The sequence below is a fragment of the Balearica regulorum genome, chromosome 2 (assembly GCF_011004875.1).
Source record: "Balearica regulorum gibbericeps isolate bBalReg1 chromosome 2, bBalReg1.pri, whole genome shotgun sequence".
NCBI classification, from domain to species: Eukaryota; Metazoa; Chordata; class Aves; order Gruiformes; family Gruidae; genus Balearica; species Balearica regulorum.
The window spans coordinates 7,594,469-7,738,647 of record NC_046185.1 but is presented as its reverse complement, the minus strand read 5'-3'; the positions used below and the strand labels follow the sequence as shown (position 1 = coordinate 7,738,647).

General features: G+C 38.1%; 1 protein-coding gene across 6 annotated transcripts; it reads left to right on the top strand.

The window, feature by feature from the left end:
* The first annotated feature begins 39,717 nt into the window (after nt 1-39,717).
* Nucleotides 39,718-135,739, top strand: KHDRBS3 (KH RNA binding domain containing, signal transduction associated 3). Of its 6 annotated transcripts, none has more exons than XR_012833683.1 (12): nt 39,718-40,245; nt 67,345-67,463; nt 77,743-77,859; nt 85,358-85,504; nt 91,702-91,841; nt 101,322-101,429; nt 102,800-102,992; nt 114,257-114,339; nt 128,230-128,288; nt 131,442-131,591; nt 132,955-133,011; nt 135,000-135,739. XR_012833683.1 is itself a non-coding variant. In XM_075743266.1 (10 exons), the coding sequence occupies exons 1-10, from the start codon at nt 40,158-40,160 to the stop codon at nt 131,531-131,533; spliced, it is 1,146 nt and encodes a 381-aa protein (XP_075599381.1). In that variant the 5' UTR covers nt 39,718-40,157; the 3' UTR covers nt 131,534-132,049. The 6 variants fall into 6 exon arrangements, 3 of the variants coding, with proteins under 3 accessions (XP_075599381.1, XP_075599380.1, XP_075599382.1); XR_012833685.1 differs by having other exon boundaries at nt 39,728-40,245; nt 101,319-101,429; XR_012833684.1 differs by lacking the exon at nt 101,322-101,429.
* Nucleotides 135,740-144,179: the final 8,440 nt, after the last annotated feature.

The window sequence follows — 144,179 nt, the reverse complement described above, 5'->3', positions numbered from 1 at the left end:
ATTGAAAAGGACATGAATATTTCCTCACAAAGACACTCATTCCCCTAAGTGTACTTTTTGCTTCCTAAGGTAGATCCAATAAGTGACTCCTATGCCTGGAAGCTATTACACGACATTTAGAGGTCTGAGTCCCCCTAGGCAGAATCCAGAACGCTTTGCTGAGTGTCTGGACTCTGGGTATGTGACACAGATAATAACATACCACAAAATGAGATTCGGGACAGCTACCATGCTGAGCAGAAAGCTGGCAAGAGTATTTAATGCTCAGAGTGCAGCCACCTAGGTGTTGTCAATAAAAGAACATTGTTGGGATAACTCTGGACACAGCTTTAAAACAGATTAAAAACACCTCTGCTCTGGCTCCTAACAAAATCTAGTTTCTTTTTTGGGGAATACTGAGAATCCAAAGATAATCCAAATATAAGAGCAGACAAGTTTAAGAAAGGGCTGTCAAGCTACATCCACTGACTCTCCCAGAGTACACCAGCAATTGGCACAGACACACTCCAAACAACTCGCCAAATTCAAGCTTTGCCGTACCCAAGAATATGTGTGTGTTTACAGAGAGTGTTAGTACTGATCTCAAGTCTCTGCTCCTTCCTCTGTTCTCTGATAGAAGGTAGAAAGGTCATCAGATAAGAAATAATCAAAAAGGGGGCTCCGGGATTTGCTGCTCAAATGTGACACACCACCTGGCACAGGGGCACACAGTTCCTTTGGTCGCTATTCCCACAGGTTTAGCTTCTCCTTTCTATTGTGTTGGAAACACACGTGTTCAAGGGAAGGCTCTGAATCTAAGCAGAGGGAGACACGTCTTTAATGGCAGGCCACGTAGGTGCTCATCCCTCAATCTCCGCACATTCCCCCAGAAAGTTCTTTTATTTGTAATTCTTCTGTATATCAAAGATTCTGCATATAATTATGTTTATAATAATTCCTCCTTGGAAAGTACCAGCAGGGTTGTTTAAGATGAAAAACCTTTTAGAAACACATTAGTACTCATTGTGCTATTGTGAATTATCGTTTACAAACTGTACAAATAACAGCCTTAGTAGCTTTTCCTAACTTTATGTTTGTGTTCCCACTAATTGGTATCTCTCTTGGGATTCTTCACCACCAGATGGGTGACCATATGGATAGGGACACTTGTTTATAAACCCTGTTATTTATGCCCATACAAGGCTACCTAGGGAAAATAAACTTCCCCTAGATTTTATTAGGGAGACAGACATTAAAATATTGTCATTCCAGAATGGTAGGAATTACATTTTTCTTGTACCTTTTCAACAGAAACTAGAGAAAAGCTTAAGTTTTGGCTGTGGTTTTTTTGTTTGTTTTTTTTTTTTTTTTTTTAATAACTTCTTAAAGAAAGTGAGGACTTAAATCAGTAGTAAGGTAAAAAGCTATTAACTGTGCAACTGCATCACTTTTTCTTCTCCAAAGAAAGAGCACACAATGGTGAAAAGGAAAAAAAAATGTGTCTGGCAACAAGATTGACTTTGATAAAGAATAGTGGATTTTACTATTGTAGAGTGCACCAGAAATATCAGCAGGAAAACCATCAAATAAAACCTGCATTTTAAGTCTCACCAAGAAGGACAAGGAGTCCGAATTTTTATCTATTGTATTAGTAAATGTTCAGAAAAAGTTTAGTAGCTCTAAGTCAACAGTTATCTGCATTCACACCAGTGTATTTGAGATCAGACCCTGGCCTGAAAACTGTAGTAAAACTAATAATATTAGAATAACACTTTAGGCTAATGATAATTTACATTATTTAATTTGCCATTTACCTAAAACCATTTAATCCACCAGAAAAATTAATTTACTGTTAAAAGATCTTTTGTATCCCATTTACTTCAATGGACATTGGATAAACCTTTGTGAGTTCACAGCAATTTTCAAAAAGAAAAGAAGATAAATAGTAGCTAGTTTTAATATTGGTCAACTGAGACAGTACAAGTAAGGAATACTGTGAAACAATCTATACCAAATCATTTTTATATACTTCCTGTAAGTCAGCAAAAGAGGTTTTTTCTAACAAAGCTCATAATTGTATTACTAGCACATACAACAAATGCCACTGCACAGGGCCTTGCATTGAAAAAAGTCCAGAATATTTTGCATGCTGTGTGTGACATCAATTCAGTACTGGTACACCAGATGAGTAAAACCTGCAAAACCATCAGCCCCTGCAACAACACATCTATTCATATTTTTGGGTAAGCGTTAAACATAGTCTTATGTCATTGTCAGACTGAAGGACTGAAACATGGCCAAGCAGCAGAAGCAATGAAAGACAGAGTTCTCTCCATCTGTTCCTAGCAGGGCTGTTATGTTCATCCCTACGCATCACTGTTCAGCCTCCGAGGCCTCATCCAGTTTCTCCTAGCCCCTGGTCTTCCAGGCTGGGAACCTTACTGGGCCCTGTTGGGGGGCTGTTCACTTTCCCAGTTCATAGATGAACGGAAGAACAAGAGGGCATCTGGGTCTCACCAGGACATGAAGTCAAACGTGAGCAGGGCCTGAAAGTGAACACAGGAGCTGGGAAACACAACCCAGATTGTTGGGGTTTTTTTGGCTTGTTTGGGGTTTTGGTTTTTGTTTTCAGATATACTTCAAGAAACTGCTTGATTTGTGTTTAGCCTCTATAGCCACTTAAAAGATAGGTTATAACAAAGCATAGCTTACATTTTCAAACTGTTGGTTTCAGCAACACAGCACTGCAGGGGGTTTTCACAAAGCAGCTCACCTTCAAAGCCCAGTGTGCAGGAATGCCTTATTTCCCTTTTGAAGCCCTGTAAGGGAAATAACAAGACAGCGTGAAACAGAGGAAATATTCCTCTGCGCTGCGATTCTCCACTTAATTTGACTGGAATTCTGCCTTACTTCGATATGAATCTAGTTAACTCAGCTGTGAGGTTAAATTTAGGTAGAAGGTTTGCATTGGCACTTCTGCTCCTTCCCTATAATCCCCCAGTAATACACACAGCAAACTACATCCCTTGTAGTGATAAAACATCAAACCCTGGTACTGACTAACTCAAGCTGGAATGCAACTTTTTCCTTTAAAGGTAGAACATATTTCTCACAAAAACTGGTGTATTGTCCAGCTTCTGCACAGAATAGTAAAAGCACAGGAAATAAAAAAAGACAACTTCTTTGTCATGAATTGACAAGCACGTTATTTAGGCTATTTAGGCCATCCAGGCCATCCAGAGGGACCTGCCATCCAGAGGGACCTTGACAGGCTGGAGAGGTGGGCCTGTGTGAATCACATAAAGTTCAGCAAGGCCAAGTGTCAGGTCCTGCACACAGGTTGGCGCAATCCCAAGCATGACTACAGGCTGGGCACAGAATGGATTGAGAGCAGCCCTGAGGAGAAGGACTTGGGGGTGTTGATTGATGAGAAGCTCAACATGAGCCGGCAATTCATGCTTACAGCCCAGAAAGCCAACCGTGTCCTGGGCTGCATCAAAAGAGGTGTGACCAGCAGGTCGAGGGAGGTGATCCTGCCCCTCTACTCCACTCTCCTGAGACCCCACCTGGAGTACTGCGTCCAGCTCTGGGGGTCCCAGTACAGGAGAGACATGGAGCTGTTGGAGCGAGTCCAGAGGAGGCCATGAAGACAGTCAGAGGGCTGGAGCACCTCTCCTATGAGGACAGGCTGAGAGAGTTGGGGTTGTTCAGCCTGGAGAAGAGAAGGCTCCGGGGAGATCTAATTGTGGCCTTCCAGTATCTGAAGGGGCCTACAGGAAAGATGGTGAGGGACTGTTTATCAGGGAGTGTAGTGACAGGACAAGGGGTAATGGGTTTAAGCTGAAGGAGGGTCGATTTAGATTAGATGTTAGAAAGAAATTCTTGACTGTTAGAGTGGTGAGGCACTGGAACAGGTTGCCCAAAGAGGTTGTGGATGCCCCATCCCTGGAAGTGTTCAAGACCAGGTTGGATGAGGCTTTGGGCAACGTGGTCTAGTGGAGGGTGTCCCTGCCCGCAGCAGGGGGGTTGGAACTAGATGATCTTTGAGGTCCCTTCCAAGCCAAACCATTCTATAATTCTGCAATTATGCCTCCAGAAGTAAGCTGTCATCCTGTCATCTAAAAGAACTGCAAAGACCAACAAGTAGGGTGGACATCTGACCACTAGAAACAAGGCTGAGATGACCGCACTCACTTTTGTCCACAGTTTGCAGGATAAAAGGTCCCATAACCCGTCAGGCTTTTGAATTCAGAAATATGACCACATCTGTGGTCCTATTTACTGAATATGCTTGAGCATTAAAGTACCAATGAATCAAGATGGCCTCCAGCCATCACATCACCCACAAGTCATTATACGTTCACAAGCAACAGGTCCAGTGGGGCGCCTTTCCTTGTTGGCCTCTTCACCAGCTGTGTCAGGAAGTTATCTTCCAGGAACCTCCTAGACTGTTTCCTCTCTGCTGTATTGTATTTGCAGCAGACATCTGGTAAGTTCAAGTCCCCCACAAGAACAAGGGCTAGTGATCACGAGACTTCTCCCAGCTGCTTATAGAACACTTTGTCTGCCTCTTCATCCTGGTTGACTGTTCTGTGATGGACTCCCACCCTGTTATCTGCCCTATTGGCCTTTCCCCTGATTCTTACACATAAACACATAGGGTGACAACCCTATTGTCACCATCATTAAGCTCTAACCAATCAAAAAATTCCCTAACATACAGGGCCACCCCACTGCCTTTTTTTTTATCTATGGAAGCAGTTTTGATGCAGGGCATAGGCCAATGTAACCTCAGCAACACCTCCAAGTTAGATGAACCAGTGTCATCCTTGTTGTTCGGTTCCCCTTGCAGACCTCATACCCGTTATGCAAGGGCACCTGGGAAGGAGGGGGAGTCACAGGGCAGACGTGTCTGCTGCACCAGGCAGGAACTTTTTGCCATTGCCCCCTGTCCCTTAAGTCACCGTGTTCAAGCAGGCAGTGAGACGATGGGGAATCCTCCATATCACATGTCCTGCCTGCCTGCTGGGCCTGTCCCAGGGAAGGTAGCGTGCGGTTCCAGTAGTCTATCTCTCTCTCGCTCTCCCTGATACTCCTCAACCTGCTCACCTCCTCCCAGAGCTCTGTCACTGAGCAGAGGAGTTCCTCCACCTGGTTGCACCTCCCACAGGTGTGCTCACTGCTGCTGTCCTGTACTGGTGTAAGAGCAGGGCACAGCCTGCAGCCTGACACCTGGGTGGCAGCGTGTCCCCACCGCAGCTCTGTCAGTTGGGGTGGGTGCAGAGCTTACAGAGGCCATGGCCTTCTGCCGGGTGGATACCATTGCTCCCTGGTCGAGCTGGCAGAGCTTCAGTGCCCTTCCTGCGCACCCTTCCTGCATGAACTGCCACGCAAACTGCTGTGCCATACCCTTTCTGCTGCTTCATGCCCTGTTTTCCCACCCTGGTTGCTGGCAATCCCTAAAAGCTTTTTTTTTGTATGTGGGGAGGGGAGGCTTGGCCATTATTGCTCCTGGCCCTCTCAGGTTTTGTCAGCTGCTGTCATGTGAGCTGTGGGCTCCTGGTGGCTCCCTTGGCTCCCCCTGAGGATCCCCTGGTTTGGGAAACCCCCCTGTGCACTGAGCTAGAGCACTCCGCTACGGATCATGGGCACCGTCACTTGGTGACGTCAGGGGAGACAGTCTGCACTGTTCCTACCTCAGGCAAAGGCAAACCCATCTGTGGGATTTCTTTTGCTCAAGGGCCTGGGTGCACCTGGTGGGTAATTCAGGAGGATGGGGCAGTCCGATGTGTACCTCAGGGGGTTTTGACTTTGGGTGAGAATAGTCAATGACTTGAATTGTATGATATTGATTGTTATCATAATATTGCATGTCATCACTACTATGATTGCTATATGCCATAAAAAAGGTATTATAGTAAGAAACACCCAGATTAATGAAGAATGAACTTTGATGAAACCAAGCAAGGTGCAGAGATGATGAAACCAGAACTGGCTTCATCAACGAGTGTTCAGCAACTTCTTCGAGATTGATATCTTCAACTAACAGACTGTGAGCATGGACTGCAACAGATACATCAGCTATGAGCTCTGGATGCATCATGTAACGATCCAACATCACACATCTCTCCTGCCCTGAGAGACTGTTACGACAGATGGAGCCCAAGAGCCATGAACTAAAGTAACTCAGTGGACATTTTTGAGGAGTGGCCCATAGACTGAGGGAATGATATCTGCATGTACATATCAAAAGACAGGAAAAGTGATGGTGATTAATTGGAATGTATTGGGAAGCATAGGACTTAGGCATGATGTAGATGGTACGGAATAAGGGATGGATACTGTCCCAGTTTCAGCTGGGATAGAGTTAATTTTTCTTTCTAGTAGCCAGTATAGTGCTGTGTTTTGGATTTAGGATGAGAATAATGTTGATAACACACTGATATTTTTAGTTGTTGCTGGGTAGATGTTGTGTTTACACTAAGTCAAAGACATTTCAGCTTCCCACACCCTGCCAGGTGCACAAGGAGCTGGGAGAGCACAGCCAGGACAGCTTACCCAGGCTGGCCCAAGGGATATTCCCTGCCAGGGAACGTCATGCTCCGGGTATAACTGGGGAGCTAGCTGGGAGGTGGGATTGCTGCTCAGAAACAGACTGGGCATCAGGTTGGGTTTTTTCTGTATGTGGTGAGCAATTGCATTTGTGCATCACTTTTTTTTCTATATATAATATAGAAATAATAATATATTACATACTATATGATTTAATATATACACACATATTATATAATTATATTTTGTATTATTATTTTTTCCCTTTGTTATACTATTAAACTATCTTTATGTCAACCATGAGGTTTTTTTTTTTCCATTCTCCTCCCCATTCTGCTGGAGGGGTGAGTGAGCAGCTGCATGATAGTTAGCTGCCAGCTGGGGTTAAACCACGACAGGGGGGAAAAAAGAGAGAAGGGGGAGGAAAACTGTACCTCTGGCTGAGTATAACCTTTTTCATGAAACCTCATCCTCAGAGTGCACATTCTTAACTTCCTTTCTCTGCCTAAATCTTCCTGTACACAAGATAGAAAGACGACAGATCTGGATGCAACCCTAGGCATCAGGGAACTCCACTTGTAGGTACTTAAGTCTTATATTTAATTAATTTCAGCAAGAGTCAGTAAGCTACTGTTCAAAAATTCTCAAGGCCCAGTAACCACAGGTCAAACCACAGTCCACAGATCCGAGCTCTGTTGCACTTTTCTAATGACCTTCTGGCTGAGTTAAATTTTCTTCTTCTTCATTGCTCAAAGACGGTGAGTCATACGGAGAAAGTGACACATCTTGGCATGTGCAAAACATTTCAGGAATCCCCCAAGAAATGGATATTTTGTTGTGTAAGTGAAAGCTATTTGTACCACCATTTTAAAAATAGGCCCTTGTGTAAATCTGCAATAAACAAATTGGTGTCTGACCTCATGAAAACAGATATTACAATGGATAATATCCCTGCCCATGGCAGGGGGGTTGGAACTAGATGATGTTTAAGGTCCCTTCCAACCCAAACCATTCTATGATTCTATAATTTAACATCTTAGTAACTCAGTTATTTACCATTTTTATTCTTGTTATTAATAATGTTTGCACCATTATTAATCCAGGATCTTATTTATTTTTGTGTCATTAAGATTAAGTCAGATTGGAATTCCATTTTTTTAAATATATATTAAATAGTAGCTGTGGCTTTCATGAAGACAATTCCTAATGGACAAGGCATAAGAGGTGAGTGTCTGCCCTCACAAGTACACCAACTAATGGAGAAGGTTGGAGAGCTGAATGAGATAAAGAAGCAGTAAGTAAAAGTGGAAGAGGGGATTTTGAAAACAACATATTATTTCAGCATTAGTCATCAATATGCATAATTTAGAGTTAATCAATAGTGGTAATTACAACTCCATACTGACCTAACCATTATCAGTTGGCAATATTATATGAATATTCATGTTATTGGAATGGATTACCATTATTATTCACAGCTATATTAATTTTTATAGTGACATAATTGTCAAAATCCTTTTCACTCATGTGTGGCATATTAAAATTTTAGTTTTGGTAGAAAGAGATCTGCTCCATCCATCTTAGCACAGTTCAGCTGCTGCTGAATTTTCTGATTACTTAACCCTGAAGAAATATTCCTGCTAAACTGACATTTTCTCTCCTCTAGTCACAATCTACATTTCAGAATAGCAGGACAAGCACTGGGAGGTGTCAAGCAGTTATAATTTGACTTCAGTGAAAGTTACAGATGCTTGATACTTTTCAGGTCATGAACCAACATCTGCTTCTCTAGCTACTGAAACACTGATGCTGTCCACTGTAATTTGAGTTCACTTTCAAATCATGGATTTGATTGTCAATTGCTGGAGTTAATGGCAGTCTTGCCATTCATCCCACGTGGGCAAGACAGAGCTACATGCAAAGAATAATAGAGATTTATTTCTCATGATTGCATTGAGTATTCTGTGAGGGAACTAAGTAATAGTAGAGCTGTATTTATAGAACAGATTTTATACCCAAGTCATAAAAGTACTTTCCAAATCACATAGGTCTACACTTCATGTCCAACTCTCCCAGTGATTCAGATAAATTCCTGTGGTAAGATTTGGTTAGCCGTTGCTCCAAGTTCAAGATTCCAGCAATCAACAAAGAATTTGTTTATCAACAAAACAGAAGACTACACTTCTGGAAACAATTATTTAATTTATTTATCCAGTAAAACTAGCCATAAAAATATCAAATTTGCTTTTTTTTATTTTATACTTAAGTGATCGAATTTCAGTAAGTATTGGCATACTAATAAGATGAAAATCTGAAAAGAGATAAATACATAAAGATATTATTCCAACGTTCACATATGGCCATGCATTTCTGCACCTAGATATTAGTTGGTGTTTTGGAGACGGTTGCGTGCATTTCAAACATGCACCTCTCAGATCTATAGTATTTATGATAAGTATTTTCTAGGCAGAAATGCAGAGTTGTACTGATGTTTCAGCAAGGGTGAGACCTGCCGCACAGATGTTGTCCAGCTGATCTATGTTTGCACAACTCTGAAATTTCCCAAATGGGCTGACCATCCAAGGAGTGGAGGCTGTGCATCCTCCTGTGTCTCAAGGGACACTGAACACATTGCAGTTGCATAGAATTGCGCAAAATCTTCTATCTCCATTCAAACTATTTTCAGGCAAAAAAAAGATGTGACTGAGAAAATGTCTCAATGGGGCTTTGAGCAACCTGGTCTAGGGGAAGGTGTTGTCCCCGTCCCCCCCCATGGGTTTGGAACTAGATGATCTTTAAGGTCCCTTCCAACCCAACCTCTTCTAAAAAAATAAAGTTCTAAACAAAAAACCCCCACTGGGCTCTGCAAGTTGAGATGCGAAGCAGAAGAAGCAAGGTAAATGACAAGTCTTGCAAGATGTTGCAAATGAGAAGTAATGCCATTACAAGTGTAGTGTTAAAGAAATCTCACCAGTGGGATGACAATGACAGTGCACCACTGTCAAGATCTCCACAAGTTCACAGCTCTCTATTTATTGTATTTTTTGAAGGATTTTGGTCTTGAGAGATCTTCATCACTTATAAATGAACTCGTCATTAGTAGTCTTTTATGTATCTCCAGAGAGCTATCACAGCTCTCATTAACCACTATATCTAAACAGCTGAAATCTCCCGTTCCAACAGCATGTATTTTCAAGTCTGAATCTTTACCCGTTACCATGTCCTGACTTACAGAAGCAGAAAAAAGCCTGAATAAATTAGGGTAAACCACAAATCTTTCAGCAGTGCCTCAGTTAGTTTAGGATGTATACAAGATACATTTAACTTAATAGTTCAGTCTCAAAGATTTCTTCAAGAAAATGAGAAGAAAGTAAAGGACTGTCACAAAATATTTCTTCTGAACCGAGACAACTGGTTTTTTTTTCCCCACCAACCGTTGGTGATCTAATTTATATCATTCATTTGCTAGCTATGTGATAATTTAAGTCAGAAAAGAAACTTGTAATAAGAAGTTTTTTTATACAAAATCAGTTTGGACAATTACTGAATCCTATCAAGAAAAGCAGCTGTGTTGCTTGGTCTTTTCTGCCACAGCTTTCCAGGGGGAAAAAAAAAAATATCTGGAAATGAGTTGTCACCTAATTCACACCTTTACCTTGCCCTTTGTATAGTTTTTTGTTTAAGACTGAGTAAAAACACTGTATGTACTTAATTAATGAAATAATTTTCCTTCTCTCAGTCTTAATACTATCCTTCATTTTAGCTAGAAATGTAAAGCATATCCATACTGAATTAGATAAAAACCTCCGTCTTGCCGAGTCCTGTCTGCGACAGAGTCCAGTAGCTGCTGTTTATAGAAAGGTATAAAATCAGACTAAGAATCCAATGGTATTTTTCCCCATCCACCCTACCAGCTTCCAGCAAAAATATAATGGGTTGCTTTGTACTCATCTTTTCACCCAATTTCTTCCCTTCCTGCTAACTTGAAGGATTTTATTAAGCACTATAACTACACAATCACTGTCCTCTTTTATGGGCACAGACAACATTTCCCCCCACCCCCCTCTTTTATTACATTTATAGCCTTTGCCTGCCAAGATACTTTTATGGCGGTGGGAATGATTGCCTCACTCTTGATAAAGTCTGGAGTATCCCTTGGTGCTCCATATAACTTGTCACAATATTCTTAACAACAGCTCGTCGCATATTCCTGAGCGACTGACGCTTGCTACCAACTCCCCTGATGTGCTTTCTGACACTGTTAAAAAAATATTCTTCTTTACAGCATCTCCCACACAGTGCTGTGCACCCGTTCTTTCCAACTTCTGCTCTTGGTTCCTTCGCTTGTCTTAACTCCTGGGCTTTTGCCTTTGGAGACAATGAAAATTTACACATTTGCTTTGCACAGTAACTACACAAACAATTTGAAGTAAAAAATTTCCTTTGCTGCATCAGATTTCTGTTGAGTACTGTGCTCTTGCAAGGCGTATATCCCCAACACTTGTTTTTTTAATGTTACTGGAAACCAGTTTACCTCAAAGTATCTTGTGGAGGGCAGCTTGTGTCGTTACAAACTCTTGGCTTTCCACTCAGCTCAGCCTTGCTGCCCGGTGCATCTGCATTTCTAGCTCACAGATTACGTACATACTTTCTGCACTGAAATGTATGACCTAAAGGGAATAAAAGACCAAGCAATAGTATAGATTTGGTTCTTCTTCAGAGATCTAAATGGGAAAGAATTATTGAAGGTACCGTTAGAGCCCCTTGCTGAATCATCAAACTATTTTGTAGTGGTAATTGAGACAGCATATAAATACTGCATAGATATCTCTTCAGGCCCTCTTCATACAGCAGTTATATTCCATTAAAGTGCTTTTCTTGTACAGGTTAATCTCACAGAATAAAAGTGGAAAATACAGCAACAAAACAAGATGATATTTTCACTACTCAATAAACCTCTCTTCTCTTGTCTGTAAATAAATGATTCCCAGGGGCATCCCCTTCAGGGCTTCTGAAAACTCAAAAGGGCAAGGAAAGGAATTAAAAAATATCACAGCTTGCTCTGACACATTCATAGTATTTATTAAAAACAAACAAACAAAACAGCACGTCAAAGGCTGCCCTCCTTTATACTGCACAGAGCCTCACTGATTTACACGGTATGCAAGTTAAATCAGATTCGGACCCAGTCTGGCTGTAGGAATACACGCCTCGTACTCCCATTGATTGAGATAAATTTGAAAACAACCTTCCAGCCAATATGAAGCAGAAATCTGGGGTTTTTAAATAAGAATGGCAAATCAGGCTTGATGATCAAGACAAATCCAAAGTGTGAAAGTAGGAGTAGAACAAGCTGCAATGTCATCTCTTGTAATTTCTTGTACATCCCTTGCTTTCTTTTTTTCTTGTCCTGTGATTTTTTTTAGTACCAGAACTATATCTACAGCAACTGATATATTTTGGATACTATGGTAGTGTAACTACCAGGGACAAAAATAATACATTCTCATTGCAGCTGCACACATAGAAAAGTATTTCAACACTCAGTGTTGGATTGATTTCACATTATAGGTTAAAAAAATATAAATGTCTCTCCTAAGGGAAGGGAAGTCCTGCAGTACAATGGCTAGATTCTAGATTCTTAGATGAATTCCATTTATTTATAAAGTATCTAATTACATCCTATCTGCCATTCTGGTTTGACACCTTTGTCCTTCTCTTCCTGTCCCAAACAGTTGTAGAATGGTATTGCATATTTTGCCAGACAATTTCTTGCCCAAGCAGTAGTCACATTCTCTTCATGGCCCTTGTATTTCCTCTCAAAAAGGGTGTTTAAAGGAATTCATAAAATGCTTCGGGATCTTTGGGGGATGAAAGCCACAATATAAATCTCAGTTATTACAATTAAAAGAGCACTGAGTGAATTTTCTAGAGGCAACTCCGAAATATGGTTTGGGTCTTTATTGATAAATCATAGAAACTTGCATTACTGGTCTGCTTTACTGTATATGAAACAAGTGTTGGATGACACCCTGTATTTCACCAGCTACTTTCCTGCAATTTCTCAAAGAAAATAACACAATACATGGCCCACCTGCTGTGAGAACATCTGAAATACCACAGACAGTAAAAAACATTTGAGTAAAGTTCTTCTAGAGAGTCTTTTGTTGATATGCTCTATAGCCCTTACTCAGTTTTCAGACAGTATGTCTAGTTTTCCATGGAAAAGTACTATGCTTATATCACTGTTCATTTTTTTATATACATGAGAATTTGATGAGAGTTTTTTTTTTTTAAATGCTCTTTTCCCTTTTGTTTTAGGCTTCTGGGTTTGTTTTTTTTTAGTAGCGTTGGGGTTTTGGTTTTTTGTTTTTTTTTTTTTTTTTTAAATTTTCATTTAGGTCTGCACAAAGGATCAATCAGCCCATTATGACCTCATTGCTAGCAAGTACAAATTTAGAGTCCTAACAAAGGACTAATCTTGTATCCTTCACTTATGTAAGTAAATTGTCAGATGTTAGTGGAACTAATTATGAGAGCATTGCTTTCTGCTTTCATCAGGACTTCAAGGCTTGATTGAAGCATGGTCAATATACACCACTGTCTTTCAATAAGATCTTTATTCCAGCTGTTGATTTTAAAAGTAGTGTCCTCTTCGAAGAGTGTGAAAGAACTTTATAAGGATTAATTCCTGCAGTGACCTGAAAGGGGGCTACAGCCATCCCACAGGCAGGTGAACTGAGTCACAGCAAGGTTAGGTGGTTCATCTGGCACATCATCATCAGAGACCAAGCCACATTTTCCGTAATCCACACAATCCTCGTCATTAAATTCCACTTGATTCCCTACAAGCACTCTGTGCCTTCGATACATACTCCATTCCTCTAGACCCACAAAGCAGCCACTAATTGTACTCTACGTACACAGTGGAATGGGACCTTAAGGGATAGGTTTTTAGTAACTCTGATGACACCTTTCTAGTTAGTGTGGTGTAGCAGTATCCTATTTAAGATTGCTTTGTTTAATTATTTAAGAGCCATTATGGTAACTGGATATACTCTAACTGTAATTTATTAACTCATACACTTGAATTATCCAAGTGTCTACATCCACTTCACAGAATTACAGAGGAACAAGAATAAGGTAATCGTATCAAAACACTACAGAATATTCCCTCTGCTGAGAAGTACAGAAGCTCTGTTATCTCGCATAGCACAGGGTTCATAAGCTTTTTCAAACTATGCACTAACACCATAAGAATCATTTTATACCAGCAGCAGTTGTTCATATAGACAGTGTTAAGAAAATGTGTGCATTGTATATATATTATGTATAAGTAAATATTTACACATATATATGCATGCATAGATATGTCTTCAACGTAGTACTACAATTTGCTTCCCTTTTTTGTGTAAAAAATGATACATCCATCTGTTCATCCCCCTCTCTCTGCTCCTCTGAATATGCTGCTTTATACTCTGATCCTTGTCTCTTTTTCTACTCTTGCGCTTTCTCGTCTAGTCATCTTGCCTAACCTAGGCTGCCATGTTAAATGGTTCCTTCCTCACTGGAAATACTGCCCATTCCCCTAAATCCCTCTTCGCCATCATCCTCTGCATACACTGCCTGTTTGCCTCTTGCTTGCCTGCATGGGACATCTTTTTTCCTCTGGAGAATGACAGCTCTGGGAGCAGGACCTTGAGAGTAGCTCTTCCTTGCTCCAACGTGGTGTCTGTTCTTGCCATCAGCAGCTAGATTCTCCTCTTGCCATTCAGGCGCTTTTACACATCTCAGAGCTGTCATTTGCAAAAAGAATAGAGACACACGGAGCAGCAGATGAAGAAAAAAACCTAGACTAAATCATGTGAGCAACCAGCTCCCTGAAAGCCATAGCAAGCACTCACAGACCATCTCAGTGTCATAAATTAATTTGGAACTGCTTAGAAAGGAAAACTTTTAGCACTCAAGATTCTTACTTATAGCAGTGTCTTCAAGAGAATATTGCTTTAGTTATAGCATGTATCTTTCTTAACCCAAGATGCTTACCAGAATTCTGCCGTGCTCCAGACAATATGTCATAAACATCACGAACGTGCACAGCCATTATAAGTCCTGGATTCTGAGCTGCAGCATCCCTGCTGTTCAAATATACTGGCACAGAACAGAAAACTGATAACAGCAATTCTACAAAGCTTTTGAGTCAGGAGGAGATGAGGACTGCAACCAAATAGTGCCTTGGAGGCTCAGATGTTCCAAAGCAAAAAGGGGGAAAATTCATAATTTACCTGGACTGACCACTTTTGCAAAAAAATAAAAAATAAAAAAAAAAATTAATTTGCTCTAAACTAAGAACTTGCCAAAAATGAAAAGTTAAGCAGGCATGCCTGAGAAAGATTATTAGAAGATGCAGAAAGCTTTCCTGCACAAACAGAATTGTGTAATCACTAATGCACAACATCCCTCTTACACTTGACCTTTATGTGCTACCAAAGTACAGTGTCAAGATTGTCCTTCCAGCACATGTCTGTAACGGAAAGCTTTTAATATCCTCCTTCCGTCTCCCTCAAAGCCAAGTTATCAGGAACATAGAAAGATTTAACCACTTATTAAACAGCACTATCTTGTCAAGCAATATGTTCTTTTCTGCAGGGCACTAGTGAATTGAATGTGGAAGAGAGACAAAGTGTCTAACAAAGAAAAAGTTGCTGCATGACAAGTATGGCTTCTCCTCTGCCAAGGAATTCGATGAGCACTCCTTGTGCAATACAAAACAAAGCAATCCTATGACAGCAAATAAAGAAACCACACAGATAAAGACGTAGAAAGACTGGTGGACATTAATTTTGTAGCTTTGTTTTGTAAATGCTGCTTCAATAATAACAAGAAATCTTGGGGCTTAATTGCTTTGATTACCTGGCTCATGGTGAACCTGTCTTTCCCTTCCTCTTATTCTGCAAAGTGGAGTTGGAGAACCCAGCTCTGGCGGTCATGTTTTACACCACCACTGCACAAACATGGCACACAGCAAGCCGAGCACAGAAAGCAGCTGAGAATCAGGCCTTGTGGCAGGCAATCGTACACTTAAAAACATGGAAAAAATATAATTATGTAACTATGGGAATTTAACACTGCGGGAAAGCTCTCATTGAGGATTGCTCCAGTGAAAGAAAATGCAACAAATAGTTCTCCCGTGGCAATATTAACACATCTTTATTGCTCAGTATGGATGCATGCATACATACTGACATAGAGAGGTCAGAATGAGCCTGTATCCAGCTTTACTATCACCCGGCTTCAGCATATCGACACCTGCACCGTCCGTGGGCATGAAACAGTGCAAGCAGTTCAGGACTCCGACATTTTTCATCTTCCACTGAAATTGCTGCTGATACAGATTCACACTAGCTCACATTTGTTTCCTGTCTTTAATGCTATGATGTCGAAATCTGTAATTACCAGTTGATGTATAGTCATGAGCCATATACACAAAAGTCACCAGCACTTCTGGGCTCTTCAGTTTCTGAAATCCAACATGAGACATGCCAACCAACCCACAACATCTCTACTTGCTTCTGCAAATCTCTGCTAATTGGAGGACACAAAGGTTTGGTCATATTCCTTTTTTTTTTTTTTTTTTCCTTTTGGACAGAATTCAACCCAGAAAAAGAAGATGCAGCCAAGAATGTATGGATGCATGGCAGCCTCGAGTTTTAGGCTTCCGTGCTTAAAATAGTTACCTAAAATCAGTAACTATTTTTAAAAATGTAGTCTGTAACTTTTACAGGGCCTGGAGCTGCTCTCATATGGTCAGATGAGATTCTAAGCACAGTGAGAGTGCTAAGGTGAGAAAGAAAAGAAACCCCACAAAGCAACCCCCCAAACTACGCCCCCAAATTGAAATACATTGTGATTTCAACAGAAAACTAAAGTACTAATACAAAAATTCAAAATTAACTATACAGCCATAATATTAAATTCACACAGTTAATTTAGCTTTCTTGTTTATTTCACCTTTAAAAAAGGGAAATTGTTTTACATTCAGTAAAACACATATTTAATTAGGGTTTGTAATTCACATGTAATTGAATAAAATACATGGAAAAGGGCATATCCATCTCAACTCATTTGATACCGTTGTTTGAATTAATACAGCATACCTCCATAAACAGCCGCTATAGCCTGACAAAATGAGTGTGCATTGTTTTTAAATGAAACATTAAACCCAAGGACACTGGAAAATTGTTGCATATTCAATCATTTAAGTTCCCTTCCACCTGCCTCCCGCATTTAGTATGAAGGGAAATGGCTGGCAGAGACTTCTGTGCCACCCTTTGTAAAGCGTTACGGTTCTCCTGCAATGTGTGCCAGGTAAAGCTGACAGCCTCTGCGACAAGCTTCTGGAAATGATCTGAAATACCGGGGTTGGTTTGAAACTCCAGGATCTTACTCCCTGGGAGTTAAAAAGAAAGAAGTTCCCCTACACACTAATCGTGTTCTCTGCATATTCGCAGCTACAAGTCCCATCTCATTATATACACATATATATGTCACATATGTCTATAATTTGATCACATTCTAAGATTTTTCAGCTACACGGTACATGAAGTGTTAAAAAAAGCAGCCGGCTATGAATGTGACAGTGGGAGGTGCTGGAGTGAGCACCCAAAACTTTAGAAGGGCTGAGCCTTCTTTTGACACTGACTTTCAGCTTTTGAAATGCCACCCACCTCTCTGAGGTCTGAGTGATTCTGTAGTCTTTGTGCAGACAGGTCAAGTAGACCCGGGTGTTCTCGGGAAGCCATAAGCAACACACAAAAAAAGCTAATGGATATAATTAAGTTGAAAGATACAGGCTCATTAAATCATTTCTGCAAAATGATGAGAAGTCGGTAGCAATCAGATTGCTCAGTATGCTGCAAAAGAAATTGCTCTGGACCCAAATTTGACTTAAGGAATATAATGCTTTGTGTATCTTCCTAAATAATCTTGCCAAGCCAGAGTAAAAAGAAAACAGCATGTTGGGGTTTTCAGTCTGAGCTGCAATTACTGCAACTGTAGTAGAATAATCACATGAAAACGTCAGAAAAAACATCCTGCGAATGCACATACGGATGTAGTAATGCCTTATAGTATACAAAAAAGGAGCGTACCTACTTGTGTGCATTTAGCATTCACAATGCAAAAGAAACGACACGATTTATTTCGGCCAAAAAACCGCCCCCCAGCTTTAAACTGTAAAGGCTTTCACGAAGGAACGGCAGAGGAAGCCACCGGGAGGCAGTGTTGGCACTCAGCAGGTTCCCCACCAAAGTCCTTCCAGGGCCACAGGCCCTGGGCCGTACCGCCGGGAACCGCAGCGAAACAGCCTCGAAGGCAGGTCAGCTTCGAAGGAAGAACATCAAAGCACAGAAACTATAGCACGTATAGTTCTTTAAAGGATGCATTTATACTTACCTTGAACGGCATTGAAAGTGCTTGCAATAAAAGTGGTGTGTGAGTTTTGCGAGTTACCCAAGACTAAAGTGGTTTGGGAATTTTTTTTTTTTTTTTTTTGGTATAGCATCATCTATCTTTATCCTGAACAACTGTGGTATAATAAAAAAAAACGGGCTATAACGAACATACGAAAATTTTATGTGCTTACAAAAGTTTCTTTGTATGTTAGAAATTAAGGAATATCTACAGAATGAATCATTATATTTCAAAACTGCAAATTGCTATGTAAAAGAAGAAACTGAAAGTGGTGATGGAATGACTCTCAGTCGACAAAACCCCTTAAATTTGTGTTTTATTAATTTTCAACTGTATCGACCCCCCTTGATTATAATTTACAAGGAGAAACAAAGCTATGTGCGGCACAGATGAAAATCAGAAACCACAGAAGCCTGAGACATCCTGTTCTTATACTGTCTATCACCAGAAGAAAAGTCCACAAAATCCAATTATATTTTTTCTTCCAGATTCACCTATGTAAAATCTGGACGTTTTTTTCCCCATGTAATTAACAATTCTTTTGCAACTTGAAGAATATTGTAGGTCTTTTTCACCACTGCATTCGTGATTCTGAAGGAACTTCATAAAAAAAAAATTACTCTCACTTAGAATTACAGTCAGAAAAGGCTTTACTTAATATTCTTGTCTTATGCATTTATTATGTTATTAAAAGCTGCCATAAACTTGGAAAAATACAGCATTATTTAGGATTTTTATTATTTCATAATGAAAATAACATATGAAAACTGCTATATCAAATAATGTTTTATGATCTCCCAACGGTCCATACATACAAGAGTTTAATTCCTAAAGCTGATCATGTATAACAATTTTCTTTTCTGCTGCTACCCACAATATTTCATATGCAGGATATTTGCCCTTTTTCACCTGAAGATGGAAAGACACACACCTCTACTTATTGATAAATGCGCTATCGTCTCCCTTGACTGCCCAAGAACAATTAACCGAGAAAGATTTGCCGATAGCATGAAGTACAGAAACACCTATAAAGAACCAAAGTGAACAGTTTTAAAGGACACTGTACTTTGAATTATTTAGTTTACTACACAGAACACATTGGGAGAAACGCAATACATGTCTCAATTGAAACTCCTCTTCAGTGAAGAGGTTTTAATGTTAAAGTGAGTCTAGTAGGTTATCCCTGGGAATATCAGATGTTGCCTGGCGTATCTGTCTGCGCCAAGAGCATGTGCTAAGGCAGGTGGGAACATCTGGCTCTAATTTTACTTCCACTCAAAGCTAGCAAAACGCAAATCAGCTCCAGGTTTGATAGCGGTGTCTCTGCGAGAGTGTGTCACCCAAGATGATGGATACAAGCAGAAACCTGAGCTGATGACATTAAATAGTTCTGCTTTTGCACCTGGCTTGCACCCTGCCGTGGTGCCACGTAGGCAGAGTTAGCCCAGGTCAGTACGTGGTCATGAGGATACGCCAGGGTGTCAGGGAAAGAGACTTTGCTGCATGGGGTGCTAGCTGAAATCTAACCCGCTGCTCTGTCATAGCTTGTCTTCGGACAATTTTCTGTGCTTTGGATCTGCATCTAGAAAAGATTAACTCTCTAATTATCACAGCATTGTAGAGATAAATCAATTTATAACTGTCATGCACTTTGATACTGTTGTAATGAGGCTCATATAAAATACTTCAGAGAAGTCCTTAGAGCTATCTTGTATGGAAGTGTAGCAAAGCTGGACAGGCAGCGCCTACATGCCTCAGGTATGAGACACCCAGCAGCTTCAGCAAGAGGAAAAAAATCTGTTCATATGATGTATTCATTTATTTATTATTGCTGGACAAAGCGGGGGGGGGGGGGGGACCCCAAGATGGGAAAAAAATATGCAAAGTTCTACCAATATTCTGGCTGTTTGCTTCTACCTTTATTAAAAACAACTTGTGACATTATAAAGTCAACTTAACTGTGGGATTCAGACCCAGTCGTGATTCACACAGGCAGTGGTTACAAAACAGCTCTGCCCTCACACTGCTTATCGTCTAGAAGATAAGAAGTGCTGAGAGCCCCAAAGAGTCCACTCATGAACTTGTGATGACACGGGTGTGTGTTTTCATTCCTTTATTAATAAGAGTTAACAGTATTACAGAGAAAGTTCATTGTTAGAAGTTGCCATTTCCAGCCTTGATGTCAGAAGTAACCTGCAGGTAGGACAGTTGCACTGACATTATCAACCAACTCAGTTGTTCACTTAGCTTCAGACTTCTGGGGTTATGGGCAACCAGAACAGGTTTCTTGAACCAGCTGCACCCAGTAGCTCATCAGAGAGCACACACCAGATGTATTTCCAATGTCGTTCCTACAAATTACGCCATCCAGGGGAGACAGTTGCAGAGAAATCCGTAATTTGACCAAATGAAACTCACCTAGTTTTATTATTAGGAACATGAATTTGTACAGGACTGAGTATTCTTGGCTTTATTTTTTTCCCTAAAGAACAATATCGTTTCTACAACTTGGTGGGAGTGGAAACCTATAAACAACTGATGATTGGTTGCAAATTACAATCCTCTTGCAGCTATGCAGCGTAATAATCATAATTAATAACTTAGTAATACTCTGTATAATGTCATGACCTGGTATGGTAGAAGGTTTTTCATCTATAATTAATTATACTCCTCATTTTGAATAGATTTTTTTTAGAAATAGGAATGACAGTATTTGTCCTGATCTATTTAACTGCTGACATTAGTCTGATTTAATTCACAGTGAAATTTTGTTTCTGATTTGCACCAATGAAAACAGATGCATAATTCCTGAAAATTACCTTAAAACTAACTAAACCTTTGCTTGCTTTTACCAGGGTACAGAAATAGAATTTTTTCCATATAAAAATGAGAAAATATGCACTTACTTACCTTTACTGTCTGGAAGTTGCTGTCCATTTCTTCCATTTCGATAATGCGGTAGCTGCAGAGCTAAAAGACAGGCTCAGAGGACATTTGTTTTAAAATTTACTCTTTGGAGAGTTATTGCATTTATATGCTTTTTATGGAAAAGGGCAAAACAATAATGATGGTGAAAACTAGAATGCGTAAGTAGACCATGTACCTAGTTATGTACTATAAATCATGCAGATGAATATTTTTAACTGGGGAAAGGCAACACAGGAAGAATGAAGAAATGTAGCTGCTTCTAAACCCTAATGTGATGATATTCTGTTGTTCTAGAGACACTAGAAATGCACATATACACAGAGGCTGACAGAGCTTTGCTTACTTCTCAAAGGGAATTGATAAATGGGGGAAGGCATCCCAAGGGGTTCCCTTAGTTTAACAAAAATGAAAGTACTTTTCAGTACTCAGTTGCTTTTTCCTCACGTCTTCTCTCAAATAAAATGAATTATGCACACAGATTGTTTATTGTCAGTTTGCACGCTGTGGAATTTCTGTTGTAATCACCAGGGCTCTGAGGACTTCTCTGTAAATGCTTTTCCTGTTTATTTTTGTGTTTTTATCAATACAAATGCTTACCTCAACCTCAACACTTTATCCCCCCGCCCAAAAACAAAAATAAAAGAGGAAACATTATTAATTTGGAGATACTGAGATATGTTGGAAGTTGCTGTCTCTCCGTGTCTTTCTATCTGCAGAGCAAATGGAATAGGAAAGTTTACATTCCTGCAGGATCGATTGTGAGACTTTTTTGCATTCCTTACACACTTAGAGAACAGATTTTCTAAGTGTTTAAGTTAATTTTGTAACTAAATTAGCTGTAGGATTTAGGAATAGTCATGCACAATTAAAAAGAAAAGTGCATATAAAACCCAACCTGATGATATTTTTATGGTAACTCCTTTCTGTACACAAATACGGCAAATTTTTTTTCAAGCAGATGCCATTCTGCCTTCTTCCCCTGATAGCCCAAAGCACAGGTTCTGTCAGGATCCAGAAAATACATAGAGCCGTGCCTAACATCAAGACACCTCGTCTGGAAGATGTCTTCTGAGAACGGTGGGGACACATACTCTAAAGGACAAATGTTGCCAAAATGCACTTACAGCTTCTTTCTTTATAAAAACCCATCTGCAGCAGTATCTATCATTATAATAGCTCTGTAGTTGCAATATTTACCCAGAAACTGTTGAGAACTAATTTGTATGCTTTGGGAAGATTCTCCCCTCTCAGAAAGCTGCTCTAGACAGTTAGCAGTTCACTCTTTCACATCCTTTCTCCTCTTGCCATATGAATCTTTCCTCCTTTTCAACACAGGGGAACACTTTGAATGTACCTACAGGCTACTAGTATGTTTTGCATTCAGCAGTCAATGGATTTAAAAAAGAAATAATCTTGAGGGCAAGTCAAGACTCCAGGACTCCACACTCTTAAGTGAAGGCATTACGCACTAGTGTAAAAGCATTTCTGATGAAGCGTTAAAACCAGCAGGTTATTTTGTACAAGGAGGGCATCACAATGTTTTTAACATGAGATTTTTTTTCCATTCTTTCAGATTAGGCATCTTTCCTCACGAACCGGTTTTGACTCTGGACTCTGAGGAGGCTGTGTAGCATCTCCCTTGCAGAACTGACTGTGGTGCCTAAATTGCAGTGAGGATACAAAAATTGGACTTCTCTTGTGCTCAGAATTTTCCACTGGTACCTACTGAGGTACTAGCAGTGCCCTAGTGAATCTGAGGGTCTTTGGATTGTCTCCCCAAGGGAACTAGTTCTCCCTAGAACTAGTTTTCCCTTTTCTCTGCAGAGAAAGCATATGGTAGGCTTTGGCTTCCATTTCTTGAGACCAGCCATCTAAAAAATAACCATTGCAAAAAATCTCTGCAGTTCTTTATCCATTTGCTTTTAGTGGTGGTGTGAGACAATTTTACTCTTAAGTTGCTAGTACTGAAGGAGTCCTACTTCACTGAAGTACTGCCATCAAAAACAGCTCGGCAGAGAAGCTATTCTTGGAGGATATCTTTGCTCACTGAAGCAGATTATAGTACTTCACAGACTTGGAGAATCTTGTAAAAGTAAGAAGATGCAGAAGGCTCATTTTGGCTAAGGTTTCTGTGGCTCCCTGTCCCCATTATAAATGTGCTCATTAGAGGCCATTGTAAGAGGTCTGCATCTATGTTTGAAGTTAAACACCTGCACATCCTTTGGCACAATGTTATATTGGTAGTTGTTGTCATCTGCTCTCATGCTAACTTGTTTTCTATATTTTAAAGAGGTTACCAAAGCACCGTAGTGTTATTAAATATTATCAGGACATGAAAAGCTTGGTCAAGAACTTCAATTCCTACAGAAAAAAAAACAACCTACCAAACCTCAGTAAATTAGTAAAGCCACAGAGGAGAAAGCATTTACAGTCTTTAAATATTTTTTATAATCACTAGTCTTACAGAGCAGACTTGGTCTGTGAAAACAAATCAGCTAATGATAGATTTCATTGGGGTTAGCATCAAAGAAACAGAATGTTGCTACTGGATACACCTCAGTCATTTACACAAGAATAAGCACTGTTTATTAACAATTAAGTCAATATATTTGTTTTCTTAACTGGGATGAGAAATCCCAATCATTCCAACTATTTTTGTCTGTCCAAGAAGTGACTTTCCATAGGCTAGGTTATGAAAAATAAATTCTCCAAGAATGGGAAGGGCTCAACTCAGTTGCCTAAGAGTAAGCATCTAGTGCTGCTTGAGATTCCCTAAGGTGTCATTTATACAGGGAGAGACGGTACAGCACAAGATCTATAGGTGTTTCACGTCCATCTGCAACAGTAGCTGCAGGTCAGGTGTGCTACTCTAGGCTTGTCATGTCACATTAGACAACACGTGTTTGGTACCTGCCTCCCACCATGTGAACACTGGATCACCTTTATGCTGAAGGAGAGCATGGTCCTTGATGCGCACTCTCTGCTGAATCCCAGTTGGTGGCCTTACTGTCCGTCATTACTGGTGGGCAGTAATTAAAACAGAGAAACCAGAACTACAGCCATGGTCGTCAGCAATTCTAACTCACCTCCTATTCTCTCTCCTTCACCTCTAAAAGTTGTGTTAAGATCTCATTAAGAGTTAATTGTTTTTCATATACAAAATCTAAGCTCTACATTTTTGTTGTTTAGGCACAGTTCATGCAAAATTGAGTTTAGAAATCAGCTTTTTGGTTTAAATATCCATCGGCAGCTTCAGAATGACAGCAAAAGGAATTCACTGAGGATTTCTAAAAGATGGCGTGCAGTTCTGGCGACCCTCTTTCAAAAATGTGAGAGATTGTTGTTTCACAAACTAAATAGCAAGTCTTGTTTTCCAAGAAATTCTTTGTCATTCAGATTCAAAGGGCTAAAAATGTTCTCCAGTGGTACAGCAACACCCACCTGCAGGATCACTACGACATCAGCACTGCAGGAAACTCTGACTTCTGCAGCGTATTAAAACTATTGATTACATCACACAGATAGCAGAGGGATATAAGGAAAAGCGGTATCACCCCTTTGTCTGAATATTGAAATAATGTAATAAACCTCAGGATTTCAACTGCTACTAAAAACCCACCCTATCGTAACAGTTTTCAACAGATGATTTATTGCCTGTTGCTCACAGACCCTATTATGAAGCAAATAATGAAACCCAACCCAAACTGTCCTACATTATGCTCATAAAAAGCATCCAACTACTGAAAAATCAGTTATTTTTCAATAGCTCTCAAGACCCATCTAACAGGAAACTTTCCTCTTGAACCTTTGTCAGGGACAGGATATTAAGACCCAGTTGAATCAGCCAATACAACTGGTACTGTAGAGTTCCTCTCAACTCCGGTTTGAGGGTATTTGTAAAGAAAGACAAAAGATTAATTTTTTGTAGGAACCTTATCTTGTCTCACCTTACTTTACTGTTGCATCTGTACACTGTTGTACATTGTAACTAATTTCCTTATAACAAATTTTGAAGGGGGAACAAAATTTGCTAAGAATATCCTCAGCACAAGAAGTGTTAAATGACATGTAGCACAGGAAACATCTAGGGCTATACTGACAGCTTAAAATTTTGGGGCCTTAAAATAATCTTAAAAACCACAAAGGCTTTTTAATATGAGATAGTATGATTTTTCACATTTTTAATGCACGTCAACTTTTATTTGTTTCAAAATTTCTAACATTAAAGCCACCTTTTTTGGTGGGTTGGTTCTAAGGCTCTGGAGGATCAGAAATGGATTCAGAATTCCAGGGCTGCTTCTTTCTCAATTTGGATAAAGAAACATGCTACAAATACCACTAACTGTGTGTGAGGCTTTAGGGTTTTGTGGCTTTTAAGAGTGGAGGTTGATGGCTTTTTTAAAATCAGGTTAGAAATTACTCCAGTAAAGACGCCTGCTGTATCAGCAGATCTGGATGAAAGTAATCAGTATAAAATGATGGATGGGATTCTTTTCCTTAATAAAAAACCCCAAAACAAAAAAACAAAACAAAACAAAAAACCCTGAAAGAAAACAGAAGTTGAGAGCTCAGTGTAAGTAAGAAAAAGCTAGCAGCAATAAAGATTATATCAACACTAAATTAGCTTATAACTTATAACTCAGTCTTCACCGGCAAGTGATCAAGCCACACCACCCAAGCCTCAGAAGGCAAAGGCAGGGACTGGGAGAATAAAGAGGCACCCACTGTAGGAGAGGATCAGGTACGAGAGCATCTAAGGAACCTGAAGGTGCACACGTCCATGGGACCTGATGAGATGCATCCACGGGTCCTGAGGGAACTGGCAGATGGAGCTGCTAAGCCACTCTCCATCATATTTGAGAAGTCCTGGCAGTCCGGTGAAGTTCCCACTGACTGGAAAAGGGGAAACAGAACCCCTGTTTTTATGAAGGGAAAAGAGGAAGACCCGGGGAACTATAGACCGGTCAGTCTCACCTCTGTGCTTGGCAAGATCATGGAGCAGATCCTCCTGAAAACTCTGCTCAGGCACATGGAGAATAAGGAGGTGATTGGTGACAGCCAACATGGCTTCATAAAGGGAAAACCATGCCTGACAAATTTGGTGGCAGTCTACAACGGGGTTATAACATTGGTGGACAAGGGAAGAGCAACAGATGTCATCTACCTGGACCTGTGCAAAGCATTTGACACTGTCCCTCACAACATCTTTGTCTCTAAATTGGAGAGACATGGATTCGATGGATGGACCACTCGGTGGATAAGGAATTGGCTGAACAGTCGCGCTCAAAGAGTTGTGGTCAGTAGTTCAATGTTCAAGTGGAGAACAGTGATGAGTGGCGTTCCTCAGGGGTTGGTACTGGGACCGGCACTGTTCAACATCTTGTTTGGTGACATGGACAGCAGGATCTAGTGCACCCTCAGCAAGTTTGCCGACGACACCAAGCTGTGTGGTGTGGTTGACACACTGGAGGGAAGGGATGCCATCCAGAGGGACCTTGACAGTCTTGAGAGGTGGGTTCCTGCAAACCACATGAAGTTCAACAAGGCCAAGTGCAAGGTCCTGCACGTGGGTCAGCGCAATCCCAAGAACAACTGCAGGCTGGGCAGAGAATGGATTGAGAGCAGCCCTGAGGAGAAGGACTTGGGGGTATTGATTGATGAGAAGCTCAACATGAGCCAGCAGTGTGCGCTTGCAGCCCAGAAAGCCAACCGTGTCCTGGGCTGCATCAAAAGAGGCATGACCAGCAGGTCAAGGGAAGTGATCCTGCCCCTCTACTCCACTCTTGTGACACCCCACCTGGAGTACTGCGTCCAGCTCTGGGGGCCCCAGTACAGGAGAGACATGGAGCTGTTGGAGCGAGTCCAGAGGAGGCCACGAAGCTGATCAGAGGGCTGGAGCACCTCTCCTATGAAGACAGGCTGAGAGAGTTAAAACATTAGTCCTCTCAATCTCAGGATAGTCATAGCAACGAAGTGCTCTAAGTCCAGATCTTTTAAGACCCTTGGTATGGATGAACCATCCTGTAAAATTATGGCCACAAATAGTCAACAAACTTTGATTTCATTCTTTAAGAAGAAAACAACTTGCTTGTTTCTCAAATTACAGCTTTTCTCATCTGCTATCAAATTCCTTTACGTTCTTGTAAGTTTACAATAGAATTAGACAAGTAAACCTCTTTTGACTTCATTTTTTATTAAATTAAGATCTTTTGTCTTACCACTACTGTAGTAATAATACTCTCCACATCTATTTTTTGAGTCCTTTCCGTTTAGAGGAATTTTGAGATTGAGTATTGTTTTCTGAACTTCACTTATCCCATATTGCAGTTCACAGCAATCTAAGTAAAATGATTTAAGTGTTAACATTTTAATTATGAAAATTTTATTCTGAATTTATTCTTCAAAAGCCCGTAACTTTTATGTTAACCTTTCACAAGTGCCTTCCTCTGGCCTTTACATTTAGTGAGACACAGAAGACCATTGGTCTGCAGCAATTTTATCGCAGTAGGTTTTCTAAAAAAAATAGACTAACCATTAACCTTTTCAGCTAAAAAGGGGTTTATTGGGAGACAGTATTGCTAGTATTATTTTCATAAGTGTTGAAGACTGAAACATGTTCGAAGAGCAGTGTGGAAAAGATGTCAACTCTTTCATGTGCAATTTAGTCATTCCACATGTAAAGAGATAAGGTGGTGTCAATTCAGAATCTTCTGTGAGACCTGAATTAACTTGGAAAATAATTCATACCATAAAAAATAGGATACTGGGGGGTAAAGGTAGGTTTTTATCATATATTTAATATAAGAAAGGGTAACTAGGCACTTCTATGGAGACTTAGATTCTAAAAGCATAAAATAATTATTCACATCCTCTAAAGTGAGTGAATATTAACAATCAACAGGCAGGATGCGTAAGAAGAACCTGCATAACCTGAACAAGTGGGATAAACATTATATATATATAGTCTTACAGCTTTAGGGCAAAAGCTCAAGTCTTACAGTGAGCTCTGTGCTGGTGCACTTCCATCCCATAACGCTTTACATCAAAGGAGATGTCTGCAGGTATAAGAAAAGGCCATTATCGAGGGCATTGTATCCAATTTTCTGGCAAGGCAGTTCAGCAGATATTAGTGTCCCCTGGACTCCTTCCTTGGGCAAACTGTTGGATTAGGTGACCTTGTGGGGTCTGTTCCACTCGGTTTTTCTTCGGTTCTGTATCATGCAGCTCGCTGTAGGACCGTGTTGTCAAGAAAAAAAATTCATGCTGGTTTTTTTCCCCTGCATGTAGAGGACAACAGCATCTGCCAAAGCAATCTTTTATAAAGCTACAGTTGACCACTGGCCCATTGCGTTAAGGAAATTTGAATATTCGTATTTTCTTCCATATGAAAAAACAGCAAGACTTTAACACTGCTGTAGCTAAACACCATAAATCTTGAAATGAAAGCATATGTTTCTTTCACACATTCCCACTTTTATGCTTTAATTTGTCCCAGCCTACCTGAAGTGTTTTTACTGAAATTAGATCTGTTACTAGTATAAAATTATAGCTGTTCTATTTATGTGATATAAAAAAAAATGAAATAGAAATGTATCTGAGTATACTCAGGATTAGATATTTTTAGGATTGCTTCCTAATCTTGCTGTGGAAATCTAATGCAATATAGAACATAAGAGATCACATTATTATCCTTATAGCTATAACATAGGCCATCATGAAAAAAAGCATACAATAATGAATATTAAAAATCTAATTATTTGTGTCATTTGGAACATTGTATTTGTTTTATAATACAACCAAGAGTACGGCACATTTGTGTAACACATTCTGTTTATTGAAAAACAAATACAAAATGAGATAATTTTAACTGCATATTGTATCATGTGAACAAAAGATCTGTGGCAAAACACCAGAAAAAATCACAGTAATGAATGAAAAAATCAGTAGCTGAGAAACTTACAGCTAGGGACCCATTTGTTCTTTAGGATTGTTATGCAAATTTTTGGGACTTGCTGCAGCAGCAAAGTTGAGATTTAGGATGAATGCATCAATCACTAACTACTAATGCTATAAAGATATCCTTAGCTTCTCAAGGTAATTTAAAAGACTTATTCATATCCTACTTTTCAAGCATTGCACTTTTACTTGAACTGTATAACAGGTACACTCTTCAAAAGTCAATAAAACTTAACAGTTTCCTTAAGAAAACATAAATGGTTTCCTTGGGAAGTATTAGGTTCTAATTCTCCACTAATTTAAAAAACAAAATAAAAAAAAAATCTATCTAGAGGCCTGTGAATAAGAACCAGAATTGATGTATTAGCCCACTGATGTATTATTTTTAAGGAAATGTGTGCTTGGACACATTTTAAGCCTTACTAAGCATTTCTTACCCAAGTTTACATTCATGGCTGTTCACTGCCAAAATAAGACACTGCATGAATAAAATTCAAACTATTGATTTTTAGTAACTTGTTTTTGACAAAAATATATTTCTCAATTTACATCACAGAACTGCATTAAGTCAATATCCCAAATTATTAAGGAAAATTATTGGGTGAGGGAGGGAAACTACATTTAATTAAATTCTTTTAGCAGCGTCCTGGTTTCGGCATGGATAGAGTTAATTTTCTTTCTGACAGCTGGTGTAGCGCTGTGTTTTGGATTTAGGATGAGAACGATGTTGATAACACACTGATGTTTTTAGTTGTTGCCAAGCAGTCAAGGACTTTTCAGCTTCTCATACTGCCCTGCCAATGAGAAGGCGGGGGGTGCCCAAGGAGTTGGGAGGGGACACAGCCAGGACAGCTGACCCCAACTGACCAAAGGGATATTCCATACCATACGTCATGTCCCGTTTGTAGCTGGGGGGACCTGTCGTGGCAGCTGGGGGTCTTGCGCAGCATCGACTTCGGTGTGATGGCGTTTGTCTTCCCCAGTAACCGTTACACATGATGGAGCCCTGCTTTCCTGGAGATGGCTGAGCACCTGCCTGCCCATGGGAAGTGGGGAATGAATTCCTTGTCTTCTTTGGCTTGCACATGTGGGCTGGGAGGCTGGGCAGCTGGGGGTCTTGTGTAGCATTGACTTCAGGTGATAAGAAATTGTGCTGTTCATGACTTGTTTTGTATATTATTATTATTATTTTCCTTTTTTGTGTTTGTCCTATTAAACTGTTTTTATCTCAACCCACAAGTCTTCTCACTTTCACTCTTCCGATTCTCTCCTCTGTCCCACCAGAGAGGGAGTGAGCGAGTGGCTACGAGGTGCTTAGTTGCCAGCCAGGGCTAAACTATGACAAGCATGAACACAAAAACATATTTTTGCCTTAGTATCTCACTTTATAGACTGATCTATAATGAAATAGTCCTGCTTCTTACTTTCCCTTATTTTGCTAAAACTTAATATGTGGATGGAAGTGTTGTGATATTTGTGAACATATGGTCAGGACTATTGTTTCCCAATTGAGTTCTAAATTAAAAATCTGAAATCAGGTCATTCTCACTCACTGAATTCTCAGGCACACTTTGTAGAAACAGGTTCCTTTTTTTTTTTTTTTCCCCTTTTTTTTTTCCTTTTTTTTTTCCTTTTTTTTCCTTTTTTTTTTCCTTTTTTTTTTTTTTTCTAGTGACTTCTCTTTCCTCACAGCCACATTCCCTTTTACATTCTCCAAAGCAACAGCTCTCCCAGCTCTTCTGATATTGCTCTATTCTATGTGGTCTGTCTTGTTTCCACAACACATTTAGGACTCACAAATCAGGGACAACCACTAGAATTGATTTTTAAGCCAATCTCCTAATATACAACTGCCAGATTGTATTCTCAGAGCGCTTTCCCTTGGGATTTATTAGTGCTCAGATATTTTTTAAATGTAACTAAATTTGATACTTTTGTAGATTTTTTCTTGTTTCATCATAAAAATTCCAATACACTCTTTGCAATTATAACTTGTCCTTCTGGATTTTTTTTTTAACACAACAGGTAAAACTGATTTTTACCTCTTAAGGAGAAATTTTGAAATTGCCTAAGCTCTTTCAACACTCCTAAAACTGCATGCAGTAAAGGAGGCTGTAAGACAGCTAACAAGATACCACCTCAGAACTGTAAAACTAACATGAGGGGCTGTGACAACTGTTGTAATAACACTCTTTCTCCTTATCTCCATGTAATGCTACCTGATGCTGTGACCACTCGGCATTTAAACAATGCATGATACAAATATTGATTTCCTCCTACAGTGAGACAACTAATAGGAGGATGAATCAACAATTTTAATTGATACTTCCATCCAGACATCTTTATCTCAAAAAGAGAAATAAATATATGGCTATATATTTCACATAATTATTATAAAATCTACAATTATTACAAAAAGCTCAAGATTACTATTCTAACCCAGTATCAGATTGCAGAGCAGGCACTTCAAATTTCATGTCATGTCTGATATAAAAGAAAACCTAAAAATGATTTCAGACTGTTACCGAGATGGAAATTACCTAGTCTATTTACTGTCTAAAGCAAGAAATGCCAAACTTAAAGATATAATACTTTGTTTGCTTATTGCAAAAATTTAGAGAAAGTTAAGTAAGAAAACATTTTATTTCAAAATATAAGACCAAAACACAATGATCAGGCATTCCATTGAAACTGCATTTAAACTTATCATGTGACGGATTTAAAGAGTGATTTTCTTGTGAGACAAAATTCATAAATATAGTATCTGACACAACTCTACCTTGCCACCATAGGTACCCTCTTCTTCTGTTACTAATAATTATCAATATATACACAGCTGAAATCTTTTTCAGAACAATGGTTTTGCATATATTGGGTACCTGCTTTGTGATATTACAAAATTAAGCAATGAGATACATATGTAACACTCACATCAACATTTTAATGCGGATCTGGTATTGATAGGTGGCTTGAAAGCATTGGGCCTTAGAAAACAGAACTAGTTTGTGTTAAAAGTGCAAATGACAGTATTTGGAGCTAGGCATAAAAACACGCTAGCCTTTTCAGCAATTCCTAGTGAACTGAGGAAATCTCTGATGGCAACTGTTTGATGATTCCGTTTCTGTCCCTTATGTCTCTGCATCACAAAAGATACTAAGAACATAGGATACTGAGAATATTTTGCACTGCTTGATCCTTCCGTTGTAGGACATATGCCTGGCAGAGTGGGAGCACTTATAAAATCAATGTTTCACATACTGATTTGCCTGTATACTTTGAGCAGGAGCTGAGTCTTGCTGTCTTTCACAGCGAGTTCCGCTTCTTTCATCTGTTTCCTGTAGAAGGTGCAGAAGGAGCATGCTCCCATTCCTAAACAGAAGATGAACGGGTTACAGTGCTTTATGCTTTTTTTTCCCCAACAGTTCCTTTGGGGCTCTCCTACAGCTGCTGCTTTGCTTCGTAATCTCACTTCAGATATGCAGACTCTTGAAGGTCACTTAAAAGTGTTATTATTTTTGTGTGCTTTGGTATCATCACAGCCTGCAAAGTTTTTATGAAGTGTGTTCTGGCTCATTCTCGTAGAAGTAGCTGTTGCAAGTGAAGACCTGGACTAACACCCCCCATCTTCTAGCATTTTAAACAAGATTTTTTTTCCCAAAAGAAAAATGGACATTTTTCTGTTGTCCCTCCTCCTTCTTAACAGAAGCTTAAGAAATGCTTTTTATAAGACTGTTTCATGATTACCATGTCTGAGTTAACTCTGTTTAAAAGCAAATGCAATAAACTACCATCACCAAATGGCCTCTATTATATAATAACTTTAGTTTACCCTAGCTCTCTGAGGATCTGAGCAGTTTGAACAATGATATTTTCTGATATATTATCAGAAGAAGAGAAACTATCTGCAGTTTTCATGCAGAATAATGAAAGAAATGGGCCATGAGTAGATCAGAAGTATTGCAGAAAATAGTGGTATATAGAAGATATTAACGTAGCAGATTTCTTTCAGGGTTGGAGTAGGTAATATTCTTCATGCTGAATAGCCACTCGTTCCACCAGGTAACAAGGAAAAAGGCAGGGGTATTTTCAAAGCTCAGGTGTCCAGTAAACTCATACAAGCAGATAAGAAAATACCAATTATCATTCCGAATTGAGTTCTGTTTCTTTTTAAAGAAAACATCACCATAGAAAGATAAATGTTGTGAGACACATCAAGGTCTTAATAAGACAACTGGTAAGTTATGGCTGATGAGGCCTTGGTAGTTAGAAAAGACACTCTGTGAAAGACAGGCTTTTAATGGGATTGAATATAAGAGAAAAAAAAATAGTAACAAACAATTTCACACTGGAAATAGCTTTCCTAAGAACAAAAGAGAACATTCATTAGCACACAACACAATGTGCTAAAAGAGGTGTGACCAGGAAGAAGACAGGTATAACAAAGATAAGGGTGTACTGGATTTGGCATCACCAAATTATTATTATTTGGCAATAAAAGAGGTATGTGGGAGGACCAGATGTATCAATGTTTGTAATACATGTTGATTGTCCAGCACCAGAGAAGAAAGTCACAAAGTGCACAAAGCAAACCACTTTTATAAGCATACTACACAGGAAAATAGGAAAGTAACAAGCATACAATTTTGCAAAAGCCTCTAGCAGAGGAATTTAGAAATACTACAACATTCCCTCATAGCTACAGTACAGGATCAAGGAAAGAATAATAAAGATATATGACACGAGAAAAAGAATATACAAAAAAAGTCTTTTCACCATGATAATATTAATATCTTTTGCATCTTTAGAACTATATGAAGTGAGTATTAGCAAGTGTATAAAGGAAAAGGTCAAAATCTAAATTTTTAATAAATACATGTGCAAAGCCAATACTGGGACAGAGAGTTGTAAAATCTTTGCACCTTATTTAAAACAGAGTTAGAAAATACTCTTTTAATCTTACAAAATACTTCAGAGCAGAGAAAATAAAGTTCATCATGATGCCTACAGGCACATTGTATGATCCAGGTGTATGTGCATGCAGTTCCAGGACTATGTGCACTGTAGCAACTCCCATTAGCAATAATCATAGAATGGTTTGGGTTGGAAGGGACCTCAAAGATCATCTAGTTCCAACCCCCCCTGCCATGGGCAGGGACACCCTCCACTAGACCAGGTTGCCCAAAGGCCCATCCAACCTGGCCTTGAACACTTCCAGGAATGGGGCATCCACAACTTCTCTGGGAAATTTGTTCCAGTGCCTCACCACCCTGATAGAGAATAATTTCTTTCTAATATCTAATCTAAATCTACCCTCCTTCAGTTTAAGGCCATTACCCCTCATCCTATCACTCCATGTCCGTGTAAACAGTCCCTCTCCAGCTTTCCTGTAGGCCCCTTCAGGTACTGGAAGGCTGCTATAAGGTCTCCCCGGAGCCTTCTCTTCTCCAGGCTGAACAACCCCAACCTTCTCAGCCTGTCTTCATAGGAGAGGTGCTCCTGTAATGCCTAAAGGAAAGAAAAAAGCCCCTTGGATCATGGCATACATGAATATAATGAAAAAGGTGGTGAAGTCGCTGCAATGTAGTGCCTTGATTACTGCACTAGAAACTGGAGAGAGTGTTCTGATATAGTGCATTATCTTTTAAGACCCAAAAAGTACAATAAGGTGGAATGCTAAAATTTACCTGCTATAAATTATGTAATTTTTTGCTTTCCATGTCTCATACATTCTACATACTATGCGTTCTACCTGGATACTCTATTGGTTCAGTCCGAGTGTAGCAACCTACTTTTCAGCTCCCTGGAAGACAGCAGTTCAAGGAAATGCTTTTTATCATGACTGTTGCACATGAGATTTTTAAGGAAGATGTGGTGATATACCAGAAGAACTGTTCGGAATCAGCCATTATTGATGGTGACGACACTGATGTCACAGGCAAAAGGTACAAGGAGATGCAATCTAAAATTCAATTACACTTGATGAAAAACTGGTGTTTATCATTTTGGTTATGTCTAGGAATAGAGATGTATCTAACTCCCCAGAGTTAGTGCTTAAAGCAAGTAAAAATATTTTCTTCATACAAGAGCTGAAGAACATAATGAAGATGATGACTAAGACTGGCAGAAATCTAGAGCAATTGGGGAGGGAAGGATGAAAATGGTGCTGGAATCACAGTCTCAACGATTTCACAGATGATGTTTTCCATAACAGGAAAGACTTAGTCATTTACTTGTTCTACTGTAGTATCTTAGCTCATTCAAGGAAACATGTAGGCCAATTCATAACAAGGAGAAGTAAGAGTAGCCCTTCGTTAATGTAAAATTATGGTTATCAGAATAGCAGTTACTTGTGGATACATTTTTTTTCATCACACATATGGGTACACAGGAACAGTAGAAACTAAACATAATTAGTTACGATTCAACAAAAAATCTTGATAAACTTTTGGCTATTTCAGTGCTACTCTACAACACTATATATAAAATACAAAATACAAATTCCTCGTAGAAAAGATGCACCAGATCCTTCATCATCTTCATGGCCCTTTGTTGACCTCTATCCAGTATGTCCATGTCTGTCTTCTACTGGGGAGCCCAGAACTGGATACAGTTCTCTGGGTGTGGCATCACCAGTAGGAAGCAGAGGAAAGGATCACCTCCCTCAACCTGTGAGCAACACTCCTCCTAATGCAGCCCAGGATACCAGTAGCCCTCTTTGCAGCAAGGGCACATTGCTGGCTCATGTTCTCCTTGGTGTCCATCAAGACCACCATCGAATCTTTTTCTCCCAAGCTGCTTTTCAGCTGGGTGGCCCCCAGCATGTACTGCTGCCTGGGGTTACTCTTAACCAGGTGTAGGACTTTCCACTTCCCCTTATTTAACTTCATGAGGTTCCTGTCAGACCATTTCTGATATTTAATACCATAGAACAAGGTATAAAACAAATGGAAGACTTGGATGAACAGGTGCATGTTGGCAGGAAAAAAAAAAAAATAGTATTGTATTGAGAAAAAAAAAAAGGCTTTTGGGCATGTAAGTTCTTTGCTACCATATTTGTAGTCACTATATCAAAACAATATAACAAATCTTCTAAAAGACACAACCTTAACACAGCTGGTAATCAAATAAGTTTCATTATGGACAAAAAGTAGCCTAATATTTGAAGTATGGGGCAAAAGGTATAAAAGAGAAAGCCATGAATTTTTAGAAGCAAGCATATGGAGCTTTTGAAAATGGTTCATGATGGATGTTTTGACATGCCAGTATACTCTTGTCTATTTTTTCATACTTTAACTCACATGCAAGTATAAAAAAAAAAAAAAAATGGCCACAGGAATATTGGAAAAAGGAGTGCAATGGCAATTTTCATGTGCCTAATACAAATTGGCAAGTGATATATTGGAATACTAAGGAAGCCAGCACCTACTTAGCAACATGCTAATCAGAACGGTGGTGAGTCACATCAAGGACATATTCACTAGATGTGGTATTTGTGACAAACTATTTCCCGAAATAGACCCTGCTTCTATAGGTCTTCAGCTGTGTGCATTTTAATGAGCTGAAGTCTCAAATAAATAATGATTCCATAACAGTCTGTTGTGGTCTGAGCTTTGAATCAGGAACACAGAGGTAAATTAGAGGTGAGAAACACATTAGAGCCATGTAAAGTCCTGTACCGTGGTCAGTGGCAGCTTCATATGATCACTGATTAAATGGAATAACACTAGTCATACAAAATAAAAATATGAGTGAACAGTAATTTAGGCAAAATTACAAATATTTAGGTGTACTTACAACATTAGGACCCAAGACTTAAATGGTGAAAATACCGCTTGTTATGCTGACCCAGCAAATAAGGAAAATGTAACTGCAGTAAGTTCTACAGAACCTACATAGGAGAGAGAAGATGTACCTCAGTTACAGCCTCTTCACACGCAGCCCTCAGATGTCCCGTTGGCTGCATCAAAAGGTACAACAAGTAAGAAAGTGAATCTCACCCCTAAGAGTGAAGGTACTAACACATCCTAATGCTTCTATTACATATGAATATTAATTTTGGCATCTACACTTTTTGATCATAAATTGGCAGGCACACTGTCTGGCCAGACAACTGGTGCTTTAAGGCAAGTAATAGACATTATTCTGACACTGGTTCTTGATTGATGTACACCTACCAAACTAACTTCCTGAGACTAATAAATGCGTATAGACAGCAGAGTGCATGTGTAACAAAAGTTTAGTTTACTGGTAGAGAGTAGGGATAAACCCATTTAAATGGTGAATTTTAGAAGTTTGGACTCATGACTTTTAACCATTTGTGAATACTAAAGCTAATACTTACTGGGCAGTTTCTTGATTAAGCTGCTTTTCAAGCTTTGTGCAGATTTCAGTAGCAAGAAAGGAATCAATCCTTAAGAAGTTGGTGTTTCCTGCCTTTCCTGGAGAGTAAGAACTATGCTAAGCAGACTTTTCCCAGCTAACCACATCCTGGGCAGCTTTCTATGGCCTGAGGCTGATAATTTCCCACCCTTTCTGTCCTCCTCTTGTTTTATTACATCCTAGTGAATTTCATTGGAGAAAACAATATACTGCACTTGTTATGTGCAGGTTTGAGTTTGAACAATAGGGTAAAATGTGGCAATTTTATAATTCCTATATTATTACATGCTTGGTGAGAAACAAGTCTTCAGACATATAGAAAGTCTTTCTCTATTGTAAACCAGAGGGAATTGGTATAATTTGGAAAGAAATACTGTGGTTTCTTGAAACACCAAATGTTTATTTAATCAGTTACCAGGGAGAATATGACTCTTTCCAAAAGAGGTACATTGCGTTTTATACCATTTGTAATAAAATAGCTACCTTTCTGTCTGACGTCCTGTATACTGTAGAAGGACATTAAATACATTTTTAGCTTTACTGGCAAAGATGGGGATTATTTTGCTCCAGGTCATTCAATAAAGATTACACTCCTACATTTTGTTCTGTGTCAAAGTTGTATGTGTTTGCCTGTTTCACAACAGATGGCTACATCTCAATAGTTTTATATAGATGTATATGGAAGGTTGAAATAAAACGTTCATTGTAATCCCACTCCTTTCAGTTGCTATTATATGTTTTAGTTGTATCCATCAAGCTTGATGTCATGCAGGAGAACTTTTAAATTATACTTTGCAAATTTGTTTCTGTTAGCCCTGGGTCAAGATTTATTTGGCGCAGTTGTAGAGAGAATGTAAATCAAGTGTATTTCATATTCTAACATATCAGCCATTGTTTTATGATATATTCCAGTCTGTAAAATACAAGAAGAAATACATGGTCCTTCTGTTTTAAGGGTGAAAGAGTACATGTAATTCTGAGAAGGGAGCCTTAACCTCTTCTTCCAAGCTGTGAGTAATTTCTCATGCTAATTTTTTTTTCCCAAAGCTTTTTTCTACCTGTCTTGCAAGCATATGACTCAGATACATTGCAAAACTTTTTTTTTTGCATGAAATACAAAAGTAAATATGTAATTATTCAATTCACAGAGGTAAGAATATTTTCAGTGGTCTTTTAACTGTAGCTTATCAATTAAAGTTTCTTACCAGCTTTTCCAGTACATGCTAGTTGGTTTAACACCAACAGAGAGAGGAAAGAATTACTTTAGCATTATGATTTTGGCTTCAGTGACTTAGTAATTTTCCTCTGTTTTGCCCTTGCGCTCTGTTACAGAGGAGAATATTTGGTCTCGCTTCCTTTGGGCTTTTGTCACGAAAGATTCATTGATGAAACACCTAAGGTCTAATAAGGAAGCTATGTAAAGCCTCAAAGCTAAAGATCAAAGTGAATAATGATCTAATACACCAAGTGTATCCGCTGAAAAAAATAGAAAAAGGCGGCTCTTAAATTTTACTTCTCTTTCTTGTAAAATAAGCTGCTACTGAATCACAAGCCCACTTACAGTCGCCCATCAGTGTAATTCAGTGGAAATGAGATTTTCTGGCTAGTATTTACAAAGAGCTTTGCATTACGCATAAATACAAAATGCTGGATAAATAGAGTACTGCTGTTTGGGGGAGAAAAAAAAAAAGTTAAAATCGCGTTCTTACTCCTCCTTTAAAAAAAAATCTTGCCTTTCTTCGCTCCCCCTCCCCTTGAGATTTGAAAGGGAAGGTCAGGACTCTGCCCTGGCTCCCCCAAGCCCCTCTCACACACCCTGCTGCCTCAGGGGGCAGATCCCGAGGAGGGGAGCGCGGCCGGGAGGAGCTGGGACACCCCGGGGGGCTGCCTTCTCCCCTCGCCTCGCTACAGCTCTCCCGTCCAGGCCGAGTGCCCGCAGATCCGCCGGCGCCGATGGGGCGCTCGTATGTCGAGGTGTCCGCGAGTTCCCGGAGGGGAACAGCGTCAGGTCTCCCCTCAGGAGAGGGTCCGCTGTGGGTTTTAATGGCAGACCCTGCTCCTCGACTCCTCGCAGCACCCCGGCCCGCCCCGGCGCCCGGCCCGATCCCGTGAGGAGCCGCTATGGGAACGCTACCTCAGCGCCGCAACCGCCCGGCGCGAGCACCACCCCCCGCATCGGTGGCGGGCCGAGGGAGGGCCAGAGCCGCCACCAATCCGAAGCTACGGCCCATTCCTGACTGACAAGCCTCACCACCCAATAGAACTCGTCACTTGAGTAGGCGGGGCGACAGAGGAGGTGGCTCCCGTATCACCGCCCATTGGGAGGAGTCAGGGGGCGGGGCAGCGGCCCGAGGCGGGGCTCGGTGGGCAAGGGGCGAGGCTTCTCTGCAGCTAGGGGCGTGGCCTCGGCGGGGGTATTTAAACCTGGCGCGGAGGGACTCGCCTGTTCAGTCGGCGCAGGGCCGCTGGAGGCACTGGCCGGTAGGTCGGTGGTCAGCGCCATCCGCCTCACGGTCTCCCTTTTCTTCTACGCGCGTGTGTGCGGCGGGCCGGGGGGCCCCGTCCCGCCTGGGTCTGCGGTTCCCGGGGCCCGTCTCCTCCTTCCCTCTCCCCAGCCCCGTGCGCCTCCGCAGAGGGATTTCTCCGCGTCCCTCGCCCGCTGCGGGGGGGGCGTCCCACCGGCCCGCGCCCCTTCCCTCCCCGCTCCCGGCCGGGGGTTTGCGGCGCTTCCCTCTGGATGCGTCCCCGCAGCCCCGGGCGGGAGGCGGCCAGAGGGAAGCGCTGCCTCCGAGGATTTACCGCCGTCTGGGACTCGGACCCGCGCCGCCGTCGCCCCTTTCCCCGTGGGGCCACCCGGCGCCCCGGCTCCGCCGCCGCTCCAGGCCGCCGCCATGGATGAGAAGTACCTGCCCGAGCTGATGGCGGAGAAGGACTCGCTGGACCCGTCCTTCACCCACGCCCTACGGTTGGTCAACCAAGGTGAGGGCCGGCGAGGGCGGAGCGGGGCAGCTTCGTCCCGCCGAGGGGACGAGCGGCGGCGTCTGCCGGAGTTAGTGTCGGCCGCCGAGGATGCTCAGTGAGGGGTTTACTCTTCGTTTAGCACCGCTTGGTGGGGGTTTATTTCGTGTTCAGGCTGCTGGTGTTTACCGGCTCCTGCCACCTTCCCCTTGTTTGGCTGCGGGGAGGAGCCGGGGGGGGTCTGCCCAGCCCCGGCGGCCGCTGCCCGGGCAGTGCTCTGCCTGCTGCCCGCGGCGGGCGGGGAGGCTGCAGGGGCTGCTGCTCTAGCAGGCAGGGCATCTCCCCCAGGCGATAGCGAACACTGGGCTGGTTTCGAAAAATTCTTCTCTTTCATAAGTGTTTTTTTTACAGTTGCGAAGGCTTGATCGCTCTCTGTTTGAATTCTGTATTATTCTGAGTTGAATTGTGTAGAACAGCTTGGGTTTTCTGTGCTCTGCTTGGGCTTCAAGTCGGTTAAAGCTCCAGAAGATTTTTCCTGTTTTACCCTGCTAACGTGTTTCTGAACAACAAATAGCTATTTGTGAGCTTTTTTTTTAAAAAAAGGAGCCTACGACTAGGTACTGTCCTAGTAACTTTTGTCTCTGTAACTAAAATGCTAAGGAACCAACAATATATTGTAATGAATCTTTTAGAAACCCAAAAGCACATTTTCTTTTGGAATTATATAAGTCCATACAATAAGTGATCCCTACCCCTTCTGCATCTGACATGTCAGATAAGCTTTAAAGTGCTAGCTCTTTGTTTCTATTATACTATACTGACTGGAAAAAGAATTCTTTGTTTAGTGTGATTTAATGTAAATTTGGAAATATTCTGTAATTGGCTGGTGATTTTCAGGTACAGCTCTGGAGAGATGAACACTTGATATAGTGCTTGGGATGGTCAAGTGAAATAAGTTATGAACTAATTTTCTAATAGAACTTAATGACAGCCAAAATGATTTTGGCTTCGGTTGAAGTGATTACAAAGCTCTGCTAGTGTACTTCCTAGAACAGGAACAGGTCTGAATCAATGTGGCTTCTTTTAATGCATTGTTGTAGTTTTTAATGTGTAATGGACTGCAAATGCCCATTTCTAAATCAGAAGGAGAATCAACTATTGGCTGAAATATCCTGGAGTTAGTAGCAGCTGTGACAGTTTGAGCTGTGGAATGCATATACCATGTGATTTGTTAGCTGCATGTCTTTAGGTGATTGGTATTTTGCATATTTTTCCTAACTTTGTAAAAGTACCACTGTTGATAGTGGGAGAAAGAGAATTATGTTAATACATTTGTATTGTTTGCTGTAAAAAAGTTAAAATTTAGCCTGATGGCTGAGCATCTAATGCTGCAAATTAGTGAAGTTCCTCTCCAGCTAGTGAAAAAAATCTTTTTTGTATATGTAAATTATTTAGGCACTTATGTGACTTACTGTTTTACAAATAGCGTTTATGGAAGTAGTGTGACTGTTACCAAAACTGACTTTTTTGGCACTACAATAGTTTTTTGAGGTTCTCATTGAAAAGAGAAATTAGAGGACAAACTTCTGCCTGCTTTAATCATGTAATACTTGGTATCTGCATGCGTACTTTCAGCTCCAGAAATAAATGATATTGTCAGTGGAAAAAAACCAAATGTAGATGGATGTGGATCCAATGTCTTCATTCTAATACGTCTCTAGATTTTTAGTTTACTTTGAAAGTGAAGTCTTGCATTAAAACTGAAGTGTTTCATGTTAGACATGGGTAAGAAAAAAAAGATTAAGGAGTGTGACTATTGACTGGTTAACTGTTGTTTAAAATTAAAATTGTGTAATATCCATGTTAAATAGATATTTAGGCAGTTGTAGAGTCACCAGAGAAACCAAAGGTGAAGTGACTGTATAATACAAGTGGGAAATAGAAGAGGAGATGTTGTATGAACCCATCCTGTCAGACACTTTATCACTGACTTTTTTCTCAATTGTAACAATTCTGTGCAGTTAAATGAAGGCAAATATTAGTAGAAATGTATATGTAATAGTTCTGGCTTGTACTTAGTATGTCAGGTCTACTGAGTTCTTTCTATGATAGTTCAGTGAGCAGGCAAATGACATGACTTGTCTAATTTTTTAAACTGAGTTGGTTTAGCTTTTTGATTTAGAATGAAACATGTTTTGCAGTTTGGCTTCTTCCAGGTATGTGTGAGAATGCCTTAAGCAAAGGTTTTAAGTGCTTAAAATAACCATCTTAATCATGTAATAGCATTTTGATGTCTTAATAGTATTACATTTAATATCTGTATTTACTTAAACTGAAATGCTGTAGATCAGCTAACTTCAGGAACTCAAGATTGATTTGTAAGGATTGTATGATTGAATTAATAAATCCTTCAAAGATGCTGAAGGAATTGAAGTGTGTATACTGCATAGACAAAAGAGCCAAATTGCTAATAAATTTCTAACTATGTTGAAAATTGGTTTCTAGGGAAAAGTCCTGTTTCTAGACTTCCAAAATCTGTTAATTATAGTTATCTCAAATGGAAGTGGACACATTTGCATATTATGCTTATAATTGCAAATTATATTTTGGGTACATACAAATTACATAATTTTAAATGATACAGGAAGAAAGTGGAGCTTGACATCCTTTTAGAGTTTCAGAGTAGCCTTTCAGTTGAAAGAACAGTGTGGAAATAACTAGGATGCTGCAAGAATACTAAGAATACTTTCCTAGGCAGTGTTATTAATCTGTATTTCAGAATTAGGAGATGCCAGCATCTCTTCTTGGCCCAACACCACCTTGTTTCAAGCATTTTGAAAGCATTAAAAGCAAAGGTCAGTATCCTTCATCGTTCCTGCATAGTACATAGAAGTGCTGATTTTTCTTGTTAAACTCTGCTGAGGTATTTGACTTGTCTCTTTGGGACACAATTATAAGACCTATTGCTTAAATTTTGCTTTAAACAGTCATTGAAACATTCAGCTGCTGCTTAAATTTTAGAACAGTAAGAATCTTTTGCAGGAGGCTAGACTATTCTTTTGCTCTAATTAGATTTATTTCTATACCTAAACATTAAGCCTTCCGAAAAAGGGGATATTTTTACCTGTAAAGCATTAAATGTTATAGATTGGAAGGAAACTTATTTTGCATGTGTAGTAAGGTGACCATGCTAATAGGATTAATTTGAAGCTGGTACCAGACAATGGGAACCAGAACATTATGTCTAATTATTACCTTGTAATAAGTTCTGTAATTGAACATTGGAAAAGATGAGCTTCTGTGATGAAGCAAGAGCTTAGTAAATGTGTGTTTGTATTTTTCCTATTTACAACTCAGGTGCTCATCTTTATGTAAAATGTGAAAAATATTTTTGTATGTGGAAGTGATGCTTGTTCTGAAATCAGGTTAGTTCATTGTGCTTATTGTAAGGTACTGAGTAGCTTTAGTTTTAAACCTGTTTGAGACCTTTATTTTTACTTGGAGTTGTATGTAAATGTGGAAGTGTAATGTTGATTGTCATAGTTTAGTTCATGAGTGATGCTTTAAAAATATTGAAAGAGCTCTAAGAGAAGAGTTACTTTATCTTTTACATCTATGCAGAGTATTGATTCCTGACAAGTATTTTGTGAATGTTGGGTAAAGTATGTGAAATTGCAGATGGAAGAAGCTAACTGTAAATAAAACATGTTGATACCAGACATGTTTTGTAACAGGGTAGGCATTAAAATGGATGCCTGGCACTTGTTTGGTTTGTATAATGTTAAATATGTTGGTGGTGAAGACCCTGTGATCAAAGCTAGAGCAGCTGAAATCCTTACGTCGGAAGGCAATGAGTCTGTGTGCTGTTGCAGAAAGACAGCTTTTACTTCTCTGTAGACTGCACTTGTGGTATTCTACCTTACAAGCTCATTTTGGCTACTTTGAGATTTGAGGTAATATTGCAAATTGGTGAGGCTTCCTTTAAATTGTCAACACGATGATGTACAGGAATATCAAGCCTTCCTATCAGTAGATGGCTGTATATGCTAGCTGTCTGTTGAATGATTTTACTGAGCCATGTGACTAGTAGTAATCAGTAGAGGTTTGCTGGTTCTTGTGTCAAATTTTGAGTAGGAGTTCAATAATCAGTCCTGTACCTCCTTAAATATCAGGGAGAATAGAGTGTGAGGAAAAGTGTACTGACTTGCTGCATTGTGGAGAATGTTAACTGATTTTTTTAGCAGGTCAGGGATAGCTTTGTAAAAATGTTTGAAGTAAACTTATAAATTAAGGTTCCACGGATGTTACTGAGAGTTAATAAACCTGTCTTGATATGCAAGGTCTTCTGGGCACTTAGCAAGGATTTTCTTTAATTTTTCACAAACAATTTTTTTCACAATTCTAAAAAAATGTACTTGATTGTGTAGTGAAATGACATATGTATGTTGTGATATAAATAATCAGTTTGCTACTGAGTCATCCACTTTCCTGGGGACCAGCATTTCATGGCATGGAACAGACAGGCATGGTGCTGCTTGTTTCCAGTCTCTAATGGTATTGCATGTACTCTGTTGCTGTGTAACCTCAAACTCTCCTTTATTTCTCATTGTCATCTCAATCATATGAGCAACACTTCAAGTGTCCTGCTCTGAGAGGCTGGCAAAACACTTCATGAAGGTCATAGGTGTTTTGTAAAGCAAATATAACTGAAGAAAGCTGATGGAGTTTTAAGGTTACTTGGAGCATCCTATTAATTTGAATAAAAGAGTAAATTTTGTAATATGCCCTTCAGACAAAGATTTTTCATATAGCAGGTCACTTTAAGTTGTTTTTCTTAGAGGTTAACTAGAAAGAAGAAACTCTTCTGTTGTATTCTAGTGATCAGACTTCAAAACAATCTATGAAAATGTGCAGGTGGAATTGGTTATTTGGCAGGCTTGGTGCGATGAGACACTTAAGTGACAGTAGTAGGAATGGATATGGCGTGATGGTAGCACCGTAAAAGCAGGGAAGGCTGATTTTGGTTCTGTTTCCTTAAAGCAGTGTGTAAAGTAAAAATTTGGAGTGAAGAAGGGATATTTCAGACACTGTCCCTCATGTATCAGCCTGCCTTGTTGGGTGACACCTCAGAACGTCCCATTTTTGTAATGATTGACTCTTTACTTTTACTGCAGTGAAACTGTTTTGGGAAAGTCATAGAACTTATTAACAATTAGATTCCAGTCTTGGTCTCTTAAAAGGCTGGGGAAGTGATTTATCAGGTATTCCGGTCATGTTAACAGGGCTGCTGTGAAATGCGGCTGAAGATAATCATACATACTTCACCCTAGGCTCAGCTGCTCTGAAGCATGACTCTAGCCTGCAGCTGCTCACCCATGATCACATTTAGTCTAAAGCTGACTTCTAATTCACTTGCACACTTACTTTGGCAGTCAATGAGAGAGATCGAATTTAAAGGTTTCAAATTTAAACTGACATGGTTTGTCACTTTCAATCCTTTTCGACACCAGCCATGCAAATTAAAACTGTAACCTTCTGAGTACTTATTTACTAGAGAAATCAGGAAGAAGGTCACAGCATTGGATGGCTGCTCTTCTGGCCCATGGCTTGTTTGACTTACACAGATTTTAAGTAAATGCAAGTTATGTGACCTTTTTGCCCTCTGAGGTTTTCCCTCTTGGACTTCACATATAGTTAGGAAACAAAAGAATTTAGGATGTGCTTTGATTTGAAAGAATTTTGGGTATCAAAGTTCAGAGTTGAGTAGCATCTATAAAGTATTCAGTGTGGTACTGCATGACTCTTTAATTAGTATTTAGCAGTTTCAGTAAAAAGCATGTTTAAATGGATTAACTGGTAACTGACACACCTAATATTTTATGGTGAATTAACTGACTGCTCTTAGCTGAGCTCTGCAGGAATCTTGCAAGCTTCATGTTTACATTATTAATACACTTTTTCAAATAGGAAATGATAAAGGACAGGATGTTTATACTGGACAAGTGGAGCATCTTGATAAAGTGGGATTATCTACCCCTGAGACCTGGGAAGGCAAGTCTCACCTGCATAATGGAAGCTGCATGGTAGGGGAGATAGCTAGCAATATATGGCTTTCAAGTCATTCCCAGAACTATTAAGTGTGAGATCCAAGTGCATCACTAGCTAGAAAATTAATCTTTATGGCCTTAAGCTAATGGATTAGGGCATATGGATTAGGGAATTTTATTTTCTTGTGACATTCTAGGTAGTCTGTCTTAATCTTCAAGATGATCATGGAAAAACCACAATGCTTTGCAGGCTTGAGAAGGTGTGTAGACCTCTTGCTAGTCTGGTTTGTGAAAGTGATCATTAACCTGTGTTTGAGTGCCTTACTGCTTTCTCTGAGGTAAATAAAGGTGCTAAGAGGCCCTTTAAACTGGTGATGAAATGTCTGGCCAAAAGTGCAGATGAAAAAAAATAAAGCGTAGTGCTCCAGCAGTGGATGGTTAACTCTTAAATACAAGAACTGGTACATTTTGGATCTCTTGACATCTTTGATTCAAAATGGGATGGGTTACTGGACATTTGATCTCAAATCAATCGTTAGGCTTTTTACTGAACTGTCAATGACTTACAATATGCAGTAGATATAGGCTGGCTATTTATGACAAGGAGCAAATTAAAGAGTACTGACTAGAGAGGTGAAATGAAGAAACATTTTTGTTAAGCTGAGCTGTATTTTTGAGTGATTCAGCAGCTAAGCTGTGCATGTGTTATTTTTTGTGTGTTCTGTCTTAAGATATTCCTTTTCTTGAACTCAACTTTGTCATATTTATCACTTACTGTTCTTTTTGTGTTGTCATTTTTCATCCTTTTACCTTATTGTCAAGGTAAAATTAATAAGAAACTAGAAAGTTAAATGGCTTTCCTTCCTTCCTATTCTCTACTTCCAGTTGCTGTATTGCTGGCTGCCTTCCATTTCTTATTTTGATGTGTTTATCAGGCTTTTGGCTTCAGCTAGCAGCTCAACAGGAACAAAGTTGCAAGGCAGCAAACAAATGTCAGTTTAATTCTTGTAGTTGGTAAATGTTTTGCTTTTTTTGGCCTATATAGGTGTTCTTTTATAGGTCTTTATTTTCTAGGAAGAATTTCTTGACAAAATAATTGGAAACCTGAAAGATTAGAAATCATTTCAGTAAACCTATTGTTCTTGCACTTAATCCAAAATAAAATTTGTTGCAACAACTGCTGCTGTGCTGATCTTGGTATAATTTAGCGACAGTGGAAATCTGAAGTTGCAAATCCTTTGAGGATTTACTGGTTTTCTTCAACTTTAATCCATTTGGGTTGTAAAAAGAACTAGTCAGTAGGGGAAGATGCCTTTTCGTTGACAAGACAAAGAATCTGGGAAGATGTCAAAATAGCTGCTGTTGCTGTGACACTGATACTACTGCATTTACTGAATGCTTGGAGAGTAAATACATCTGTAGTCTCGTATTGCCTCTGATTATCCAGTAACAGAACTCTGGAAAGCAGATGTGTTTCAAAGCAAAAAGTTCTAGGTATTTTCAGCCAGGTTTTCCTGCTGCTTTGGGATAATGTTTTTAAGGATGAAGAAATGGAAGGACTACTTTTAATGCAATTGTTCTCCCTTTCATGTGTCTCCTTTTCTGTTAACTGATAATGAACAAAAGTTTTTGTTACTGGTTCCTTTTGATCTGTGTCCTAATTAACTAGAGGTGGTCAACTAGAGATGGTGATGAAGCTCCAATCCTGATGCATCTATGGTCAGCAGCCCAGTTTCTGCTCCCTGAGGTCCTTAACCCTCAGATACTGAGGATCTGATTTTTTCATGTTGTCTTTCTCCAGCTATGAAGCAGAAATCAGCTCTCTTGTATGCAGATTTGAGTAATACGGCTCTATGGGGTAAACCAGTGAAGTAAAAAATCATCCTTTTCTGCCCACCTCCAAAGGAATATTAAATCATATATTTCACTTTTGCAAAAGTAAAAAGCACTAGGGTCCATCATAGCTGTTTGGTTCTTTCATGGCTTTTTGTTATGCTAAACTATACCATATACCCCTCCCCAAGTTTGAAGGGAAACAGATTTTTCTATTTCTAGGCTTGCCTTCACACAGATTGAGTACAAAGTTCTTGGTCCATTTGTATGGTCATGGAAGTTCAGAAACCTAGAGTCATTTGTCACTTCACAAATTATCTGTTTCATGACCACTTCCAGCCTGCTTTTTAGGATCAAGAAGTCCTAATTTCAAGGAAGAAGGTAGTGTCACAGCTCAGTGTTCTGCCTTCCTTACAGGGGTTCCCCAAAGTTTTTGTGGTAGGCGGAGGTGTTTCTCAAAGGGAAACAGTTTCAAACTAATGCTTTGACTCAGTTTCTCCATTTAAATCCTGATGTGTGTGGAAGAGCTCATCTGCTTCACTTTCTGCTTTACAGCAGATAAGTTGTAGTGATATCTTTAGTACTAGTTATCCCTTGCTACTTTTCTAGAGAGATCCTAATGATATCCTACGCTGACCAGTCTGCAAGGTGAAATGTGGCACCTTAGTACTAGATCTTAAGACTGGAAAGGACTACTGTGGTCCAATTTGTCTTGTGTAACACAAATGGGATTCTTTTCACTTACCATATACCCTTGACCTTTTTATTACACCATGCATCCACGCTCTGGAAAAAATGATTAGGTTTTTATTGGCCTACTGTATAAAAGCATACAACAGAAGATTTATCATGTTTTTAAAGCTTACAGTATCTGTTCCTCAGACATTTTTCCTGCAGATGTGAAGTCTTCACAGAAGCTTGTTAATACCATGTGAAACAAATGTTGAGAATGATGTAAGTGTAATCATATAAAATGCTTGTGAGGGAATTAAAGACCTTTTAAGATTTCTTCCAGCTTTATTTTTTTCTATGAATTTGGGGCTCTTGGGCAATTATGAAGTATTAATATGAGCTTATTTTGGAAAGAGCAGAAGTGTTCCACAGTGGCTTTTCCTATAGCATACCTATAGAGCATCTTAAACATAGCGATGCTGAAATTTTGAAGATGTAACTTACCCAGGATGGTTTTTTGGATGCTGTCTCTGTGTCAGAAAACTCTGTTGTATAGTGTGGGTCGCTAAGTAGTAGAGGAATCATCATGCAGTTTTTAATTTTGCGTCGAGCTTTTTTTTTCTGAAGGGCTTCGTTAGCCCATTTTTGGAATTCCTTAGGGTACGATGCAGCCTGGCTGTGCAGCGTGCCGGCACCGTGCCGGCAGGGCAGCGCTGCCGCTGTGTCAGCAGGGGGAGCCGGCGCGCAGCCCATCCGGCCCTGCCGGGGCTCCCCGGGGAAAGGGGGGGGTCAGCCCCCCCGGAGGGAGACCTGGAGCTGCACAGGAGGGCTGGCTGCCATCGGTGTTTGTTTGTCGCAGTAAGTCTTGCAGCCAGATGCGTTCTGCCCGCTTCTTAAAACGCAGGTCCCTCCTGAAAGCCGATATTCGGTTAACTGAGACGTCAGTGCTCGGGGAATCATTTTGTCAATAGGGCTCTTCACGTAGCTTCACTGTGTGACTATAAAAAGTTGATGCTCAGGCTATAAAGGGTTTAATTGGTAACTGGCCTGTTTGAAATTAGCATAGGTTGCATCTTTCTGCTCAGCCATCTCATAGCTATTTGCTTTTACTGCTCATACCTGGATCACAAACTTCAGCTCAACGATGGACTCAGTGCTGCGGCTGTGGTAGAACTACCTTATCTTCGGACACAGGGTTTCCAAACACAACTGAAATACGGATGGGAGCTGAAATAGCTTTGGTCTGTGCTGTTCTTTTGATGTATACTTGAACTAGTAAGACTGCTGTCAGTCCAGTTTGATGTGTTAAATGAGGCTTCAAAAAATACTTTGCCAGACTTTAATCTCTTAGAATATCATGTTATTATCAGCTGATTAAATGGAGAGTGCAGGGAAACTACCATAATGTTGTTTATAAATCATTTGTTCATAGATGCACTTACAGAATTTGCAAATCCCCTGAAATAATAGGTCTTGTTTAGAACACTAAGTGATAGTTCACATAGTTCAATATAAGGTTAATTAAAAATGCTGATGTTTCATTATCAAATAAGTAGCAAGTAGCTGGCTGTGAGATCAGCTCTAGACAAATTATCCTTTTAAAGGAATGTCCTGATAGAGGAAAATACGTATGATTTGCTTTCTTAACCAGTAGATCATAGTTTCTTTAGACTTCAGTGGTATGCTGAGCACTATGCTAACATAATGTATTTTCTGCCTCTGGGTAGCTTCTAGGTCCCCAAGGCACTGATCCCTTTTGTCAGTGGGCCCACAGCAATGACCAAAGCTTTCAATGACTGGTTGTCTGGGCTAGAAGCATACCTGTTATGATGGCTTCTGTGAAGATGATGCTGAGATGTTATTTACTCTAGGCACTAACTGAAGTACTCTGCTGGATAGCTGCCTCCTTGGTCTTTTTGCTGGGGAAAACAGTGAAATAAAAAAATGGAATCAGAAGTACTTCCCCCCCACTTGGATGAAGTAGGGTATAAAACCATAGGTTTCATTTTGTACAGTCATTTCAGAATACTTTGCTTAATACTGTGTTGGAGTAATAGCTGGCTGGAGCTCAAACTTGTAGCTTGTAGTATGTAAATTTTTTAGGAGTAACTACTCATTATTTGTAAGTCTGTGCAAATGATGCTAATCATGTAGGCATGTCTTGTCAGCATTTGTATGAGGTGGTTTTGGGCACCTCATTTGGAAGGTTTTGGTGCTGTTATCAAAGCTGAGATTTGAAGCTTTTCTGCAGAGTCATCTGAAAAGAGTGGAGTGCAGAGAATACAGAAAGTAAACATAGACCCTTTATTCAGATTCAGCACCTTAAAACATGGCTGTGCATACTTGTCATAATGGATGTCAAGCTGTGTTGTAATAAAACAAATGTTAGTGGTGTTTTCCCTTCATTTTTTCTTAATTGTGTTGATGACTGATTAGCTATTTGAGCTACCATTTGTAGTCAATCAGCTTTTGGTGATAAACCTTTTTCCCACTTCATCTTACAGTATTTCATCCTCTAGGCAACTATCCTGACATGGGAGAGATTTTTACATGTAACTAATTGAAATACTAGCAGAATAGTGAATGCAATTTCAAGCTAGGCCATGAAATGAAGAAATAAGAGCAGATGGCCCCTTCAGAAAAATAGATTAAAGAGAATAGATGCTCCTGGCCGGCTACATAGTTAATCCCTTGCTTGTTGAGGTACTGCCAATAGAAGGTTGTTATGCAAGGGTAAAATAAAAGCTGTATGAATTTAGTGGACAAAAATCTTTTCCTCATTCCCAACACTTTCTGTTTTAGTGTTATGTTCATATTTTTAAGATATAGCTATAGTATATTGGAATAGTAGACTCTTAAGTTGGTTGTGTGTTGCTTCACAAAGGGATACTACAAAAAAGAGCAATCTTGGGAATTTAGTTCCATTTATATTCAATGAGGATTCATTCTACCATTTCTGGTATTTTCTTGCTCTGAAACACTGATTGAGTCTTTAAACTTTCATGTCAAATGTGGTAGAGGTGTTTGTGCTTATATTTATTGTGATGGCTTGAGGAAGAGTTTAACTTCTCCCTTGTTAAATATTCTTTCCTGATTTATGTGAAGTAGCACATTCCAGCATTTAGGTGGTTATTCTGTCTGTAACTAGGCAAGTCATTCATGCCCTTGCTCTAAAATAAATGAATCAAAAAGGGGAAGTGGGATTTGAAATTTAAGATAAACATGGTCCCATGAATAAGTTTTCCTAAAGAATGGTTCATAAGTACCCATTGTGACCATTTTTTATTTTGTCCTTCCCAAATACACTTTTATGCTTTGCTTCTCTCTGGTAGCAAGGAGTGATAGAACAATCTACCATATTAAGTGTTATTGTATTGACTGTCCTTCTTCCTTTGGGCACCCAGACCCTGGATTTCTTAGGCAACTGCATTTTTTAAATGCATCCTTTTTGTCCTCTGCCGTGTCTAGAAGGTAGCTTTGTTCTTTACTTTTGGAGAGTGGAGCACCAAAATTTCCTTTCCTATATAGAAACAATTCAAACATCACTGAACCAACAAGTAATGACACCTCAGGTTCTTGGTGTTAGCACTTCTCTTACTGTTTCTTGGCAGACAGAAGTGATGAAAGAGCGGAAACTTGACTATATGTGATTATGAAGGCAAGTAGGGGACAGGTAGGGTGGGAGTCTGTGGTTAGTAGCAGCTTCTGCATTTTCCCAGCACTACTCATATCAATGAGATGAATTCAGATTTGGTGTCTCAGCTTAAATGTAGGTATACTTCCCTGACTGTGAATTCTTCCACTGTGCTTAAAGATGTTGGCTGCCTTGTGCATGTGATGCTTTCTAATAGTTGATTATTCTGTGTAAAATCTGTGGAAATGTACTGAAATCCGTTATTTAAACTTTTATATATAGGAATTACTGCCGTAAGAAAATTCATAACACATACAGTCATCACTGGGAAAAAAGTTGCAGTGTTCAGTGAAAGCTGGGATTTTGAAATTAGTGGGATTAACTAAAACAGTAACACTTCTAAAATCAATTCATCTCGTAACTACATGAGAATGACTTCTGAAACTGCAGTAAAACGAAGGCATCACATTTTCCACTTCCATATAACCACTTGATTTTAAACTGTTGTCAAAATATCTATGACAAATGAATTTGCAATATCTTGACTTCTGAGTAGTTGCACAGAACATCATGCAGGCATTCTGCTTACAGCTGTGACAACCATGCCTGTTGGAAAGGAACTTGACCTTGGGCTTTTAAAAATACTTTTTACTCAAGAAAGATGCTTTTCTAAAACAAATTTACTAACCTGAAATATATGACTTAAAAGGAACTGTTCAGTTTTACTTAAGCTAAACATGAAGATACTTTCTTTAGAAAAAAAATTATAATTCAGAGCTGTTTCATATGGCAAGTAAAACCATACCATAAATGCTACTAAAATTGTGGTATAATTTTAGCTTTATTTACAAGGTATGTTTCAGCAAAAGCTTATTGGTGCAAGTTGGTTGTTCAGATATTTATGCAGGTATAAATAATGAAGGTATGTTTCCTTTTGTGAATTTGGAAAATTGAGTAATGTTCTATAAGGTGAAGGCTAGAAATACTAGTTTAAGAAGAACTTTCTCTGACAGATGCCATAAGTTGGAAGATTGCTTTCCTTGAGCAAGGTGCTACATGGGTAAGCACATGGTCCTACAGAGAACAGGCTTATTGCAGACTTAGATCTTCTTTCCTGGAGAAACTGGTCTTACCAGATGTTAGTTCCTTCCCTTATGAGTTGCAGCTGGAATGAATCCCTAAGCTGGACTTTCAAGGTTTATCATGCTTCTAGGGAAGTGTGATCTTGGTCTAAAATTCCATGAAGGGATTCAACTGATTTTGAGAATAAGTTTAATGGAATAATATTTGGAAACAATTGAATGTGGTAGTGATCTAAACTGTGTAATGTGTATCTTCATACACAGAAAAGATACTTGAATTCACTTGCTATTGAGCATGTGGAAGGGATAGTAATTAATGTTATTGCTCTGCTATTTAGTTTTTAACTTGGATGCTAAGAGTTTTTAACATTCAATTCATGTTGAAGTTCACACATAAAATTTTCACATGCTTCTTTAAAGGCTGCCTTTATATTTTTTCTGCCAAGTTATGTTACTGCAGCCAAGGACTGTAATAGGTGACTAAAAAATGTACTGCCTACAATAATTGTATCAAAAGTAGTGTTTTGCCTCTTTTCTGCTGGCAGTGGCAGTAAAGGCCTTCTGAAGCATTAGAGGTGTTAAATTAATCCAGAGTGGTGTGCTGGAATTAGTCACCTTCCACATGCACCAACTAACTGCTGACCTCCATAGGTTTCTTGTACATTTGTGGACCAGAATACACAAATGCTTTAGGATCTCTGGGTTATTACCATTTTTGTAAGTATTCTGAAAGCATTTTTCAAAATTCTTGAGCTCTATTTTATATATTAAAATACAACCCATCCACAATGTTATGTCCCTTCATTCACCTGTGGTTTCATGTTCTTTCAGTACAAGTTTACCTTTTCACACATGGCACTTACACATCAATAGCTTGTGCTTTAGAAAACAAACTTGCAGACAGATTCCTGGAGCTTTATCAGAGCAATTTACATCAAAGACCAGGAAAGTTGTGTTAGAATAAACAAGCTGAGAAACTTATGAATGGCAGGTTGAGTCAACAGGTATGCATGAAGGTTACTCCAGTAGATGCAGTTTTCATAGCTAATCTTTTACAGGCACCGAAGTATGGTAGCATTCATTTTGCTAGTTCACTTGACCAGTGCAGTGTCACAGAACTTAGATTTTTTTCCAATTTCTGTAGTAAGAGTAAGGTTATGCTTGTTGGTAATGGTTATGTGGGATCCAGGGGGTATGAGTTTTCTAAGTTATAAGAGTGTCTGGTGCAACTCTGAGTTTCACAGAATTTGGTCTAAGAATTTAGATGCATTACAGGTACTTACGATAGCCTCATCTCTGGTCCTTTCCCTAGCACTGAAATATGAACAAATTTTTATTGGACAGGAATGTAGACATTTTAGACAGCATGGTGTTCTGGGAAGCAGTGGGAAGAGATGTGTAACTTTGGAAGTAAGTGTGCACTTCTAGCCATGCAAAGCAGGGTAATGGTGGGGCTATGAAGGGAAATAATGGGCTGCTGTACACAGGATCTGTCCAGATCTGTTTCTCTGCACTGAATACATGTAATCTGTGATGCAACATGAATTTCTAGCATGCTTTCAGGTAACAAATCATGGCTTTCTGCACTCAAGTATTTAATGAGAAATCACATTGAGATGGGGACAGAATTCACTAGAACTAGTATTCTTTAAAAAATACCAAAGATGGAACAAATCTTTCCTTTAAAAAATCCTTTTAAAACTCTTCTGCAAAACAGTAGAAATCAAGTCGCTTGCTAAAACTTGCACCAGTGCTGAGAGGAAGGATCACCACCTTCAGGGTGCTGGCAATGCTGTTCTAGTGTGGCCCAGGATGACGGTCTTCGAGCATGCGTTCCTGTCTAGTGTTCAGCTTGTTAGGACTTCCAGGTCCTCTTCTGCAAAGCTGTTTTTTAGCTGTTTGGTTGCTAGTCTGTTCTGGTGCATGGGGTTATTCTTCCATGGGTGCAGGACTTTGCACTTCCCTTTGAACTAAATGAGGTTGCTGTCTGCCTGTTTGTCCAGCTTGTCAATGTACTTGTAAGCATCATTGCAAGCCTCTGGTGTTTGAATCACTTCTCCAGTTTTCTATTAGTTGTAAACTTGCTGAAGCTGCACTCTGTCCCATCATCTGGGTCATTGATGTTAAACAGTATTGACCCTCAGAGCACACCACTAGTGTCTGGCCACCAGCTGGACTTGTGATGCCACTAACTAAACTGTTTGAGCCAGGCAGGTCAGTTTTGAGTCCATCTTGCTGTTTGTTTCTCTAGCCTGTACCTCCTCAGTTGACATGAGGATGATATGGGAGACAGTCAAAAGCCCTACTACACGGACAACATCAGCTGCTTTTGTCTCACTGTGGAGGTACTCATATTGATGAAGGTTCTGAGTTTGGTGTGGATAAATCCATGAAGGCTACTCACAGTTACCTTGTCCTTTATATGTTTGGAAATGGTTTCCCAGGGCTGTTCACTACATCACCTTCCAAGGGATCATGGTGAGTCTTACCATCCTGTTAATCACCAGATCCTCCTACTTCCTCTTGAAGACAGGACTGATACTTGGTTTGCTTCAGCCATCAAGAATGTTCCCTGATGACCATGACCTTTAAAAGGGCTGTCTTAAGCATAGTGATCATGAAATGGTAGGTTTTTATTCTTGGATAGGTAAGGAGGTGGATCAGCAGAACTCCTACCTTGGACTTCCAGAGGGCAGACTTTGGCCTGTTAGGGGCCTGCTTGACAGAGTTCCTTGGGAGGCAGTCCTGAAGGGCAGAGGAGTCCAGGAAAGCTGGACATCCTTCAAGAAGGATATCTTAAAGGTGCAAGAGCAAGGCATGTGGTGAAAGATGAGCTGTCAGGGAAGATGACTGGCCTGGCAGAACAGAGAGCTTTGGGTGGAACTCAAGGAAAAAAAGGAGAGTTTATGGCCTCTGGAAGAACGGGCAGGCAGCTCAGGGGGGGCTACAAGGATGTTGTGAGGCTATGCAGGGAGAAAATTAGAAGGGCCAAAGCCCAGCTAGAACTTAATCTGGCTACTGCTGTAAAAGACAATAAAAAATGTTTCTATAAATACATTAACAACAAAAGGAGGGCTAAGGAGACTCTCTCCACTTTATTGGAAGTGAGGAGAAAAATAGTGACAAAGGATGAGGAAAAGGCAAAGGGGCCAGAAGGAGGATCTGGGAAACTACAGGCCTGTCAGTCTGACCTCAGTGCTGGGGAAAGGTTATGGAGCAGATCATCTTGAGTGCCATCCCATGGCATGTACAGGACCACCAGGTGATCAGGCCCAGCCATCATGGGTTCATGAAAGGCAGGTCCTGCTTGCCTAACCTGATCTATGACAAGGTCACTCGCTTAGTGGATGAGGGAGAGGCTGTGGATGTTGTCTGCCTGGATTTTAGTAAAGCCTTTGACACTGTTTCCCACAGCATTCTCCTGGAGAAACTGGCTGCTTATGGCTTGGACAGGTGTATGCTTTGCTGGGTAAAAAAACTGGCTGGATGGCTGGGCATAAAGAGTTGTGGTGAATGGAGTTAAATCCACTTGATGGCCAGTCACAAGTGGTTTTCCCCAGGGCTCAGTACTGGGGCCAGTTATCTTTATCTTTATCAATGATCTGGACAAGGGATCAAGTGCACCTTCATAAAGTTTGCAGATGACACCAAGTTGTGCAGGAGTGTTGATCTGCTCGAGGGTAGGAAGGCTCTGCAGAGGGATCTCCACAGGCTGGATCAGTGGGCCAAGCCAACTGTGTGAGATTCAACAGGGCTCAGTGCTGGGTCCTGCACTTGGGTCACAACAACCCCAGGCAATGCTACAGGCTTGGGGAGGGTGGCTGGAAAGCTGCCTGGAAGAAAAGGACCTGGGAGTATTGGTCAACAGCCAGCTGAATCTGAGCCAGCAGTGTGCCCAGGTGGCCAAGAAGGCCAACAGCATCCTGGCTTGTATCAGGAACAGTGTGGCCAGCAGGACTAGGGAAGTGATTGTGCCCCTGTACTTGGTACTGGTGAGGCTGCACCTCGAGTGCTGTGTTCAGTTTTGGGCCCCTCACTACAAGAAGGACATGGAGGTGCTGGAGTGTGTCCAGAGAAGGGCAACAAAGCTGGTGAAGGGTCTAGAGCACAAGTCTGATGAGGAGCAGCTGAGGGAACTGGGGTTGTTTAGCCTGGAGAAAAGGAGGCTGAGGGGAGATGTTATCCCTCTCTACAGCTACCTGAAAGGAGGTTGTAGCCAGGTGGTTGTCAGTCTCTTCTCTGAATTAACAAGCCCTTGGATGAGAGGAAATGGCCTCAAGTTTTGCGGGGGATGTTGGCTATTAGGAGAAGCTTCTTTACCAAAAGTGTTATTGGTCAGTGGAACAGGCTTCCCAGGGAAGTGGTTGAGTGACCATCCTTGGAGGTACTAAAGATATGTATATGTGGTTTAGTGGTTGGATGTGGCAGTGCTAGGTTAGTGGTTGAACTTGATGATCTTAAAGGTACTTTCCAACCTAAATGACTCTCTGATAAACAGTGGCCTGATGTCAGCAGCTCCCTCAGTGCTTGTGGATGTTTCCTGAAATTTCTGGTTCAGTGATGACTTAAAGTAAATTGTCACTTATAGGTATGAATTGTTTTAGAAATGTGTCACATCCTATTGATAAATTCTAATAAATTAAGAATTGCCAGAGTGTGAGGCTGTACCCTGGGCTTCTGTTAGTTGGGATGAAGAGTACTGGCCAAACTCTAGAGTTGCTAAAAGAATTTTGAGAAGTAGGGGAAGATTACACTGCTTTGTCTTGCTGATGGCTACATAAATCTTGCATAATGCTAAGTAAACAGTTGTATGCTTATTTGTGTAACTATCAGTTATGCAAAATAGGGGATGGAAGATACCCCACTAAGATGTGTTTTGGTAGTATAGATATCTTCCAGTATTAAATGTCATTTTATTGAATGTCAGCAGCTTCTTAGACTCTTTGTCTTTGCCAGTGCCCTAAAAAGCTTTAAGTGTGGTCTTTAATAGTGCTCAAGTGTCTGCTTTATGGTTCAATAACTAGATGTGTTATGGCTAGTGTTTCAACTTGGCAATAGTTTAAAATGATACATGCATATTAAGAGCTGCAGGTGTTACCCATTTTTCAAATGAGATCTGAAATGCTGCACTTGTGGAAGCTGTCAAAAGAATCACAGAAAGTTTGTGCTATGTAATAAGAAAGAAAGGATCTAGACCTTTCTTGATGACTCACCAAGATGACAAGTTAAATCTTGTTTAAGGGCTACCTGATCATGTTCATACATATAAATGAAAAAGATGGAACAGCTTTTTGTAAGGGCTCTTGATACAAAACATTAACTTCATTTTGTCTAAACCCTATGCCCCAAGTAGTTTAAGATGATCTGTATGTTGGATCCCCTTATGAAATAACAAGTCATGGCTTTACATTTGAAACCAGCATCCAAAGTAGCTCACATCTATAGTGCCAACTGTCATGTTTGCACATGCTGCTTGAGGGAACTACTTTAGGCTGATGTTTAAAACTCCATAAGAAATGTCTTCTAAACAAAGATCACTCAATACTAACTCCTCCACTTTGTTCCTACCATACTGTCTAAATAGTATAGAGGGCTTCCAGAGCTTTGCCTTTGAGGCTTGTGGGCTGCTTGTGCTGTCATATGGAATAACAAAAAATTACTTGCAGAAAGGGAATGTGATAAGTGGTGCAGAGTCTAGTTGCAGTCCTGTATCTAGTGGTGTGCCTTAAGGGTCGGTACTGGGTCCAGTCTTGTTCAACATATTCATCAATGACCTGGACGTGGGGACAGAGTGTACCCTCAGCAAATTTGCTGAGGATACTAAGCTGGGAGGAGTGGCTGACACAGCAGAAGGCTGTGCTGCTATTCTGAGACCTGGACAGACTAGAGAGCTGGGCACAGAGGAACCTAATGAAATTCAATAAGGGCAAGTGTAGGGTCCTGCACCTAGGGAAGAACAACCCTAAGCACCCAGTACAGGTTAGGGGTTGACCTGCTGGGAAGCAGCACTGTGGAGAAGGACCTGGGAGTCCTGTTGGACAACAAGCTCTCCATGAGCCAGCAATGTGCCCTTGTGGCCAAGAAGGCCAATGGTATCCTGGGGTGCATTAAGAAGAGCGTGGACAGCAGGTCAAGGGAGATTATCCTCCTCCTCTACTCTGGTGAGACCACATCTGGAATAGTGTCCAGTTCAAGAAAGACAGGGAACTACTGGAGAGAGTCCAGTAGAAGGCTACAAAGATGATTCAGGTAATTGAGCATCTGAGCAAAGGCTGAGGGAGCTGGGTCTGTTTAGCCTGGAGGAGAGAAGACTGAGAGGGATCTTATCAATCCTTACAAATATCTAAAGGGTGGATGTCAAGAGGAAGGGGCCACATTCTTCTCAGTGGTGCCCAGTGACAGGACAAAGGGCAATGGGCACAAACTGGAACACAGGAAGTTCCATCTGAACATGAGGAAAAACTTCTTTACTTTGAGGGTGACGGAGCACTGGAACAGGCTGCCCAGAGAGGTTGTAGAGTCTTCTGTGGAAATACTCAAAACCTGCCTGGATGCCATCCTGTGCATCATGCTCTAGGTGATCCTACTCTAACAGGGGCTTTGGATTAGATGATCTCTAGAGGTGCATTCCAACCCCTACCAAGCTGTGAATCTGAACTGTATTACTGCAGGCTATTGTGCAGTAGATATGGTAGATTAAAAACAAGAGAGTAGGAGTGCCTCTTCAGATGCTTTATTATAGGAAGGATTGTAAAGTGCCTGAGGCTTTAAGAAACCTCTGAAGGTCTAGTCTTCTGCTCTAAGCAGGAGAAAAGCCAATGCTCTTGCCAATATTTAGGCAGCCCGATTAGGTGTTCCTGAAGCAGGGAGGAGTATGGCAGTCAAGTATTTTTGTCTTGATAGGATGTAGCATCCAAGTTTGAAGTACTTGAGTGTAGGACACTGGGCACTGTTTTTCCATGTATATATATTTAAGTTGCCTTTGGAATTTTTTTGGTTTGAAGTTATCCAACAAATGTGCTGAAATTCTTGTAGTTAGTGGATTCCTGACCTTGGTAATGTAGAAATCTTCATGTTTGAAGAAAGCTGTCAACAGTAGGTAAATCATAGGAAATCGTAGCACTTTGTTATAAGTTCAGAAACTCTCTTAACAGTGAAATAAATAGTAATTTTCAGTGGAGTAGGGTGGGTATAGAAGAGCGAAGCCTGTGTTTACATCTTGTTTTTTCTTGAGCAAGACTGACTGAACATCTGTTAATATCTTAGTGTTACTTTTGACAGTTTCTACTGTGGTACTTTCTACTTTATTGCTAATATTAATCAGTCTGAACAGATTTTAGTGGAGTCATTTTTGAAGTGAAGGTAATAGGTGTTCAATTAGCTTTGAATTGCTTAAATAAAAAGGCCTATTCAAAATATTTGTCATATTGGTGACTGAAATGTATTTTCAGATCAGTGCAGACAGTAGTACTTAAACTGTAAAATAGAACTTACAATGCCTGTGAATGCAATTTAAATAAAGATTGGTTTAAGTCCTTCAACAGGGATATTATTATTAATTTGAGTATGCTGAATGTTGTAGACATCAGTCTAGCATGAACCACTCATTTTATTGTAAATTCAAATTAGATTCATTGTCAGTTGCTGCTACAAAATTAAGGTGGCATATAAAAGACAGTTATTCTGAATTCAACTATTGTAGTAATTGCATTTGTTGAAACAAATTCTTATGTTTCTTATGCACAGTTTATGTTCCTACTCTTAATGTGTTACTGCTTATGCCAGTTCAGAACTAGAACCTACTGTGGAGGCTAAATTTGTGATTTTAAAAAGGCTTTTTAATGTATCAAAATAATGGCTGAGGAGGATAAGTGGAGTTTTCTGAAGTTCATAGAAGAATGGGGATGGATGCAGTAACAGAGCAGCTGCATTAAAAATTGAAAATGTTATTGCTTTTTTGATTTGAGTCTTAGACTCATTCTAGAAGGATCTAGATATAACCATTCCACTATATTTACCCCCCTTATTTTCAAATTTTTGAGGCTATTTTTGTTTTGCTTGATTACTTTAGTTCTCCAGTTTGACTTTTTCTGAAGATACACTAAGCAGTATTTGCTTTGGAAAAATCTTGTGGGTGGAAAATACTTACATCAGACGATGTTCAGTTGCTGCTCTTAATTGTTCTGGGATATTGAGGTGCTACATACAACTCAAACTGAGGAATTCTGCATCCTTTGTGAATATATATACACAGAGAAACTGCTTTGAGGCTGAACTTACTTCTTTTGCTTAGTGCAAAAGTTGAGTCATCCAACTTCATACTGATCAAGAGGACAGAGACAGTGAGTAGTAGGTCTTCTAGAGTCTGCCTTCAGGAAATGTGGACTTTATTTCAGAAAGCCTTTGGAAATGTATTAGAGCTGTAGTGTGGTGATTTTAGTTTAAGTTCATTTTGTGCAGTACTATTTTTTGTCTGAAAAAACAAGAAATACTTGTTGGAGAGGTACTGTTTCAGATAATTTAATCACTCCATTAATGGTGGTTAATGATAAAGGAGTCCAGTGTGAGAGATGTATAATCTGAAGCACACTTGAGACCATTTTGCTATGATAATGAGATTAAGCTCTTGTCAATGTCATCAAAATTAGAACTATTGTTGGTCTCATCCTAGATTACTGCACTTTGGATTTACCAGACCAAGTCATGGAAGGACTGTGAGCATTAAAACAACATCCAGCATAGCAGATTTTCTGTGACTTAGCTTCAGTGCAAAAGTTCTAATTGCCAGTGTTTTCAGAAAAGTGTCCTTAAAATGTACCTTCTGAGATACAAGTATGGATTTGCCACAATAAAAAGTTTCAAATAAACAGTATACTATGTGTAAAAAAAAAAAAATTCTCCAGCATTCTGTAAAGTAATGTTTTAATCCAAAAGACTGCTTCGGAAGTACTACTGATGCTCTGAGCTGGAAGGATTGTAGAAAGTTTCAGGAAACTGAACCAATATTGTCCATGTTTTTTCTTCATTCAGAAAAAACTATTTTTGCTGTGAAAGTTTGCTACAACTGCCTTGGAGTCCCCCTCTTCCTGTGGAAGCAAACTAATAAGTCTGTTTTTTGTGGTACCATCACTTGGATTTTTTTAATGTGAAACCATAACTAATCATACTGTCAGACCAGGGACCCATCTACCTCAGTGTTGTATCTCCAGCAACGGTCAATAGTAGAAAGCCTTTTCAAGAAGTTAAGACAGGGAAAGTATAATACTTCCACAGCCTTCAATTGGACTTAGAGCTTTATCAGCTGAAGATAATGTGTTGGTGTCTTTTTTCTAAGACAATTCTGAAGTCTTGAGAATGAACTGAGAAGTGCTATTGTTGGGCATCCTTCAGTAGTTGTGTAACAAATTTGTGTGGTTTACTTGGTCTAAATTTTGATGTTTGTTTCTTAGCTACAAGTTAATAAAATTGGAATTGTCCAAATAAAGCAAAATATATTGCTGTTGTATAGTGTTAGTAATTTCCAAAATCACTCCAGTGTGTTTCAGTCAGGCATTGTTTAGGAGGATTTATAAAGGGTAATGTTATTTCAATATTTTCATTTTGAAAATGAATGTGGAAACTATTTCTAGTGGAATTGCAACACCTTATGTTTTCTAAAGCCATGATCATTTGGATGTCCTAAATCCAAAGAATTCTTGGGTTCTTCACTTGTTCTTCCATTTGAAGTGGAAAAAATGAGTATGAAATTATTTGGATTTTGCAGGGTGTCTAAGACTCTGAATCAAAAGAAAAATAGTAGAATGTTTCTTAAGGATTTGCAGACAAATCTACCTGGTTCCTGTTGCTCCTGATCTTGTGTTTTGGAAACATTGCATTTGTCCTTAATACAATAAACTTTGAGTTTGACTTTTGATCTTACATTGATTATATTGATTTACTGCAGACAAATACAGAGCATCACTTTGTTCTACATCAAACACAAGTATTTTTATTGGCTTAGCAGAGGGAGCTGGAATCCTGGCTTGTAGTTATGCCACAGGAAGATTAATTCTACCTAAAGATTAATGTGAAACAATTCTACTTTGTCATTATCTGATGTATCTAGCAATGTTATTTGAATTAACTGAGGAGTAATCATTGCTTAAATCTCTCTGCTATGATTAAATGTAAAGAAAAAAAAATCCATGCAGTTATTACTTCATCCAGTTAAAATCCTGGACTGTTGCATTAGCTTCATCCTTAGTTTGAGAACATGAGATTTTAATCTCTAGCATTATGAGAAGCTTTAATCACATGTTTATTTACTATTTGTGATCTAGGAGATGTCATTGCTTCATATAGCGAAGGAGTACAGAATGTAATCTAAGGATTAGGAAAAGGCAAATCTTACTATCCATTTGACCTTGAAAATCTGATTGGATTTCCTGTGTGATCTGGCATGATTTTTCCCTAATTACCTAAAACTTGATGTATGTGATAGATATTGAATGAGCTGTGGAAATATGGATGCTTAAGTTCTAATGCTTAACTTTATTTCATATTCATCTTGGATTAAAATGCAAAGAAGTGACAAGAAAAAACAGAAAAATGAGAAAATGTGGCTTCAATGTAAGATAAATTTTCAGTAATTCAGTGGCTTTTTTCATTCAAAACAAAAGCCTTACGATAGCAGTGAATATGCATAAAGCCTTAAGTCAGTTTGATTAACTTTGGACCATATTAGGAAAAATTCTTGTATTTCATAGTGCTATGGCAATGGGCTATGGCTGTTTATTAGAAGAAAACCAAGCCATTTGACTTTAAAACAAATGGTAGAAATTGTGATCCATTTTGCAGCTTGATTGGCAGTCCCCTAGAGGTTTCAGTAGCTTCTTGAAGCAAATGGAAAGTTGAATAGACAGTGAAAGTTAAAGAATAAAGAAATGATTGTTCTTAAAATGGACAATAAAAAGTATGTAGTTATGTGGAGTAGGAAAACTGATGTTTGGAGTAATGAACAGATTTGTTTTAATATTTACTTTGGCCACTTTAAATTGAGCAATTATTAGAACAAGAAGGAAATACTCTTTTTATGACTCTCTAATTTTTTTGTATTAAGTAAATCAAAATACTATAGAATGAGTATATCTAGCATTAATCAAGTTGCAGTTAAATTTGTCAAATACTGAATTGAAGTAACTTATGTAAGCTAAAATATTTAGGAAATACAAATAAGTGTATTGATCTTTTAAGATATTTATGCAGCTAGCTCATCTGAGGAATGTTACTGCAATGTTGTTAGGACTCTGCTCTTAACTCTTCAAATACACTTTAACCTTGACAAGTCCTTTTGAGACATCTGAATGTTCCTGAAGCAAAACTCACTCTCAGGTTTATTTCTTGGTAGTTTCTAAGAAGGTCTTTAAACTACTGTTTATTCATAAAATTGTGATTCTAATTTAGAATTCCTTATTACTTACAGAAATGGAATTTTTATGAAATGAAATTTTCAAGTAGGCAAGGGGATTGCAGTGTATGACATACTATGCAGATATGTACAATAGTGTGTGACTCAACAGGAGAAATCAAATTTTTAGCTTTACCAGTTCGTAAAAACATAGTGGGCTTTGTTAAAGGTACTTTTATTTTGTAGTTTAGATTATTTCAGAACAAAGTCCTTTACTTGTATCAATCTAATTATCAGGAGTCTTCACTGATCTAGTCTCAAATACTACAGTACAGTGCATTAATTTAATTTTTAATCTTGAATAGAGTTGAACTGTGCACTTCTGATACTCTGAACAAATTCTAGTCCTAACATTTAAAGTCAATAGTAACTGAAGTCATTAAATTTTGTTGTAACTGCATTTGCTTCAGTAATAACGAAGTGGATATCTTTTAATAAACTAATATTTGGTATTTCTTGGTATAAAATGTTGCTGAACAGCATACTTCTGATCACAGCTTTGTGTGTTTATACTGGTAATAATGTATACCAACAGCAGCCTTAATCAGTGTCATGTTTCTGGTTTTACTCATAAAATGTACAAACCTAAGTATTTAGTTTTTCAAGAGAGATCAGAGCTGTATCATAACTGCCTTTGTTGTATCAGGAATCAGGGGTGTTAAAAGTAGTTTATTTGGGGTGGCTGTGATAGTACTACACTTCTGTGTCTGAATGTGATATTCAAAACTTTGACTGCTGAAAAATACCAGTCACCTGCTTTGAGTGGGAACATCGTGACCTATAAAATTTCAGTCTTAATTTCATCTGGAAATGAATTTCAATGGCACTTTGGATCACTTAATTACCCATACTTCTCTAGTCCTTGAAGTGGTGTCTAAAAACATCTGAATTTCACTTTTACTTGGATTCAGCTGTTAAAATATGTTTCTCAGTAGTTATCAGCCTGTGGGCTGAGGGATTTGAAGTTTTTTCTGAGCATGCTGCAACTTAAGATACTTTAGAGGAAGATTGCTTTACAGACTAGGACTCAAGATTGTTTACCTTACTAGAATCCCTATGAATCAAACTTCCTAGGGACTTGCCAAGAAGATTTGGAAGGATGTTGTTTCAGAAGCCTTTAGGTAGTCTGAGGCTAGTGTGGCTTGCTTAGTTCTTCAGTCACTGAACACTAGCTTGAATAAATGCAATTGCATTTCCTGTTCTGTGCTACTAAGGCAAAAACTTGCATAGCATTGGAGTTTCAGTTATTGGGAAAGATGTTAGCATCATCATTTTTGTGCTAAATGGGAATGGACTGGTATTAAACAAAGCTGCTAATGATGCATGGGTTTTTCAGTAATAAGAAATGTGTTATGTTACTACTCCTTCTGACTAAATTGTCTTTTAAAGTGCACTTCAGGGATACTTTCTTCTATATTTTTGAGTCTCTTTGCACTCAAATTTTTTGTTACTGTCTTCTGTTGACATAACATCACATTCCCACTAAAGACACTTCAAGGTGTTGATAAATTTCACTAATTTCTGCAGGTTAAGTAGAGTGGAAGAGTGTTTTGTGAAAAGTTAACAAGATATTTAAAGATTTGGGCGGACAAATGCTAGATCTCTGTAGGAGAACTACTCTTGTGCTTCTGAAATGGATTGGATTTTGCAATGTCCTGTGCTAACATGTTTAACACAGCAACTCACGACATGCTGGACTCCAATCCAGCAAAGGGTTCAAGCAGTGCTTCATTTTTAGTCTCCTTTTATGTTCAAGTTTCCCCACCAATGAAGCTAAATCTGCTATTTTTCATTAGCATGCTGGAGGGTCAATATTTGGAGAGAATTACATACAGAACTGATTCTTGATTATAATTCTCTAGACTGAGTAGTTGTGCAGCCTGAGTTTTTCTGTTGTCATTGATACAACACTAATCTCAGATTTTTAGGTGATCTGTGTGCCTCAATTACATTCCTAAAATTTTGAAAGATTGATATGACACTTGCTCATAAGTGTGCTGTAGACAACCACCATTAAAACTCCATACTTTGTTTATAGTATAGAGGAATAAAGTATTGAATTATGCTCTAAGTTTTCAAATTTAAAAGTGAATAAAGTTATCTAAGAAGAGTTTTTACTGCTTGAGTTGTAAAATGTATCTTAAGCATTAAGTTAAAAGTTAGCATTTAAAATGCTTGCAATGCTAATTCATGGTGCTGATATGAACGTAAATATTAAAATAGACTGAACAAGTAAAACGTGGTTATGCTATTGGCTTATGTAACTGTATTAATTACACAATATGCTGTATGTATTATGCAATATAGTATTAGTTTTAAAGGTTATAATTTATGCTGACTTTGAAGATTCTCAGCTTTTAGATTATGTTAAACTGAGAAAATAACTAACTTTTTTTCCTTTAACAGAAATTGAAAAGTTCCAAAAAGGGGAAGGAAAGGAAGAAGAAAAGTATATTGATGTAGTCATCAATAAAAATATGAAGCTGGGACAAAAAGTTTTGATTCCAGTAAAACAATTTCCTAAGGTAAGCCCAACTTTCATACTTGATAAATCTAAGTGCTTATAAAAGATATTCCACTAATACCTTAACTAGTTTAACTGTTACACTTAAAACTATTAATCATCTCTGTTCTGCAGCCTGTTCTGTGGAAGTCCTAAGGTTGGTTCCTAAGTCCTAAGAATGGTTCTTGTTGGAATAAATGTGCAGGAAAGTAGTGCTTGTCACAAACAATAGTATGTGGAGAACAAATGATAAATCAATTGTATTTTCAGGATATCAGGATCCTCCTCTTCAGAACAGCAAGAGGAATGGAATATATTTAAATTGACTTTGTTGCCAGGCTTTGAAACTGTCTCATTGTAGATAGAGAAGTGCAGCTTAAAATGTTCCATTAAAGGAAACTTGCTGTGTAAATTCTTCCTTCTCATCCTCTTAAGTTTCAGCCATTGTTAGTTCAACCATTGTTAGTCTTGAATTAGTTATAGCTATACTCCTAAATTATGTAGTGTATTCTGGAGGGGTAGGGACTGTTTTGTTAATATCCTTGACCACCATTAATTCTTAACACTTCTTTACTGCCAAGTATTATCCTGCACTAAATTATTGCTACCTGGAAGCATTTACTCAACATTGAATAGGCTGTGTAACTTTGTTCCTTTGGTTCTCTTTAAATTTTAAATATGAGAACCAAATTAGCATTTTTTTCACTTGAAATGGCTTTTTCTTCCTACTAGAAATTTCAAGACTTGTTTCTGTTTCTACTCATGGAAGAAAAAGATTTCCTTTATTCCTTCCTCTATTTCTTCACGAAGACTTCTTTAGATATTTTTCCACACTGTCAGTGTTTTCCTCAGACTATGCTGGATAACTTGCAGGGATTGCTTTACTGCTGTTCAAAGTTTCATGAAGTACTGCTTTGGTGAATTCAAGATTGCATACCACTTATATGTGGGCACCTCTTTGGAACCCTGACTTAAGTCATCTTTATCACTGGCAAGAGCAGTGTACAAACATAGAGAAACATAAAGATGGAAAGGTAAAATATAGAGGAAGTTTACATGGTCTGTGTTTGTAATCAGGATGTTTTTCTTATAGATGTTGATACTTGAACTCAAGGGAAAAACAGGCAAAATGGATATTAAGAGGGAAAACAGGGCCTTTAGAAAGATGCTTCTGCTTCTTTACATAGTGTCAACTTTCATTAAAGGACTAAACACTGAAATTCTTATTTAGAACAGCTAGTAGGAAAGCCCTTGCTATCTGTTGAATGGGCAGGTATGTAATCCTGTATGTCTGTTTAGACCACTAGGTTTCAGGGAGCACAGAGTACAACTGTTGTGTAAAATAAATATGCCATGTGAGTTCCTGTGTCTCCACTAAGACTTTCTCCACAGAAAAGAATATCTCTACTTGCACAAACTTCCCTTCTGCCAGAGTGAATAAAATCCTAGGTATTTTCTATTTAAGAATATTTTTACCCCAATATAGGGGGTTCAATTTTCAGAAAATTCCATTTTATTACATAGAAGGATATTTATGTTAAAGCGTACTCATTAAAAATTCTGGATAGTCAAAAGGCATTAAACTTCTCACTGTATAAATATAGTCTGGGAGTATAAAGTCAGACTTACGACAGGTACTCTAGATCTTCTTTGAAAAAACCCACCCTAAACCACAAGCAGTCACTGCAGTTTAATATCACTTTTTATTAAAACCAGTCTTGCAGTTTTATTTCTGAGAACTAATAAATTTAAATACACTGTATGAAGTGACATAGCTTCAACATGGCAAACTGAGAGCCTTATCCTGGAATACTGTAGTTTGCAGTGAGTGATGTGAGTTTTGAATGCCTGTACACAGGGGAACAAAGTCAGTTTGGATCCTAATGTTTGCTCTGAAGGCTAATCTTCCTGTTAGGTGTGTTCAGAGGAGGGCTCAGAAATTAGGGATGCTTTTCCAAGTCTTTTGGGGTAGATAAGGAATTCTGCCAGTCATCTTGGTATCACTGAGCTGTATTCAGATTCTATAGAACTTAAGCAAAAAGTATTATGTGATGCTTATAAAGCATGAAGTGATGCTTCATGCAAATGCTTTATGCCTCTATGCTCTTCTGCGCATGTATGTAGTTTCCTAGACCATTTTGCCTACAAGAGGTGTTAGTATTAGTGTAAATGTGTCATTTGTAGAAGATTACCAAGTGATAGTTTCTCAAAAATGGTTAAAAGATTTGGTTCTGACTTAAGAGCAATTTTCTCCTTCCTACTGATGAGGACTGACAAATGCTTGAGAAGAATGAAACTTAAGTCTTAATACAGATGAAATCTGTGCAAGAAGCTCTCCATCTAAATATGGAATTTAGAGCAGTTCTAGCAAGCAGGCATCTGTTTCTGTGTGTCTGCAGTCCACACCAATGTGGTTATATTGCTAATCTTCAACAAAAAAAGATAACTTCCAGTCTTTCAGGAGCTAGAGTCTTTTTGGTGTTAGTGAATTGAGAATCTGCTGTTTGAAGCTGACCAAATCACTACAATAATTGATAAATCTGTGAAATTAGCATTGGGTACCAGTTAGGGTTGAATCTGACAAACTTGGGTATCCAGAAAGTGGTCAGGAAAACCAAAGTTTGTTTCAACTTTATGAATAGAATAGTGCTTCCCCAGATGAATGATCCTGTTTAAAAACAGGATCGAATAAACAAGTTACTAAAGTTAAGTCCTTAAAAGGGTTTAATATCTCAAAATGAAACTAACTGCAACTGTAAGTGATTTTTCTAGCAGAAAGTATTCTGTTTATATATGCCAGTGACTCTGGCAAGCAATGATGTCTCTGCTCTTTAGGTATATAGATAGGATTAATGAAATATCAATCATAATTTTTTGATAAATGTGGTCTCTGGACCAACCAGTGCACTGCCCCATTCAAACAGCTTACTGGACCTGACACAGGGTTAACTAAGTTTCCTTTAAGTATTTCATTGTCCTTTCCTTCTTTAAAACTTCTCTCTGACTCTGACTCATTGAATAAATCATAATAGCCTCAACACAGGTCAGGAAGTCCTAGCTCTGATCTGATCAGCCTGGTGTTGTAATGCCTGCTCACATTACCTGTCTTGTCAGATATATTCTCATGGGCTCATAGCTGGGTCCTGTGCAAATTCAGCCTTGTTACCTCTGACAGCCCTGGAAGGTGACAGGTTAACTGCAGTAGAAAGCTATTCAGCTGAAGTTCAGAGCAGCTGGGTTTCTGTTAGAAAAGAATCTGATAGACTGCAGATTGAAAATAGGTATTTTACTTTTTTGGGCATCTTTGCTCTCCATGAAAAAGCCTTAAGAGTTTCTGGTCTTCTGTTTAGTGCACAAACAGTTGGTGTCTGTGGTGTTGTGCTTAACTTGCCTCCTGCCTAACTGCTCTTGGTTGCTTCTGTGGTGCTATACATTATATCCTTTAGCTGGGACCTCTTGTCTTGCTTAAACCTTGTCAGTGTTAACAGGCCTAATAGCTCATGCTAGAGCTAGTTGGCATAAGTGTTTTTCTGTCTGGGCCTTGATAAGTGATGGAATAATCAAGACAGCCTGAACTTTGTCTGCTTTCTGAAATAATTTAAGATAGTACCAGGAGTTATGTTCAGTTTCTACTTGAGGCTGGTTGTACATTTGAATTCACTTCATTTGTGTTCTTTAGACTCCTGTACGCATTTAAAAAAAGTCTGGATGTGATGACAGTCTTGGTAAGACAAAACCTTGTGGAAACTCCACTACAGATTGCAGGTCCAGTCAAGTCTTTTCAAAATACAATTGCGTACAATCTTGTTAATGAATTTTTCAGGTTGGTCCAGCTCTACAGATCCCTCTGAGAAGTCTGAATTGCTGTGATAAGGAAATTTGAGGTATTTAGGTGAGGCTTGAATATGCATTGGCAATGCTGTCTGCAATCCTGTTGTAACTCGGACACATGCTAAAAGCAAGAATTAGAGAGGCTAGGGCTTTTATGCAACCTTGTAGGAAAAGGCTCAACTTTTTGAGGTAGCATTCAGTTCTAAATCAAGTTACCTATAGGTAGGAGTCTATGTGGATGCTGGATGTCTATACTGCAGTTAATGGAATGAGATCTTGTCAGCTTAGGCAATGGAGTTCAAGGTGATTTAATACACCTTGCTATTTGATCAGCTGAATACCTCAACTGACTCTAGGTCAAGTGTGAATGTGACCCTTAAACCTGTACTTGTGTTGCATTTCATGCTTGAAAATAATCTTCAAACTTGCACAGACTTAAAGATAAAAGCAGAAAAAGTGAGCTGGCCATGGAAGGTCATGATGTGGTTGTCTCGGTGAAGGGATTCTCTGGATCTATCCTAAAGCTGCTATGAAATGCCAGCATGTGTGGAAGGTATTTTGTAGCTTAAATATGTATATATGAGGCAGGAGGGTGTTATCCCCTCCCATGCATTTAATGAATATGCATTGTGAAGTAGTTTAGTCTCAGGTATCTGATTTTGCTTTGACAGTTTAGTGAGCTTGTGTTCTGAATTCAGAGAACAAATAGCTCCCATGGATCATAAATGGAATGATGATGGCTTTCCATGAGATAGATCAAAACTATGGGAACAATTATTTCCATTTTGACAGGCCACTGTTTTAAAAATTGCTCAGAACTGTACTTAAATACTGGGTGAATCTCAGAAGTAGGTAAGAAATGGTTTGTTGTTCCCTGAAGTGATACTTTAAATATTTAATTCTTAAAAGTTACTGACTTAAACTGGTATCTTTTTAAGCCTTTTAGATATTTTTACTTGTTGAGCTATTTTAAAATGTAATTGTCATATACAATATATCTGCAGTTATGTAAAGTCATAGAAGGATTAATATTTTAATCACATGATTAATTAGAAAACAATTTTTTATAATAGCTCTAAGGATTTCTTAGCGTAGAAATGAGAATGTGGCTGTATAATAAGTGACATGGAAGAACAAGCATCAAATACCAGGGATAACTTTTGAGTAACTTTATAGTAATTGACCAATTTTTTTTTGTTGTGAATAAGTGTTTAAAGGTGTACTACTGTTGGGTGAAGGAGGGAGTAATTTGTGGTACAATGTAGATACTCAAAATACGTAGCTTTCTATAGAAAGCTAAATTTTCTTGAAATGAGTAAGAAATCTTGAAGTTTTCCTGGTGTTTCTGGTCATTGTAGGGAAAAGTGCTCTAAATCTTAATTTATTTTTATTTTTTCTAGTGACCCTATCACAGAGGAACCATTGCAGAAAATGAATATGCCAAGAAAGTTTTCTATTGCTTTAAATGACAATGGCTTGCTTAGAGCTTTACAGGAAAGCATTTGGTCAAGTGTTTATACTTTCACTAATATTTTAAGCTGGATGAACTGTTCTCAGCAGACTTGTCTTGATGGGGATAAACAAGGATTACTTTTTCTATTATATCCTCCTTCATGTAATATATACATTTAAAAATGCTGTAACATTGGCATTAATTCCTTTTGCTGCAATTCATATAGTAGATCAAATGCTTATGAACAGAATGTCTCACTTGTATACTCTTTAGCTGTGTTTTCTCCAGAACTGTTTTCAAGGGATTGTTTCAAGCAGTGATCTGATAAGGAAATAAATATCTAGATAACTGTTAAATTCATTTTGATTTGGGGATTCCAAAGAAATGGGTGTTAAGCAGTGATGTCCATAATCTCCCTTGTACTATATCTGCAGAAATGCATCTTAAAATGAAGATTTATGAATATCTAGAGAGGAAACAATTTTCAAGCAAAAACCTGATTAATTTTTTCTGTTTCTATTGGGATTGATTTTTTCTGTTAAAATATATTTTAAATTGGAGGGTTTGTTGTACAGCACTTCAAGGTAATCTGGAGAAGGGAAACAAATGCATGCTTTCAGTATAGTTAACCAATATTTGTGGGCTAGTAGACGCCATGGCCAAGGTATAGAATCCTACATCTGATAAATTTGGGAAGCTATTGCACTTCATGGTGTATCTTTACCCACGAAGTAAACCAGAGGTATAGATATAGGAAGATGTGTTTTCAATTATCAGGGGTTTTTGGAAATAACACCTCTTAAATCTTGCATCCTTTTGCTCAAACGAATGTATATCTGGTGCTACTTTGTAATGATATAAGACTACAGAATGTCTCATTTATCACAACTGGAGTGTTATTTGACTTGAACTGTAGTTGGCATAACAATTTTTCCCATCTTCAATTGTTTCCTTTCAGGTCTGTTAATCTGAATTTTGATACTGTTTTTACAAAGGTGCCTTAAATGCTTTGCTGTAACTTTGAGGTACCAGATTTGGCCTGTCCTTCAGAGCTGGTCTAGAAGCAACTTTGAGTTGGGGACTTCGTCTTCTGTTTTATATACCCTCATCCATAAGATCCTGATTCTTACCTAAGACATCAGAAGTTGTCTTAATGTATAGACAATCCTTGATTTAACATAGATGATTCATGCAGTTTAGAATAACATTCATGGCTGGCTCTTCAGAGTTCAGCTGTCATGTGGAACTGAATACAGCAATAGCTTGCAGACCAGCTTGTGCTGGAAAGCAGTGTGACTGCTTTAATAAAATGTGAAGCTGAAGCTGCTGAATTTGAGGATGATTTGGGGTATTTATGGCAGTTTGGATATGATTGTGCTGTACTAGGGAGAAGGGTGAGTGAAGAGGGGGGTTTGGCATGTCTGATTCTGAGCCAGAACTAGTGAATGACTGATTTGACTTGTACTGAGCTGCTTAATGTCTTTTTGTTACTACCAGTGCCTCTAATTAGGATACTTTATGTTCAGTACCAGACCTGAACTTGGTTTTTGGTTTTGCGCTCTTGGGCAAATGAACTCTAGGAATGAGGTGTGTGTAAGAGCTATCTTGGATCTGCCAGGCTTATTTGGTTTTGGTTTGCCAGCAGATAGGCTGTATTTAAGTTTGTAATGAAAACTTGTGTCTTACTGTGGCAGTTTTGTACCTTTAGGTTTGAGTCCTGCTACTCCTTGATTACTGGGGATAAAGTGTATAATTAATGATAGTAGCTTCATGGTTGATATCTTTTTGAGATTTCAGAGATAAATGCTCAAAGTAAACTTGCTGATCAGGTGTTTCCAATTTGATGCAAAAGGGAAATAAACCAATAGTTCAAACAAGATCAATACCTTTGAAAGTAAATAATATTTTTACTACTGAAAGGATTCATTTGATATCATAAGTTTTATTCATGGAATAATCAACAGAAATGTTCCAAAGGTTTTTAGCTTTGTTACAGTGGAGCAAAAAGGGTTTGGGACTGCATTGTAAGGCATTGTAACCTTCACTGTTTGTCTTCAAGATAGATCTAGAAGTATGGGCTTTCAAATTAGCAGGATTTCAGACTTGTAACACAGGTTTCTCATGCTTCAGACTTGCCAAATCTAATATTTGGAGCCTCAGTGCACAGGAAAGAATAGTTCAGTGGATCTCAGGATACCGCTAATACATTTTCATGTCATTAAATGTGTTGTCTAGAACATGTCATATGTCCAGCTACTTGTGTAGCTACCATGATTTCTGGCTTCAATGCTAGAGATCTTTTGGTGGTATTAAAGTTTTGTAGGTCAAGTTTTAGATATACAGAACATATTATACTATTTGGCTTGAAAATAAACAATACAGCTGGAATAAACAGTTGTGCTTTGGAACAGCCAAGTCCTCTCTGAGCTCTGAAGCCTAGTTACTTTGACTAATGCAAAGTGGATTTCACTTTTGTTGCAGGTATGCACTTCAGTTTGTTATGATTTGTAGTTTGCATTTTAATTCAGGTAGCTGTTTGTTCCAGTTAGGAAATGATACTCAGAACTATGCATTGTGTAGTTAAATGCTTTCATACTCCTAAACTGCAGTCAAAAATTTCATCTGAATGTTTTAACTAAGATTACTGCTAGAAATTTAGACTATATCAGACTGCGAGTATTCAACATTCTGAAATTTCAGCATACTTCACTGTAAATGAAAAATCTCTATTTTAAATGTATGCAGTGTTTATTTTTGTTCCTAATAACTTACAAGGCTATTTTAAAGTAAACATAAGTAGTGTTAAATAATGCTTGAAAAATTGATGTAGTATTCCACTACATGAAAGCTTTCATTTGAGCTTAACTCTGAACTCCCTGTTCATAAGTAATGATCCTTTATTTCAGTATACTGACAAGGGATTATTGACTTCTGGATGTTGAGACTTGTTATGAATTGTTTGAGATTGCTTTCCTTGCAGTTGTACATTCAGTAATAATAAAATCAGAAGTCTGAGTTAGAAGAGACCTCTAGAGACCATCTCTTTCAACCTCCTGTTGAAATCATGGCTGTAAATTAGATTACACAGGGCCCCATCAGTGGCCCAAATTGCTGAATATTCTCAGCAAAGGAGACTTCTACTGTTTTCCTGGGCAACCTATTTCTGATGAATGTTTTCTTTGACTGTCTTAGGACCTAAAAGAGGAAAAATGGAATATATCTAATAAAAACCTTAAATTGCCTGAGGATTTCTGGACATTTGGCCTGATAATTTCAGAGAAGACTAGTTCATATAGGGCCTTAAAATTAATAGCTTCTGTAGACTGTAGTTATCCGTAAGCAATTGTATCTTGGTTCTAACTCAGGTTTTCATTGGGAATTCAGCTTGCAAGGACTAAGGAGAATAAAATTATATTTTTGTATTTAGGCTTGTAATGTTTGCATTTATTTTTGTCTAAAGCTGAAGTAGATGCACTGGAACTGTAGGTTTCCTGCATTGCAGGGTGACTGTAGCTGGGCCTTGTTTCCGTCAGCACTTCCTGCATAGCAATGAAGGGTTTTGTTTGAGCTGCTACTACCCTGTTTTCAAATTCCTCCAGGGAGATCAAAGCAGCCCACCTTGGCCCCTTAATGACAGTAAAAGGAACAGTCGAAGGACTTACAAACTGTTTCATAAACTTCATAAAGCCTCCTTCACTGACCTTAGTGTCTGCAGGGCTGTTTCTCTCAATTTTTTCACTCCTCCCTCACAGCATTATCACAGAAATTTTTACCCTTAAGTATTTGATCAGAGGTGCTACCAGTGTTGCTGATGGCCTCAGCTTTGGCCAACAGTGGGCCTCTTGGAGCTGGCTCTGTCTGACATGGGGGCAACTCCACCCCAGTGTCCCCCTGCTACCAAAACCTTGCCATGTAAATCCAATACAGGAATAAATTGTTACTTCCTGAAAGTATTTGCAACATTCCATACAAACTTTGAAGTGTAGCTTATATTTATCAGCTCTTTTTGTGAATTTTGTTCTCAGCTTAAATACCTGTCTGCATTCTTTAAGTGAATCCTCATGTCTTTTCTGTAGGTGTCCTTCAAATCTCATATGCCTTCCAAACACAATGTGGTGATATGAGTGGGCTGCTGAATGTACACTGCTTTTCTCCCAGTATGTGTGGCTGGAAGTATGTGTCCAACAAAGCAGTGCTCATGAGAACTTCCATGCATCCTGGCTCCAAGTAAATTTTGTGTCCTTGAAATAACAGGCAGATTCTCCTTTTTGTTTTCCTTTTATGACTGTTCTTATACATGTTTTCTTTAGCCTACTTTCCCTCTGAAGCACTAGCTGTATGTTTTGGTGTTGTCTACAAATGGAAATGGTTAGGTTTTCCTTGTCTTCCTTTTTTTTGTGGCTCACCACTTCTTCATCATCTCAATGGTGTAATGCTATGGTTATGAATCCCAACTGGCTTTGAACTTCAGTGATAATGGGGATTGAGTGGCAGTTGAGAAGATCTTGAGTGATTCTGGTTTGGGATGGGATTTATATGCTTAAGATCTCTGGATTTAATTCCCTGTTTGTTTCTGTGCTTTAGTGTAGGATATATTATATGGGTGGTTGTGTTACTTGATAAATCTTCAAGGGAGGATAAGACTAAGATATTTTTAAGAGCTTTGGTTGGTGTTGTATCTGTGAGATTGCTGCCAGCTTTGTTTTTATGGTTATGTAGCTGGTAACAATTGTTGACAAATGGAATTGCAGTTTGAGCACATCTGTTCTCAGAGTTGAATGGGATAAATGTAAAGTTCTTTATACTACTACAGTTCAATACTTCTGTTTCTGTTGGCACCTGGTGGAGACACTGACATGCCGTTAACTGTCCTACAGTTGTGCTTAATGACTGTGTAATTTCTGATCTAATACTTGTTTTCTGATCAACTTTTTGTTTAGGTGCAAAATACTCCATTTTGCTTGTTCATTTATGCTTAGAAGTTCAATGAGCTTAATGGTTTTCTGTTTTCTTACAGTTCAACTTTGTGGGAAAACTTTTGGGTCCACGTGGCAATTCTCTAAAGCGCTTACAGGAAGAAACACTGACAAAAATGTCTATTTTGGGAAAAGGTTCTATGAGGGACAAGACAAAGGTAAGACCCGAGTATGTTAGTGGAGTGTTTGATACCTGAATTTTGTAACTTTCCTAAAGTTTTTGGGGAGGTGAACAAACCTCATGGCAAATTGGAGCAAATAAAAAGCTTAAGTTATCCTTGTATTGGTTAGATGCAGATGGAGCCTATTTTGTCTAAGGAGTCTGTTCTCACTGTTTTCAGGCTAACAGGAGTTGTACTTAAGCCCCCACCAAACTATGGTCCTTGGGGGTGTAAGTGGAGCATTACCAGTGATGTATTCTAGATTGATCTTGTGTGGCTTGTAATGAGTAATATCCAAGTGACCATGACAGCATTCTCACTTTTGAAGGAACCTGACTTCTAGATAGATCAAAACAAACATTTTCACATAAAATAACACTTAAATTAAACATTTCTAGACAAAGGAAAAAACAGCTGTTGAAGTAAAATACAACCAGAAAAAATTCCATAGCTCTGAGGATGTCTTATACAGCTTAAGCAGTTGAGAAACTGCAATTGTTTCTATGGGAACTATTTGGTTATAGTGGATTTATCCATTACAAGAGCCACAGTAGACAGCAGAAGAAACCTTTAGCTTGATAAGTGTTTGCGCTAATCAGTTTCACTCTTTACTAAATGAAATCTCTGCCTAAATTTGTAGTGGACAAGTGTATGTCAGTGAGGAGATGTCACCTGTCTGGTAAGCTGCATTTTTTAATTGGAGAATTCCTAATGATACTGTTGTGGCTTACCCTAGCTGGCAGCTAAGCACCACACAGCCCCCCTATTTCCCCCCCAGCAGGACAAGGAGAGAATCAGAAGAGTGAAAGTGATAACTTGTGGGTTAAGGTAAAGCCAAAGCTGTGCATATAAGCAAAGCAAGACAAGGAATTTGTTCACTGCTTCCCATGGGCAGGCAGGTGTTCAGCCATCTCCAGGAAAGCAGGGCTCCATCATGCCTAATGGTGACTTGGGAAGACAAATGCCATCACTCAAACACTGCTGCTCTGCCCTTCCCCACTCTTCCCCAAACCCCTTGTGCTGAGCATGATGTCGTATGGTATGGAATATCCCTTTGGTCAGTTGGGGTCAGCTGTCCTGGCTGTGTCCGCTCCCAACTCCTTGTGTACCCCCAGCCTACTCACTGGTGGGGTGAGGAGCAGAAAAGGCCTTGGCTCTGTGTAAGCACTGCTCAGTAATAACAAAAACATCTCTATGTAATGAAAACATCCCTGGATTACCAACACTGTTTCCAGCATAGATCCAAAACACAGCCCCATACTAGCTACTATGAAGAAAATTAACACTCAGCTGAAACCAGGGCAGGTACAAATTAAAACACTGACTGTATTTCTTGCCTGTCGCATACCATGCTTTATAGGCCTCCAGTGAAATCTTTCTGTGATTATGTAATCTGAAACTTTAAAAAAATAGTGTGTGCTGTAAAGACTGATAATGACATGCATATGGAAGAGTGGCTTACAGGGCTGGCTACTGAATTTCCTAAACTATATATTTTTCAGCACGCTTCTCTATCAGCAAAATGTAAATGTCATGTGATTTATAGAGTATTTATCAAGAACTTGATTAGAGCCCATAAATTTGTTCTCTGCAACTTGAGATAACACTTCCTTTTAATTCTTTCTTGAAAATATTTTTTATGTAAATATAACTTACACTTATACAAGTACATTGTCCTATAATAAAGGCTTGAAGATGAGAGGGACTTTTGAATGGGAGCTGTTAATGTAATACATAATAAAGATAATGCACCTTAAGATTTAAGTGTTAAACAATTAGTCATGAAAAACTACATTGCTAATAACTTTAAGAAGAAATATGACAGTTCCATCAGGAAAAAACCAAGGACATAAACTCAACTTGCTCTAAGCCAGTATGACAGTCTCTGAATTGTTCTAAATAACACTCTGAACTTTATCAGTTATTGTGGAATGTGTCAAACTGACATTCTTCTGTTACTGTATTACATGTTTCTATATCAAATTATGATGTGTCATGGAGTAGGAAGGCTCCTGAGTTTTTCTAATAGCTCTGCAGTATAAAAAAGTATGTTTTATTAAAACCAGAAGCTCAAGGTAAAAACTTCAGATCCTAACCTGAGTCTCAGAATCCTGGGAAAGAGTCTTAAAGGTTTCTATTTCAATCTTTTTAACTTCTCTTGTTTCCTTTAATCAAGCAGTTATTCAAATTTTTATTTGGCTTTTTCTTGATTGAGATGCTAGCCAAAACTACTTAACTTTTTAAAATTGACGAAGTTGTTTGAGCTATTGTTTGCAGAAAATTTCAACACAGTCTTTGAGTTCAGAAACAGTAAGATTCCTGTCATTGTGGGTCTGGTTGTGTTTTTAAGTGACAACAGAGAGGACCTGGTTTGATATGTTAGAATAATATGTCTGATAAATACCTATAAAATAGGTATTATAATAATACCTATTTGAAATGGTCCTTCAGAAAGCATCATTCAGACCTAAAGCAGACCATTAATAATGCTGATTCCCGTACTCAATTGAACCTACAGAATAAGTGCAAGAAAGTACTGGTGCTACAAGGGGGTTCTATCAGCTAATAACCTAAACCAGGTTGCACTCATCCCGAGTTCTTTGGGGACACTGCTCAGCATGCCAGAGACTCTGTATGTGGAGAACTTAATCAAACAAGAGAACTTAAGAAATTTTTTCCAGTTTCATGTATATTATCCATGTACTAATTTTCAGCCATATCTCACTAACAATTTACTTTTTGCCTCAATCTGTGTACATTCTTGACTAGTGTTTTGAAACTACTGTATTAAACTGTCCAGAGAACTAGCAAATAAGAGAACCTTAATTATGCAGTTCTTGCTGTATGAAAAAGTGGTCTGTGCTGAAGAGAAGCCCAGGATTGAATTACTTGGTGTCAAGTTGCTTGGCAGGCTGGCAAATTTTCAGTTCTGACCATTTTTGCATTACTTGGAAAATCTAGTTGAGACGTTAGTGTGGTATTGACAAATAAAGTACATCACTCTTGCCCTGTTTGATAGAATATTTCAAATGTGGACAGAAGCCTGAGTTCCTCCTGTAGGAGAATAATAGATAAATAGAGTACATTACTTTTTCTATTTGCCAGTAATCCAGGTGCCAAACCAGGCAATTTCATTGCTGCCTTGTAGAGAAGATAGATGGTAAACCAAGGTGATGTGCCAGCCTAGAAAGACAGATGGGAGATAAACTGCCTTTCTACTGCCTCTGACTCCAAGCATTACTTGTCTTAGTTGTTCAAGCATGGTTGCTTCTTCCTATTTTCCAATGGGCTATCTGACCAAACCACAAGTTTCTAGCCTAATATTTTGTCTTGTAGGATGGAAGGAATTGACTAAAAAGTATAGTTGCAATTATGTGGGATTTTCTTGCAATTCTCATTGACTTTTAGTTTAAGGGTCAGGTGAAAGTGGAAAGTCTTGAACAATACTGTATTCTGGTGATCAGCAAGTTAGAGCAAACCTTGTTTTCAGAAGTGCATATTTGATATAAGATGCTGATGTTCAAAGGCATAAACTGTAATTAAAAAACTTCTGGAAAATTTCAGTTTTGGAGCACTTCAGTTAGAACTTTTGTTACAGGTAGAAAGATCTTTAGAATTACATTGCCACAGATGAAATAATTTTCAACTGATGTAAATTTGGCTTCAGTGTAAGAGTACTCCTCTGCACTGCAAAACAGCTAAGGATCTCATCTATTGTCTCTAAAAGTTAATTGCAGCATCTTTTACTGCTGTCACTAGAAGTGAGATAGCATGTATTGCATATTGGTGATCACAGATTCTGGGATGAACTAGTTGTTGGAGGCTCTGGATCAGATCATCAGATGTTTCTAAACAGTTACATGTTGGTACACATGTTACCTCACCAGTTGTAAATGTATGATTATTACCTCTTCCTGAAGAAAAGCGACAGTAAGCTCTATAGACTTCTCTGGCTAAGCCAAATTTCTAGATACTTAATTTAGCTTTAAGAGAACTTCAAAGACTTGTGGAAGAAAGCTAACTGATATGAAAGGTTGACAAAATATAGCAACACAATTACCTTCTGCAAGTTTTCTAGGGAAAGATAAAACATGAAACACAGGGTTCTGTCTCACTTTAAATTCACTTTAATAATAAAAGACTTGAGTTTAAAAAGCACATTCAGGAAAGTATTTTCACAGTATCTTCCTTACTCATTGAAAACTTGAGTTCTAGAATCAATCTGTGGTTTCCATTTCAATTTCTCTTGTTGCCATCTGGAGAAAAAAATCATCTACTTCTGATATGCAATACCTAAATTCAGTAATTCTTTTGTTTGCATGTTTTTCCAAGCTGTGCTGTCACTTCAGCCTTGGCTTTTCATGAGTCATTGCTTGGTGTGGAGATAGCTTCTGCTAGACTATTCAGGCTTTAATGTGTCTATGAAAGAATGAAGAAGTAAAAAGGTCCATTTCAGGATTTCTTTACTGCATGGCAAGATTGCTTTTATTCCAAATCTGAAGAAATAATTGTTCAATAAAGCCTTCTGCCCCAGTTGATTATTCCTGTGTTATCAATAGTGTGACACTGGTACAGGCCTTTCAACTTGAGTATTCTGAACAGTATTTAGAATATGATGGAAGCCAAATTTCATTAAGATAACATTAAGATAAAAAGAGATTGGGTAGTACCTAAAGAAACTTACAACCTAAATCAAAGATGGTGTATAAGGATGAAAATGGACAGTACTATGAGCATATATTTTGATAAATACTGCATACAACTACTGATTTAAAGCAGTAGAGTTCTAGGGCTGGTATCTTGTTCTTGATAGTTTGACAAATAGGATGAAAAGTAACAGGGTCTATAGGTACAACAGAATAAAGGGCAAAGTATATTAACTGCCTTTAGTAGGTGTATTGCCAGATGCCTTGTGCTGCTATGCATCATAGGCTGTGCTAGTACTGTTCTGCACCATGAAGGGATGAAAAAGCTTTCCAGTACCTGAAGAAATCCAGAAAGAAGCTGGATTTAGATTAGATGTTAGGAAGAAATTCTTGACTGTGAGGGTGGTGAGGCACTGGAACAGATTTCCCAGAGCAGTTGTGGATTCCTCCTCCCTGGAAGTGTTCAAGGCCAGGCTGGGTGGGGGTTTGGGCAACCTGGTCTAGTAGAGGGTGTCCCTGCCCATGGCAAGGGGGTTGGAACTAGATGGTCTCTAAGGTCCCTTCCAACCCAAACCATTCTATGAAATACAACAGCACAAGGTACAAGGAAGATAGCTTTCTCATAAGGCTCCCTGACTGCTGTACTGCTGGGATGCGTACTAAAACATATGTTAGATCAGCTTGTCCAAGTCATGAACCATTTGCTATGATAGACTTTGAGAAGATGGAGATTTAAAGGACAGATTTTAAAAAAAAAAACAACTAAAAGAAGTGGCCATCTTACTGCCTCTTAGTTCTTGTTCAATATCTGCTTTACTTTCCTCCTTTCAGCAGCTCTCAAATCTCCATTGCAGTCAAGGAGAAAATAAGTTCTATGTTTTGGCCAGCCACACAGCATCCACATGGACCAGGCAAGCCTAGCCAATGTGTGTACTGTCAAGTAATGCAAGGCATTCACATGGACCAGGTTTTGTGGGAGCTAAAAACACTGTCAGTGAAGGATTCTGGAATGGAAGCAAGCTGTGGCTTTTGTGTTGGTCATCATGGGGAATAAAGCCTGAGGTGCTTAATGTGTGCCCCACGGCTGGGAGATGTAGGCCGCAGAGGGTGAGCTCTTTCTCACTTGTACGCTGTTAAAAGCTGTGCAGAATAGTATGTTGCCATGTCATGTTACAGAATTGAAAAAAAAATTTTAAAGTGAACTTTGCAAGTGAAGCAAGAAGAAATGATAAAGTAAAATCTTGCCTATGGGAATGATTTAGAACAACTTGCACTGAGTAGCTTGTATGTTTTGTTAAAATTGCTGATTGGAATCCTTTTTTACCAGGCATGGCACATGAAATTGTGATGTTTCTCTTGCTTGCTGCTATTACTAGGCAAGCTGGTAACCACAGAAATAAGTTTTCTTAATTCTCAATTCTCTGCACATCTAACTGCATAGTGTTTAACTTTTTAAAGGAATGGGGATGCTTGATAGCATGTATATACTAAAAAACAAAGTGGGGAACTCCCTGATGAAGACATCTAGCTTCCAGTGCTAGATGATGGTTGATGTGTCTTGAATAACTGTGCTTAAGTGAGAAACAGTTCCTATTAAAACTAAATGTTTGAGCTTCAATGTTTATATTAATTTATTTCCTATTTCTGAGATCTGTTACTGTATTGACAAGATAATGGTTTTGCTGACAAAGTCTAATCCTGCTGACTCTGGCCTCAATATCCTTACTGTGGATGCTCTAACAGTTAACTAGATTCTGTTGATTTTTTTTAAAACATCCTGGTAGTCAAACACAGTCTGACAATGTTATTTGTGAGAAGCAGAAATGGATTGTCATTTATAAACCTCAACCCATAATTAAGGGGGGTGTGTGGGGGAAGATTTCAACTATCATTGAAACTATAATTTTAGTAATCTGAAGGATAAAGTACTTACCTGGTTCTTGCTAAATACAATAAGCAGCAGGGGAGAACTTAGGGCTGTGTTTTTTAGAGAGCAAATCTGCTAAAAATTTGATGGAATGTTATCCAGTAATACAATGAAATTATTTTTAATGGTGACTTAATCTCTTGGAATGCACCAAACACACATGGGGGGTGAGGTGGGGAGCCTATCTGAGACTAACAAATGTTCTCTAGGTCTGTGAACATTTTGCATTTGATAGTAAGTATTTGATCTGTTCTACTACATTGAAATAGTTTTTCAGTCATGTTGAAGTAGGTTGGGTGAAGCAGAATAAAAGAAATAAACTGTTCTGAAATAGATAGTTTTTTCTCTAATGTCCTCCTCCCTTGTCTCCTATGCAGAACTTAGTTTCGTGTCCAAGTAGCACAGTTCTATGAAGGATGTACTCATGGGGTAGAAATCTCTGAGAACAGAAAATAAGAAGTATCTGAGCTGTGCCATAATACTAAGAAGAGTTTGAAATAATATTGGTAAAAGAATCTTGCTCTTGTGGAATATTAGATCAAACCTGTTTCTGAAGACTTTACTTTGGAGAAGAGAGGCTTCAAGTTCACTTACATTTCTCAGTGTCTTCTGTGTGAAACTGGTGCACTTGAACTCCTGTGAACATTCTCCTTTGTGCTACAATTTCTGTGCGTAAGCAGAAGCTGCTAGGTCCTATTTTGTGTTACCAGTCCCTTAGTGTTGATAAACTGAATCTATTCTGATATTTTAGCAATGTGATTGGCTTGAAGTGTTTCAGAAAAGTATGTAATTTTATCCTTCTTTAGTTGACATCTGAACATGAGTAAACAGAATTTGCAAATGCCTCTGAAGGAACTTTAACACTTGCATTATAATATTTAAAAATCAGGTGGAAAAAACCAACTTCTTTCTTTTCTCCTAGGAGGAAGAGTTGAGAAAAAGTGGAGAGGCAAAGTACTTCCACCTGAATGATGACCTGCATGTTTTAATTGAAGTATTTGCTCCACCGGCAGAAGCATATGCCAGAATGGGACATGCATTGGAAGAAATCAAGAAGTTCCTCATCCCTGTTAGTATTTTAATCTTTTTGTAAGAATTCTGGCAGTCTTGAGTGAGAAATTTTCACTAAAACTAAATGTATGATATTGATCAGGTGATGTTGCTTAATTTCCTTCAACTGTGAGAGAAGTGATGTTTACAAATTTTCATTCTGATACATTTCATTCTAACACTTAATGGGTGAATGTGTAACTGCCCACATACTCTTAGCTCATGATATGACCTTTAGTAAAAAGGTTGCTCTTGCTTAACTGGTCATGTGCAAAGTATTCAAGTTTACAAGTAACTGTAAAAAGCTGTAAGACATGGAAGAATAACTTTGCTTAAGTTAGGGCTTTTCTGTGTTCTTGGTACACCTGAAGCATCAGCATAGGGTTCTTTCACTAAAAATAAATTTGAAGTTGTAGTATTGCTCCCACCCATAATCCTGGTTTAATGTTCAGTGCTACTGTACGCGTCTTTAGCAATTTTTAGTTTGTACTAAAGGTAGTCCAGATCCATGAAACCAAGTCCCCAAGTGATTGGAGTTCATTGAGTGCTCCTTGAGTGTTTCTTCTGGCTTGTTTTTGAGTGAAAGTTAAGGCATGCCCCAACACTACAACATGATATGAACCAAAGCATGCTAAGTAATGATCATCAGGAGGTTCATCTAGTAATACATCCTGATGTGTGTAACACTAGTGTAGATGCACCTCAAGACAGTTAACCCCCCCAAAATGTCATGAGCACTATTATATTCTATAATAAAGAAGCAAGCAGCACATCATAACTGTCTGCGGGTTCCAAATGGCTTTTGTCTTAACTGATTAGGTAGGGGATACTCAGCAGAATACTTGTAGGAATGCTGAGCTGTCATAATGTTGAAGGTTACTGTATTTACATGATTCATGATTTGATTGTGTGAAGAGATAAGGGAGAACTAAGTTCTTGGCTATTCAAGTGAGCAAACAGCTGTTTTCTTTTTATGAAAATATGAAAATTGAAAATATGCTTCATTTGATAAGTGCTTTTTGTGTGCACCAGAAGTAAGGTTATATCAAATTTCTGTCTCCATCAGATCTTATTTTTTCTTCATTGAGTTTGATTCACCTAATGTCATATTAAATGAAGTAAGCTTATCAAAACCTTGTCATTACTCTATGGCTGTTAAGCCAGTAGAATTAGACTGATAATGAGCAATTCCACTTTTCCTTCTCAATTTTTGATCATTGCATCTTTATTGTACTGAGCTGAACTGATGCTACATAATCTCTTCTGAATTATGGGATCAAGCCAACACTGTCTTAATTTCCCTATGGCTTTTCAAATGTAATCTTATCAGAATGGTTCTAAATGCCTTAATCGCTTTTGCCCCCTGCCCCCCTTGCAGCAGCCACTCCAGGAAGCAATAAGGAGCAGCTTTGTCCTCTCCAAAACTACTGTTTGGCTAACTGCTGCCAAATGAAACGTGATTTTATTTTCTCAATTGTGGCTTTCTTAGCAAATTATCAGTTTTATTTCAAGCAAGAAGTCCTGCTATCAGTATGATGATTATAACCTTAATTTGTGTTCTTAAAGTGTAAGATAACTATACATTCCAACAACTTTAGATACTGATTCTAATTTATGGGTATGGTCATTGTTCAGTTTTCAGATCAGCCTGAATATATGACCACAGTTGGTGCTAGAATGTAGGCTACAAAAGATCCTTGTAGCTGAGTATAGCAAAAATACCTTGGCCTCTTCTCACATCTTCAGATCCATGAACAAGCACCTTTGCATTGAAGTTCAGCCTCAAGCAGCTGCAGTGGTGTACCTTCCTTTAAACTGTTGGTGTAACTCAAACATAAAAGCTTATGACTTAAGGGGTTTTTTGACTGTGCTTATGTTGCCTTGACTCTCACCTGTCTTCTGCAATTAGAGTTGTGGCTTCTGACTTAAGTATATTAATTTGTCCTCCTTTAATTTAGCCTGTCTCTTTGTTCTGGCTGGACCCTCTGGTCAGCAGTCTGTTCTTCTGTCAGGACAAAAAGCCAGGTACTTCCACCCTCACCTCCGGGTCATGTATTACACCATGAGTACTGCAGTTTTGGCCAAAAGGAATTTTTTAGTCTATTTTGCTTAATTTTTTAGTAGTGGCAGTCATTCTTTTGACAGCTACAGTATTATGCTTTGCTGTTGGTTACCTGAATTGTTTTCCTTGTCTTTAAAGCAAAACATAGAAATATCTTGAGAGAACAATCTGTAGCAGTCAATTTACAAATGTGAACAGAATTTACAAGTTTTTCCTGTGGTCTGTATTGCCTCTTGCATGTTCAGTTTGTAAGGTGTGGTGATGAAATACCATTTAATGGCATTTGGAGGAGCTGGTGGGTTTTAGAAACTCACCCACTTTTCTTCAAGCAAGCTGCCAAATAACTGTAAGGTGTGTGTGTGTGTGTATAAAGGTGGCTGGAAACCTGATAACTATCCTCACTGCCAGGATAAAGATGTGCTTGGGTGTTTTGCAGAACTGCTTAGCGTTTTGCAGGGATCCGTCCTAACATTAAATAACTTTTTACTTAGTTTGATAAATTGGATTAAGGCCTTAATTTACAGATGATCCCAAGGAGAGCTGCAGCTGGTGTGTTGATCAGGGCTGGGTGAAAATTGTAGATAACTAAGCAACATTCTTTTAAATGTTGGGTCATGTAAGTAATTCCATGTAGGGAGAAAATCTCTTGTATGTATCTTGATACAGTCATTTGTATAGAAGAAAACATTCTCCATGTTGAGAGAAGACTGTAGTCAAAGTCAGGATGGGCAATATTCATACATAGAATGGTTTGGGTTGGAAAGGACCTCAAAGATCATCTAGTTCCACCCCCCCTGCTGCGGGCAGGGGCACCCTCCACTAGACTACATTGCCCAAAGCCTCATCCAACTTGGCCTTGAACACTTCCAGGGATGGGGCAGCCACAACCTCTCTGGGCAACCTGTTCCAGTGTTTCACCACCCTCACAGTGAAGAATTTCTTTCTAATATCTAACCGAAATCTGCCCCCCTTTAGCTTAAACTCACTACCCCTTGTCCTATCACTACATTCCCTGATAAACAGTCCCTCACCAGCTTTCCTGTAGGCCCCCTTCAGAAACTGGTAAGCTGCTATAAGGTCTCCCCAGAGCCTTCTCTTCTCCAGGCTGAACAACCCCAACTCTCTCAGCCTGTCCTCATAGGAGAGGTGCTCCAGCCCGCTGATCAGCTTCGTGGCCTCCTCTGGACTCACTCCAACAGCTCCATGTCTCTCCTGTACTGGGGCCCCCAGAGCTGGACACAGTACTCTAGGTGAGGTCTCAGGAGAGTGGAGTAGAGGGGCAGGATCACCTCCCTTGACCTGCTGGTTATGCTGCTTTTGATGCAGCCCAGGACATGGTTGGCTTTCTGGGCTGCAAGCGCACACTGCCGGCTCATGTTGAGCTTCTCATCAATCAATACCCCCAAGTCCTTCTCCTCAGGGCTGCTCTCAATCCATTCTCTGCTCAGCCTGTAGTTGTGCTTGGGATTGCCCTGACCCATGTGCAGGACCTTGCACTTGGCCTTGTTAAACTTCATGTGGTTTGCACAGACCCACCTCTCTAGCCTGTCAAGGTCCCTCTGGATGGCATCCCTTCCCTCCAGTGTGTTGGCCGCACCACACAGCTTGGTGTCGTTGGCAAACTTGCTGAGGGTGCACTTGATCCTGCTGTCCATGTCACCAACAAAGATGTTAAACAGTGCTGGTCCCAGTACCAACCCCTGAGGAATGACACTTGTCACTGTTCTCCACTTGGACATTGAGCTGTTGACCACAACTCTGAGTGTGACCATCCAGGCAATTCCTTATCCACTGAGTGGTTCGTCCATCGAATCCATGTCTCTCCAATTTAGAGACAAGGATGTTGTGTGGGACGGTGTCAAATGCTTTGCACAAGTCCAGGTAGATGATGTCTATTGCTCTTCCCTGTCCACCAATGCTGTAAGTCCATCATAGAAGGCCAAGTGGAGAGATGTAATCATCAGCATGTGACTGAAATTAATGTTGCCTCTGCCCAAACTGTACAGCAGAGTGCAGTCTGAAGAGATTCCATGCCCATCTTCTGTCCTAGGTGAGGATGAGATTGTCTCCTCAATTCGACTTGAAGTGTGCTGTTTTGTGGCAGTAGGTATTCCTAAATTGACCATCTGTCACTTTTAATTGAAGAATCCACTTCAGAGTCTAATAGATTAACACTGCTGCTTATCGTGGCTTCTTTGTACTGCCACTTCACTCTGTATCCTCCTGCTGCCTCTGGCACATGTGATAAGGACCATATTTGCTGTTCTGTCCCTTTGTGTGATAGAGTCCTTGTCTATGACTAAGGCTGCTGGTATATCTGGTAGTATGCTGCAGGAAAACAAGAAATCATTGGGAAGAAAAAGGACAAAACATGCACAGTGACAACATAAGCATGTGTCTAAAATTAAATGATGATGATCAAAGGTATATTTCCAGGAGCCCAATTCTGAGGATGTCTTGTGGAGAAGTTATAAATGGGCATGTCTAATACATGCTATGTCAGAACTTGGGACCTGACTATTGTGTATGTGTTTTAACAATTCATTAGCATTTTTTCAAGACTAAAGTTTTGTTCCATACATACCTTACATAAAATTTCGCATTTGAAGCCAGTTCTGGTCCAGCAACAAAGCACAAATATAAAGTGGGTTTCTGTACAGTTGTTGGCCAGAAGAGTATTCAGCTGTTTCTGTTCTGCTCCCTATGATGGTTTGGTTGTACATTGGGTCTGAGCTACTTCATAGTGAAATCTGTTTCTCAAAAGCTTAAATTATACAGTTTAAAAGAGTTGATTTGATCTTCCAGACTTTTTTCTTCATCTTGTTTGGTTGATTGCTGCTGCTTAGTAGAGGATGATCTCAGATGGGCAGTTGTGAGTTAAATTTCAGAGCCTATTCAAGACAGTTTGGACAAAATACCTTTATGGTGACACTCGTTTAAACACACTATCTTCAGAAATGGCATGTAAAGGAAAACTTTCTCATTTGTTTGTGAAAGCTTAGGGGAAGTAGGATGTTTCAAGGATAATTGAGATCTTTGAATTCATTTTAACCTCTTTTCAATGCAGAGTTATGTTTCAGAGTTGTCTGTAAGGCTACCTGGCAGTTTTTTGGCACCTGCCTTGTGCGTAAATGTAATAAACTCCAGGTTTCCAATAAGATTCAGATCCTTTGGCTTGTAATTGAATTGTAAAGTGGGCGGTATTTGAACAAACCATTTCCTTTGAAATGGGAGGATTTGCAGAAGATAAGAGCTGTTATCAAAAGTATCACTTCATTCTTATTAGGATCTATTATTATTTTGATACTTTGTATGTATACATTTTGAGTAAATATTTTTCTGATTCACCTTTACAGGTATATTCTCTGGCTCACTTTAAGTGGAGTGAAAACGTGTATAGCTCAAGAGTTCATTGCTGTGTCTATTTTTTGTGTTTGTGCTAGTTCTGGAAGTTGGCCCAAGGTGCCTGGAAAGACTCTCGTGTATTTTAGAAGTACATATTCCATGTAAATACTTCAGCTTTCTTTATGATAGAACTCGAGAGAAGATTTGTGCACAATAAGAAACAACCATGTGTTTTCAGCATGTTTACCATTATGTATTTTAGAATTGAAATTGTTGGAGCTCTTTTTATTAGCTAATAGCGCATGTGTGTATGAAATGAATTTACTTATTTAGTCTTTAACTCCTGATTTTAAAAGTGTAGATGTCTAATCTATTCCTTCATGAGGGGCTGTTCTCAACAGTGTGTTCTTTACTGCTTTGCAACACCAGGCAATGGGACTTCTGCTTTTAACATGCTATCATTCTACAGCTGGAACTACAAACCAGATCTCAGCTCAGAATATGGGACCTTCAATCTTTTTTTTTTCCCCTCTATCTACAGCATTTTAACACTGGCATTTTAAGTCGTAGTGCTACATGGAGGTAATATGCAATGGGAAAGGAAAAACCATTCCTGAGCAAAAATTGTAACCAATATATAGAACTCTTCTAGGAATTTTCAATTGAATAATATGCCTATAGTATTCTGCATATTAAACTTTTTCAGTAGGAAGGTCAATTTAAGAGGAAACTTGCAGGATCAGTGTTTGCTGATACTAACTTGGTGGTTGAACAGTTTGTTTTTTTCTCCCTCTTCCCCCCTGTTTTAGGACTACAATGATGAAATCAGACAGGCACAGCTTCAAGAATTAACATATTTAAATGGAGGTTCAGAAAATGCAGAAGTTCCAGTGGTTCGTGGAAAAGCATCTATTCGAGCGAGAGGAGTGCCAGTTCCTGCTTTGTCCAGGTAAGTATCTCAGCTGCAGGGGAATTTCACTCAAATGTACATATTTTAAGCTTCTCCCTTCAAACACCACCCTCCCAAGTGCAACAGTAAAGTACTTGAAGGACTCTCAAAATATGAGCAAAAGATAAGGGAAATAGTCTTGATTTGTTGAAGATAGTCTAATTAGTTTAGACTGAATTAACAATGGTGCTGAATTTTGTCTTAGGAAAAATTGAATGATACCTGTGTTAACAATCTACATCATATGAGATATTCAATTTTGCTGTGAGCATCTGCTTGGCTTCTAACTTTCAGTTGCTCCTTAGGTGTGTGTGGGGTCTGTGTATGGGCCCTCTGGAGCTCATGCCTTTGAAAGAGATAAACCTGTCTTGCCTTGGTTGACATGAATTTCAGAGCAATTTCTCTAACTCAAGGAGTATACATACTCCTTTTAATGTATTACTTAAGTTTTTTGTAGTCATGATAAAATGTCAGAAGAATGTTTTAGAGGTAGAATTTGGATTTAGTCTCATCTGAGTGGCACTAATTTCATAAAGGCTTTTGTTTGATTCAAGAATAGGCAAGTCTACTGCTGCTTTTGCTTTGTTTTTCTTTGACACAGGAGATGTTTTATTTTTACTCTAGCATCCCCTATTTTCCTTGCAGTACTGAGATGACAGCTTCAACTCCTTTGAGTCCTGAAGTGTGAAAACAAAAACTAAAAGTGCATAACTATTTCTGTTCCAGTACCAGAGAGATTGTGGCTGCAGCAGCTGAGTGTAACTGGTTTCTACAGTGAACTGTTTTCCTTCAGTTGTGGCTATGGTGCTTATTAATGCAAGCTGGAAACTTGTATTTCAGATTTTAAAAGAATTTCAAAATCATATTCTGAAGTGTTCTCACTCAGATTAAGCATGTTAAAAGAAAGCACTGAAGAACTATTCTTTTTATACAGATCTGTTTACGGTAACATGTACCTGTAATAATGATTGTAAATCCAATGCAGAATGAATCTTAATTTAGAGAACTTACACTTGGTTGTGTCCTGTAAGAATATAATTATTTTCTTTAGATCAACAATTTTTGTTCTTATATTAAGTAATATTGTGTAATATATCTATTCTGCTTTTCTTGATTTTAATGTTGTTCAGAGCAGTGGTAATCATATACCAAGGTTTACTTCTTCAGCACTGTAATCAGTCATACAAAAGTGCTTGCAAATTAGAGATCTTGTTTGATTTTGGAGATTTGTTTTTTGCTAATTCTTTCCCATAGATGCTTGTCACACCTCTGCTACAGGTGCTCAGTACAGACACACTCCCAGTTCTATTTCAGTTTTCTTCATTTTTCATATGTCCTCAAGCTAGTGTTTGTGATACAGAAGTTAGTTACTGTTCAGACTGATCTTACCACTGAAGTTTGATACCTAATTTCCACTACTAGTATCTAGCACATGCGTGCATAATGAACTTTTCAGAGTCCTGAATTTCTAACATTGCTAGTTCCATCCTCTGGATTTTGGCAAATTATTTCTTCGAATTTGCATTTTGTACAAGACATGCTGTTAGAGGTGGCTCACAAAATCCTTTGTAGTTAACTATTGGAGTGTCTTCAGGGTAAATTTAAATGTTGTTAGCATTTGATTTGGAGATGACAGCTAAAAGTCATCCTTTATATATGTTTTAAAGAAAACGGAAAGGTTGTTGTTGACTAGTCCTTTCCTTAAGGCTTGTCTTAAACTCAAGACTTTTCCCCCCTCACATCAAAGTGCTCTGTTAGAATAAAAGATTCCTTGAGTAAAATTTACTGCCATTGCTACCAGGGTACTACAACCATTGAGTTAAAGATCTCACTCAGTTGCAATGGTCTGATTCTTTTTTAACACAAATTGATTTCAGTGAGTAATACTTTAGTTGAAGGAAGGCTTTGTTAAAGACTTTGTCTTAGTGTTAAACAATGGTTTTAATAGCAAGCATCCCTGAGATCCAGGAGAGGTTGAAACAAAGCTTGAGAAGACTTGTAAAACGAAGTCTAAAACCTCGATCCTAACCTCTCTTTATAATCTGTAGAATATTTTTAAGGTGCCAAACTTGATACATGAAACATCCTGTGAGGGTACAATAACTGAGTGTTTTTAAATTCCTGCTTTAAGCCTTTATTCCTGAATAGTTTCACTTCAAAAAAAACCAAAATACTAATTTCTACCTTTTTTACTCCTTATCAGACATGTTGAAATTGGAGATAATGCATCTTATCAAGTGCCTTCTTTTAAGACGACTTGTTACGTGTATGTTTAGCTTCATACCAAAATTTTACTTTGTAGAAAAAAATAGATTTGTTGTGCTTACATGCAAAATTCTAGCTTGTGCACAGGTATTCCTGTATATGGTAAGTAACTTCCTAATGGTCGTGGTTTGGTAACTTTTTATTCTGCTATTTCTGGCTTGCTCCAGATTTTGACTAAATTTTATGACTGTAGAGCCAAGTAAGATTTTGGGGACGCGTGGATGGAATTTGCTCTAGAAGGACTGTGTGTGTTTTGAACTTACCTTTAGGAATGTGCTTTTCCTGTCACTGATCTTGGACTTACAGCTGCTTCCTCCTCCCCCTTTGCCCCCATTTTTTTCTTCATCCTAATACTGTTAAAGATGACCTTCAGATGTAATACCAACATCTCTATTTTCTATGATGTTTATGCTGAGCTTTTAACCTATTTAGGTGGTACCTGCCTCTGTGCAACAAGAGAAAGGGCATGATAATCTTTCCCTGGTGAAAGTCTGGTTTTAATTCCTTTGTTTTTATTGTAAACTGACATTGTTTTTAAACTTTTTTGGAGACAACTATATAAAATGAAGTATCATACTAGTTATTTTTAATTTATTGTGCTAGGAATCTTAGAGGATCCATGATATCTAATGTGATGTTACAGTGTGTAGCTAAAGGTGTAACTCTTTGGGAATCAGTGTTCCTTTAATGTATTTGAATTCCCATCATGAATCACTGCAATATAAATTATAATACTTAGTGAAACATGAATTGAGACTGCTGATTAACCAAGACTGCAAATAAACATTTCTTAACATACATGTTAATGTACATCTCTGAGGACATTATGCCAATGGAAAAAGTAGCATTTCTGCTCTAAAATGTCACATTCCTGTATTAAGAATGAATAAAAATAAGATTTAAGGATCACTCAATTCTGAGTCAAACTAAGATATATTGAATAAGTGAAATTCTAGAAGATGATACAGTAAGTCTAAGAATATGGATAAATCTTCTTTGCTACCTTGGGGTTGGGGGGACCAATTCATGTTGTTTATAACTCAAAATCACACTCATAGAATGATTCAGTTTGGAAGACACCTTAAGGATTATCAGATCATCTAGTTCCAAGCCCCCTGCCATGGGCAGGGACACCCTCCACTAGACCAGGTTGCCCAAAGCCCCATCCAGCCTGGGCTTGAACACTTCCAAGGAGGGGGAATCCACAGCTTCTCTGGGGGACCTGTTCCAGTGCCTCACCACCCTCATGGTGAAGAACTTCTTCCTAATATCTAATCTAAATCTGCCTGCTTTCAGTTCAGATCTGTTGCCCCTTGTGACTACTGGCCCTGGTAAAAACTTTTTCTTACAAGCAGCTTCTCCTTAAGTATGGAAGGTCACAATAAGGGAGAGCTCACTGGGTTCACTCTCCAGATTGAGAGGAAGTGCATTTGAAAGCAGATATTTTGGTTTCACCAAGATGAGAGGAGGAAAATAATTTTTCAAAGTCAACATATAGGAATAGTCTAATTAAAGAAATAGTGAATTTCTGGTTTATATGTGCATGAAACTGGGCTTTTTACTTTTCCCATTTATTCTTTTTATTCATATTCCTGTATATGCATAGCTGGGATCCTAATGGTTGAATGACTGTCACTCTGGGGGAAAATAAGACTGTTACAGAAGTTGTAGGTTAGAATTTACTGTCTTATGTCAGAAGCATTGAAGTGATGTGGATTACTGCTGCAATATATTCACAACTTCCAGTTGTTCTCCTGTTATAGGTGTGGAATCAACTGGTTTCTTTTTTGAAGAATAACTTTTTTGAGAACACATAGGTAGTGTACTGTAAAAGATTCTGTAGTAGAAAAAAAAAAAACAATTGGCAAAGCAGTTCAGGATCCAGGACAGAGGCAGGTATATTCAGTGTGTTTTGTTTCTTTAGTCTTGTGATGTCTCCCATTTTCCACAAAATTGAAACATGAACATACATATTGTTTACAAATAAAATGGAAAAAAAACTTGTGTAAGACTAACTTCAATGGCAAAGCTCACTTAAAGATGAAAAAGCAGGAATCCTAGCTCTGTGAGTGGTATCTGGATATCGGTGTCCAATATTTTGGTGCTGACACTTTAAAATAACAGGTCTGTTTCAGATGTTTAATACAAAACCTGAACAAAATTATTTACTGAGTGTAGTTGCTTGTAGTCAAAGGAAGAAAATATATCAACAGCTGATAACAAAATTTGTTAGATCCATTTATTGAGCAGTCTATATCTCTGCAGATGAATGCTAAAATTAAAGAATTCCAAATGTTTCCTTATTGAACAATATGTGTTAGGGAACTGGTCTTAAATTTCACAAGTATTTTTATTGTAAAGCTATTCTTACAATTACTTCCCATTCTGGAGGAGACATACTGAAAAGGAACTTCGTATCACAAACTCATTCGGTTTTTGTTCTTTCACTAAAACAAAAGGAAATCTGTGAATTAACTATAGTTATGATTACACAATCAGAGTAATTTTACTAATTCAGTCATCCAGTGAAAGGTGAAACTCAAAATTCAGTATAATACTAGAGAGAAGAATGTGGTAAATGAAAAGATAAAGTGGAGCTATTACTGAGGGAAGCTGGAAGGGAGTACCAGCTAGATGCTATGCCTGCTGTGGGCAAGGGCAATAACTTAATTTGCTGGAAACAAATCCTAGAAACACTATGGAACTATAATAAAGTAGAAATGTCAAAAATTATTGCTAATAAAGGCCAAAGAGGAAGTATTTTAGTAGTTTTCTATGGATGTATTTAAGTTGTATCAGTTGGTAAAATACTGTTTTAGTGGCAATCAATGATTAATACCTGTGAATTACTTCTAAACATTCACAAATGACTACTGATGTAGTATAATGTGATTCTAAGTGGCATTAGATTTTCTTTAAATGTTTTTCCATGAATTAAACTATTCAAACAGTGAGAGACGTTTATAACTTACAAAATGCAGTGCTTAAGTAATATTTTGACTGTACAAAGTACAGTACTTTTCAGTTTTTTATACATTAAAATTATCTTCTATAATTACTACAGTATTTACAAATCACACTAGCACATTCTAATGCTTTTGTGAAAAGCTTGTTCTCCCATTTTCTAATGTATGTGATAGCTTTATAGAAATTAAATGCTTGACTTAATATTCTTTTTTCTCTCATACAGAATTGCAAGTATAATAATGTTGAGGGGAAAGAGTCAGGTTCCAACAAAAATAGTTTTCATGGTGCTGTCTTCAAGGGGTGCTGTGACATATGAGTTAGATTATTTCCTCTCACTATTCTGGTACTGTTCAGTGTAGAAAAGCAAAAGATACTAAAAGAGTTGCTGGTATTTGCTTTTTATTTAGTCCAGTCCATGGTGTAACCAGATTGAAAAAGAGCGTACAAGTTAATTACCCAGCTTTGGGAGTAAAATTATTCTTAACCACCAAATTACCTGTGCATTTAATGGGGAAGGGTTAACTTCCTTTATTGGATTCACCACTGCCAGATTAATAAATTCAGGAAAATCAAAACCAAAGTGATAAAGGTGAAACAGAAATATGTTAAAATTCTCATGGCCATAATCTGGTTTAGGGCAGTAAAATGTTTCTTTGAGAGCAGGACTCAATGGTCTCAAGTACATAGGTGATCACTTTGTTGCTAAAGTATGTCTGGAGGTGACAATAATAGCACCTGGCTAGAAGCTAGGATTTACTGAGTATGAGTACTGTATTTAGCTACTACAGTCTGTTTAGTAGAAAATACAGTTAGTAGGTACTTAAGGAGTAGGCTTCTCTCATCCAGAGAAATCTGAGATTGTGGATAGCGTATTGATGTAAGATTCAGAAGAGTAGAGTTTCTTACAGATGTAGCAAAACCAAAACCAAACATCTAGTGTCTCCTGTGATGCCTCAGTACTTGTGTATTTGCAGTGTCATAGTATCATGTAGTTGGCTGTGCTCAAAGGAAGAAAATATATCAACATCCAGTAACAAAACTTGTTAGATCTGTTTATTGAGTGGTTAAAGTCAGCAGATGTATGGAACTACGAATGCTAAAATTAAAAAATGACTGGGCCTGGAGGGTGGTGATCAGTGGTACAAAGTCCAGCTGGAGCCCAGTAATGAGCAGTGTACCCCAGGGGTCAATACTGGGTCCAGTCCTATTTAACTGCATTAATGATCTGGATCATGGAGCAGTGTACCCTCAGCAAGTTTGCAGGTGACACTGAACTGGGACTAGTGGGTGATATGCCAGGGGGTCATGCTGCTGTCCAGAGGGACATTGAAATGCTGGAGAAATGGCCTGACAGGAACCCTGTGAAGGCTAACAAGGGGAGGTGTAAAGTCCTGCACCTGGGGAAGAATAACCCCATGCACCAGTATATGCTGGAGGCCACCTAGCTGGGAAACAGCTTGGCAGAAAAGGACCTGAGTGGACATCGAGTTGAATGTGACCCAGTGATATGTGCTTGCTGCAAAGGCAGCTAATGGTATCCTGGGCTGCATTAGTGTTGCTTGCAGGTGGTGATCCTGAAGGAGGTGATCTTTCCCCTCTACTCATCACTGGTGAGACCACCTGGAGTGCTGTATCCATTTCTGGGCTCCCCAGTATGAGACATGGGTGTCTACTGCAGAGAGTTCAGCAAAAGGCCACAAAGGTGAAGCGCATGGAGCATCTGTCCTGTGAGGAAAGCCTGAGAGCTGGGACTGTTCAGTCTAGAGAATAGAAGGCTTTCTTCAGTGGTGCCCAGTGACAGGACACTGGCACACATTGCCCAGAGAGGTTGTGGAGCCTTCATCCTTGGAGGCATTCAAAACCCACCTGGACGTGGTCCTGGGCAACTGGTTCTAGGTGGCCCTGCTGGAGCAAGAGGCTGGATCAGATGACCTTCAGCAGTCCCTTCGAATCTCAACTATTTTGTCATTCAGTGATTGCATTTCATAGGAGCAGTCATAGTGGCTCAAGCCTTAAGGCAATCTGGTTTAATATTCTATCTCTCTGTGTTTATATCCTCTGATTCTTAGACTGGAAATGACTGCTGAGTAATTCCTTCTGTACTGCAGAATATCTCAAGTTGGAAGGGACCCATAAGGATCACTGAGTCCAACTCCCTGCTCCTTGCAGGACTACCGAAAACTAAACTGTATGACTAAGAGCATTGTCCAGATGCTCCTTGTACTGACAGGCTTGGTGCCATGACCACTTCCCTGGGGAGCCTGTTCCAGTGACTGACTACTGTCTCAGTGAAGAACCTTTTCCTAATGTCCAGTCTGAACTTCCCCTGATGCAGCTTCATTCCATTTCCTTGTGTCCTATCACTGGTCACCAGAGAGAGGAGAGCAGCATCTCCCCCTCCACTGCCCCTCCCTTGAGGAAGTTGTAGATTGGCATGAGGTCACTCCTCAGCCTTTTCCATTCCTTTGTTTCCATTGGATTCTATCATATAAGCCTCAGTTGTCCTTTGTAGTATGAAGTGCCTTAATTTACTCAATTGTTCCTTAGCTGTTCTATACTGTTGGTGATCTTTGACATAGTTTGCACTTCCACTTCTTTATGTTCCTTCCAAATTAGGAATCCAGACTGTGAGTACACAGTCAGGTAACAAAGTTTTCTATGTTCTCTTTTTTATTTTCTAAAATTGTTTTTTACTATCCTGACCACTGGGCCAATCTTAATTGTAGATGTTCTATGGGTAGTGATAGTGCAGAATCTATTACTTTGTATAGTGTTAGGATATATAAATTTATATGTGTGTATTAACTCCCAAGTGTCCCCTGTTATAATTTGCTGCTTTGAATGTTTTCTGTTATTTTCCTTTAATTAATATTCAGGTTGGGATTCAGCTACAGCTTAGAGCTGGGCATCTGAATTCCTGTTATTGTTTATAGAAAGATAGTGCAATTACTTTTGTTTGCTCCTTTTGTTCTGAAATTTGTCTCTAAGATAGTTGGTAGTACAGTCCAATACATTTCCCATAAGGAAAGGATCTACCATGAGAACCTTGTCCAGTCTTTCTTGATTCTGTAGCCAAACTTAATGTATGCATACATTTATAAACACATATCTTACTGTTCTTCACTGATGATTTGGCCTCAATCTGGCATGTTTCCTGATTCCAGAATGTTTGAAGGATTCTCTTTTTTTTTAGGCTTTTTACAAATTCATTAAATTATCTCTAACTTGCTTGTCTGATTGCTAATTTGTTTCATTAGCATTTGTCCTTTGAGGTTAGAGATGGGTTCAGCTTTTCAAGTGATACCTCTTTTAATACCTCTCCTTATCCCTACTGTTCTAGCCTTACTGAGCTCCTTTTGCCCTTTCTCAAGCTTTTTTTAATAATTGTTGCATATTTGCTCTGACTTCCCATGGGATTTCTCTAAATGTTTTCCCATATTGTATATATGCATTTTATTATTTTAAATCTTTTTAAACATAATTTATATCGCTGCCTTTTTTCAAATTAAGCAATACCAGAACTGATCTGTTGTTTTTGCAAAGGTTCCTATTCAAGTGGTTCCTCAAAATTTTGACTCAGGTTCTGTTCGTTGTTCACGTCAATTGAACTTTTTTAGTTCCCTGATAACTTAATGAAATAACAATTTACAGTTTCTAAAAACTTGCTCTTAGCATTGTACCCTGATATGACTCAAATCTGCATGGTGGGAATTGAATTCTCCTGTTACTGGGTTTCCTATTTCTGCACCTTTCTAGTGTCCAGCCGGGTGCAGTAACCATTTGAGTGGTGTAATACAGAACTATACATTTCAGATTGTTTATTCTTCCTACGATAGCTTTAAAAAAGCATATAAATGGTCTCCTAATATCAGAGAAATAGATTTCCTACCCATCACCACTCCAATCCTATTAACTGTTTCTGAAATGCAGAAAAGATCTTCTCATCACGTGGTTCTGGTGTTCTAATTACTCTTAAGAATAAATCTATGCTGGCTCTAAAAACTGTACTTTTTTCCCCTCCCTCAAATGTTTTTCCATGTTTTTCAGCATGTCCCATTTCCTGCTACTTTCACTTGCACCCTGTCTGAAGGATGCCATGAAGATTATGGCTAGTGATTCTCGAGTCTTTTTACTGACTTTTTTTTTCACTTGGTATTGACTATTGTCTATGCCAGTAGGTTCATTTCCCTTTCTTTGGCTTCACTTGGAAAGTATCACATTTGCTATTTCTTTATATTACTTCAGCAGGCTGTGTCTGGGAACTTCACTGCTCACCCCTGCCCCCACTACAATGAAGTCAAATAAGCAGCTGGTACCCTGTCCTGAGGAGGCATTCTACAGATTAGCCAAAACCAAGTAATAAGCACAGTTTTAAATCACTTACTCTCTAGGCTTGTTTAAAATACTTTGTGACTGTGTTTTGATCAGTAATTAGAATTAATAAAGTGTATCCTGATTGTATCAAGTATTTATGTTTTTGCGTTCTTCATTTAGTGATGCAGTTTTTTGATTACTAATTATTTGTACTGAAATGATTATATCTTTCTGATAAGGTTAATTATATGACTTCTTTGAAACAGGATAGGAAATCTTAAGGCCAAATCTGGATTTTGCTTTATTATATTGTTTAAGTTGGAAATTTCTACTGACATCAAGACAGAATATTTTCACTCAATTACTACTCTTGAGATTAATTAGATGATGGCTTGATAGGTAGAAATGTAGTGTAGAGCTTGTGATTGTTTTCTTCTATGTATTTGTTACAATATACAATAAGGGTTGTGACTTCCTTGGAACAAGTCTATATGCCTACAGAACAGACATTTAAACTCAATTATAGTCCATGGGGTGATCTGCTTATTAAAGGAGATGTCTAAAACATTGCTAATAGACATCCTGTTTAAAAGAGAATAAACAATGCAAATTTCTCACAGATTGTACCTCTAAGTCTCTCCCTTTACTATAGGGAGTTGGGGGAGAGGATCCACCTCTAAATGGATCAAATATTTTTGAAAACTTTCAGTTTCAGTTTAGGTTTCACATTTTTCATCCATATGTTAAGTGTCCAAAATAATGGAATACAAGTTAATGCTTTATCATGTTTTCAGAACTTTAAAACCAAATATACTGTTATTTCTTGTTATTAAATACATATAGAATATCAGGTTATATCCTATAATCACCCTGCACATTTATTACGTGTCTGAATGTTTCTTGCAACGGCTGGAAATCTCTTTAGAACCAGAAGCAAACGTAATTTTTCTGACCTGCTCAATCTTTTACGTGCAGTGTGATCTTTGGATTGCATTTAGAAGCTTACACAGGATCAGAAGGGAGTTGCAACTGATTCCTCTGTGCAGGGTTTGAGTACGATATAGCCTGACAGCTTCAAATTAACCTGTTAATCTATCATTGTGAGTTTACATACTAAAGTCAAATTCTAGTTGAAGCTGACTGATTCCAGCACATTGGTTTGGGTGTCTCTGTATGCGAGAATGGCTCAAGCTAGTGAGTTCATCACTGAATCGCATGTCTAGTTTGTATCGTTCTGCATTTACTGCGTAATGTGTGTAATTGGATTAAAGCATACAGAAAAACGGCAAACTATAAACCTCTTTGAGACTCTGGCTGTAGCAAAACAAACTGGTCGGGATGTGGGGGAGGGAGGTGTTGGAAGGGAGGCCAAGGGCGTAGTATTTAATGGTAAGTGATCCATATATTCACAGGGGCCGTGGGGGAGTGCCTCCACCACCAGCAGGAGTACCGAGAGGGGCACCAGCACCCAGAGGAGTGCCTCCCAGTAGAGGACCAGTCAGTCGTAGCCGTGGACTTCTAGCACCCAGAGCAAGAGGAGTACCTCCACCTGGAGGCTACCGGCCCCTTCCACCACCTCCAGCGCAGGACACTTATGGTGAATATGTAAGTCAAGCTGTTGCCATACTGTGCATGAAGTGTGTAATTTTGGAAAGATGACCCTATCACTTCGTAGAATCTCTTTAATTAGTACCTAATTAAGTCTTGCACCCAGAATCTATGGCAAATGTGGTCATCTCTCATCATCTTCAGACTTGAAATGTTTCATATTAATAAAGCTTCGTGTTGTATGTACTACCATAAAGACATTTATAGTGCATTTGGTAAAACAGTTATATACCTTTTAAACTTACTGTGTTAGGTTTCTGCTTTACAAAAATCTGAAAAAGCACACTGTCAGATTTTTAATTCTCAACTAAAACTGAGAATAATATTCTACTCTTCTTCCTGAACCTATATTTGTGGTCATATAACTGTTCAGCGATCAGACAATTAAAATATTTTTATGAATGCTTCAGAAATGATCCTAAATTTTTAACGATGTACAATGTATCTCAATAAGCCATACATGTTTATCTTGATTTTATTGTAATAAAAATTAAAAAAATCCAAATACTTTATATTGTATATGACTGACAATTATAGACAGTTATGAATTGTTAGGGTAAATTTAATTTAAATTGAACTTACAGAGCAGTGACATAAAAAAAAGCTTATTAAATCAAGACTATTGTCATAAAAATGGATTTAGTCTTATAGAAAAATACCATTTTCAAGGACAATGCTTTTAACGTTTTATATATCTTAAAGCTTTTAGTGTGCCCTCTTTACAGCCAAATCTGTCTGGACTTTGTTCGGAAGAATTCCTGAGCTCCAGAAAATGTTTTTGCTCTTTAGACGCTTTCTGCTTTTCTCAACCTTTTTTGTACCTACCTTATCACTCTCTTCTTTCACTCCCCCAAACCCTCTAAATCAAATCTCAACTACTGTCCTTTTGATCAGAAACCTTATTTTCTGTATAACACTTGTAGCTTTATGGAGAAAGTTTAATGTCGTTAGTACAAACATTTATAAACTTAGCTAAACAATCTGGAAGAAATTAATGTAACTTACTAATGTTATGAGAACTAATACTTGAGCAATGTATCTAAATATCCCTTTGCTATACCTGACTTGACTAGTCAAGGTGGGTACTGTAAATAAGTGGTTGTTTCACAATGCTTTCAAAGGAATTAGTCCTCATTAAACAACCTGTTTCCAGGGCATACACTGTAGAATGCATGGTGATGTGGTAAAAAATAAACTTCAAGTAACTTCATATTCATATATATCTTCTGTTTATAGCCTGTGTATGTAGAAGTGGCATGGAAATAACAGCTGTTTGAATCACTATCTTGATGTATGCTATACTTCTGAGAGAGAAAAATTAGAAGATAGAACTAGAAAGAAACACAGTGCTGTGCTAAATAACTTAGAAAAAGAATGTTCTCTAGAACTAGATCACTTATCTTCCAAACAAGATATCTTAACTGGGATAGTTATATTTAAAGCTGTAATTAATAAAGCAATGCTAGGTGGTCCATTTTAAAATTACTATATTTTTTGTCTCCTTTGTTAATAAAGTTTAGCTAGGACATGAACCACTTGTGTATCGTATGTTAAGTGTTAATGGATGGTATTTTTTTACCTGCCCATTTGTAATACATTATCAAAGTGCCTTAACTGTATCTTTTACACATTAAGGTAACATAGGAGTCAGTAGTAGTATTTCTGTCTTTCCTTACTACTTGTTGTTTAGCCATTAGTATTAAGTGCTGGTTTGCCAATCAGAATATCTGAGCAGGGTAAGGTATCAGTGTTTGCTGAGAAGCATCTATAAAACGAGAACATCAGTGAGATTGGGTATCATAAGAAGTTATTTTAAGCACCATATAGTTTCAGAGCCTTGGAGACTGGGATATCCAGAGAGATTACAGAGCAACCTTTAGAACTTTCCATTGAGGACTGCAAAGTCAGCAAGGCTTCATGAAGCTTTTCGTTCCGTTAGGCTTACAAGCCTCTGCGTTGTACCTTTAAAATAATATGAAACTATGCAAGTTCAGGAAGAAGCAAACTATATTCTGGATGGAAGCCTTCAACCACTTGCCTTCTGTAACTCTGTAGATATCTCAAAGATGATGCAGTACATAGTCCTTGCCCGTTTCCTCTGTGGACTACTATTAAGTATGCTTTGTAACAGAAAACGAGGCCATCACTGAGTAAGAACAGCCTCCATTTTCCTTCACTCCCTTTGTTGACTTTTGCTGTCATCCTTGAGGCCAACTTAAGATCAACAAAATTAGGTGACCATTGCTGTCCTGTGCTTGAAGCCTGTAGGGAAGTTGTCCCGAGCTTCCCTGGTATGGAAAGCTCTACACAGGTCTGCTAGCTTTCTGGGATGTTTGTGACGCTGACTTTGGATGCTTTGTGTGGCCTTCTCTGCTGAAGTCATCCAACATATTGGACTAGCAGCAGTATCTGCAAGTTTCTCAGTCCAATATAACTAGTTTTCCTGCTCCACTACTGCCTGTTTGACTTGGGTATCTTTCAGCCCCAGGACCCATTCCTCCTGAGACCTCACCGTATTGTTAGTACCATGATGAAGATTTTGAAGCCACTAAATGACAGGTCCTTATTTTCTGTGAACATTCTTTTTAATAGCTGTAGCATCAGCTTAGTCAATATCAAAAATTCTGGCCTCTGTGGCCAGTCAGCTTTATAATCACTGTTCTAACCTCACAACTGTGTGGTGTGATAAACTTTCTCTGAAGGCTAACACACCTCCCATTTTTATGTCCTCAACTGCTCAGGTCAGGAGAGAACCTAGTGAGACAGGTGAAGCATGGCCAGAATTATTTTTATAATACTTGGATAAGGGAAATCATGCTAGATGGTTGCTAGATTTATTGAAGCACTTACAGATAGTTTCAGGGACATGAGTCTCTTAATTACATGAGAATCTTTCTCTACTCATTGAACCAAAGTGTGTAATAGATAACTTTTATGTATTTTTAAGTTGACAATTTAGTCAACTATTCTATTATAAGAAATAGAAATTGTATTTAATTACTAGCTGGAGATTTTAGCTTTTCCATAATTTTCAATAAGCAGGAAATTAGTAAGAGTATGCTAGCAATTCACTGCTTTTTAATAGTGTCCATTCCTTAGCCAATATTCAGTCAAACATAAGTTAGACCAGAACTGTTCACTCAGCTACTAACAGTTGCTGCTCTCTGCCTCTTCCTGTTGTTCTCTTCTTACCAGCTTCAAACTCTGAGGCTTTTTCCAAATTAGCAACACTGCAATGTGTCTGAAGCTTTTTAGATTTTTATTTGCTGGTATTTTCATTTTACAAAGGTAAATATTTTGCAAATATTTTGTAAGTATTTCAGTTCTGTACTTTGTATGAATATATTTGCGATCGTGCCATGTCAAATACCATTTTGGCTGCTTAAATGTGTTAAATGAAAAGTGAGATTTATCTGAGTTGATAAGCAGATTTTTTAGGCGTTAATAACTGGGCTTCAAATGTGCATTTAAACACTGTTGCTGTAGCAGTGTGGAATGCCTGCACTGAAAAAATAAAACTCTAGTCCAGCAAGTTATGGCCAAGACTTGCTTCAATACTATTTCAGAGAGCAGTCAGATTTAAATGTTCCTCCCTAGTGTGCGTGGGGGAAAATCGTGGCAGAGCTTCAGATCTGTTTCTGGCAACTTTATTGATGTTTTCTTGTGTTCAGACAAGGGTTACTGCAGCAGCAGACTTTTCTAATGCGGTGACCACATGTATAATTTCTAGCAGTTAATGCTTCAATTAGAATGCTTCAATGAGATTGCTTTCTGTAATAAGAAATTGAATTAAGATGGAATGTCTACCAGTAAAAGACCTAGGGAGCCTTTCTAATGTTAAATAAATTGTAACTTGAAAAAGAACATTATGAACTTTTTCCAATTACATGCAAAGGGTTTTTTTTAACTTAAAGATAGAGATACAGGCTATTTAGGTGCACGGAACACTTGGACACAAGGGATGCTGATAAGACTTCAAAATCTGCTCTTTAAAATCCACATTTAGTTACTGCCTGATTGTGGAAGATCCTAAAGCTTAGAGATTACTAAGTTTTAAAAGTTTATAGTTCCTGAAGCATACATTTCTGCATATTTCCAGAAATACATTGCTTTTACTGGTGGAAAAAGCAGTGCTTAGACTAAATTCAGATTTAAGCTTGTAATACTCATACAAAGTCTGTGCTATGAGACTGTACTCACACTATGTATACTAGAAGATACATGTAGATACTACCTTGGTATGACACTATGCTCATACTGTTTCCCGTGAGAAATGGGGAAGATCAAAAGACATTACGTAGCATGCTGGCTAACAAGATCCTACCCAAACCATGAGCAGAAGGTGTCATGGTATGTCTCTTAATTTAAAGCTTAGTGTTTCTTCAGTAGAGGAAGGCCCTTGGTTCAAACTCCTGTTGCAGGTATTCATATTCCCTTGGTTCTCTCTGGAGATGGTGTGCTGACCACCAGGATACTTGCTGTCCTAGCATACACAGTGTCAGGAGCAGTGGTTTCTCTCCTTTTGATTTTCCAAGAGATCCTTACAAATTTGTGGGAAGATTTAAGGGAAGTTTGTTCTCAAGTGACACTTGGCTGCATGGCTAAGAACAAAATCCATTTCATGATCCAGTGATTATTATAAAATATGCATGTATACAGCCATTAGTGAAAAGAATGAATGCAGTGTCTTACTAATTTACTGATGAGAGCCCATTCAGCTGAATAACCTATAGCCTATTATTTAGTGCAGTGCCCTAGAAAGCTAGTGCAAATTTTCTGTTTTGATCTCCAGCATTGAGCTTGAATTCCCTATCTCCTCACTGAGATCAGATTTAGTTTAGACTTTTAAAAAATGAAAATTAGGATTAATATGGAAGCAATTTCTTGGAGCTCTTAATACAAAGTTGATTTTGCATGGTGAACTATTCTCAAAGCAGACTTTTTCTCATTAACATTCATTTTCTCACTCTTCATAGTTGAAGAAATATCTGTAGGAAAAGAGCAAAAAAATTGTGTACTGTATCAAAAAACCTAAGCTTTTTATTTACAGACAAATGCTTCTTGGAGTTGAGGTGGCAAAATATTGGGCAAAGTAAGGACTAGTCATATTACATAAGACTTAAGTTTTTAAATTCTCCCTGAATAGAGTTCAAGTATAATCTTAGTGTCATTTTGCAAGAGTTGCACCATGTTTTAAGTTCCTTTGGTCATCTGAATATTAATAGTTTTCTAATAACATGCAACATTTAATTTCAACATTAATTTTTATTTGTTTAGTTGTTTTGAATGTGAAGCTTTTTGTTTGGATTCTTGGAAAAGGACTTGTAGCTTCATTCTCTAAGAATAAGAAAAATGTTTTTTTGTTCGTTCTGTCTTTTCCCATCTGTGGGTAATGTCATGGTTTCCACTTGGGTATTATGCCTCATTTTAAGAAATTTATTTACTGAGTTCTGGCTTCTCAGAAGTGTTAAGACTATTCTTAAAGTGAGGGTGAAGTCAGGTAAGACTTTTGGAAAGCATGTTTGTAACATGAAGCTGTTATTTCTTGTCTCTTTTTGCCAATTAGTGTTCTTTTTCATGCTGAATAGGACAACCAAGAAGTAAATTTAAAAATGTTTTAAATTTAAGTCCTTCAGTTGTTTTGTTTCATTTTTAATCTTTTACATGTACCTCCTCTGGGGTTTTGGGGATCAGGTAGAGAATGGAAAACTCTTTATTTTCTCAGGAACTCAGGTGACTTTAGCTATGGAAAGAGTGGAATGTTTTGGAGGAAAGGCTGAAAAGCTTTTCCACCTGCCTGTCTCAAAGTTGAAAGTTCACCTATAATGTGCATATAAAATATTTTCTTTAAGTATTTTAGTTAAGCTGCTCATTTAAGTTGACCATTTTCTTACTCGATATTATTGAGCATGAGTTGTCCTCTTGATTCTGACACTGCTCCCTGCTGTTGTATATAGAAAATGAGAATTGTTTTGGCCTCATAGTAATTTAGTTTAAAAGTTACTGCCTGTATTCATTAGGAACTCTTTTTTTTTTTTTGGGAGGGGGGGGGGGAGGGCATGAAAAACAATTGACTAGTACATCTCATTCCAGGAATACCTCATTTGTTCTGGTTAAATATGCACTAGACTCCTAGATGAAAACAGATTAAAATATACGAAATAAGAGCTTACAGTCTGTGCGTGTTGGCTGCTAATGTCCTTAATGTTATCACTCAGTCTTTAGATGGTAGCAGCTACCCATATTCGATTTGATTGCCCCATATTCCCTGTTGATTAAATGATGGGGAGATGTTATTTCCATGTAAGAAAATGGCTGTTCCTTCCCTTTACAATTCTAATTTGCCAAAAATTCTTCATTGCATTGCACTGATGTTGTCTCACGTTTTCTACTTCAAGTTAATCTCTGTGCAAACAATTTTTTTTGAATGGGATAGTTTCTATCTAAAAGGAAGACATTCCTCCAGTATTCTGTGCTAAAGTACTGGTGTGAATATTAATTTCAGAGAATGATGAGGAAAAGAAACCACCACCTTTTAGTTATAGTGATAACAGCCTTAATTTTTTCCCTTGGATGGATTTCCTTACTTGGGGAGTGCTGGAAAATTGATTTCTTACTGAATTCATGATTTTTTTCCAGCAGTGCAAATAGCCTTTTTGTTAAAATGAACTTTTTACCCTCTTCTTTCTTCCTGTTTCTCTGTCGTCTTTGATTCGAAATGTTGTTAATTTTCCCTAAAGAGGACCCAAACTCTAGTCTGTCATTGTCACTGCCAGCAGATTATAATTTAAAGCCACCATTTCCTATTCCCCACAAACAAGGGTATGTTTAGAGTACTTAATAATTAGAAAGAAACACTGATGAGCAAGCCTTAGCATGATTTATAATGTTTTGGGTAGTGCAGAGGTTTTGGCAAAGATTGTTTTCATTGCTTTTATCATCTTTTGACCTGTGATAGTAACTTACTATTTAATATATTTGAAGAGTGCATATTTACACATTGCCTTTGGTTCTGTTCATGAAAAATTTCTGCACTTTGCACTGAACAATTACTGTTAGCGGTGCTGCTTTTTGGATTTATATCAACTGTGGGCACTGTTGTTGAGACAACTGCAGGCCACAGCTCTCCAAGAGGAAATGTAATGTGATTCTGGCTTAATAAAGGAGTTATTAATCAGGTTTGAGATTTTTATAGAGTAATTTCATATTCTTTTGAGAAGATCTGTCTGGTAATTCTAGCTGTTCTGTTACTTGGGAAAGATTCTTAAGACTGAAATTAACAGAAGGCAGGAGAATTGCTCTTGATACCTTCTTTGTTGGTATTTCAAATGCTGTGTGGAAAATACCTGTAGTTTAAGAGGACTTTAGCATTTTCAGCTCATTTTTCTCCTATGTTTTTGTTGTAAGCACAATGTTTGCAGCATACTAGTTGTCTTTTGCTCAGACCTAATGTGATGAGTTATTTTTCTAGGTTATCCTGAAAAGTAGAGTAACAACAAACAAAATGCTCCCATTCATGGGGTAAAAACAGGATCTTGTTTGGGCTTTTTTTTGGAGTGGAAGAAGTGTGGCTTCACCAGTAAACTGGTTTGGATTATGAAGACAGGCTGAGAGTTGGGCTTGTTCAGCCTGGAGAAGAGAAGACTCTGGAGACACCTTATAGCAGCCTTCCAGTACCTGAAGGGGCCTACAGGAAAGCTGGAGAGGGACTGTTCATCAGGGAGTATAGTGACAGGACAAGGGGTTTAAGCTGAAGGAGGGTTGATTTAGATTAGATGTTAGAAAGAAATTCTTTACTTGTGAGGGTGGTGAGGCACTGGAACAGGTTGCCCAGAGAAGCTGTGGATGCCCCATCCCTGGAAGTGTTCAAGGCCAGGCTGGATGGGGCTTTGGGCAACCTGGTCTAGTGGAGGGTGTCCGTGCCCATGGCAGAGGGTTGGAACTAGATGATCTTTCAGGTCCCTTCCAACCCAAACCATTCTATGATTTTAAGATTACTGAGTACCTTTAGGAAGAGCCATTTATACACTTTTGTAATCCCCTCCATTGTACTGCATTTGATAGGTAGAATGAATGTAAATGCTGTCATCCATGTGAATAATGACTTTAAATACAGAAATGAATGCTTTTATAAATACCTGAAACATGCTGAAAAATCAGGAGGAAAAATGCAATTAAAATACTCTTATGAAAATGTAATTCTTCCTGTATTATACAGAAAGAAATCTGTATAGCAATGCTGGTCAGTGAATCTGATGTACTTTAATACAGGATATCTGTGTATATTTAAGTTCTATCCTGTCCATTTTCATTATATATGTGTAAAAATGATAGTTATTTTAAGTTAGCATGATATTTTATAGTACTGAAACATGCCAGATGGCCAAGGAGTTTCACCTAGATACTAGAAGCTAAAGAAAACATTTATTGAAGCCACAAGAGGTCTGTGTTTCAGAAAGAAAATACTCAAGTAGTGTGAATTTAATCTAAAATGTAAAACATTCTGCCTTGGCCAACCTTATTTGTAACCTCCTGAAGGAGGAAACTTTCAAATACTGTATGACTAAGAAAATTCTGTGTCAGAGCTAATTCAGGGAAGGCTCTGAAACATACTTCAGCTGCCCCTGCCTAATTGCTACTTCAAGGGAATAGTGCACAGAAAACAAATATTTTGGAATTTGAATCTCTCCTCACTTAAGAGAGCAAGCTATTGAGCAGCTCTGTAAGCCTATTTTATTTTTCTAGCATGTTACACATGAAGTTTATCTTGGGGTTAATGTAAATTTTTTTTTATAAATGTAAATACAACAATAAAAGGGAAGAATTGATCTACTTAAAAAGATTATAGTAATTACAAGAGCACAGGTTGATCTTTTTAATGCTAAGTGATAGGAGTCCCACGTAAACTACGAACCAGATATCTTTCCATTCAAAGCTTAAGAACCACCTTCAACAATACAATGATGCAGGGCTTGATTTCTGCAGTAGTCTATTAACATACAAAATGGTGAACAGTAATGAGTTCTGGGCAAAGTTTCTCTGGAAGAGAAATGCTAATATTAGAAACACTTAAATCTGATACAGCATGGACCTCCCTGAAATTTTTTTCTTCTGTTGGACATCTTGTTAACATAAGGCTCTTATTTCAAATTTACTTTGTTGCTTTGTACAAAGTCATAGATGCACCATAACTTCAGAGTCGTCTGTCTTCCTCTTCTCTTTCATGGTCAATTTTTAGTAAAACAGTTAACATAGATGTGAAGAATAGGACTGATTGCTTAAGAAATCTCCAGTGGTTCCTTAGTGGCAAAGCTTTCCTAATGTGTAAAAAGGTTAATTTCCGTCCTCTGCTTTCATTTGCTGTCACTGCTGGGCATGCATGGTTTGAAGTTTGGTAGTCCCGCTTAGGGATGGCTGGTTCACAGTTGGGAAATTCTATGAGAGGAGACCAAATGTCATGTAAATATTCTGGAACAGAGCAAATAAGTTGGCTTGGACAGCTTCTGCTATTGATCAATGTCTGTATTGTTAACAGATGTCTGTGTGTTGCATCAATAAGTAATAAAATGCTTGTTCGTAAGAACAGCCAGGAGGCAATGGTTTTGTGGGTTTAGCGTGGTTTATCAAGAAAAATCCATATCCATATCAGATGGGCAAAGAAGATGCGAAGACTCTATTTTAATTTTTAGTTTCAGGACAGTGAATTACTGAAAGAGAAAACAATGCATTTCCTCTTCATGTAGGACTATTCATCCATGGATCTCTTTGCAGCAGACAATTGGAAAAATCTTCATTTCTTCTTCCAGACCTATGAATAGGCTGTCACTCATTTGTGCCTGCAATTATTCATAGGTACCCTCCTATTAATCACTGCTGGGAAACAATCGTGTTCACTGATTGAGCAGTGGTGAAGCAGTATTAATGTGCAGATTGTCTGGTTTTCCATGTAAGTGATTTCAGATGACTGGAAAAGTGCTAAAAACTCTTAGCAAATGTAGCTTCCTATCAGTTGTTTTGAGGCTGTCATTGGCTTCTGCTATAGAAAACTTTCCTTGTGATGTCTAGACAGCTGTCAGATTTCAATCACTGGAGATGTTTCCTACTAGATTTGGACAATCCATCATTTGTCATCCCTACCTAGTTACTACTGCTAGTTGGTTTTGTTGTCTGTCATCACTGAAAGATTCCTTTTCCTGGGCAAGACTTTGTTCTTTCATGAGGATTTATCCTTCATATGGCCAGGGTTTGATACACTTATATATGGTGTTTTCTGAATAAGATGCCTGATTTTCATTTCTCTGGGTCCCTGTATCTTCAAAGTGTCCTCTCATTTGGTCATTCTCATCTGGCAGAACTGCACAAGATACCCCTAAATATCCACTGAGGTCTGTGACATATTTGGATAGGATTAGGATATTAGGATTTCCTGGGAATTAGTACAAAGGCAGTACTGTTTCTACTTTTCATGTGTCTAGCTCAGGTTTATTATTGGATGAATTAATAAATTAGTGACTACTTTAGATTTCGATAGTTCATCCTTCTCAGGGAAAACACAGCATCACCGTCACCTTTTATCTTAAACTTCTGTATGGCTTGTAGCTGGAGTTAGTGGTTTGTTCAGCTTGGTATTTAAATCCAGTGCTATTTTGGGAAGAGTGTTACTACAGTGTATATTTAAATAGTGTGGATAATGTGAGAGGAGTAAGAAATCCTTACTCTTAGTTTCTTAATGGATGCTAAACTCCCACAAGTTGAAGAGTATACAGAGGGCATTCAGAGTAGTAAACCCATCATTTTTACTAGTCGTATCTCTAGGGGATTTTTCCCATCCATAGTCTATGTAAAATGTTGAGTTTATTGTCCAGAAATAAGTCAACTACCTAAGTCAGTTGCACAATATTTATTCCGATGTTTTGATTCCTGAGGTATTTCCCAGATCTTTCTTGAAGATCAGTAGCTTACTCAAATTCAAGTACAGAGACATGAAGCATTTGTGCTGTCTCTGCACGAGCCAGTGTTAACTAAAAAAGATCTTTGAAGCACATTGCCAATAGTTCAAAATACCTTTTAAAATAATTATAGTCTTAGTCTTCCTAAATGGAAGTAGTCTCTAATACCGTTAAGATTTTGCCATTTCATGGTGCACGTATGTAATGTATGCATTTCAGGAGAGTGTTGTCTTTCATCTTTAGAAGTAGGTTACTGCCTTGTTTCTGAAGTGTGCTTATGGTTAATGGTACCTTTCTCTTATATTACTTCAGGAGTACGATGATGGTTATGGAACTGCTTATGATGAACAAAGCTATGATTCCTATGATAACAGCTATAGCACTCAAGCACAAAGGTAAGTTTCCAGATCTGCTGTAACTACATTTGAAATATTCTGCAGTTGGAAAGTTATACTTAAAGAGTTTTTCAATTTCATCTTAAACAGCAAAAATCTTATAAAAGGCTTATAAGAAATAACCCCCAGTGTTATTTGTCTCTAGTATCACATAGGTATAAAAGTCAGGTTACTGAATGGTTGAAAAGAAACAGAAATGAGAACTTGAAGAGTTTTAGTGATGCCAAATCATAAATCGGAAAGCTTTCAAAAGTTCAGGAAAACTTAATTCAGTTTATTTTTTTTTTTTGGGGGGGGGAACTTTATAAAAGGTATTAAATCATCTGAAATGTGGAGTTGATTGCATTTTCTTACTAAAACATGGTTATATTCCAGTATCTTACCTTTATTTCGCTGTAAAAAAAGTACAGCCTTCAGTTTGTTTTCATTCCTTTGTGGAATTGTCTTTGACATAGTTTAATCTCTTGCCATTTGTGTTCCTTCCCCACTTCATTCCCAACAGTATTTTTAACAACTCGTGATTTATTTTCTTAAAATTTTGCTTTCTTCAAAGGAGCTGCTATTTGAAAACTTGGTGACTTACGAGGAATACTAATGTGTCTTGATGGGAAAAATGCTATGAAGTACTAATTAATTGTATAAGGTGGTAGTTTGGACTTAATGGCAAATATCACATGACATTATCTGGCAGCTTCGCTGGTCGTCCTCACTATTAGGCACTTCTAATGTGCATGTCTGGAAAGGGGAATTCTGTGCACGTTTTACTAATCTGTAATTTATTCTCTTTTAGACCAAGAGTTCATAGCTTGATCAGTGGTAGATTTTGTAATGTCACAGAATTTTTTGAAACTTTTATGGCAATAAGCTTCCAATGGTTGAAAGAAGAATGTTGAGGAAATGGTAAAATAAAATTAAATGCTCTAGTTCTACATTATCACTTTGGCTATTTGAGGTGATTAGAGCTTAAACCTTGCCCTCTGGGAAGATGATGACAGTAGGAAATTGGTGGATATTTTGATGTTGATAGATACTGATTAGACTACCTTCTGCTAAATATTTAACTATTTTACAATGTAGCCTTATCTGAAAGAGTAAAGAACTGTTCACAGCAAAGTTGAGAACAAAGCTGTGTACACCTGACATCTGCTTTGCTGTAGTGTTGACACCCCCAACTTAAATATTGTTATATGAATGAATATTTTCCTGTGCCCAAAATTTAGTCAGTGTGAAAAAGCTTGGTGGAAAGTTCAAGTATTGTTATTGTTGAGAACTAACAAAATGAAAATACCTTTGATACTTGGCTCCTACAGAGTCTTGTAAGCTACTGAAAATTGATAAAGATATGACTCAAGAAACCAGCGGTGTAGGACCTTCAAAATATGAGGCTCTGTAGGATGTTACATTTTAGAGAGCAGCTGCTGGTAATGTGTTTTTTTTAAAAAAAGAAAATTACCAAAATAGTCCTCAACTTTTATGTTGGTAATTCTGTTGTTTTACTGCTTCTAGTGTTGGTAAATGAGTTTATTGCACACAAACATTTGGACTTCATTACAAAGTCATTTGCCTGAGCCAAAACTAAACATTACTTGGACTTGATTTTCTCCATGTTAAGAACATTTTCCGTAAGATATTTTCCTTTGAACTAAAATTAGCAAAAAGCAAATCTCCCAAGAAATGGACTAATACAGAAGAATATGTATAATATTCTTAGATATGTGCATATCCTTACTGCAGTCTGGAAGGAGATACTTCATAAAATGATTGCTCTGCTTTGTATTTTACCTGTAGTTTCATGATACATAGACTGTTAGATTTTGTTGAGTTCATTATCTTCTGAATGATTGCTTCATTCTTCTTCCTAATTTTATTAAGTGCTGCATGGTAGAAGAAAACAAGAAATGATTCACTTGTATGTTTCTCACGGGGTATCGACACTCATTTTCTGGCATATTTTTCTGGCTTGGCAAAAAGATTTTTAGGATTGTATTGGCAGGCAAAAAGTAATAACTATAAACAGCCATCTGAGCTACCTAGAACAGCATTCCTATCTTTAATCTGAATATCAAATAGTAGCCCATATTGCAAAATGTCATTTTGTAACCACTAAGTGATACTTAGCATATTTAGATGCATTACAATGTCTTTACTGTGAAGGAAATTAGGGAAAAGTGTATTGTTTTCATAGTTCAGCCTTATATCATTTTTGATATTTTACCCTCGTAAAGCATGGAAAGAAAATACATTTGTGCATAGAGGGCATTCACGTGTTTAAAATGCATCATTTGATGACTAGCATGTGTAAATTACTTTTCCTCTTTCCTTTTGTAAGTTGAAAGTAGTGGTCTCAAAATGCAATATTATTTCTAGTATGTCTTCTGATATTAATTTCTCTAGAAGATTGTGATATTAATGATATTGTGTATGAAAGAAGAAATTTGAAAAATAGGTAGTAAACTGAAAAGATGAGTTTGCTCCTTAAATTATTTGCAGTAGCTTTTTAGTACATGAACCCTCTTCCTCATGAGACCTGGGTAATGTTCACACGGGTACACTGCGTGTACAGTGTACTTGTGGGATAGAGCAGAGGTAGCTGAAATACTCATTTTGGTTTTAAAGTTTTTGCTTATTTTAGTGATTCTTCTGTTAAAGATGGAAATTCTCCAAATTTGACCATTCAGTACAACAGAGCATGACTCGCCTTTATTGTTCTTAATTTTGATGTTTCTAGTGTATTTCCCAGAATTGCCCCATCTGAGATGGCCTAGGATGGGTGATACATTCAGATACGAAGAACAGCATACTGTATATTTCTCTGTGCTTTGAGGTAGTCGAGATTTTGCATGCCTCTGCAAACAATTTTTCCTTTCCATAACCTAACTGCTTGCTGCTACCAAATTGTGTGTCTTTAAAAGTTTAATGGCATTTTATTTGATGTTGTGTGAGACTGTATCCGTGCCTGGCTATCTGAATCTTTAGTTAAAACCTGTAACAGCATTAATAGGGAGAGAAATGTCAGAGTTTTCTCCAAGTTCTCATCTATCTTAATGCTCTGTACTCCTATAAAAAATAGTTTTCCTTTAAAATATTTTCTTATCCATAGTTGTTTGTGGAACAAAGCCCCAAATAGTGCTTTAGATGTCTTTTAACAATTATTTTTTTATAGACAAAAAGACTTAATTATCCCTTGGAGCTGTACTGAGCTTGACTAGATATCTTAACTGATTGTTAGAAGAGATTTGACTAAATTATATGTTTTGGTTTTTTTTGCGGAGGATTGCTAGATGATATTTTTACCAGTATAAACTCGGATGGGTAATCAACTGGGCTGCTCAGTATTGTTATAAAAAACAAAAGCAATTTAAAATTAATTTAACAAAATATTTCCCAATTTCTGAAAATCAAAAGCTGGCAAATACTTAAAGCAACTTGAGACAGTTTTACCTTAATAGACCATAATGAACACTGTGAAAAGCTATGATCATTTATGGTTGATACTCAATGCCTAGCTAAGGAGAGCAGCAAGACTAGGTTGAACATTACTGTGTCACGCAGGGCAGATTTCACATGATGCAGTCAGTAATTCCATCATAAAATTTCTTCTAGATAGGTATGTAGTAATTTAATGTGCAGTTGCATGCTAAAAACAAGGGTGAAGCACCACACTTGTGTGACTGCTGGCACTGGTATTTTGTCAGACATAAGTAGATTTGTCAGCTCTCTGCACTAGTGCGTATGCATGTTTACTTACACAACCTAGCTGACTATTAAAGGACTTCCCCAAATCTGTCCAGAACTGTAATCTGTTACTTGGTTTTATTGCAGAAAGTAATGGATGTTTTAATGGCCTGATGTTAATTTTAGACCAATTTTTTTATGAAGATATGGAGAATAATATTGTGGAGAAAGCAGGAGCATTTAGTTGGATCTTCATTTAAATTTGTACATAATTTTAAACATTTTCAGCATAAAGAAAAATTCTATTTATTTTAATCTCTGAAATATGTTTCAAATTGAGCAGAAGTGCTTTTGTCACTTAGTGGCTCCATACATGATCTGCACAAGTGTTTGTGAAGACAATAACAGGGCAGAGGGAAATGGATGCTAATAAATCAATCGGCGCTGTCAGTTCACTGTTCAATGTTCTCTAGAATACATAAGATTTATCACCGAGGAATTGTATAATAATGGTAGTGTATGGAAACAAAGTCCACCAGGGAGATGTACTACATCATTCGGATTTAGCGCTGCCATCTGCTTAATAGCATTGAGATGACTACAGAGGTACTTATGATCAACCATTCATAGCAGTGACAGATGCTGCGGAGAGTTAACATGCCAGAGAACGAGGTTTGTTACTAAAATTCAGATTATGTGACAAGGTTGCTGAGAAAAGGGGCTGAGTTTGTTACCTCTCCAACAGCATTAAAGGCTTACTGTGTGCTTTTAAGTTTACTATCAAGAGAGGATGGCTAACACAGTTACTGTAGTATAAAAAAAAAGTGGAGAACCCCATCTGTCTGCTTCATGGCACTCAGAAATTTCAAATAACTTTAGGCTTGTCTGCTAGCATTCAAAACTGGATACTTCTTTTTCTAGGAAAAAAAAACAACAAACTTTTGTCTAGCTTCATTATTTTTACCTACAACAGAGATCAGCAGTCTCAACTATGAATGGAGTAGTTTGTGTAACTATATGCCTGTGTCTGTTTAGGGGCAAGAATAAGTCATTCATGTATTAATATAGGAATTTTGTGTTATAATTATAACTTATTTATAATTTTAAAACTGTTTTAGATCTTCAGGGTGATCTCACCTTCACTCTGTTGCAGAATTGAAGCTAAACACTGATATAAAAGGGGAAAGATGAAGACTTGAGGCAATTGCTGGATTTGTCTACAGTTTTGTGCAATGTTTTCTGGTTTCTATGCTTGTCTATTAATGCTTTAGATTTCTCTCGGCAACAATCATTGTGCCATTGGCTTAACCATAGTGTTTCTCAGTTGCTGCTCTTGCATATCTAACCATAGTTGTTACCATGTCAAATCATACCAAAATGTGATACATTCAAATCCCTTTAAATTGCCTGGAAACCTCAGAGCCGTTTAGTCAAGCTAATCTGAGGGAATTGGCAAATTCTCTTTAGTTTACCTATGTTTACTCAGTGCCTTTAGTTTACTCTGTGTTCATTGCTTAAAGTGTTGGGAAGTAAAAAGTACACGCTGCAACTTTATTTTAAATTATTTATCTAAAAGCATAAAAAGATAAGTGCCTGTATGGTAGTTCCTAAGCATGTTAAAAGTCCGGTGTTATGAATGTCATGCGGCGAGGCCTTATTCATTACCTTTCATTTTAACAGTGACTGATTCAAGACATAAAATTTCTTGAAAGTAGGGTAGACTGTGCCTAATGACCCTGTGGTTTGAAAGGTTTGAGGAAGTTTGAGTTTCGTAGCTTGTGGTAGTTACTTAAGAAAAAGTAATTGGATGACAGGCTGAAAAGAGGACTAAAAAACCCCATCTTGAAATTGGGCAATGGCCATTGTTCGACTGATGCCTAAATACAACTAAATTTAGAGATTTAAAGATTTCAAATCTGTAAATCTCAGATTTTTGTGCCACTCCAGAGGTGCCTTAATTTTGAGAGAAGCTGATTCCTAGTATGTAGTTCTTGCCAAGACCTAGAGATACAGTCTTCCCTATTTTCAGGTGTATTCTGCAACCGTACTTAGTAGTCATACAAAAGATGATGACATTGCTGTTTATAAGAGGAGGATTTTCATGCCACTGAGTCTATGGATTTGAAATTAGCTTATGGAGATGTTGCTATTCGTATTTGAAAGTTAATTGCTAACATTTTTTGTGATGTTTCAGTGTTTTAAATTTCCATTGTTAAGTCTGTCAACAATCATGCATTTCCAGGGTGTATAAATATGCATTATATGCAAAAGAGTGTCTGTTACTGTAGCTTTTAAAGATGTAATTCCTTGGATTTTAATGCTAGTAGCTGTTTGTATTTCATGCTCTGACTTGTAAATCAAATCAATCCACAGCAGTTTGAATTCTGGGGATAGTGCAAATGGGTAGTATTTTGCAATTGTTGCTTATGAACACCTGGTATATGTGAGCTTATTGGAGGTTATAATTCTGTGCAAATAAAGCCTCAAAAGCATTAGCATAAACAAGCTAATGTGTCTTTTAACTGAAAATCCCTGCCATGTGGTTTCCTGCTTAATTTTTACACTCAGTGTTTCAGATCTAGTTCTTCAGGTTTAGACAGATTTTTCCTTTTTGATACCTGCTAAAAAGTAGCAAGATAAAATATTCAGAAGTGCCTCAATAACACAGATAGCTTTAACTGTGTCCAGCATACATGTTTGATTTTATTAAATTGGTTTACAGAAATCTGGTCTGAAACTTCAATTAACAGGAATAAGACTAAGACAGTTCAAGGGTGATGATGGAGGAAACTCACTTTTAAAGGAAAAATTAATCTTAAGACAAGTTTATTGCAAGCTGCACTCATAAAATTGGAAAAGGTTTTTAGAATCCTCATCGTGTTGACATTGGTGGATTAGTTCACTTTTTGAGAAATGTTAGGATTACTTTAAGTTTGTACTAATTATACTTAGTAAAATGCTTTATAGATGAAAAAAATACTTGTTTTCTTCATGGCTTTGATATTAAACTTAACTATGAATGTCTCAACATTTAGAAAACCAGTAAAACTGCATTTAAAAATTTAGAGACCTGTTGGAGAAAACTTACAGAGGTGTTATAGTGCTACAAAAAGTAGCTATATGAAATTTTAAATATTTGAGGAATCAAAAAAAGGAATTATTTCATAAAAATTATTCATTTTGTGTGATTGCTTTAACTTTACTTAGATGATTGTAGAGCAACTTAAACTAAGTGGTTTAATTACCACAATTAGAGGATTAGTGTTTGGTAGAATTTAGGATTTTTTCCTTGTCGGATTACATAGATGGAAACATGAGAAAAGGATAGGTCAAAAAGGATCTTTTAAGAAGTCCTTAATAGGAAGAAAACCTCATTAACAGTTAATATTTTTGAACCATTAAATGCTATATTGTAGTTATTAATGGTAGCTTGTGGAATTTGTCATAGTTTAAAAATATTAGTTGAGTGCTTCAATTTAATTACAGTACATTTTAAAAACAAGGTACTTTAAGCTTGGATGATGGAGGTAACAAAGAGGAAGGAGAGTTTCTAGTTGCGAGGCCTCAAGCAGGATGCTGCAGCAATGCCACTAGATATATGGTCTTCGGAGACAAAACTTGGATAATCAGGCTTTCAAGTCTTACAAATCAGTGTTGTAAGATACTTGAAAAGTTATTTCTAAATGAATAATGTAATAAACTTTCTACTGGTTTCATTAAGAGATACCAAGATAAGGAAGAGAAACTACGTAGTGTCTCTGACTAGAGAAAGGACAGCATCATAAATTCACATTTGCAGTAGGCAGTGAAGAATAAATATAGGGAAGATTTATTTTCCCTGGTGTGGGGTAGAGAAGGAACTTCATTGGAAACCCACACTTGGAAGCCAATGTCTATTAGTTGAATGAGAGGCATGAGAAATCAGTCTTCCATCAGTTCAGAACATATTTTTGTCACGGATCTGTAAGGTCCCTTCCAACTCAAACCATTCTTTGATTCTGTAACAGCTTTTTGTAGATGGTTTGACACTGTTTTGACAGACTGCTTACTAGCAGTAACGAAAATTGCAGTTTTTTGCTCTTAGACTATCCTGTAGCATTTGGTTTGCTTTCAAGGGAAGAAAAATTTTGCCTTTTTCCATTGGTGAGGTAATATCTATATAATTGGGCAACTTTACAAAAGGGAGGTGGTTGCAGGAAAACTTTAAATTGCTCTTATTTGTTTCTCCTGCTTGTATTTCATTTTAGAAGAAATGTTGGGAGCTGTAAATTGTACTTCTAAGCACAATTTTGGCATCATTCAGTTGACAGATGATGAAAAACAGTTTAATCCTTAGAATTTGAGGTTTATCATGGTATAATTGTCAGGTGCAATGTGCTTGGAATGTACATTTTGATAAAAGCAATAGAGTCCACATAAGCCCAGAAAATGAGTCTTAGTACAGTGGATTGAATTATCTTAACACAAGAAGTCTGCCTTATTGTACTTGGAGAGGCAGGTCTTGTACCTTGCCTGTATAAGGGACATCAAAGAAGCACTGGAAAGATCTCAAACGTACATTGCTTTTAAGATCTGTCAGATGCTTATGATTATGCAGCCTTGAAAACAGTCAAATATTCTCTTTAACGAAATACATTCCTTGATGGCACATTTATTATTTTTGAAATATAATCATATAAATCTGAGATGGAATGATATTTCTCTCAAATGCTCTTCAATTCAAGGGATGAGTAAGGTATCAAATTTATAGGAAACTGATGAAAGTTGTACTATTCCTTCAATAAATTAGGAAGACAAGAATGTATGATGTGTATCTTAGTAGTATTTCTGATGACAGAACGGTGACATACTGTCTGTGCAGTTTCTGTGGATGATGATGTATTAGAGGCAGTGTTGTCTTGTAGTCCAGTCTGTGACAAGTAACATCATCTTGGATCTCTAATAACATCTTATGCAGGACTTGAGGGATAACCAAGAATTAGATGGAATAATACCCACAGTTCTTTCCAGTGTTGCCATGGATAGTCTATAAAGATTTTGACTAATACTTGTCAGATCTTCATTATTCTCTGCTGTTTCTACAGTCCTGAGTAGTCTTACCTGTTTCGTGGGAAAGGGAAGAAAATGAATCCTTTTTCAATGTTAATGTTCATGTTAGTTCACGTATCTGTTCTCCATTTAGCAGTTGGAACACATTTGGTAGGCACTTGAATAGTTTAAGACTTCAAGTTTCGTTTTCTCTAAGTCTAGTTCACTTCCCCCAAACTGCTTTGCAAACCAGACAGATGTGTTGGGGGATGGCTGGGGCTTGGTTCTCATTCACAGGCCAAACCAAAATACTTATATTTAGGCAGCCTGAGTTTTTTTAGTTTTTTTCTGCTGCTGCTTTCTTGTCTGATGTCGTGAATTTTTGACATTTTCCTTAGTATTTTTCATGTTTAGGAATGGATTGTTGCTGTATTCCGTTCATAGTTTCAAGGTAAAGCTATAGCTCCCTGCTGCTCGTCCTAAGAAGCCTTATTTCTACTGTGTGCGTCAGTCACCTCTGCTACTTGTCATTTACCTTTCCTGTTTTGAGAGAGAGGACATGAGTGTGGAGCAGCGGAATTAATGAATTCGTAGACTGCAGTAACTGGTCATTTCAGATTGTAAAACTGTCAGCTTTAGGGAAATCTTTATAGTTCTGTGCCTGGGTAGGTAGCACCAGAATGCGGATGCCTTTGAGGGCATTTCACTGTTCTTCAGAAGGGAAATTTATTACAACTTCTGTGATAAAAAACTTCTAAATAGTGATAGCTAAGGGAATTCTTGAGGGGGCACTCTGGTCATCTTTTATGATTGTAGGTAATAGATTTGCTATTTGTATCATTCATATGAGTACAATGGAATACAACTTAAGGAAGATTGCATCATTTTTCTGTATTTTATAAAGCTTTCACATAGGCTTCAGTTGCTTTCTGAGATCATTATCTGTTTTAGGCGTAAAATGAGATGCAGGGATAAGACTATGTACCAAAAACTACCTGTAAGATGCAAGAAAAGATGTGGATCTCCTCCTGATACCCTGCTTTTAGCTGGGTTAACGAATATGGTGTTCCTAGTGATCCACAGAAACATTAAGAACAGAAACTCAACTCAATATTCAAGACAATTACAGAGTTATAAGAAGCTTCACTACAGTGATTGTTGTCTTAACAGTAAGATTTGGGACACTCTTCTTTCTGTCTACTGTTAACAGATGTTTTTTGATATCAGAAGCAGCTGAGCATGAAGGTCTGGTAGGAATGAGAGAATGAGACTTGTCCTTGTGGAAGAGTTCTGTTCAGATGTGATCGTATCAGTCAGGTCTATCATAAGACCTTTTGCTAGAGAGACCCTCATTTGTTCTTTCTACTCTGTTCTGTGTGACCTGTGTAGAAGGACAAAGGTGATGCTTGTGGAGCTACTCTTAGCTGTGCAAAAGGAAACCTTCATGTGTGGAAGGCTTTTTGGTCCCTTTCTGAAGCTGTCCTGGCTTCTAGCTAAAGGGATCAGTCCCAGACTTACTTGATACCTATGTGCAAAAGAAAAACTCTTTTCCATTTTTCCCTAGTAAGTGTTGCAAGAAGCTGAACTGGTTGCAAAGGCCGATTTCCATCACTGAAGACAAAGAGTTGCAGTTCACTTAGTGCTTAAACCTGGTAACTAGGTTTGTCAATGCTTAAATCTGGGTTTTCCATTAAACTTGAAACTTTCAATCAGAGACCTTTTACTCTCCCCTTAGCAATCAGGCTCCTTGCCATACTACTTTTGTTTCAAACACACAAATGGCATAATGCTGATTCTAAAAGATGCCTGTATCAAGTCTAAAGGGCCATGGCAATCGCATTCATTAATCACAACGTATTTTGACTACCTCTGTGCATTTTCTGGAAATACTGTAGAACACTTGCACTGTGTGGTTGATGTGACTGTTCCAGGATTGTCCCAAAAATAGCCTAAAGACCTATTCTGATACCTGAGTGTTAGGTTGAAACTCTACCATTCTGTTGATATCTGTCCCAAGAGAATGCCCCAACATCTCTAGACAGAATAAGCTAATAGCTAAGGAACTCTTACCTTTTATACATATTAAGACTTAACCATTGTGTCAAGAGCAGTTACTGCTATGTGTCAAAAAGATTTGTTCTTCAATTACAGTTCATCAAGATATTTTCATAAACAATCAGCTTAGCAGAAAAGCCTGAGAAATTCAGGTCATATCCATAAGACCTTTGAAGGCTTATGTTGAATACCTCTAAATTAAAGTATAAGATGCTTCTCACAGCACAGTGGTTCGAGAAAAATGGCAGGAAGCTTCCCAGTCCTCTGTTTTACTAGATAAAAAAGCTCCTCTAAGGCTTTACTTCATCAGTGATGCAGTGCTAAAATCTGAGGTTGATCTTCTCCATCTCAGGCTTTTTCTTGAACAGAGAAAATGAGCACTTCCTCCGGCTTTATTTAAACTACTTAAGCCTCACTTCACCCTTCCTCTAAACATTGTAGGATTAATGCCCAGCCCTCAGCAACTAGAAGCGACATACTTAAGTTTATTGTTCTTTGCTAATCCTTCCATATCATTAGGTGCTTACAAGTTTTTGTTGACATGGAAAATCAAAGCTTTTTTTTTCTTTGCCATCTCTGTCTTCTCTCTTGTCAGCCCAAAGACATTGTGCTGGAATGGGAATACAAAAGTTAAATAAGGAGATAGAAGCAAGGGCTCTATATGTACAAAAGATCTAAATCACAGCAGATGCTCCAGTGTTGATTGCGCTTGTATTGTTTACTTGATGTTTAGGAAGATGCTTGAAAAGTCAGCTGATTATACCATGTAATGCAATTGTCCACCTACAAAGTAGACACCTTGAAGTAAGGAAAAATTAAGAAAATTGAAGAAAAAGGCCTCAGGAAGGGATTTCACATCTGAAAACATAAGAACTTGAAGCAGACTCCAGGTTTAGTCTCGCTGGGTTAAAAAGGAAAGGATCCATGGCATGTGTTTCCTTGTTTTGAACGGAGGGAGGCACATGGGGTAAAATGAACCTGTTTTGTGGTTTTGTTCTCCTTTCTATGAAATAAAATGAAAGAAATAAGAAGAAAAGGTCTTCCCTTGTAGAATAAATCCATTAAAGGGAAATACAGAGTTTGAGTAGTCTTCAGTCAGAATGCTAAGATGCCAGTGAACCTATATAAAAAAGTACGAAAGTCAAGGATGCTTTTAAAACAAAAATTGACATCATACCTTCTGTCCAGAGGAGGAAGAATTTAATACAGCTATTTAATTCCTCGCAACAGAATCGACCTCAACTATCTTGGGTAATAAGTTCAAATGTACAGTTTAGAAGTTTGGTGTTACAGGTTCCTTTGTCTAGGTTTCCTTTCTGCAGGTGATTGCTTTGGGAAAAAAACACAACAGTTCTGTAAGCTGTAACTTCATATACAGTACTAGATTTTTCTGTAATTCCTCTAGAAAAAAACAAACCAGTTCTCTTTAGTCTTGATTGTGAACTCCATGGGCTATTCAGACTCTTTTACAGTGAAACAAAAATCTAATCTTTTTAATGTTTTCTTTTTTACCCAGAATTCTCTACAGCCATCTGTATGTCACTTTTTCTTTGGGTCATAGTCTTTAAGTTGTCTTATCTGAAGCTTTGCATTTGTTTAATGTACAGCTGAATCGAGAGTGGTGGAATTGTTCATATAGCGCAAATGAAAGTAGTCAGAGTAGATAAGATTGAATTGCACTAGGCAACTTCCCGTTATAACTTTTTGGACAGATTTAGTTTTGAAGGGTTTGCTCATAAAGATGGGTCATGATATGCTTTCAGTATAAGTAAAAGATTTTTTCCTTTCTGATGTTTATTCATTTTGCAGTTCACATGCTGTAAAATGAGTCATTTTTTGTTTAATAGATATCTTAGATGTATGAAATCAAACCCTGCAGAAGTTATTCTGACAGGATCGACAAATACGGGGATAGGGCTCAGCTGCTATAGGCTTCTAAACTTGATGACAGCCTTAAAATAAATAATCAAGTACTGTGTGGAAGGATAGTGAATGTCAGCTTTAAGTTGGTTGTCAGAATAAAGACTACTTTATCATTGGCTACTGCTGGGCAAAATTACGTTACGCTTCAAATTTTGCCCTTATTATTCTGGGGTCCTCAGCACATGGACTGACAAACCATAGATAATGTTTGGGTTGTATACGTATACTTTTTTGTGAGTCTTCATAGTACATTCTGGTTAAGATTTTATTTAGTAAGCCTTATACTAGCAGTAACAAATAGTTATCCACACTTTTTAGATATGCATTTGCACACACCAGAACTGTATTATTCTGGCCTTTGTGGGATTTTAAACTAGTTTAAAAAAACCCAACCAAACAACTCTCCATCAAAAAATCAACCACAACAAATGATCTTTGTGCCAGTTTAGAAGTGATATTGATGTCTTGGTTTATATAAATGCTTTATCTGTTAATTCATGTTAAGCCTATAAATTGCCTTTTCTCTCTGTTTTATTTTGCTAGCAATCAATCTAATGTTAGAAACATTTTGTCAATATTAGTAATTACTTGCTAGTGATCATATATTACAGTGATTTCCTTCTCATGCAGAAGGTAAAGACTTGGTAGCACCAGTTTGTAGAGTAGTTTCCAAATATCGTTAGCCTTGGGTCTGGCTGTGGTTAGAAGAGGAAAGAAACAATTAAGATACTTGCTTTGATGTCCTACAGACATGTCTAATAGACTTCTGTTCTGTCAGCTATGTAGAAGACTATACGTAGTTATATTTACATGAAATATGAAAGCATAATGGAAAAGTAGTGTGTAATAAGGCTGTGTTTCAGTACCTACACTTCCTACTCTTCTTTCATTGGCACTTGTAAGTTCTTCAACCTTCTTAACTATATTTTTATAAATATAAAATTCCCACATCCACATTTCACACTGTGGACCAGGGACTCAGTGATAAAAAATAATCCTAAATGAAAGTAAATACGGTTTTTCTCATTAATGAACAGCAGGACCTCAGCTGTCATTATCACATGGATGCTTACCTTTCTTACCTTAAGGCATGTCTACACCCTTCATGCTTTCTTCTTTTCAAAGGTAGAATGTATAATGATAAGCATTGCTTCTTAAAATGTAACTGCTTTGTTTCTTCTTTCTTCCTACTTCCCTCCTCCCATACAGTGGGGCAGATTACTATGACTATGGCCATGGACTGAGTGAAGAAACATATGACTCTTATGGTGAGTAGCTTTGAGCTGAATGACTGCAGTAGTAGGATCTGGAAAAAATACTATCAAAGAAGAATTTCTATAAGGAGAGCTTCAGTTCTGCAGTGAATAACAGCTGTTCAGGGATTCTTGCACTGTCACAGAGCTCCTTAGGTGGTTATTGAGAAAAACACTGAAGAAGGTTTCTGTGGTATGTTAGTTAACATAGTCATGTGAAATTAAAATCAAAGAAATAAAAAAAAAATCTAAATCATGCTGCAAGTACCCTTTTCATGTCACATTCAATGAAATTTAAGGAAAAAAAAAAAAAAGGGCTGTAGGACCTTTTTTCAGGAGCTGTTTGCTGCTGAAAGCAAATGTTTCCAGTGTGGTGCAGCTGGTGTTGAAACTTGGTACAAGGTAAGAATTTGCTGAAGTTTTCAGCTGAATCAGGGCCTAATTGAGTGCATTTTAGACTTATATGGTCTCTTTGTATTCATTTTCATACATCAGTCTTGTGAAATCAAGCAGGGAGTCATTATGTAAAGGTTATGAAAGTACTTTAGGTAGCTAATAGACATGAGGGCAGTGGGTTACTCATATGGAGACAAAACAATGCATAATGAAGCAAAAACCATATGCCAGTGGTAAAGATCATGTTTTTCTTAAGCTAGAAGTGTGGTAGTGACAGGTTTAATTAAAGAAATCTGTTACGGATTAGAAGCATAAAGCATATTAAAAGGCACCTTTGCTTAAGGGATAAATGTTAAATCTCTGGCTAGAGATCAGAGAAATATAATCTCGATCACTCAAATATCAAACACTTGAGGATTGTTAATAACTAGTGAGAGTTGTGATTCTGGGTAATGGATGCTTCAGTGATATTTTTAGAGCTCTACTTAATTTGGTGTCTTTTTTGAACTCCAGTTGGAAGTGCTTCCTGCTGAAAACTAAAATGACCTCACTAAGTTGTGATAAATGCACCTAATACAGAAGTTTGCTCGATGTTGTCTGCTTAAACTAATTATTTTTCTTAAGGGGCAAGCCAGTTCATCAAAAGAGGTCACTTGAAATTCCTCTATTGCCCAGCACTTTCAATTGTTTCTGATAGATATATAGCTTAAATCTTTTTATTTCAGCATTAAAATAAATTATTTGCCATTATAAGCTTAATATTTCTAAGACGCTTTCATGAATGCAGAATTGATGGGGGGGGGGAATGTATGAAACTGCTTAATGTAGATAGAGTTGACTGATGGGGAAAAATGTGGATTGCCGTATTTAAGGTTGAAAATATGGATTTTTTTCATTGCTTTTGCATTTAAAATTGGCTTTCTATTTATCAGAGCACAGCCATTCAGAATATTAAGTGATGTATTTACTCAAGTTGAGAGGAAGACTATAAATACCTTGAATAATGATTATGGGTCACAGCCACTGAAGTTTTTGCATGTACAAATAAATAGTTATACACTTTATTTCTTAACTAGCTGGCCCTCAAATACATCTTTAAATGCAGAGCTAGATACTTATAATCATCCTTACAGTATGTAAAAAACACTAGATGCCTCAGACTAAAATTCATAAGAGTGCATAGCGAGCAGATAGTTGCCTAGTGCTGGCTAGGAGGAAACAGTTTCCCAGGAAATACCTGAACTTTTCCTCCTCTGAGAATCTCAGGTGCCAATCCAGAAGGTGTAGGAAGAATATCAGTATTTCTAAGATTTAGAGCCCTGAATGGCACCAAAATGAAAACTGATAAAGTAAGGTGACTCTTCACCCTACTGATTTGACCAACAGCTTGAAAAGGAGCAAATATTCTCCTTAAACTGTAACCAAGACTGCTTTTGACATTTGAGCAGTTCCTTGCAGTGGTGCTTAAGCTAGGGTATTTTTAATTCTTACCCCTCAGCCAGCTGCCTTCGCTGTTAGGCTAGGGTTCTCTTCCTTGACTGATAGAAGCCTTGCTTCCTATGAGATGAAGCAGCACAAGAGATTACTTCTCACCTATGTTGTTCTATTGTCAGATTTCTGTGGAACTTGCCTGAGGTACAAGTTTAATTCTGTCAACCTTATGCCAAATTTGAACTTGTTCCTTTTACCTCCAAGTAGCTAGAATGAGACTTCTATGAAAAAAAAATTGAAATTGGAACCTTTACTTAGGGGATTCTTGTAACCTAATTTCAGATCTCTACTCTGAGGAAGTTACCTTACCATTCGAAGTAGTACAGGGATTCTTTGACTGTTGACTTTTATTTTGTTATTTTTTAATTGGCTAGAAAAATAGTGATGCCTACACTTTAATTACTGTACCTAGTCATTTACATTCCACCCTTAGTTTCTGGATTGCATTGGGTTCACCTGTCAGCACTCTGATTTGTTTACTTGATCAAAGATTACCTAAGTACTGTTTCATTATGCTCTGCATTTGGTCCTGTGTCTTTTCTTTTGTAGTAAATGCGTGGTATGGTAGGTCTAATTCTTATTTATTACAGCAATACTTTGCCATTTTTGTTTATTTATTATATTCTCACTAAGATGTGGTAGGATTATGAAGCACTAAATATATCACAAGCTTTTCACAAACTTTGTTCTCAAAATTCAAATGAGCAATCTCCCTTGCTCTTTTAATTTTTTTATATTCTGCCTTCCTATTTCTTGTGTGTTAGAGGAAGTGTATGTTTACAGTGCAGTTGAATATTGCCCCTAGATTAGAAGCCACAGGTGGTTTTAGTGATACTTGAGGCTTTTCACTATTGGATTGCATATTTGAATTAAGCCTAAATTGGTACTGATGCAAAGAAACTTATTTCTGAGGGTACTTATTTGCTTATACATAATTCATATCCTCCATTCCTTTCATCCTAGCATAATTATTTGTAGGTCTGCTGCTATAGCTGACACTTCTCTATATTTGCAACAAGCAGGTCCAGCTGAATGCCAGTGCCCTGAATATCTTTGCCATTAGCCTGTCACACTCCCTGCTGTTATGTGCTGAAAAACCATTTTGGGGTAGCTCATATAGATGTGTTGTACCCAGAATTTTTGGTTCAAGCATTAGACTTCACTTTGTACACCTTGGTTTCAGTAAATAAAATGTTGCTATCTAATTGACGATTAAATAAGGAAAAATGTACAGCATCTGAGGATGTGGGAAGAGGTCTAACGATGTTTCCCTTCTTGTAGGGCAAGAAGAATGGACCAACTCAAGACACAAGGCACCTTCTGCAAGGACAACAAAAGGAGTCTACAGAGACCAGCCATATGCCAGATACTGATTGTACTGTCTGATGTTGTGAAATATCCAATCTCCACCAGTCCTGTATACTGTTCAAAGTAATTTTTTCTATGAACAATCCCTTTTTATTAAATCAAAGCGCTTAAAAATCTGAATGGATGGACTGAACTTAAAATATTTTGTTGAAAGAGCAACCTGGACAGAAAGATATGTAAAACAAGGAACTTTGTTATTTCCAAACTGTATTTGAAAAAATAGGTGATCAAAAAAATAACCTTTGATTAACTAGTGTTAAACAAAAAATAGGTTCACTAAATATGTTAGTCCATTCTTTTAACATAAGCGTAACCTTTTATTTTAAAGGTTTTCAACAATTTAGTTTTTAGTTTTTATTTTCAGCCATTTGCTAGTTTTTCTCTTTGCAAACATGCGTAAAAAGGGAAGCAAATTACAAATGCAAATAATGTGGTATTTTGTAACTCAAGTCTTGAAATGTTCTGTAGTGTTAAGCAAAGTTTTACCCTTGCTTGATACTAAATAAACTTTTGAAAGAAAATCAGTGTGTGTGAGATTAATTTTATGCTTTATCTTATAATAAAACTTCATAAATAGTAGTAAACAGGGAGAAATACGTTTAACAGCGATCAGCATAAAAGGCTTATTTTAAACTTTGCGCAACTTCTTTAAAAAATGGTATAAACCTAAATGTACATATATACTCATAGTAGATATAAATGCTGTTTAAAGTATCCAAATGGTATGGATCTGCTTGAGTGCCACATTAAATCAAAATATTTTTGTTAAAAATGGTTTAAAATAGCTAATGAATTTTCTGAAAAAGATGTGACTAGTTTTCATCTTGTTGAGCATTTTTTCACTAGTGCAACTTTGGAATTTTTATGAGAATTTTGGTACGTTAATGACCACCTCGCTCCGTGCTGGAAGCAATAAACACAAAGCTTTTAAAGACTTTCTGACTTGACTAATTGAGGTCGCTTTCGTCAGAGGCAGAGGATGTGTAACCCTTAAAACGGTCTTCATTTGCAAAGGTAAATAAATCAAATAAGATTTTAATCTCACTTAATTTATCTTAATAGAACCAATAAAAACAGGGAGGCTACAACTTAGAAAGTTTCATTTCAGAATGTAGGAAAGACTTTGAGGACACCTAAATTCTCATTTTAAAACGTTTAATTTGTATTAGTAATCTAAAAAGCCTTAGCTTAGCTAGTTAAATTTGGACAAACTATTCCCTATTAAACAACTGTAAAACCTCATAACTAATAGTTTGTAATATATTATTTTTCCATAAATTCTAGTAACTTAAACATTACAAATGTTATCTAAAGCTTTGTTAATCATTATGTTTCTATTAATTATAGTTCAATTTACATTGTTTTCTTTAGTTTTTATTTGAAAGTCTTTGAAATTCAGTAAAAATCTTTTTTTCTCTCTTGTCAGGAAACCCATCTCCTTGGACAGCCAAGAGAACAAAAACCTTAATCTTCTGATGCTTTGGTAGGTATCTTCACTCATCTGTGAAATTATTAGAGAAATACACTGCTTTTGATCAGGTCCTTAATTCTTTATACACAAGGCTTTAATTTATGTAATGATTACAGGTACTGAGCTAGAGGCCAGCAAAAATCATTGGCTATGTTCAGTTCCGTTGGGAAAAGTCATAGTTTTAAACTGTAATTAAACAGGATGTGTGTGGCCACTGTCCTCCAGCTGTTTGTTTACTGAAAGGTACAGTAGCTGTGACAACATTTCAACCAATTAAGTATTTCATTGGACAGAGGATGGTGAAAGAAAATGAATTTAATTTTATGCTAGTAGTGTTCAAATGGGAACTTAAAACTCTAATCTGGTCAGCACACATATCTAAAATGGTTTTCCAAAGCTGAAGAAAGCATTTTGTTAGAATCATTTTCGAAGTCAAGCATTTCTGCACAAGGAGCAGAGTGATTTTTGGCACAAATGAACAAGTCCATTGAGAAACATGAGCTGAAGAACAGCTAGTTCTACTGTTTCTGGTGAATTCAATATATAAAGTAAGAAATAATTTAACTGTATTTATGCTTAGATTGTGTCTATTTTAAATAGAACAGATTTTTTTCTTCATTTCCTACTTGGAATGGTAATTCTTCCTGGTAACCTCATGATCTCAGTACCTTTAGTTGATGTGACTTAGAGCTCTATACTTTGAAATATTGCATATGTTGCACTGCCTCTGTATACCACAGTAAATTTAAGAGATTCCTGTCATAGGCTAAAGGAACTTTTTGTACATACCAAATGGCTTTAGAACAATTTCGAGAGTATTTTAAAGAATTAAAGCGAAGGGCCCTTTTAAGGTTAGGAGAGCTTGGAGAAGATTTCTGCCCTCTGGGGTTCAAAGAGCAAAGATTTTATACCAGCTGCTGGAACTGCTATGGCAAAACTGAGTATTTAAACATCATTTTAAAATATTTATAATGGAATTGGCCCAAAGTCTACTTCTCCTCACATCTTAAATCACATATGATGAGTTACATAAGTTGTAACAAGTTTTCATTTGCAAATAGGAAGTTTTACATTAACATTTACACTTATGATGAAACTCAATGGGTTGAAAATAAAACATCTAGTAGCAGAGATGGCTAGTAGACAAATAAGTGAATCAGAAGTGAATTCAACCTTTTGTAATATTTATCCAAGTCTTTTTTTTATGCCATCTTTCCTTACATTCATCCTCCACATAGGAGGAACTATCAGCATTCATTTGTGTCCCTTTTCTGTTACTTTGCCCTGAAGTCCTATAAACCCTTAAATTGTTCCAGGTTCCTTTTTTTGGGGGGGAAAGCGTGTCCTTGTCAAATCATGCAGAGGCTGTCTGGGTGCACCATGGTGTGACAGGATGTCATATGACTGGATGTTGTCTCATGTCCTATACATGTGTGTACAATAAGCTACAGCAGTTTGAACAGCTGCTATTAGATATTCTTAGAAACTAAGTATCTGCAGTACAAAACTTGCCTTGGCAGTTCCTGAAATAACTTGCATTAGCATTGTGTTCTGCTATTGTATTTCTGTTTTGTTTGGGTTTTTTAATTTAGGGTAACCTAAGAAGAGGGAAAAATAATCTAAAGATCCTTCAATTTTAAAATAAATCAATGCAGAAGGCAGCCTTTCCTTTATTGTGACAAACTAACCTAGGAGTGTTTATCCATTCCAGCAGGATTTTATGTTCTGACATTGGTCAATTTCGGTGCGTTACTGGTCAAACAAGTAACGTTAATGCTTATAATTAATCATATAATTAATATGCCTTTATTGAACCTTTTTATCACATTTGCACTGAATTTCAATGATAGCAGTTTCTGCAATGCTTTCCATAAATCTACATACATTTATTACATGCATAATTGCCTGATCCCACTGCTTATAATCGGACAGTCTTTGGAGAATTCATAGTTGCTAGTCTTGGGATGTATACAAATAAATTGTATTTTGCTCTTTTTCAGGAACTTCTGCCATGTTAATTACGGACTGCTAAGAGCATTGTACTCATCCGTGTGCCTAGACAGCAAGACAGGCTACGGAGTATGAAAACCCTGTTCTGTATTTCTTGTATTAAAGCCTTAAAGTGTATAATATTATACACTTTTTAAAATAATTGTATATTTAAACTCTCAATTGTTTAGTGATGCAACAATGTTTTATTTGGAGCTTAATAAAGAATTTTCATCTAATTTCCTGTTACAAAGCAATAATGCAACCTCATGTTCCTTTAGTGATTCTTTTTAGCCTTATGCAGCAAGTGTAAGAGTGTGAAGTCTCATGACTAGAATTTAAATGCTTTTGGAAATAGCTTGTCTAATGTATGAACATGGTTAAGTTAAAATGAAGATTGGTGGGTTTTGCTGAAGCTTTTCGTAATAGCTAATTGTAAACTGGTCTACTCAAAACAAGACCCTTGGGTAGAAATGATACTACAACTTCCATTTCCTTCAGAAACTTGTATAACACGAAGGCGTGTTAATCCCTGTCGATTATACTGTACTGCCTATTCTCTTTCACTTGGTATCTGATGCATAGAAATGTTTTATCTAATAGTCACAGATTTTCTAGTAGTAGTCTTGGATGAGGCTTTTACACCTTGATAAATCTTGTATCTAACAGTTCAGTTTCCTCAGTGCTTTCTCTGTTTTATATTAATTGTGATTGTGATATTTGTAACAGAAATAAAATTATGATGATTTAATTTCTTGTGTTCTTTTCCACTGCTTTCAAAGTATGAGTGTCCCATTCTTCAGTTGTGTTTCCATCAGACGCATTTTTCTTCACTGAATCTCAAATTCATCCCAAGAAAGGCATAATTTGAGTCTGTCTTGTTTATTTTGAAAATAAGCAATACTACATACTAGCTTCACAACAAATGCTTCCTCTTCATGTATTCATAACTTCTAATACCATATACAGACTGTCGAAGAATGGCTTTGAAACTTACGGGGATGTGGAGAAAATTTAGATTTCCTACTAACCCTGGCACTGATCAAAATGTCTTGAGCAAGATACCATTTTTAATAGATGAAAAAAAACTTTGACAGTATAAAATAAAGTCTGTATTTTAACCTTCAAATATTTAAGGCGATTTTATCAGTTAATTTCAATCTTGAAAGATTTTTCCTCCTGTCATCTCTCACTGTACTACAACTGCATTTCTGCAATGTCTTCCACAGCAAGCAATAGTAATTATTTAAATAAGTAAAAGCAAAAAACCTTTGAATAAGTGCAAGAGATGTATAATAATGATTCCCTTCAGACTGACAGGCAGGAACCTCTGGTGTGGAACAGCACCTAGCATTTTAAATGCTAGCCAAGTATAAAAATTGTATATAGATACTGTGGGGGGAATTTAGATAAGCAGAATGCAATTTCACTTGCTGTAATTTGGACTGGACACCAGGATTACCAACACAATCTTATTTGAGGGGTGCTATGAACTACTTAAGGAGTGAAGTATCAAGCCTTTCACTCTGGAGTCATGAACAACAAGAGCTTCTTAATGTCAATACAGAAGTATTTTGCTTATATAACTGATTTTAATATGTGACTATCAAAGCTATCTAGCAAATCTGCTGATTTTTCTGAGATCTTGTCTGATTATTGTGTGGCCTAAAACCAGAAACTGTGAGGGTCCAGTCAAAGGGGGTTGACAGCAGACTATCCAGCTGTTGGTCTTGCAAGTATTTTGCTTCATTTCACTAACAATGTAAGGAATGACTGTTTCTCTGCTTTGAAGCCTGGACTTCATTTCTGCTGGTTTTTATTCTTACTGGATAGAGATTTATGTATTATGTGGTTGTGTTTTGAGTGAAATCTGGGCCTCGTTGGAATAGTTTTGTCATTCACTTCAAGAGACCACGTACACGTGTGCATCCTGCTTGTGCTGTCACTGACTTCAACCTATGCTGTGGGACAGTCCTGATCTGTTCTGCGATACGTGTTCTCCATGACATTGTCTTACCTAAAGGTTTTGAGCAGGCACATGAGCCTGCTCCTTCCAATGAATTGTCCAGTCTGCATCACAGTCTTTCCAGTAGTGTTTATCCTGATGGGGGGATGTCACCACACTCAGCAGTGTAATAACTGTACAAAATAATATTCTATGACTGTATGTATTAGAACAAACCTCGAGGTCATCAATCTCTACAAATGATATTGCAGAGCATACTCTTCAAGTTGGAACTTCAGCCTTCTGACCAAAGGAACTGAAAACTTAAAGATCAAAATGCAGAGTTAAACTTGAATACATATAATGGCTGGTGATAAATAGGAACAAATCTGCCCTTGAGTGCTTCTGCTTCCATTTCTCCACACAGAACTTTGCAGTCCTTTTTACTATTTTATTATAGTTGGCTTTCTGTAGCAGGCTCACAATTGTGTGCTGAAAGGCCCAACTTATAGTAGAATTTCCAGGTTACCAATGTCTAACATCCTCAGTACTGTTGCAGCTGAGTAAATTCACACAAAGAATCAGAATATCTTTGACTTTATGAAAAAGATTAATTGGATGAAAGGGCTGAGAATGATTTTAACAAGTTCAGCAATTTTGTCCAAGACAGCTGCATTTGTTTAATGGGGAGAAAAACCCCTTTGGTAATAGAAATTATTGAAGATATTTAGTGTTAAAGCACATATTGCTAAGATGATAAATGTTTGTGCAGCCTCAGATACTTCAATGAGTTTGCAGTGCATTGACCCTTGTCTACAGGCAGGCTTTCTCTACGACTGCCAGTCAGGAGAACATCTCTGGCAAACTTGGATTTTAAAAATGCTTAGAAACTGTAGCCGAGGGCAGAAATAAAGCTGCTTTGCTGTATAGTTTTTTTTTTTTTAGGTTCCTCATTGGGAAAGTATTAAAGTATGAAATGTCGACATTCCTAAAAATAGCAAATTAGGAGACAGGCTTAATGGAAACTTCCACTTTTCAGTCAAAGATGTACTTGAAAATTACAAAATTAAAATAATTTAGATTGAATAAAGGCTTATGACAAAATTTCTCAGGAATCTTTATAGCCAGTAATGAAAATAACTCATGCTCTTTCAAGATAAAAAGCTACTGAGCTAGAATTCCTGACTAAACAAGGTTCTGCTTGTATTACCCTGAGAGAAATCAAATGTAAATCAGTCCTTGGAGTTTAGCTTTGCAAAAGCAGAAGCTCAACCCTTCACCAGTTCTTTATGCCTAGAACCATTTGGTAAAAATAGCCTGGATGATCTTATCTTTATATTCTTACTGAAATTTAGAATCAAGAAAGTTTTCACCTGAGGTGCAATTCTGGCTCCTTTGTGAAGTTAAAAGGAAATTTGATTTTTTTTTTTTTACTGACCTCTATAGACTTGACTTTTTTTTCCACTCTTATGCAAAACAGAGTGAAGTGCTCCAGATGTGGCAGCAACCTATGAATGCAATAGTTCATCGTCTTCTACAGCAAACGATTAAGTGGTAACTTGTGCTATTGCTGTTGATCTGTGTGTGAAACATCCTGGTGCCCTAAACATCTCATGAAGATGAAACACTTTTTATTTATTTGATAAATAGCCTTGTTTCTTCATGCTTCTATTAACAGTTGGAGTTTCTTAATGTGGAGGTAGCTGTTCCATGTGTGTTTCTTACTGAGAGAAAATATGTGAATTCACTACTCTCTTTTTTAAGGATATACTGAAAAAGAAGGGGAATACTTGTCTAAGTTCATTCTTCTGATAATGCAATTCCCAGTTCAAAAATCCATGGATGAAGATACTCTTCCTTCAGACAGTACGACTGCTACAGCATTACGCTGCTAAAAACATATTCACAGACTTTGGGCTTTTACTAAATCATTTTGCAATGTTCATAGCACAATATAAATACTTGCTGGTTTAAAAATTCAGTTGCCCTTTCAGGAGAGTTAATTACAGGTTTGAAAGCAAATGAGAGGACAAAGTGCAAACTGGTGAATGTTGCCTACGTGCATAATGGAAATCATCTGACCGATGATGATCAGAATTATCCACATGTGAAAATTAACCTTATTCTGTTTAGTATAAGTTTCACTTTTTTTTTTGCAGCACTCAAAGCTCTCACTTGAAATGATTTGAATAGAAAATTCCCCCAGATACTCAAAATATTCTAGTGATGATTTTCTTGTACAGCATATTAATAAGAAAAGTGTGTTTAGTTTTTTCATGTGATTCACTTGACTATATTATTGTTAGATCAGAAATAGAGTCCCTCTAAGACTGACAGAATTAAGTATAAGTCAAAAAACCAGAGATGATCCTCAGGCAGTTACTCCTCTTGAAAGAACTGCGGGATAAATGCGTAAGGGATTGTGGTAAAGTTTTGTGGTATGTTTTACGGTGGTGATCATGAGTTGCGTTTATTGTTTTATTACTCTCATTACAGATTTGAGGAAATGAAAATGGAAAAAATAATATATGCATATTACAACAGGAAACTGGATGGGGAAGACAGGTTGTTAAAAAGCAATCTAAATACTGAAAGCCATTTTGGATTTCAAATTCTGGAATGGAAAGGGAAAGCTTCCACATTCCAGAGCATATCTTCCCTGAGCTACCTTGGGAAGCCATGCAATAGCTGCTAATCTTTAAAAAGTTTTTTATTGGCATAGACTATTCCAACAGCTATTCCCAGGAGTTCGCTTGTGATTTAGACATATTTGATGTTAGGAAGTTAAAGTGATGTATCCTAGGCAAGAGAAGCATAGGGCACAGGCATGGTCTATGAAAACTACTTTTTTTTTCTACCTGTAGCTAGTCTGGTATTGCAATCTCTCATGTAGTAGGAATAGCTTCGTTAATTTTTGGTGATATTCTTCAAGGATATAAGCAGATGATTTTTATAAATGCCACAATCAATACTCCTTTGAAAGGTCGCTTTGTGTACTCCTGAATAATATTTATATGCATGTGTACATAATTTCATGTATTTGGTAAGGGCTCTTCAGAAGAATAATTCAAAGGACACAAGATGTTATCTTACTGTGAGAGACTTAAAAAAGGTTCATGATGGTTTATAATTGCTTGCACAGGGAGAAAATAAGAAGTACCAAATGACTCTAATCTAATAGTGAAAAAAAGTAAGAACTAATGCTGAGTGTAAAGCCCTGTAGTTTTAAATGAGAAATTAGGCTCAAATGAGAGTGATTAACCACAGCAGTGAGCTACATGCAGAAGAATGGGCTTCTGTGGGTTTTTTCTACATAGCAGACTAGATTGAATGATCTAATAACTGTGGCTGAACTTGAAAGTCATGGATTCATGATTGTTGTATCATAATTCTAACTATCAGAAGAAAGTGCTTTCTTCATCTGATTTGCGGGTTAATACAGTCATCTGTGAGGGTTAAGGTGAACAAAATAGCTTTTATTAACAAGGATGCATTCTCCATTTCCATAAATATATTTTATATATAATGCATGTCTTGCTGCCTTTACAAACAATGAAAGCGATGGTAAGTCAATATTTAATGATACTAACATACCAACACAACTCTTGTTGCTCATGCAAGCAACATTTCTAAATCTTGTATATCGCTGTGGTTAACTTGCTAATTATGCTTTTTGAAAACAGCATCTACTTATTAACAGAAGTCTAAATTTTGTTAAAGAAACAGGCTGGATTTTTCAGTTCTGATTTATGTATCTACAACTCAGATGACAAACTGTTGCTCATGCTCCCCTTATCGTCAATCAAGAGAAACGAGTTCAAAGGATAACTCATCTTTTTGAGACAGAAGTACATTGAGATCAGGTGACCCACCCTCTGAAAGCACCTGGCTCTCCCTCCTTGACTCATGGGGGTGATTAAACTTATTTGGATGTTTAAACCCAAGATGTCTGAAGCAAAGCATGATGAATCCCACTCAAATTTCTGTTCCAAATCTAGCTTTGTTGATACCTTGAAAACAGCAGCAATTGATGGGGTCTGGAAATAAACGGGTACTTGGAGAAAATCACTGAAGACAACTCTCATAGCAGTGTGTGTAGATGATGTGGTTTGCTCCACAGTATAGAGGGGACTATTCCAAATAGGTAGGAGTAGGTGAGAGGATGTGTATATAACCATGTTTGTTACCTGCTGTCTCTGCCCTTCCTTCAAAAAAGTTTTGTATTCTTCTTGTTTAAGCAGAAAACAAATGCAAGACTGCCTTTTGATGACTTCTGCTCCAAATGTTTTGGTGCAATAGCCTTCTTAGTGTATGTATTTATCAGGACATTTTCATACTCAGTGTTTCCAGAGCCTTCTGTTAAACATGGCTACAGGTTTTTGTTTGTTTGTAAGCATCTTAAATCTAAGGATTAGCTAGAATATTGGCTGAGAGGACTTGTACAAGAGGGAATTTATGGTTATGCTATAAATGTTAGTCACTGCTTAAAGGAAAGTTTTAAATGGGATTGGCTGAAGGAAAGTCTAGAGACTAGAAAAAGCAGTTGAATTTCTTTGCATAAGTACTTAGAACAATAGGAAGTAAAATATTTCCTATTTCACTCTAGTGTCTAAAATATTATTATCCAGCCCCTACTAATAACCATTAGATGCTACACAGAAGGAAAATAAAACCCACCAGTCTACTTATCCAGTTATCCAGAGCTGTGTAAATAAGATTATCTCTCCTTTGGAATATCTGCAGGAAATCTTTTAACTAGGAAACAGAAAATATGCAACACTTCTGATAATGGAAATCTAAGACTTCATACTTCTGTGGTTCATAACATTTAAAGAATTCACTAACTTTCAGTGGTGGGTTGACCCTGGCTGAGGGCCAGCTGCCCACCAGAGCCGCTCTATCACTCCCCTCTTTCATTAGACAGGGGAGAAAAAGTACAACGAAAAAAAAAACAACTTATGGGTCGAGATAAGGACAGGGAGAGATCATTCTCTAATTATCATCACGAGCAAAACAGACCGAACTTAGAGAGGGAATTCATCTTATTTATTACTAAGCAAAACAGAGTAGAGGAATGAGAAATAAAACCAAATCTTAAAACACCTCCCCCCACCCCTCCCATCTTCCCGCGCTCAACTTCACTCCCGGCTTCAACCTCCGCCCCCCTCAGCGGCACAGGGGGACGGGGAGTGGGGGTTACGGTCAGTTCATCACACGGTGTTTCTGCCGCTTCTTCATCCTCAGGGGGAGGACTCATCGTTCCCCCGCTCCAGCGTGGGGTCCCTCTCACGGGAGACAGTCCTTCACGACCTTCTCCAACGTGAGTCTCCTCCACAGGGTGCAGACCTTCAGGAGCAGACTGCTCCAGTGTGGGTCCCCCACGGGGTCACAAGTCCTGTCAGCAAACCTGCTCTGGCGTGGGCTCCTCTCTCCACGGATCCACAGGTCCTGCCAGGAGCTTGCTCAAGCGCGGGCTTCCCACGGGGTCACAGCCTCCTTCAGGTGCCTCCACCTGCTCCGGCGTGGGGTCCTCCACGGGCTGCAGGTGGAATCTCTACACCCCCTCATCCTTCCTCCATGGGCTGCAGGGGGACAGCCTGCTTCACCATGGTCTTCACCACAGGCTGCAGGGGAATCTTGCTCTGGCGCCTGGAGCACCTCCTGCCCCTCCTTCTGCACTGACCTTGGTGTCTGCAGATGTTCTTACATCTTCTCACTCCTCCCTCTGGCTGCAAAAGCGCTCTCTAACTGTTTTTTTCTTTCTTAAATATGTTATCACAGAGGCACTGATTGGCTTGGCCTTGGCCAGCGGCGGGTCCGTCTTGGAGCCTGCTGGCATTGGCTCTGTCAGACACAGGGGAAGCTTCTAGCAGCTTCTCACAGAAGCCACCCCTGTAGCCCCCCCCCCGCTACCAAAACCTTGCAACGCAAAACCAACACACTTTCAAACACTGCTGTGTTAAGGAAGAGCTGATGCAGGTAGATCATTTTGCACCATACAGAGAAAGAGCCAAAACAAGCATGAAATTTAGCGTTGGTACAATATTCCGCAGAGACTCAAATTTCCCCCGAAAAAGGTTGTTTTGCAGGAAAATATGTTTTGGGAACACAGTAACTGCTTCATTTTAAAATAAATTCTTAAAGAAGTTGTTTGTTTTTTTAAAAAAGATTTATATTTTTAAAGCATGATTTGGAGGACCTGCCTGGTGTTGCTAGGCCACTCAAAAGACATGACAAATCAATTGGGAGGGAAAATAGCAACAAAACAAAAAAAAAGCAGAAACAAGAGTAGCAGGACACTGGCACACACTCTCAAACTGTAGTTCTCTGTATTAACATAGTCCTGGGCAACCTGCTCCAGGTGGAGCTGCATGAGCAGAGGGAGTGGATAAAATGACCTCAGGAGGTCCCTTCAATCTCAACCATTATGTGATTCTGTAACATAGTAATGTCACTATGACGGAGATCTACCTGAGATGTACTAACTGTGTCACCACCCCCTACCCCTCCCCTCCCCTCAGTCTCTACAGGAGTATATATGGTGCACTCCATCCTATTGACCAGTATTGGCTCAGTATAGATCCCTGAGGCATGCTGCGAGGAACTGGCTGCCACCAAATCTTCAAACCAGTGACCACTACCCTTGAACTCCAGCTGTCCAGCTATTTTTTCAGTACAGCCTAGTTTTCCAGTCACCAAGGAGTCCATCCAACTACTCTTTGTATCTCCAGATTGACTGCAAGTTAGCCACACTTGTCAAAATACATGACATTGACCACTCCCTCCATGCCAGTCATCACAGAAGGCAACCAGGCTGGGCTTGATTTGCCCTTGGTAGATTCATGTTGGCTGTTCCTACCTTCTTATCCTTCACATGTATGGAAATGTGCTTCTGAGTGGATTTGCTCCATAACTTTCTGAGAGATCAAGATTAGGCCAGTCAGCCTGTAGTTCACTAGATCCTCATTCTTGATGATGGACATGATATCCAGGCATCAAGAATATTATTCTTTTGCTTTATATTTGACTTTATATATGTTGGGGGTGGGGAGGGGGATGATACTTCCCCCAAATTTTCTTGTATTCTTCCTTACCTGTAGTACCCTGGACTAGTTACTTAGTTTTTACCCAACTAAAAGTAGTTAGAATCCTGGAATCATAGAATTGTTTTAGTTGGAAAAGACCTTTAAGATGATGAAGTCCAACTGTTAACCTAACACTGTAAAGTCCACCACTGAACCATGTC

Coding starts and splice junctions, on each gene's coding strand:
- KHDRBS3 (XM_075743265.1), top strand. CDS start 40,158: ATGGATGAGAAGTACCTGCCCGAGCTGATGGCGGAGAAGGACTCGCTG. Junction 77,860..85,357: donor CTATGAGGGACAAGACAAAG/GTAAGACCCGAG, acceptor CTTTTCTCCTAG/GAGGAAGAGTTGAGAAAAAG. Junction 102,993..114,256: donor AGGACACTTATGGTGAATAT/GTAAGTCAAGCT, acceptor ATATTACTTCAG/GAGTACGATGATGGTTATGG.